The 132,078-nt window shown below is 38.9% G+C and overlaps 7 protein-coding genes across 7 annotated transcripts; 6 read left to right on the top strand and 1 right to left on the bottom strand.

The window, feature by feature from the left end:
- The first annotated feature begins 22,952 nt into the window (after positions 1–22,952).
- On the top strand, positions 22,953–25,060 carry ovca2 (OVCA2 serine hydrolase domain containing). The gene is made up of 2 exons (XM_079247236.1): positions 22,953–23,241; positions 24,069–25,060. The coding sequence occupies exons 1-2, from the start codon at positions 23,103–23,105 to the stop codon at positions 24,590–24,592; spliced, it is 663 nt and encodes a 220-aa protein (XP_079103362.1). The 5' UTR covers positions 22,953–23,102; the 3' UTR covers positions 24,593–25,060.
- Positions 25,061–45,555: 20,495 nt separating this feature from the next.
- Positions 45,556–60,940, top strand: smg6 (SMG6 nonsense mediated mRNA decay factor; the record flags this gene model as incomplete). Its single annotated transcript, XM_079247912.1, has 19 exons — positions 45,556–45,646; positions 47,752–50,125; positions 50,268–50,460; positions 50,644–50,754; positions 50,930–51,036; positions 51,389–51,467; positions 52,352–52,462; positions 52,624–52,839; positions 55,084–55,145; positions 55,558–55,703; positions 55,920–56,033; positions 56,304–56,478; positions 57,190–57,409; positions 57,577–57,756; positions 57,908–58,075; positions 58,431–58,575; positions 58,691–58,953; positions 59,052–59,133; positions 59,261–60,940. 19 exons carry the CDS (start codon positions 45,556–45,558, stop codon positions 59,389–59,391), a joined length of 4,968 nt encoding a protein of 1,655 aa, XP_079104038.1. The 3' UTR covers positions 59,392–60,940.
- Positions 60,941–62,978: 2,038 nt separating this feature from the next.
- Positions 62,979–88,191, top strand: taok1b (TAO kinase 1b). The gene is made up of 21 exons (XM_079247823.1): positions 62,979–63,315; positions 72,116–72,374; positions 72,746–72,817; positions 73,418–73,519; positions 73,607–73,652; positions 73,798–73,894; positions 73,984–74,097; positions 75,032–75,123; positions 75,368–75,461; positions 76,748–76,829; positions 77,913–78,080; positions 78,317–78,523; positions 79,657–79,791; positions 79,895–80,131; positions 80,217–80,345; positions 80,863–80,946; positions 82,636–82,755; positions 82,842–83,081; positions 83,277–83,489; positions 83,978–84,160; positions 84,440–88,191. The coding sequence occupies exons 2-21, from the start codon at positions 72,243–72,245 to the stop codon at positions 84,938–84,940; spliced, it is 3,048 nt and encodes a 1,015-aa protein (XP_079103949.1). The 5' UTR covers positions 62,979–63,315; positions 72,116–72,242; the 3' UTR covers positions 84,941–88,191.
- A 1,541-nt stretch (positions 88,192–89,732) lies between these two features.
- LOC306761245 (mitogen-activated protein kinase 11-like) lies at positions 89,733–92,740 on the top strand (the record flags this gene model as incomplete). Its single annotated transcript, XM_079247354.1, has 6 exons — positions 89,733–89,748; positions 91,509–91,580; positions 91,893–91,972; positions 92,159–92,237; positions 92,397–92,570; positions 92,667–92,740. 6 exons carry the CDS (start codon positions 89,733–89,735, stop codon positions 92,738–92,740), a joined length of 495 nt encoding a protein of 164 aa, XP_079103480.1.
- A 2,573-nt stretch (positions 92,741–95,313) lies between these two features.
- LOC306761244 (protein ABHD15) lies at positions 95,314–97,403 on the bottom strand (the record flags this gene model as incomplete). Its single annotated transcript, XM_079247353.1, has 3 exons — positions 95,314–96,007; positions 96,111–96,340; positions 96,675–97,403. 3 exons carry the CDS (start codon positions 97,401–97,403, stop codon positions 95,314–95,316), a joined length of 1,653 nt encoding a protein of 550 aa, XP_079103479.1.
- On the top strand, positions 97,402–113,061 carry LOC306761243 (von Willebrand factor A domain-containing protein 7-like; the record flags this gene model as incomplete). Its single annotated transcript, XM_079247352.1, has 16 exons — positions 97,402–97,434; positions 105,587–105,724; positions 105,831–106,124; positions 107,061–107,154; positions 107,616–107,744; positions 108,340–108,526; positions 108,631–108,800; positions 109,391–109,503; positions 109,580–109,696; positions 110,458–110,667; positions 110,751–110,883; positions 111,036–111,185; positions 111,619–111,711; positions 111,821–112,098; positions 112,184–112,474; positions 112,573–113,061. 16 exons carry the CDS (start codon positions 97,402–97,404, stop codon positions 113,059–113,061), a joined length of 2,919 nt encoding a protein of 972 aa, XP_079103478.1.
- Positions 113,062–119,437: 6,376 nt separating this feature from the next.
- Positions 119,438–129,379, top strand: LOC306761242 (von Willebrand factor A domain-containing protein 7-like; the record flags this gene model as incomplete). The annotated part of the gene is made up of 13 exons (XM_079247351.1): positions 119,438–119,614; positions 119,752–120,024; positions 120,261–120,354; positions 120,502–120,627; positions 123,484–123,670; positions 123,772–123,947; positions 124,112–124,224; positions 124,330–124,446; positions 126,294–126,420; positions 128,156–128,248; positions 128,330–128,604; positions 128,679–128,972; positions 129,074–129,379. The coding sequence occupies 13 exons, from the start codon at positions 119,438–119,440 to the stop codon at positions 129,377–129,379; spliced, it is 2,358 nt and encodes a 785-aa protein (XP_079103477.1).
- Positions 129,380–132,078: the final 2,699 nt, after the last annotated feature.

The following is a 132,078-nucleotide window of genomic DNA, read 5'->3' as shown; positions in this document are numbered from 1 at the left end:
ACTCAATAAAAAATAAAAAAAAAAGAAAACACACAGCATACAGCCCTACATGTTGGAACCTGAACCAGACCGTGAAAACGAAGTGGAAAACAGCAACCCACAGCAACGAATGCAGCAGGATGTCTCTCTTTGGTAAACTCACCAGTCATCGTTGGAAATGACTTTATCCGACATTTTCCACCCGCCTGATGTATTTGTACATGCCCTTGTTAACCAGTAGAAGGTAACCAATCACCGAACCTTATCCCCCGGGACGTCACAAGGATTTCGAAGAAGAAAAAACTCTCTAAACAACGCGTTTTTTGTCGCCATGGAAACCGAAGGGAGAGAGTGCCGGAACTCAAACTAAACTCAAACATGCGTTTAGGTGATTTAAAAAAACAATGCCGTTCACATGTCTGATGAGGATTCAATACTGTAACACTGTAGAAAGCTCAGACAACTCAAAATAAAATTTAAAAAAATAAATAAATAAATAAAAATAAAAAAAAGAAAACTCCAAATACCATAATAGGACCCCTTTAAAGAAAAACAAAACACATGCACGTATACATGATTCATGGTTCTGGTTTTATCAGTAAAAGAAGCCAGAGACAATCATTATGATGGTCATCTATTATGTCATCTATAAATATTTTACCACAGTTAGGGTTAAACTCTACATCATTTTCCAGTGTGACAACATAACTGTCAACCTTTAGGAGTTTCAATACTTTCTTATCACCTTTAAAGTGATCCTGATTGATAGTTGTCCAGGATTTTGGAAGGTCTGTCACAGTTTCCCTTTGTACATTTTTACTTGCAACCTACTGCTACAACCAAAGTCTAATTTCTTGTAGTTTCCTATTTAAAAGAGTGACAAAATATTACTTGACATATGCAGCGGTTCAGTAGCATGGCTACCATTTAAGCATCCTTAAAGTGAATTTCAAACTGATTTTAGGGTCTGACTGCCATTAAAGCCAAAACCAAAACATAAATGCCAACACCATGTTGTTCTGTTTATATAACACAAAGCTAATGTTTATACCCTGGTAATGTGTGAACAGCAGAAATTTTCCATTTTATGAAGACACGGACATTGAAATAATAGTATCTTCTGGGTTTCCAGCTGCTAAAGTGTGAGGGAGGGTTTGCTCTTGCAGCCAGTAACTAGAGTATTTGGAATGCAGCGTTCATGGGTGAGACATTTTCAAGAAAGCAGAAATGGGTCTGCAGGCAGCTGCTCATTCTGGCTTTGTTTGAGGATCTGCCAAACCACTTGCTCTGCAGGCATTATGGGAATGAGTTACATGATGAAAGCAAGTTGCAAATGAAAAGTCTTAATAGACTACACCAATGTATTTCAGGCAGTTCAGGAAGCATATTGTCTGTAGGTGAGAATGATTCCTGTTAGTTTGTCTTCTTTGTAACTATTGCAGACATTTAACGTGTCTAAAAATGTTGTAACAGACTGAGTGAACATGCAACAACAATATGAGCAAAATAGATTGTTTTCCTTAACAGTCTCAGTCCAGAACATGTAGTTGCAACATTTGTCCACAGTATAAAAACAAGCAGAAGTATATAATAGGCTCTAAAATGGGATAAACGGGATTAAATTGTATTTACTTGACACAATGGCATATTCTGTATGTATATATATATATATATATATATATATATATATATATATATATATATATATATATATATATATAAAAACATATATATATATTTTTATATATATATATACACTATTCACATATATACACTATTCACAAAAAGTTAGGGATATTCAGCTTTTGGGTGAAATTTCACAACAAGCCTAAAATGCATTCAAACCTGTACAGGTGAACTTAATGTGATCTTCTCTAAGCTTTTAAATGCACATGTCCAACTGTTAAATGTTTCAATAAATTTTGCACAAGTTGCTGTTCTCTAACAAGGAGCTTAATGTCAAAAATCACGGCAGGTGTGTGATCCTTGAATTGACCAATAAATGTCCTGGTTCAATTAGAGCTGGTGTTTAAACAGTTGTCCTCATCATGCTGTTCACATTTTGACATCATGAGACCAAGACGACACCTAACAATGGAACAACAGTCCCTTGTCATTGTGATGCTTCAAACAGGACGTTCTCAGACAGAAGTGGCCACTGAGCTTGGAGTGTCACAGAGTGTCATCAGCAGGTTGCAACAGAGATATGGAGAGACTGGAAGAGTCACAGAAAGGCCTAGAAGTGGATGTCCTTTGGCCACATCCCGTGCTGATGACCGCTACATTGTGAACACTGCCCTGAGAAACCGGATGATGAATGCCACTCAACTCCAGGCACGTTAAAGAGAGGTGAGAGGCACCCAAGTGTCACGTCAGACCATTCGAAACCGTTTCCATCAGCGTGGTCTGCGTGCTAGACGACCTGCATGGGTACCTGACCACACCACCAGGCACAGGCATCATCGTCTTGCATGGACCAGGGAGCATTTACGCTGGACGAGGAACCAGTGGGCCTCAGTGCTGTTCTCTGATGAAAGTCGATTCACACTGAGCAGAAATGATGGCCGGCAACGATGTTGGAGACGTCAGGGAGAGCGCTATGCATCAGCCACTGTTGTCACCAGGCGAGCTTTTGGTGGTGGCGGTGTTACAGTGTGGGCAGGGGTGTCCACTTGGTACAGAACTGCCCTACACTTTGTGAATGGTACAGTGACAAGCCCATACTACCTGAATAACATCATTAATCCAGTGATTGTGCCCCTACATGAACAGCACAGGCCTAATTTCATCTTCATGGACGACAATGCTCCTGCTCATCGAGGCCGCATCATCAGGGAACGGCTGTTGGAGACTGGTGTACCTCAAATGGAATGGCCTGCACTCTCTCCAGACCTGAATCCCATTGAAAACCTGTGGGATCAGCTGAGCCGTCGTGTAGAGGCTCGAGACCCTGCACCCCAGAACCTCAACGACCTGAGGGCTGCCCTTCAAGAAGAGTGGGATGCCATGCCTCAGCAGGCAATACGTTGCCTTGTGAACAGCATGAGACGTCGTTGTCAAGCTGTAATTGATGCTCAAGGGCACATGACGAGATATTGAGACGTTCAAATTTTTTGTTGTGGTGTAACTACCATTGTTGTTACCTTTTATGTTGAATGAATTTTTTGAGATGAGGAAATCAGTAGTGCATCCTTCTACTCAAATGTCTTACTTTTATGATATTATATCACTGTAGCATAAACATATTGCATTTTCCACCTGAAAGCCAAATATCCCTAACTTTTTGTGAGTAGTGTATATATATATATGTATATATATATATACATATATACATATATATATATATATATATATATATATATATATATATATATATATATATATATATATATATATATATATATATATATATATATATATATATATATATATATATATATATATATATATATATATATATATATATATATATATATATATACTCTCTCTCTATATATATATATATATATATATATATATATATATATAGAGAGAGAGAGAGAGAGAGAGAGAGAGAGAGAGAGAGAGAGAGAGAGAGATTTATATAGATATAGATATATCATAAAAGTATGAGCATATGTAAATTCTTTATTTCTGATAATGAATCCTGGTCTAACTTAGACTCCATAAAATTTTGGGAATGATTTTAAAGGCATTGTTACGGTACACAGAATTTTTTTTTTAAAGAATTCTTCACAATATGGGAGGAAACGGGCTTCTCGGCAGAGGTGTTCTCTTGCTAAGTGCTTTTCTAATTAGAGTTTTTGTTTTATTGTGAAAATAAAAAGCTATTCTCCTCATTGAAACGAGATCAGTGAACGCAAATAGACTAAACTAAAACTTTGAAACTAAATAGTTTGGAAGAAAATCACATTTTAGAGCTAAGAAAATCCTAACAGTATGTGAAACTCCAGTGCTGACACTTCATACATAATTTTATACCTCCTTTCTTTTTTTATGCACTCACAAGGTCTTTATATGCCTTGTGTGTCGATAAATGGTTTGTCATTGAATACCAGCCCAGTCTCCAAGTATTGAAGTATAAGGCAGACAACTTCTTTTTTTTTCCTGCTCCGTGAATCGTTCCCTCCCTCTCCTTGCTTTTGTTTCATAACCATCTAACCCAATCTGATAGCAACTAATGAGTGTGATTACTTTAGAAGCTGCTAATAGCTGTTGCTAATCTCCCCTCTGCCCCCTTCTATTTCATCTTGCTTTGCTCCTCCTGCATCATTTCACAAATCTTTTTACTGTGACTTTGCATGCCATCCTTATTAAACTGCAACCTCTGAATTTCCTCCACTCTCATCACCTATCATCCATCACTAACAGGATGGATGACAGGAGGCAATAATGTAAATGTTTTACTTTAAGAGGAACAAATAGAATAGAATAATCGAAATGCATGTTTACAGCCATGGACAGTTTGTCTTTATTATAACAACCAGGCATTTGCTTCCTCTTTGCCTTCCTAACTGCACACACAAGCACAGCAATGTCTCAAGAACATACAGGGGTGGAAATCATATAACCTGAATTTCTTTGGTGTCAAAAAGTGGCCTTGACTGTAGGTCCCCAGAACAATCTTTGTAAATGAACTGCTGCAGGATTTTGCAGACTCAAAATGTATAAATGTTCTGCGAAGGTAAATGATTGATTGAATGGATTGTTTGTGGTAAACTCATTATGTGATATCACCAGGGGAGTCCCATCAGTGTCAACCAAAACCAATATTTCTTTTCTAAATATAACCTATGTGCTATTGAGTTCATGAAATCTCAGAATACTACACACTGCTCGCTGAGGCAACATACTCAAAGCTTATAAGTAATGCTTGTGGGAGCCCAGTAGCAAACAACTCGTGTGTGTGTGCATGTGTGTGAGATGAAGAAGGGAGGTCAGATATGTGTTGGAGCATGAATGAATTTGATAAGGGTGGGGGAGAGGTGATGCAGAGCTATTCTTCAAAGCATGGCAAGTAACACCGAGACACCTCATCTCAAGGTCATCAATATCTCTGCGGTGTCTTCCCTTTCTCTCGCAGCATGTTGTGCTGTGATAAGGTTAATTCAAGCTGCCTAATGAGCAATGGATACATGAATACGCAAGTGTACTGAAGCATGTAAACAAAACCTTCATCTGCCATACTGGCTGAACTTGCTGAAACAGGAAATCCCACAGAGTGCAAATCCATCCATCCGCCCATTCTCTATTCCCCTATTATCATCTTCAGGGGATGCAAGGACTAGAATTGACATTGAGTAAGAGGGAGGTTCACCCTGAATATGTTGCCAATCACAGAACTAACAGATCAATCAAATCTGCAACCTCTGTAGAAACGCCAGTAAACCTAATGTGTGTCTAACGTTGGATCCTGAGAAAACACAGTGAGAAGAGGAAAACCCCGGCCAAGATTTAAACATTGGAAAATCTTCCTCTGAGGCAATATATCTAATAAAGGCCTTAATACACCACCCCCAGAGAGTGGCACAGTTTTTTTTTTTTAATGATCTCTGTTTATTTTATTTTTTTTCACATATTTGCCATTTCCATGTTTTCTGCCCAAGTTTTACCATTATTTTCATATAACTATTTACAGTTCATGTAACTACTTAAAATATGGTCTTTACTCTTTGTTTTATTACATTGTTACATTAACACTGTAAGTGTTTGTTTTGACTGACAGAGAAAAACTAATATAATCCTTTATATGAACCAATGTTAACAGTAAATTATGCAGTAACACAGTCAATCGTTTGTTTTTAACAATATATTTCGTCAGTTTAATTTTCTTTCATTAATGTTCAATAAATAATTACAGTTTTAATATATGGTTACATAGGTAGTCAGTTAATAATGACAAAAGATTATTTTAATTACAACACTATTACACCATAAAAGTCACATCAAAACTATCTAAATTTCTTCTTCTAAGAGTTATTACATCATTTAGAAAATTATTACATTTCTTTAGTTTTCCTCTTTTTAAGCACTAGTTGCATCTCTGTTCCATACCTGATAGAAAGTGACTTGTGTTCTAATGCAAAAGGACACTGAGTTGAGTCATCGCTGTAAAAATCCATTAAGGGGACTCAGAGTGTAGGAAGCTAAGCAAACATTACATACATTAAAACATCCTGATTATTATGTGAGGAAAGCATAAGTAAACACACGGACATGAAACAAACTGTAAATGCATGCAGAGTTGTTATGGAAGTGCGTATTTTGGTTCAGGAAATGCATGTATTTTTCTAGATGTTGCATCCACTTATAATTTTGATACGGTTCTGCTTTTGGTTCTTGTATATGTTGCCCCTTTATGTGACTTGTTTGCGTTGTACACACACATACAATACAAACACACACTTTAAAACCTCCTTACTCTCGCCCCTCTTGTTCCTGTTTCACTGATTTGCAGCAGGAATATTATAATATTTCTGTTCCTCATAAATCACTGTGACAGCAAAGGGCCACATTACACCTGAGTATAGGAACTCCCCTCTTTTTTCTTTTTCCCTACCTTTTTATCTCTCTCTCTCTCTCATTTTCACTCGCTTTCTCTTTCTCCCTCTTGGGGATAGACACATGGCTCCTCATCAGTGCAGGAGAACATCAACAGCAGCCTTGTCCTCCGGGTGTGTTTTTTTCACTCATCCTAATTGGCATGTGCATCATGGCACAGCAGTACTTGTGTGTGTGTGTGTGTCTATGTCTGTGTCTGAGTGTGTGTGTGCTATCACAGCAAGAGAAGACTTTTAGCATATCTAAACAGGATACCCTGTGTGTGACTCTTATAATACTTACTTCACATCCTTTAGAATAAAAACTGAAGAGGAAAGAAAACATTGAGAAGCTAAGAAAAGACAGTGGAACCAAAGCAGGTCCTGAACACATATAAACTGTTGATGTTATCACTGCCTAACAACCAAGTCCCAGCTGGGTGATAGTCAACCCATAGATGCTCATAAGACTCTGGGTGCCTGCAGGAAAAAAACTGTCTGGCCGATGATCTCTCTCTATATCCATATACGCAGCCATTCTTACCACTAGTAGCCCGGGGACAATACACAGATCAGATATTTGAGGTGACAAGGATATGCAAACAATGGGTGACTTTTTCTGCAACATGATAAACTGTGACTCACCAGTGTTTCTGACCCCCCCCCCCCCCCCCCCCACACACACACACACACACACACCCTTGCAATTATCAGGTTACATTGTAAGAGGGATGTATTTAAGCCCTTACTGAGATTGTTTTTTAATCTATTTAAAGTTTTGATTTCCAACCATCGTCCAAGTGATGTTACTGTCAAAAGCCAACCAGCAAGCAGCAACTTTCCATGGTAAGCTGTTATGTAACTAAGGCAGGGGTCCCAACACTGGTCCTTGTGAGCTGCACGTTTTAGGGTTTCCCTTGTTAAACCCACTTGATTTAGACGAAAATATTCTCCACAAACTTGTTGTCATCTTCCACACCTGCCTGTTAATGCGCCATTGATTTGGGTCAGGTGTGTCACAGTGGGGAAACACTAAAACCTGTAGGATGGTAGCTCATGAGGACCAGAATTGGAGACCCCTGAACTAAGGCAACCAGCTAAACAGTATCCCTTGAGGTAACAATTGCATTGAAATAACCATGAATTCTAATCCTAATCCATATTGTTTTCTAATCATAATACAGTAATGCTAATTACTAAACCCAACCAGAAAGCGATGAAGTATATAACAGAAAAAAACTTAATCTCATGTTGGATGAGAGGGAATTGTTAAAGGTTTGTGTGTAATAACGACATAGAATAATACCCTACATCAGTGGTTGGATTAAAGTTTTTTCTTTTTTTTTGTCCTGCCTTGTGATCTATAATGGAGTACATTAATGCATGGGAAGAAGTGTTGCCCCTATGTGATGTTAATGGTCTTGTACTGCAGACCTCAGTTTGTGCTAGAAGAAAGCATTTTACATACTGCCAAAATGACACTTTAGTTAAGAAGATTCAGGATATAAACAAGTGAAATGATGTCTCTATACAGTGAGATACTTAGACTTTGTAAAATTTCCTGACATACTAAAAATGCATTAAACATTGAGCGATATCTTAATTAATTGTGAAACATTAATTTCAAGTCCTGTAAGTGTAAAAACTCTAAAAAGCAGTCTGCTTCGTCTCAGTGTTATTTCTTTCTCACTTCAGAAATCTTACAGATCTTTAAACAATTTGATTCATATTTATTTGAGAATTGCTATTAACAGCCCAAAAAGTTTTTTTTTTTCTGTTTTTTTTTCTGGTACCTAACAATATAGGTAACAAATTTAAAAAAATTTAGACAAAAGACAAATGACTTTTAGTCTCCTCGTTCCTCATTACACAAACATATAAGTTGAACATTGTTTATGAAAAGACAAGAAGTTTCTACAGTCTGAAAAACTGTTTAGAAACTGATTAGAAAACTCTTAATAAACATAATAATAATGAATGTGATGCTGCGATGGACTGATGACCTGTCCAGGGTGTACCCTGCCTCTCGTCCAATGATTGCAGGGTTACATTCCAGCTCCCAGCAACTCCTTACTGGGTCATTATAGAAAATGAATGAACGAATGAATGAATGAATGAATGAATGAATGAATGAATGAATGAATGAATGAATGAAAACTACAGTCTCTCCTAACTATAATTCTGCATGTTGAATTAAAATGCCATTGAGTCAAATTATTGTGCTAAAATGGCCAATTTATTCATGATAAGCCATTTCACATGAGCTTAATCAGCTGATTAGCTGCTAATGGGGAAATACAGGTGATTTTATTCTGAGGCCTGAAATGCAGTTACAACATTTCAGCTTTGTTTGACAACTGTCTTTGCTATTAACTTTGTCTTTCCCTTTTGTGCCAGATCCAATTAACTTCACCGAAGCAAACTGAAATAGACAAACACTTTTTAAATTGTCTGATATCAAACATAATGGTAAACTCGTTAAACTGCTCTTCAATCAGTCAACTTTATGGAGAAAATTCAGTGAGGTTTGGACACAGGCGAGTTTTCACCAGAACTACAATGTAAATGTCAAAATGTCCAGGATCATCATATTTTCTGTTAACCCTTTATGGACAATAAATGAAGTAACTGAGCTTTCCATGATGTGGACGCTGCTATGAAAGTGAATAGCAGGATTTCCCTTTTTCAGTATTTCATTCTCAGGCATCTGATCACAAAATTTAATTTCTGATGGCAACACAGTTTATACCCCCTTCTGACTTTTTTTAAAATCAATTTGATCTCTTTGATCTATACTTTTTTTTTTTTTTTGTTTTTTTCTTTTTTTTGTCTTGTCCAGCATTTAAGCAAGCAGACTGATGTTCTGGATGCTGTGTTCTGCTGAGCAAATTTATTTTGCCAAGGGGAACTTTTGTAGATGTAATGATCCCCTTGTATTTCTTGATTCTTATTTTATTTTTCAATTTGTTTTGGATAATAGCTTGTATTACAGAGTTTATGCTGCTGGACCCGACCGGAAAGGACAGGAAAGGGGCAGAAAGAGAACAGAAAAGAGAACATAAAAAAACAAAAAAAAAAAAGAAAGAGATCAATGCATACATGTATATGCACATACATACCCACCTACATATATATGTATATACACTCGCACATACATTATATATATACATATATACATACATACATACATATACACATACATGCATACATAAAGATAGATATACATACATACATATACACATACATACACACACATATATATATATATATATATATATATATACATACATATATACACATATACATACTCACATACATACACATACATATACACATACACATACACACACATACACATACATATACATACATACACATACACTCACACATATGCATACATATATACATATCCATACACATACATACATACACATACACAAACACATAAGTACACACACATACCCACCCACACACATAAATATATACACCCACACAAGCCAACTCTAGATTCGTGGAGAACAAAACCGTTGACAATCATGAGGACCAGAAACTAGCAAGTTAAGTCAAAAAGACAGAAAGAGAGCTACCTGCTGTTAGTGAATAAACTTGCTGGATGACTCAGTGACTGTGACACATGCAGAACATTCATGCAGAACATTCAGAGTGGAACGTGTTTAGAGAAGAGTGATCATGCCAATGTGACCCCGCCCGCCTACAGCTAGAGGAAGGCCAGGAGAACCCAGAGACCCGGGTAACCGACAGTCACCCCCAGGTACAGATCCCAACCCCCCCACTCCAGAGCCAGCCATGCATCTGCCCAGGAGGTGGCGAAGGAGGTGCCCAACCAGAGTCCCCCGCAGTCAGGGGGAACAGGCCCCAGCAGGCCCAGGCCGGCAAGGGCCGATCCCGCCAGGCACCGGCCACCTAGGGCAGACAGAGCGCAGGCCCCAGGGCCCCAAGAGCCCGTGAGCAGCCCCCCGCCCCCGCAGGCAGAGGGCACAGCCCACACCGACGGAGGACCAGGATCCCCAGACCGCCACCCAGCGGCAGCCAGGTCGCACCCCAGCGCACCAGCTGCGCCCCCGGGTACAGGACACCACCCCCCCACCACCAAACCACACACACATATACATGCATACCCCCCCCCCCAACACGCACTACCCTCACACATATACATGCATACCCCCCCCCAAACACGCACTCCCCTCTCAACCCCCATCCACACAACCCTCTGCAATCCATGCACATCATCCATCACATATACAACCCCACCCCACCTCTACTCACTCACCCATACCAAGTCACACGAACCCCAATCGCCCCCGCCCCCACACACGCTCACCCCCCCACACACACGCTCACACCCCGCCACCCCATCCCTCTACTTCTACCCAACCACATATGCCCCACCAAATACCCCTCCACCACCCATAGCCCCCCTCCAAACTTCACCCTCACTCACAAATCCCATTCCGCATATACACCCCCCCCTACACACACACACACACACACACACACACATACCCTCACTCCTCCAACACAGGCACACCCCAATACAACCCACGCGCCAACATACCCCTCCACACACACATCTACTCATCCTCACACATCCCTATCCCCTATCCACCTATATCCCCAACCCTAATCCCCCCCCAGCCATCCCACCATCCATCTGTAACCCCATACACCCACTCCCACACATCCTCACCTCACCCCTCCATCATGTCCCATGTGAGATACCTCAGAGGGGGCAGAGGACAGGATGGCCCCGATCAGGGCCCCCATAATTACCGCCCACCACTCCCAGCGTCCCCCCCACCACCCCACAGATGCAGCCGACCCAGCACCCCCCCAGGGCCGGCGACAACCCTCCTACAGCCAGGCCAGCCCAGACTTAGGCCTAATGGACGGCACTCTTCCCCCACCCGTACCCCCCCCCCCCCCCCCCAGTAAAGCCCCGAGAGCAGGGGCATGAGAAGACCCTATCGTCCCTGCCTCCCCCCCCCCCCCCCCCCCCCCCGCTTATGACTGATTGTGAAGTATGTATTAGTTGCAATTAAAATTGAGGGAAGTGCCACGCGGTGTTGGGAGAGGGACCACCTAAGCAGCCCCGCCCACCATACACCGCATGCTCTTCCCCCTAATCATGTGAGTCGTCAGTGTTTTGGTGTTTGGTGTCTAAGTGTAATTAAAACTGGGAGGTGAGCCGAGGCTGGGTGCAGCGATCAAGACCACCTTGATGGCCTTTCTCACCACCCAGCGCCACGTGCACACCTCCCAATACCCTGCCTGTGTGTGATGGGGAGTGGGGAGGAAGAGGGGTTGAGGGATTTAAGTCTGGAGGAAAGTGAGCTTCCCTCCAGAAGGTGAGCCGCCCGCGGCACTGGGCATGCCCCCTACTCCCAGGGCCCCCCAAGGACCAGGACAAGCCGGGGACAGCCATCCCTGTAACCAGAGCCTTCGGCGACTCTAACCAGAGAGTCATCACCGACCCAAGAGGGGACCAACTCACCACATGCAGAAGGGGGGCACGAGGACAAAGAGGAGGCGGGGCGGCAGAAGGGGAATCCCAGACCGATTGTCCACCGCCCCCTCACTCACAGAGGACACCCCCACCTGGGGACATGAAGTCCCCCCTTGTCCACACATCGGCACTTCACACTGTCTCAGCACACACCTACAGCCACACACACACACACTTCCGGACACATTCAGGTCCACCCAGCCACCCGTTCAGCCCACCCTTAAAACCATCCTCCTGACCCCCACGTCACATCCAAATCTCCCCCACTCCCATCCATCATATCTACACTTATCCACCAACCTACCACACACATGCACCACCCACTCCCCCATACATACACCCCTGCCCCCCCCCCCACACACAGACAGCACGCCCCCCCCCCCCCCCCCCCCCCCCCCCCCCCCCCCACACACACCCGTATACATGCACCACCGCCACTCCCCACATACATGCATCACCCCACTCCCCTACACACACGGCACTACCCCCCCCACAGACACCACGACACCCCCCCCACACACGCATCATCACACTTCCCCACCCACACACATCCACATACCTATGTACCGCCACCAGTCCTCAACGCACACCCCCTACACACATCCCTCCATACACACTCACATCCCATCCACACTATCAAACATCCCCCACTCAACAAGTCCCAGGGTCGCAACCAGGCACCAGAGCACATACCTGCCCACCGCCGCAGCGGCAGGTCCAGGTCAGCCCAGCCCCCCCCCCCCCCCCCCCCCCCCCCCCCCCCCCCCCCCGGCACAAGCCGACCCCCCACCCCCAAGAGACAGGGGACAACCCCGGGCACCGGAGCCCGGGACCCCGCCCAGCCCACCCCACGGCGGCACAGGCGCCCGTTACGGAGTCACGCCCGCCAACCCATCCCCCGCCAGAGACCTCGCCCCGCCGCTGCGCGGCAACTCCAGCCGCTGGCCCATCCAGGTCCACAGTAGGGCTAGAAACCTAGCCACTCCAGCAATGGAGCAGCAAAATCCCCCCCCAGGAGCCCACCACAGACCCACAGCCCCCAGAGAACCCCAACCGGCCACCAACCCCGAGCGCAATAAAGTCACATTCTCCCCCCCATACTAAGTGATGGAGCTGATCACAGGGGACCAGAGGGAATAAAGTTCAGCTGACTGATCTCTTGAGGAGGCAGACATCATCTCGACACTGATGTGATCTAATAAGAGATTTCTGAACTGCTGGATACACAGACTTTGTTTGCTTTTCCAGTTTAGAAGGATAGTTTTCTTTGCGATACATAAACTGGTGAGGATTAAGTTTGCAGAATTAAATTCTATGTTAATTTCACCCAAGTAACCCAGTAGGCCCAGTTTGGGGTTTGTAGGGATGTTACATTTGAAGCAATTTGACAGATCTTTACATACCTGAAACCAGAATTCCTGGACAGGTGGGCAAGACCACAAAGCATGGTAGTAGCTGCCAGTCGTGTTGCCAGTGCAGTGTGGACAGATGTTTGATTGTGACAGACCCATCCTGAACATCCTGTGTCCTGTATAATGAGTTCTATGCAGAATTTTAAATTGTATTAGTTGCATGTTTGAATTCTTAGTCATTGTAAATGTATTTGAACAGATTTGTGACCATTCATTTTGGTCAAAGTTACTGGATAAGTCTGCTTCCCATTTAGAAGTTGGGAGACATATGGAATCGTCTAGCTTTGATAGTAATCTATATATTTTGGATAACAGTTTCGGGGCATTGAGATTTAAGAATTCTGCAGCCCTGATAGGTAGCTGCAAGTTTAATTGATCAGGGGTGTATTTCTTACCTATAATAGATTTAAGTTGGTGATATTCTAAGAATTTTGTGCTGCTGATTTCATATCGTGAAGTAATTGTATCAAAAGGGAGAAAGTTCCCATTTTCTATTAAATGTTCTAACTGTTTTATTCCTTTATTCTTCCACTGAGGGAAGTTTATCATTTTCCGGTTTTGCTGGATGTCGGGATTGTTCCAAATAGGTGTAAGTTTGCATGGAATAAGCAAGGATTTGGTTAGTTTAAGAAATTCCCACCAGGCCATTAGTGAGGAGCTGATATTAATGCTTTTAAAGCATTTTTGGCGTTTGACAGCTGTGCTGATAAATGGCAGGTCTGAAATTGCCATATCCTCACACATAGCTTCTTCTATATTAAGCCTAGGTTCGTCTAGATAGCTAGGTTTAAGCCATTTAGAGATGTATTGTAGTCTATTGCTTATAAAGTAATTTTGGAAATTAGGCAAGTCTAAGCCACCGCTATCTTTAGTCTTCTGGAGTGTTTTTAGACTAATCCGTGGTGGTTTGTCTTTCCAGAGAAATCTAGTAACATTAGAGTCCAGCGATTTAAACCAGGTGGAGGGAGGTTTAATGGGGATCATTGAAAACAGATAATTGATTTTAGGTAGAATCATCATTTTTATAGTTGCAACTCTTCCCATTAGTGATATGGGTAAAGATTTCCACCGTGTGAGATCGTCCTCAACTGTTTTTAGTAGAGGGACATAATTTAGCTTTATAAGGTCTGACAGTCTGGGTGAGATGTTTATTCCCAAGTATCTAATATCTCCTGACTGTAAAGCAGTGTCAGGAGTATTATGGAAGGAACAGTTGATGGGTAGAACGGTGGTTTTAGACCAATTAATGGAATATTCAGAAATTGATGAGAATTTATTGATGAGTGCGATTGTCTGACAGATGGATGATTGTGAATTTTGAAGGAAAAGTAATACATCATCAGCATAAAGACTGGTCTTATGCTCCATATTTCTACAGTTAATGCCTTTAATGTCTTTGTTTTGTCTAATGCTAGCTGCTAAGGGTTCAATAAAGATTGCAAAAAAGTGAGGGGGAGAGTGGACAGCCTTGTCTGGTGCCTCTCTGCAATCTGAAGCTGTGAGAAGTTTGATCATTTGTCCTGACGCATGCATTTGGATTGCTATACAGTATCTTTATCCAGTCGATAAACGATGAGCCAAACCCGAATTTTCTTAATGTTGCAAATAAGAATTTCCAGTTCACCCTGTCAAATGCTTTTTCAGCATCTAGAGAGATTATTGTAGTTTCCAGGTTATGTATGGTGGCATAATCAATTAGATTTATTAGTCTGCGCGTATTAGTGGTGGAATGTCGTCCCTTGATAAATCCTGTTTGATCAGGATGTATGATAAGTGGAGTTATTTTTTCTAGTCTTGTAGCAAGCACTTTACTGATTATTTTAAGATCTACGTTCATTAGTGATATTGGACGATAACTAGATGGGAGTTTGGAGTCTTTTCCTGGTTTTAGTATTACTGTAATACTAGCCAAATTCATGTTTTGAGATATTCGACCTTTTTCCTTCATTTCTGAAGCCATTTTATAAAAAGTGGGTGCTAGTATAGACCAAAATTCTTTATAATATTCAACTGGAAAACCGTCTGGTCCTGGAGCTTTATTGCTGGGCATGTGTTTTAAAGCTTCATGTAGTTCCCCTACTGAAATGGGTGCGTCCAAAACCATTTCCTGATCCTGTTGTAACTTTGGAAGATTGAGGTAGCTGAGAAATTCCTCAATGCTGTTGTCTGATGGATCTGTTTCTGAGGAATATAATGTTTTATAGAAATCCCTAAATGTGTCATTTATTCCATCAAGATCATGGAGGATATTTCCTCTTGAATCTTTAACAGAGGAGATGGTTGTTTTCTCCTTGTTTGCTTTTAATTGATTTGCGAGAAATCTTCCAGATTTGTTGCTATGTTCAAAATTCTCTAAGCGAAGTCTTTGTAGCAAAAACTGGGTTTTTTGGTTAATTATTTCATTCAGCTCTAGTTTAGCCTTTCTTATGTGATTCAGCACTTGCTCTTCTGGAGAAGCCTTGTAGGCATCTTCTAGTGATTTTATTTTAAGCTCTAGTTCAGATATTTTTGAACTCTCCTTCTTTTTCTTATGTGATGAAAATGAAATTATTTTCCCTCTCATTACTGCTTTTCCTGCCTCCCAAAGAACACATGCTGATGTTCCTGGTATGTCATTGTTTTCTATATACAAAGACCACTCCCGTTTGAAGTAACTGATAAAATCAGGATCTTTAAGTAATGATGTATTAAGTCTCCATTTGCTATAAGATGGTTTAGTTTTCTTATTCATTAGGGTAAATGATACTGGTGCGTGATCACTGATAGTGATGGAATGGATTTTAGTTTCTGAGATACTGTTCATCATAGAGCTGTTAGTGAGGAAGTAGTCTATTCTGGAGTATGAGTGGTGGACAGATGAAAAGTAAGTGTACTCTCTAGCAGTGAGGTGTTGTGAGCGCCAGACATCACAAAGACCAAAATCCTCCATATATTGTTTAACAACTCTTGCTGACTGCCAGACCCTATGTTTCCCTGCTCCGCCCCCCTTGTCCATCCCAGAGTTTAAGGTCATGTTGAGGTCGCCCCCAATGATAAGTGTATTATCAAGGTGATCATATAGTAAGGAGAAGAAGGAATGAAAAAAGGAGGGGTCATCAGTGTTTGGGCCATAAATATTTGCAATGCATAACTTCATGTTTAGGATAGATAATGTCATTATTATGAATCTTCCACCTGGGTCTAAAATTATATTATTAGCAGTAAAATGAATTTTCCTGTTTATCAGAATGGCTACTCCTCTTTGTCTTGAGTTGAAGCAGGCCGAGTACACGTGAGGGAACTGTGCTGTAGAGAGTACGTTAGCTGTTGTTGATCTATACTTTAATGAAAGCCCACAGCCAAAGGCATCGAGACCACTTGCAATCCATTGATGTTTTTCTAACTCTGCAGCAGCTAATGGACTGTGAATCTGAACTGTGATGCATCAGTGCATCATTTTGAAACTCCAGAGAAAAGAACTGGGCAGCATTTCACAATGAAACAAATCTTCATAACTGATAAAGATTTTCCCGCTCTTACAATTTCAGCATTTTTAATGCATGCATTGTAAGGTAATAGGATTGTATGATTTATTATAACTGTCACTTTATTATCAACTGATGTTTAATCTGTAACGGTGCAGGATATCGCTAGATATATCAGTTATAGGCTAAAGACAGTCTGTGCAAGGATTGTGTTATAAAAAAAAAGCTCTATCTGAAAGGGGAAAAAGTGAGGAAAACTTTTGAAGTGCAAAAACCAGGTTGATTAATGACTGTATGACTGGCTGTTGGAAACACAACTCCGACATCAAGATAATGTTTAATGTGAAGCACTGCATCATATAGTATGTGATGTGGGATATCCCACCATAGATTAAATAAGACTTGATTTACCAATAAAAAATATATTCATCAAAATACCATGTTAATGAGTGCCTCATTTGACAAAACATGTCGACTGATAAGATTTTTGTGGACATGATCTGAAGACAACTATTACCTCACAGATGACAGTTATTAAATGTTTTAGGAAGGAAAAAGATGATTTACATCCAGTGGATGTATGAATCGTTGCTGTATCAGGAAGTTGCCTGAGACGATATTTAACAAAAGAATGATAATAGCGCAACACACAGAGGAGCTGGCATTTCAGCTTCACAAAATGGCAGGTCTGGAACTTCTGCAGCCTCATCTGTCACTTCTGTCCTATCCCATGATAACATCTGTCAGCTGTCAACAGAGCACCAACAAAACAGCCTCTTATCACAGTGTTTTTGCCCTGCATGCTTGTCTTGATAAGAATAGAGGTATCTCCCTAAACTGAAGGTTGCACTTGAGTATAAAACCTTTGAATGAGCATAAAAATCTGTTTTTGCATCATCCATCCGCATCGTTGTATGTCCTACATCGCCAGTTCCGGTGAAGATCAGGAACAAACAGGACATTCGTCATACGCTTCTCTGTCCTCCTTTTAGTACCCACAGACTTCAGGAATCACACGGCAGAATGACAGCAGCTCTAATAATGTCGCAGCAGACGACAGCAGGATGGTTCATCTGCTGTAGGACAAAACTTGGAAGCCGTGTTGACCTCACTGAACCCCATGTTATGATTATAGGCATCCACTGAGAGAGATAGATAGATAGATAGATAGATAGATAGATAGATAGATAGATAGATAGATAGATAGATAGATAGATAGATAGATAGATAGATAGATAGATAGATAGATAGATAGATAGATAGATAGATAGATAGATAGATAGATAGATAGATAGATAGATAGATTTGTTTGTGATCTAACTAAAATTGGTCCAGGACTCTGATCTTTAGTGCTATTCTATGAATTTAGTTGCTGTGGGTTTCCATCCTGCTGTATTTCGTGGTCTCCATGTCGCTATTCCATTTACGACATATGGTGCACTGCTGCCCCCTTGTGGGCATCATAGAAACAGTAAGGTGGAACCGATCGAATTCAATTCATAATATCTTAAAGCAGGGGCGTCCAAAGCCAGGCCTCAAGAGCCAGTGTCCTACAAGTTTTCAGTGTAACCTTGATAACACACATCTGGCTAGCATTAAAGTTCTGCACAATGACTCATTCATTTGAGTCAGGTGCATTGGAGCAAGGATACATGAAATACATTGAAAACCTGCAGGATTGTTGCCCTCGAGGACTGGTACTGGATACCCCTGCTCTTTTAGCTACATCCTTTGCACATATAATAATCAAGTTTTGATTGGTTACTTTATGTAATGTATTTGGGTTTGTATATATTTATATATATAGGCTCCATCTCTCTCGTGACTCTTAAATGGACAAAGCGGCTTGGATAATAAATAAGTCAATGAATGACTAAAAATTCATGATTTGTATTTATTTTGAATGTATTCCTCCCAAAACTATTATAAAATACAGTGTGATAGACTAACAAAGTTGAATAATTTAGCTTTAAAGAAATATTTCTGAGATGTAAGTATTTTATACTTAATGGGACTAAGCGGTTAGCATAATGAATGAATGAAGTATTTTATACACATATCATGTTCCATCATTGTAGCTAATGGATGTATACAACTTTATACCTTTCTTTAATTAAGATTAACATGGTGTATATTATTAAAAGGTTATTTTAATGTGATGTTATCATAAATAGACATGTGAGAAATCATATTATTGCGTTATTTGGTATTATAAAGTGTGCATAATGTGCTTCCAAATACTACTAGGAGATGGCATAAAATATGAATAAAAACAGAATGCAGTGATTTAGAGTCTAGACTACGCCGCGATTATCAGAATGTTGCATCAACTCAGTCAGCCTTTGGAAATCAAAGAGATTGCAGAAGTTTTAAAAGCAAAATGGTTTTTTTTTTCGTCTTCCTTGAGGACAGGGTTTCAGTTGCTCAACAACTTGAATTTTTCCTTTCATAATGCACCAAATGCTTTCAGTAGATGACAGGTTTGTGCTGTAGGCAGGGCTCCGTAACAGCAGAGTTCTAGTGTGCAGAATGTGGTCTGACATAGTCTTGTTCTTGCAGATCAAACACATGAAGACGTCACATTTACATCACACTGTAAAGACCAGAGCCACAAAATTCATGTATGATTGTATTTAATCCATCAGTTGTGACATACAAGGTGAGAAACTACTTATTTAAAAAGCAATTAAATTTTGTACTATTTTCAAATACACTTATTATGTATTTAAAAAATTATATGAGTCATGATATTTTTCTTTTAATTTACACTTCATGCCACATCCCAATTTTTTAGTATTTTATTAACAGTTTATGTATCTACATTTATAAAATCAAACTTATAAACATGACAACTTAATATAAAAGGATTAACAACATATATTGGATACCTCAGTTTCTTATCCTCAAGTGTTATCCGATGGGTTTCTTGCATTAAGATAATATCCATTTTTTTGTTTCTTCAAATGTATTACGACTCTCTACCATTTAATTTGTCCATTTAATCCATTTAAGCTCACAAATGTCATTATTCTATTCATCAACAGAAGCCATTTTTACAAAGATGTTGCTCTATCCATGAAATACATGTTACCCACTCAAAGAAGCGGTACAAAGTCCAACATGAACATGTGACTCTTCTGCCAGGGATCAACTGCAGCAGACCCTATGAGCTGCTAAAATCTACATGATGAGCTAGAGGTAAGACTCAATGCCAGGCCTACAGGTGTAAGTTTCCTCCCAGCTCATACACAGAACACACACATACACAGATGAATTAAGAATAATTGTATCTGATGTTTGCCCTGAAGGTGAAATTTTTTATGTTTTTTATTGAAAATGAACAAGGATAAGTGATTTGAAAGATACACACAAACAGTTAGTGGTATGTGGAAAGGATTATAGAATATGGTGGGAAAGGCAATAAGGAATCTTTTCATGGCAAATGTGGTTACTTTATTTTACATACGCCATTCCTGTTTTTGTTTCTTTTTTTTCTTTTTTTTATGAGCATTAAATGTATGTGACATCTTAAGGCTTCCCCAAACACTTTTGAGGGTCTGGCTAAATGTCAAGTCCTGCACAACACTCTAGAATAGTGCTCTCAAATCAATCCCAGGGGGGCTGCAGTCCTACATGTCATCAATGTGTTCTTGCTCCAACACACCTGAATCAAATTAACTGGATCCAACAGACTATGAAGTACTGCACAATTACTCATTAATTGAGTCAGGTGTGTTGGAGCAGGAACATGTTGACAACCTCATTTAGACTTTGTGTACTTGTCAAACGCTACTGTGGCCCAAAGGTTATAATTGTATTTTTGAAAGAGACTGTTGGAAGAACTTTGCTGATATTTAAGTGGAAAGACAGTCTGACATGTTATTCTCTTCTGGCCTAAAACAATCATTTTACTTTTTATTTGAAAATTTTATGTAGCTTTACAACGGCTACTTTGTTTCCAGATTGTATTCTTGCATAACTTTCCTGGTTTGAAGCATTATTGTGTGCCTTTAGGGGTCAGCCTCACACCAGCTAACATCCCACCGTCCCTAAGACTTCCCAGCATGTCATTGTAAATGAAGGAGCTGAGGAGAAGTTGTTTGTTGTCCCTGACTAATTTATCCATAAATTTAACTCTGTGAAGTAGAATGTTAATAACTTATAATAGACAATTTTACAAAAAATATTACTATTTTGTGATTTAACTCTAAATAAGCTTAATTCTACAAGCCCGATGGAACAAACGCCAGATATGATGGATTTCAGAGTGATCATTGTGAGTCATACAATTACCATGTTGTTACTGAAAGTAGAGTAATGTGAAAGTAGAGTAAAACAAGCAGGTCTGTCAAATCTTCAGCCGATTTGTAAAGGCAACTTGATGCATTCATAAATGACCAGACACACATACTCATCAATAAAGTTTCCTTCCATACTCATGCTGTAGCTGATACATCCCTACAATAAAAACTCTATATTATTAATTTGGTTATTATTTATCCCGCTTTGAGGAGCACCAACCCTTAAGGACCAAGACTAAGGATCCTTGCCCTGAACTTGTCTGAAAGATGGTTTCCTGTAACATTTTTGCTCTACTGCATGCTTGCATGCATGTTGGTGTATACAGCAAGCGTGTGCTGCCTTGTAATTCTATAAAATGTCTAAATGTAGAGACACAAAAATAGCTTCAAAAACATTTTATACCTCCTGTTTGGTGACATGTTCCGTGATTAAAAAACTTTTAACGTGACAGTAAAAGAAAAACTCCCTTCAGTATTTACAAGCCCAGCTGGCAAAGTGATTAAAATCATGTCTTTTATTTTATTTTATTTTTTTACTTTCTCTGCATCAAATTTTGATTGTTCTTTTTTCTGTTAGAAGAAAAATAAATCCAAATATTAAGTCAATAGAGGAAATATTTTGATTGTCAGTTCTATGTGATCATAGACCAGATGTATTATTTTCATGCAATTCTTTAACCATTTAAAGTTTACACTACAAAGGAGAAAGAGAAGTTTTCTTTGAGGTTTTCCTTTCAGTAATAATAATAGGAATTACTGTTTTAATAACTAGTTGAGATAACAGTTAATATAGTAACAATAATGAGATGGCAAAAATATGTTTGCCATTCCTGCTAATGATATAGCAAACACATTTTTAATTACAATTCCAAACCAAGTGTTTGTGAAGGTAAATTTATCTTCACACATTTATAATAAGATCCCCTGTTGTGACTGAAAATTGTACTGTACCAAACGGTGGCAGGCAGTTAAAGGGTTAAGTGAGTTTGGGATTCAATATATATATATATGTATATATATATATATATATATATATATATATATATATATATATATATATATATATATATATATATATATATATATATATATATATATATATATATATACTGTGCAACCCTATTCAGTTTAATTGATCACTTTAAATTCTCCTTAATAAATGTAAGTGTGAATGGTTGTTTGTCCCTGTGTGTTGGCCCTGTGATGGACTGCCAAACTTTCCAGGCCTGGTACACCCTGGACAGACGAAAGGCAGGTTCCCTGTGACCGTGAACTTGACTGAGCGGTATAGAAAATGAATGAATAAATGATTGGACGAATAATTTTATCATTTGTAAATAACTGATTTTCTGATGTTTTTTTATTCGTAGTATCGGGTCGGTGTCTTAACTTAATTATAAACTGTCTGTTAAACCTTTTTGTTGAGTTTTTAGAGGAATTTCATGCTTTAAATTAAGAATTTTGAAATTTGTCACATTTTTATGCTTTGGCGTTTTTGACTAGTTAACTACTTGACATTATCGTCTACTTTGTCTTATTCATACTTTGGTGTCAATGTGTTCATAACATTTTACAGGTTCAAGATTTCGGCAGTCTTTCAGATTGACTTTATAAAGTGTTACTTTGAAAAGAATAAACGGAAGTATTTTTCCGTATTTCCGGTTGACCTCGTGAGTTTTGCAGCTGCTGTAGCGTTTCAGTTCTGCCAGTAGCTATTTACTTGTAGTGTGGCACATGTTTTATTTTGTCTCTACTGACCGAATAAAGTGTTGTTATATGTGATAAAAACTGCATTACTCTTCTATTGGACGTTAATTGAACAAAACGGAAACATTTTTTAAAGTTTCGGTTGATTTTAGCTAAAATTGCTAGGCTTACGTCACATGGCTATCCGGGTTCTGTGTATCCACGGTTACCGTCAGAACGGAAGTTCGTTCCGTGAGAAGACCGGAGCTCTGCGGAAGCTGCTGAAGAAACAAGTGGAGCTTGTGTTCATGAATGCTCCTCTCACTGTGCACCAAGGTTGGTGGATTTATACCACAGGTTCAACAAAGTGTAAACTAAAACTTAAAGTTACTCATGTTTTTTTCTTTTTTTTTTTTTTTCTTTTTTTTTTAAAGACAGTATAAAAGCTTTTCTGCTTTACTTTAAAATCCTGCTTGCAAATATACCCATAATTTATCAGATAATGAAACAGAGACATTTTACCATTTTATAGAAAATATCCGCTCATTTTGGATTTGTTGGCATCAACACATCTCTAAAAGTTAAAACAGGACAATGTTTACTGTTGTGTAGTCATACAGCTGAAACTGCCCACAAACTGGCTATAATTAAAGAGGGCTTGGATGGGAGCTGAAACGTCTTCAAGGACCATAAAAATAACAGGTTGCCTTCATTGAAGCCCTTAAAGTTATCATTACCTGGATGACTGAGAATACCAACATAGTTTATTGATTATATTGTCTAAAAGCTGGTTTAAAAAAACACTATAGTTAAAAATAACCATTAATTCAAGTTGTGAAATAAATGTGAAAATGTACAATGAAAAGTTTACTTATGCAATTACTTAATTATTAAAATATGTAATTAGAAGAGCTTATTAATTAACATATCATTTTCAAAAGTCTAAAATAGTGGCAGAATTTCTTAAGTCTTTGTAAACCGTTTTATAATCACCCATTAATCCAGTCATCAGATTAAAGTAAGAATTCTGCTGGTGTAGATACATTTTTCATTAAAATATTAAAAAAGGAAATCAACTTTTTTTACATTGTCTGAGTTGTCTTCCTTTGGATTTAATATTATTCCATAAAGAAGCATAAACATTTCCTTCTCTGTTCTTTCAGAGGTTCCATGCAGCAACAATGATCCAGTTCCTGAATCTGGAGGTGATGAGGACCCCAGGGGTTGGTGGTTTTCTGACATCCAGGCTCAGAGTTTCAGTGCTCAGCAGCAGTGTGATGAAAGTCTGGGCCTCGATGAGAGTGTGACAGCTGTGAGAGAAGCTGTGAAGACCCAAGGTCCATTTGATGGCATCCTGGGATTTAGTCAGGGGGCAGCTTTTGTTGCCATGCTTTGCTCGCTTCAGGAGCAAAAGCTGGAGCCGGATTTCAGCTTCCGATTTGCCATTCTTGTTGCTGGTTTCCACAGCAAGTGTAAGAAACACCAAAAGTTTTATAATTCTCCTATCCAGATCCCGTCTCTGCACGTGTTTGGACTGGAGGACAGAGTCATCCCTGACAACATGAGCAGGGAGCTCCTCACCTCCTTCCAAGACCCTCAGGTCCTTATACATCCTGGAGGCCATTTCATTCCTGCTGCATCTGCTCACAGACAAACATACCAGGACTTTCTGAAAAGCTTCCAGTGAGACTGAAAAGTCACAATAACACAATCAAGAGTAAGACTCACCCACTTAGATAAAGGAAGGGCTGGTTGAAAGTTTGTGATCTTATACAACTGGTTCCACAAGCACGCATGATTGAAATCTTTTTCTTTCTTTTATTTAATCCAGCCCAATTTAAAGAAGAACTGTCTTTATTCTCAGGGAAAATATGCTGCATCAACAATAAATGAGACTATTTTTTATTGTTACCTTTTTTTATGATGTGAGCATTTACTTCACTGACACTTATCCACGTATTAACCCATATTCATTTGGCCAACAAGTTTCATGATGATCTGTGCTGAACCTCTTTTATAAACAGTAACTTAACCGTGTTCCTCTGCTTTGACTATGGAGACAGTATATTTATCACTTTGATCACTAAAGTAGAAAAATCATATTCTTTATTCAAAACAAGATGGGAAAATTTCGATCACAACGGAAGGTCTAAAAATGCCTTGCCTAATTTTACATATGTCAACAATTTTGCATGCATCAGTGAAATTGTAAAGAATTTGTTTATGTTATTGCCAACACGTAGAGTAATTATTTGATTCTGAAAAGCTTGAGAAGTGTTAATATACAAAGAAGAAAATTGAAAACCAATACTGAACTGCCCTGATAATCACACTCTTGTGTTGCATTCAAAACCAGCATTAAAGCAGATGTGATTTGGTTGTGGTAATTACTGCGTGGGCTCACAAAAGCAGCCATCAGGTAACGAAATTCATTTAAATGTCCTTGTCAAAACTGCAATGTTATGAGACAAAAAAAAAATCAAATCAATCAGAAGTTGAAATCCTTGAAAACTTGTTTTCAGTATGTTCTCCAGGTTAAATAGGAGACGGATTGCCTGTTATAAGTACAAAATTTAAAGGCCAACCAACATCCATTATATGTGAACTCACGCCATGTAAGTAACTTTTTTTTTCCAAAGATAGTCTGACTTGTGTACAACACGCACTGCAGGGCAATGCTGAAATATCTTGTGCAATATTAAAAAGAGAATCCAACATAGAAAGACCTGATATTCAACCCTGTTCTGGAGCTGAGATCCTGAAATAAGCCAGTATGGGAAACAAGTTTGCTTTTAAAACTACAGCCATTGGTCTCATCTTTTGATACAAAGTTTTATGAGTTACAGTTTTACATTTAAATTCTTGTTTTTCCATCATCTTACCAGTACCACCTAACACCAACAGAGACCTGACATTTTCAGCTTCTCTTGCATGACTGTTGAAAGTAATGTCTGGAGTTTTCCAACCGAATCAATGAAAACTTTTTTTTTTTTCATAAAAGAAAACACATCTTTTTGCATAACATAGCTTAGCAGAATTGCAGCAGCTTTGTAACAATAAAGACTCATCCTATCACTAGTTCAAAAAGAAGTCTTAAAGGTGTTTGAGAATGACTTGGGTTCAGTCTGGCACTCTGTTGTAGCTAGTGAGTCATTTTGTCCCACAAAGCCTCATCAGAGGAATGGCTTCAGGTGTTTTGATTTCAGGGACGAAAGATGGGTGTTCTTCACATGGAAGTTGCGTAGGCAGGTTTATGCCTGGGCTCAAATGTGCAGGGTTCAAGTACATGTTGTTCTTTTATAGCAGAAGCATGTGCATGTCAGGCCGTGCACGTTCAATTGTTTCCAGATGTGCGCTTGCTCTCTCTCTCTCTCTCTCTCTCTCTCTCTTTCTCTCTTCAGTACCTCTCTACCCCTTCACTTTTTTCTTTAATCTCCCATCAGACTCTACTGTGCATCAAACCCTCCTCAACATCTGAACATCCTCCTCCCTTCCACATCACGTATGTCATCAGTATTTGGCTCCACATCCTCAGTCATATGTCCGTTGCGTGTATCACATGGACGTTTGTTTGTGTGGGGCTCACAAAAAAATCCACTCCTGTTCCAAAAGCTGAGACAACTATGAGCTCTTGTGGTTGCTTAATTTGCCTGTTGAGATGGAATCCCACAATAAAATAGTTTATATCCAACATCAGCTTCCTCTTGCAACCCCCTTCCCAAAAGAAAAAAGCCAGTGCTGCTCTTTGGATCAGTCGTTTCCTTTCCAACTTTTCACCTGTTTTAGCATTTAATGAGCTCTCACAGATGCTCACATAGGTGCTTCTTTCAGGATCCTAGCCCACTTGTTCATTGTCTCCTGTGCTCCCCTGTGGCCCTTGTGTCCCTCCAAGACCTCGCTACACACACATGCAAAATCTCACACACATGGTTTTGATAACAAGTGGAGTCGGACGGAGAGAGTGAGCGAGCGAGCAAGGGAAACAGTAAAAGAAAAACACAGAGGGTCACTCTTGCCAGTAAGTTTTACAACAGAGCCGTGACTCTCTTCTCAGGAATCCGTTCCTCCTGTTGCACAACAACCGGGAAATAATGGAATGAGAGACGCAGACAGATGAGGGTGGAGTTATCCACTCTGCCTCCACCACCTCCCTTCTCTCCCACTCTCTGCCTCTCCCTGACTGCTGTGCTTTAAGCAGGAGAGTGAGGGCACATGCAAGTTTTCTCCCCAGTTGAAGTATCACTTTTTCCCTCTTTACCCTGGTGGAATGTGGGGGATGAAGCAGAGGACTGTGTCAGAACGCAGATGGGTTCTATTTTGATTATGGAGCGTTTGTTGTTATGGGAGACGGAAGAAAGGGAGGAGCCACGAGGAGTGTGTCTCTATATAAGACTTGCACTTAAACTCCAAAGAGCCTGGTCATCCCATGGCCCGGGCTGGTCCAGAAAAAAGTTGACCAACTCTGACTTTAAATACAGCTTCCATTAGTGACAGCTCTGTGCTGGATCATCAGTGATTATTATTATCATCATTATACTCTGGCCTACAACTTCTGGATTTACCTTGTTTTTTGGGGGGTTTTTTTTGTTTTGTTTTTGTTGTTGCTTTTTTTTTTTAAATCATCAATTCAATCTACAAAGCTCTGAACTGGACAGATGAAAATTGGATTTTTCTGTTGCTTTGCTTTTTCCCTTTATTTTTCTCTCTTATATGAAAAGATTGACTTTGATTCAAGATAAACGCATGCACTATTAAATTAGCATTCTGCTGCTGATGATGTGATCTAACAGTGGTGTGGCCTGTGTCCAGTATGACATGGGCTTTAGCCTTGCTTCTCTCCTCGCTGTTTGTGTGTGGGTGAGCAGATAATCTTATGAATAGGTGTACATGTGTGCTTGCATTGTTTGCATAGAAGAAGAAAGTAACGTCATGCAGTGAGGATGTCTGGCGCATGTGATGTGTGTTGACAAATGAACGAGGGAACAGAGGGAATAAATTTAGAGTTGTCAGTTTAATTGCTATTTTAAGACCAGAAAGCCAGCTGATGTCAGCTTCCAACACAGAATTAAACAGTTGAGACATTTTTCATTGCGTGATATTAAGACCCAAACAACAGTGTCTGGGTGTTTATGTGTGTGTGCACAAGAGGGTGTGTTTCTGCATATTTTGCTTCCTCCATATGGCTACAATTTGGTCATTTGTTATCCCTCGCTTTTCACACTCACGTACTTCTGGTTTTCCTCCACTTTGTGGTATTCTTGTTTATGTGGACAATGTGTGCTTTTGCTGGGGCCAGAAGTTGTCTGGTCCCTAACCCCTTATCCAGTCAGATGTCCTGATTTATGACAAGGTCTCATGCCTGATGCATTGCAGATGTCAGGCTTTGGGATTTATGTGTATTAATGGCTATGAGATTCTATCAGGTGCAAAACTATCTACAAACAATCTGTCAGATATTTGATCTTCAGCTGGATCCGGTCTGTGACAGGTCCTTTCCTCCTGTTCAGCCTGTGTGGATCTGGTTTCAGTTGCAATCTTAGCTCAGGATGTAAACATGTGTTTTTCTTTCTTTTTTATGTTTTGGTTGCGGCTTTTGTCCTTTTTTGGCAGAGAATATACAGAGGTGAATTTAGGACACAGCTGAAACCGTCTTTAGTCAGGGCAGCGGTGTTTGATGTGTGATGTCATCTGCTCAACTGGACTGTTTTTAAGGCCATAGCTGGGCCTGGCAAGGACTGCTGTGGTTTGGCTGTCCTCATAGGGGCCTGTCTGACAATACTAGGGTAAATATTAGTCATCGTGACTATGGAGGAAGACTGCGGTGAAAGCAAGAGAGGGATGTCTTGACTCAAATAATAAAAAAAAAGAAAAATTTAGTGAATGTTTTGCCTAATTCCGCTTGGACTCAGAGTGTTATGAAGAGGCAAGGAGGATGAAAGACAGCAGCAGACTAAAATCACCAGACCTAATATGAGCTTGCACAGCCTGTTACTCTTTGTGATGGAATACATAAAAAAGTAAAATACATTACAAAGCAGAATTAATAACTTTTCAAAATATTTGTTAAATTTGTGTCATGTTGTACAAATAAATAGAGCCACAGCTGATGAATTACCAGTAATATGCTTTATAATTATTTGATTTATATTCAACTCAGACCCTTGTGTGGTGTGTCAAACAAATTAAGTTACTGAATAACCATGGTTTAACCTGCTTAGCCTGTTTACCTTTTTACTCACGTCATGAATCTCTACCTGCAGTCATGTCATGTGAGTGTTTCTTGTTTGTAAAGACAAAATTAAAGTTTTAAGGTATGGGTAAGTTTTAGTTTTCGGGGGTTATAATGAGTGTGAGTATACAGAAAATGAATACTTCTCAGCCCTGAACAGTAAGAGTTTATGTGCTGTTGTTGTTCTCTCAGCACATGAGCTTTTACGGTGCCGGGACGCAGAGGACAAACAACTGATCCAGCTTCTCCTTCTGCTGTTCTTCTTCTCTTCTTTTATGTTTCACACAGTACATCGACACACAGTTAGAAAACCTAATGGTCAAACAAAATGGAAATGAGATGACCACTCTTAAAATTTACTTAAAATTGTATATATATATATGTATATATATATATATATATATATATATATATATATATATATATATATATATATATATATATATATATATACATGTATGTATGTATGTATGTATGTTCATTAAGAGTAAATCAGCTGTGTAACTTTGAAATACAATAATAATCCACACAAAAGTATGTGTAAAATTGTTTTACTTTATTTAATTAAATCAACTTGTTGCTTGGCAAAACTCATTTCATTAATTGATTACGTTTGCTCATCTTGGCCTCTAGGGGGCGGAATAACATTGGATATTGCTCTTCTTTAAGGAGAGTGTACTTAACATTAGTCCATCGTGTTTGATTGTGGTTTTTTTTTTTTTTTTTTTTTTGCAAGCATACAACGTGTGTATATCTGTATACGTACATGTAAACATGTGGGTTAGCCCACCCATGTAGAGCTCAGTGTGTCTGTGCATCTGCCTGCAGGTTATAGTGCTGCCCACTGGGCTTTGAAGTGAAGCAGCACTTGTCTGATAACAGAGTGGAACAGGTGTTGGAGCTGGTTGACTCATCTGTGCAGCATGTGCTATTTGCATTCATCATACTGTAATGATCAAATCATAAAGAGACATTAGTTGCCTAATAAAGTAAAAGTGAAAAGCAGCATGCATCCATGTGTGTCATCACTTGACTGAAAATCTGAATATTTGTCTTTGTATCAGATTAATTATGTTTGGTGTAATTGTGATAATTTTATGAATTATATTATACTGAACATATCATGATGACTCAATATTCAGAAACACATAAACAGACATGAAGAAGTCAAACTAGTAATTGTTACTTCTTGATAAAAAATATCCTCTCATTTGCTTTCTAAATTAGAGGAATGTTTTTTTAATAAAAAAGATATTGATATAACTTTCCTTTTTTCCCGATGACATCTGCCCCTAACGACCATGGCTGTAGACTGTTACCATGGTGCAGTTGCTAGAGTAACAATCTAAAGCCACGGTCGCCATGGAGACAGCAGGGTGGAGGAGGAACTGGAGTTGGCATGGTAACTGGAAACTGCAAGGTTTCATTGGTTTAAGTGTGAGTATTACGCACTTACAGGATGTAGGACTCCCCCAATACAAGCCCACACAGGTTTCCTCTCTGAGCAGGAGAAAAAAAAAGACACACCACGGGTGAGATCCCTGGCACATACAGTGAGCTTCAGCTAGCAATGCAGCCATTTTAAAAGTACTGCGCACTTCCTTTGTCCTTTTTTTTTAATGGCAGTGTTGTCTTCACTGTTGCTTCTGATGCATTGCCAGGCTTCAGTAGCCATGACTGTAGACTGTTACTGTACTGTGACACTGTATAAGCAGTAAGCAGTCTAAAGCCAAGGTGCTGATGCTCTGGCAGGAAGCTGGAAGAGAAGAGAATGGCAAATCCCTCTTTCATTGTGGAAACCTGCATACAGAAAGAGACAAGAGGAAATAATGTTATTGGAATTAAGTCAGACACAGTTGGATGGAAGTGGATCCTGATAACATTCAGAAGCCAAGTACCTCAAACACAAATGAAAGACTGCATGCTATTCCATTTTCTTTTGCTGTTTATGTGCTTGTGCATCACTGTTTGCTTTTAATGCAACACTTTCAAAGAAATGTCTCATATTTGAGGATAAAAGTGATTGTTTTGCATTTTTATATAATGTGCAGCAAACATTCATGTATCGAACTGGAACTTAGAAGAATTAAAACTGTGATGTACTCTAGGGATGTGGGAATACAACTGTGCAAGCTAGCAAGACCGAACACTGTAATGATCATAACAGTTTATTTTTTCCAAATAGAGTATCCTATTATTCATGCATATATACCACCTGTCTAATCTTTAATGGAGGTAAATGATTTCTGTGTCTTTATAAAAGGTCATCCTACCAACCAAAATACCAGTTGTGTTAATCATGATAGTATTTTATTGATCAGTTTATAAGACAAAAGAAAGAAACTGTAAAGCATACCTTTTATATAACAGCTTTTATATAACCGAACATTTTTATAAAGAAATCACCTTTTTGCAAGACTGGCACTGGGCATCATCACCCCCCTCTTTTCCTGCCACTGACCTAGATATAGCTTGTGTATATTAATGTGTGTGAGATATTCTGAGAATGAAGAGAGTAGCAAAACTAGAGCAACAACAAGTGGGGTGAATAATATCTGCTGCTGAACTGTGTTTCAACATTTCAATGACATGAAGTATTTTGGGTAAGAATCAGACATTTTAGTAATGTCCCCGACAATGTGTACCAACTTTAGGCAGGTTTTTCGGTCAGAGTGGTCATATAATGTCCAGCTTGTTAAGGCCTTCCCCAGACAAACCAAAGAAAATAAAGAATAAGAATAAACTAGACGTTTTATTTGGACTAAAACTGCTGTATTTTCCACCCTCTGTCTGAACTGCCGTGCTGATTCTCGCACTTTGTTGTCTTCACAGCTTTCCATTTGCAAAACAGAACACTAAAGGTGACTATCCGAACACTGAATGAGGAGTATCAAACCTTTGTAGCAACAAAGCACTGTGAAAGCTTATTGTAAATCCCTAAACATTTATACTTTATTGTATGGTAGGCTACATATGATCAAAAGAGGTACATTTGAATGTAAAAGCAAAACATGTGTTGTTAATTGGAGGCTGTGCGCAACAGGTTTCAGCACTACAGCGCTGGACAGCGACGCGGCGGCGCTTTGGCTCGGAGCTGTCCGCGGTGCTGAACATGACGCCTGCCAGCAAACCTGAGTCAACCTTCCACACAGGAGTGTCGTTTTTAAAGCAGCTTGGTGAGTGAAACGCCCCAAATATGAGGTTAATGTGGCTTACTATATGCGAGTTATTAGTCTGTGGCCATTCGCTTGATATGTAACGTCCAGTATCTTGCTACCAGTGCTGCACGCGCACTTCCACAAGGAGTGCTCATTTCTTATGAGATGGTGAGGTGACGAGAGCAGTCATGTGGCTCAGTATTCAACAACCCCCAGGGTACGGGCGTATTACGTCACTTCACGAGGGCGCCAATCAACTCTCTGCTCGTTCTACCGCGGCTTATCAGAGCGCGTGGGCAGTGACTCGGTCTGCTTCGGTTTCCATGGCACTGGGGAGAAACGTGCGTGCTGAATTGACGAGAGCGCGGATCCTGGACTTTGGAGCTTGTTTTATTTATTTATTTCGAATCAAATCTAGACATCACAGTTTCAGCATTTCCAGACCCCACACCAGCCAGTGTTTAGATTTAATATATTCACGTTGCAAATAATTATGTAAAACATCTGCATCCCTCAGGTTTTTGTCTATTATCATGTACTTTTCTAAAATATTAGAGAATCTCATAACTTTGCTCTGCTAACAGATACTCACCCCCTACCCTTCCCCTCCTTTCCATCAAAGTCAACGCCACGCTAAGCTTTGTATTAAGCGGACTTGTGAATGAACAAGAGGTTTCATTGACTCGCTCCACCCACCTCTCCCTCGTGCTTCCCGTGCACGCGCCTCTCATATTACGCATTCACAACCCAGCACACCAGAAAATCACACTGCGGTGTGCGCGTGCGTACGAGAGCGAGTGAGCGCAATGCCTTTAAAAGGGTTATAGTAGGAGACTGCGTATCATCTGCAAAGTGCGCAAGAATGACGCAGGGGTGACTTCACTGGCTGACGACGTCACAGAATTAGGACTGGGAAAAAAAGATGAAGAAAAAGCCGACCGGAAGTGCATGAAGGGGGGCAGAAAATGAGAGGAGGAGGAGGAGGAGGAGGAGAGGAAAAGGGGGCACGAAAGTGGGGAGGCGGAGGCGAGGATTGTATAGCGCCATACCGGAAGAAAGTGATGACAATAATCTCTGCACAATTACCGGAAACTTCCCGGTGCCACGAGAGATTCTGGAGGGGTTGGCGAGAAACGTGCTCTCATCTCCACATTCCCCTTAGACCACCTCGGTCAGGACCGCTTGCATTACAAAAGAAGACTGCACAGCAACACACTGAAACATAAAAGAGTGCGTGTACAAATCTGGGTCCGTTGTCGTGCCAGTCCACATTGGACAGTGGTATTTGTTCCTCTTAATGTTAGCTCCACTGGCACCAATGCTGCCTTAAGTGGCAACCAAAACACCATCTTCCTATGTAATTGGGGACTTGATTGGCCCTGGATGACCTGATCCTTAATTGCCAACAGTAGTTTTTTTTCACTTAATTTTTTGTAAGTTGGCTGAATGAAACATGAAGAAAACAAAGAGAACCAGAGTGTGACAGAAAAGATTCAGTTGAGAGGGTGAATTTTGCCTGCAGTTATTGTGTTTCTTAGGCTATCTGAGATTTTTCAGGTTGCAGGCTGAATGCTGCCCACACGGGAGAGAAAATGAGTCACACTGCAGCAACTTCCAGGCGGGGAGAGGAGTACATTGTCAGTTAAAGCAGACTTGGACCGTTTCACCAATATGGTCCAAAATTATGCCATTAGGATGTATTTAACCAGTACCATAAGTATTTGTTTTGTTAAAAGTAACATCAATTTTTGTCCAATTTAAAATATAACTTACCTCAGTCGCAAAGTTCCCTGTGCGTGGCCACGGATGCGACACTTTGCTGAAGAAACATGTCTGTTCCATGTCTCCATCCACAAGCTGTCAGCGCACACTGCTGCCACGGTGTCTTCGCAAGCTGCTGTCCTTCTTCTCCAAAATCGCTTCCCATACAGACCGGGCTCCCCCATCAACCGTAGGCTTTTTATAGAGATCCCGTAGTAACTAGTAGAAGGAACGTAGGAGGGAGGAGTGGTGGCTTGGACGGAGGAGAAGGAGGGGGGAGGCTCATTCAAAGATTCACCTACACATGTACGTGCGTGTCCCACGTCATTGAACGGAGTGCAGCTATTTATAAGGAAAAGGCAAAGTATAGCCTGAATCACGGTGCGGGTCTTTAAAAACAGGAGAATGAAAATAGTATATTTGTTGTAACCCACCACCCTCCATTTTTTCTATTTTTTTGTTTGTTTTATTCCAAGATAAGGTCAAATAATAAAAGCTGTGGCGAAAATTTATAGTTTTTTCAGAGGCACTCATTGTTCAACATTTTACTTTTTTTTGCAGGCTTTAATATCACAAGGAATTCATTCAATGTTTTTATTGTGCATTTTTGTCACACCAAAGTAGGCTACACATTTTCTGTCAGATTTTATTGCACGTCAGTGAAGTGGATACTTTGACGGAATAAACATAAGTTGTTTTAAAAATCTATAAAGATTGTAATTATACATTATAAAGAAATCTTAGCTTTCCGATCCTCTCTTGACTGAGCAAGAGAGAAAATGTTTCCACATGATGGCAGTTGTCACCTATAGTAGTAGCTTTATTTGACATAATTTCGTCAGCACAGCATGGTCAGCAGTTGAGTAAATCGTGATGTTTAAATGAGGAGATGAGTCACTGCAGCTGCCCGCTTAAAATCACTCAAATGTTTGATGCAGCGCCGTGATTTTTTTTTTTTTTCTTTTTGTTTTTTTACTTAAACTAATTCCAGAAGTTTGAAACGACTCCAAATGTCCAACACCAATTCCACCGAGCTGGAGAGAATCTCACGATAGATGGAGCAGGAGTCGTGCGCAATTAAATCACTATTCAGCTCACACACACGGAGATTTGAGGGAGACCCGTCGTGCGTAAAGAAGCGTGTCAGACATACGTAGGTGTGTGAACTTGGATGTTTCTCTACAAAATACGCACTTTGGAGACCGGACTATGTTGGACTTTAAAGGAATAAGTTGAGAAAGCACGGAATCACAGAAGTTGGCAGAAAACTTGACGCCCCTACGCGCCTCCAAACTGTTGGCCAGGTGCGGATTATGACCCATCTCCTGCACTGCCTCTCCGCCTCCGCACGTCTCCCCCTTCAATGGATTTGAAAACAAGAATCTCTTAGATAATGATTCATTATTCAATGGAAAGTCCCAAACAAATGAAAGATAAATAATGTAAAGGTAGTCTTTTCCATCTGGTTGATAACTTTCTGCCGTTTCGTGCATTAATTACGAGTGGTCTTCACAAGTAAGATAAATGCAAATTTGAGTCTCTGCTACATGTTCAGTCTCATTTCTCTCACGAAATTAACGAATTAATGTGCCCTTGCACATGATTCTTGCAGGAAAAATAAACTACAAAATAGAGAAACTTCTTCACTCTCACTGAACTTTAACATTCAGCTGTGTCGAGACAAAGTTTACCAAAAACAAATACCTCTGAGTGCCGAAAGACGGGAAAGATGATTGTGTGACTCTGTATGTGTGGCTGTGGTGTGTGTGGCTTGGTACCGTGTTCTCTCTCTTCATGCAGCTTCCCAATCATGTCTCTGCGTGTTGTAACCTGTTGTTGGCACTGGGGGCAGTCTTACAAATTCTGTATTTAGAAGAATCTGAGTTGTATGCTTAGCTGCACTTAGTTGTCTAAATGTTAGAATTGCTTTAGTTTTGTTTTTGTGTGGAAAACCGTCATGCAAGTTAAAGAACTGCATTAATCCAGGGTCAAACTGAGCTTTTAAAAGACAGTTAGAAAACCAAGTGGTTTTCATCTGTGTTATTATTTTCAATTTCAGGAAAGCACAGCTATTATTCCTATCTCATTCAATAAAACACCTGGTTAGGAATAAGGAAAACAAGATTTGTCACCATGTAACTTTAAACTCTCCCATTGTGGGATGTGAGAGACACACCACCTTCTCTGACTGAGAGCTGCATATAAGACATGTAATTTGGGGCTCCAGAAACAAAGAATTAAGAACATATTTCTTGGTAACTGGGCTTTTTTCATACCTTGGCATCTTTGTGGTGAAATTTAGTGTTCTCTGCCTCTTTCCGGTTCTTTCAACCAAGCAGCATATGACTCATATCATCATCGTCATCTCAAAGAGCCTTGCAGTGTAAGCTCTGTGGAGGACTCCACATAAGCCGGTCTACATTGTTGAACACCAAAATCGATCACACTGTATGAAGTGAGATTGCAACATAGACGGAAATGTATGCTTTTATTAATCGTGTTAATAAAAAGAGGGCAAAAAATATTGAAACAATGAGGGATGAAGAGGGTTTGATCTTTTTGGAACATTGGATCACGTCAACCGATTTTAAGTCTCTACACAAGTAAAGATGGTAATAATAATAGTTTTACCAGCATGTTGACACATATGTGGCCATTCATATGAATGCATCCTCAAACTGAAATACTTTCATCTATCCAGTGTTTTTTTTTTTTCTACAATCATCTTCTCCTGTGCAGAGTCACAGGATGGATGGAGGCTTTTTTCAGTATTTGGTAAGAGGAAGGGTTGGCTACACTTTGAATAGTCACCCATCTGTCAAAGTGTCTTATTTGGATATTATAAACATAAAATGGGTTGAAATAGTTACTTACATTTAACATTATGTTTAAAAGAGCAGACATGGTTTTGAAATCTACATTCAGATCTAATTTGAATAACCCACAGAGATGCATTACTATCTGAGTACAGAAATAAGAAAACAAAAGAACGCATCACTTCCACAGAGGCAAGAACACCATTTGACATTACAACAAAGCTAGCGCCTTATTTTTCTTTGTTATACTTAAAACCTGCCTTATATTTATTTCGGAAGAGAAGGAGTGTTAGATTATCAACCTCTGGTGTCAAAGCCGAATCTACACTGACTGCATGAACATACATATGTGTACACAACACTTCTTCATGCTGTATTCAACACATGATTGCAAGTGGTGGGATGATATTACACATTCTCACATCACTGGCTCATGACACCATACTTAATCTTTCATTCATTTTCTATACTGCTTAGTTCAGTTAAGGCTGGTAGAGAATCTGGAGCTTGTCCCAGCAATCACCAGGGAAGAGGCGGGATACACCCCGAACAGGTAGCCAATCCACTGCAGTGATACTCTACTAGATTTGAAAAAAGAAATGATGCAATGCATTTATTTTTGCAGGATTATCTCAGATGGTTCTCACGATGGTATATTCTGTTTTTTAAGGTTAAATTATCTGCTCCACTTCTGCACCTCAGGCAGCCCATCTTCTACCCATACTCTGCATTAAACTTTGCTTCCGTCTTGAAACTCGATCATAATTTGGGATGCAGATCATTTCCTGTTTTCGAATCTCTTATGTGTTTGTCATGCCCATTTGTTGGCTCTCACTCCATCTCCTCATCTGTATTCCAAACAGAAAATGCAGTCAGATAAGTGAGAAAAAACATCCCTCCCATACCCTCCTCTCTCTCTTCACAACCGCCTACCTTACCTTCCCACCTCCCTTTCTCCCGTTCTGACTCATACTGAAATCCCAGTGAGCATCTTCTCTGTAACCCCCCCCCCCCCCCCCCCCCCCCCAACCCACACCCCTGCTCTCATTTGTGTTTTCTCTCTCTTTGATTGCCAAGCTGGCTCAAACGCAGTGAGCAGGGTAAGAGAGAATGAGCAAATGAAAAAGACAGAGAAAGCAGTGGAGGAATGGAGATAGAGAGGAGGAGGAGGAAGGCGTAGTGCCGAACGTGCCCTTAATGAGGAATCTGTCAGAGGGAAGCTGGAGAGGAGGAGAGCGAGTTTGCTGGGTTGTATATGTCAAAGTGAAATGGATTTTTGGCGAGAGTGGGTGTTTCTTAGAGAAACCCCTCTCGCCCCCACATCGTTCCCTCCACTGTCTGTATTCTTCCTGCCTACAAGATCTGTGAGCTCACAAACCCACACTTACACACAGTGGCAACTCCACATCCACCCACTCACTCATGCACTTAAGCAGACACTTATTGTGAACCCAGAACTTTTAGAATGAGACTGTGCACCTGTTTTTAAATGTCATGCGATGGAGGCAAAAAACTGTGCAAATACCCGTCCGGCAAGAGACGGGTATTTGCACAGTTTTGCTGGCATGCAAAGATTTGAAGAAAAATAACAGTAACAAAAGTTCGGTCCTGGTCAGGACTGATATTACCTTCCTGAAGCCTGTTTTTGCTGCCAGGGAGAGTATTTCAGCTCTTATGACTGGGCTTTGTTAATTTGTAATTTTTTTATTGTCTTTTCTTCTTCTAATATGACAGATCTCAAGACACTTCTACCTGAGAACAGTTTGCGAACATCAACCACTTCAATCTTCAGAGTGCAATGGTAGCTGTTTGCTGGGCGAGGGTTGAGGAAGTATTTATAAATATTAGACAGTAATACGACCTAACCTTTCTGAGGTGACTGTGAGCAAACAGGATCTTTAACCTCTGATGTTGTGCAAACTTTTGCATGTTCTTTGATTCTGCCAGTTTTTCTGTGTATTTAACTGCAAATCTACAAATCTTATATACCTCCATATAGGCTATTCCTCTTTAACTTTATTATTGTCCTTTGATATTTTGCAACAATTTCTGTAACAGAAATTCTGATCAATGGTGCCTGAATTTACTGAGGAATTACAACTAACCCAATTAAATGGCTTGATCAGATTAACTAACCTGGAATGGCATGATATTATTATCACATGTAGAGAAATTGTGCTTTGAAATGATCCATTACAGAGTCATAAGTTGTCTTTTCCATCAACAGTGACTCACTGAAAATTTCATATTTTGCTGAAGTCATATGCTGAATATAATTAAGTTGCAATGCCAGCTGTGTGAGAAAGTGTGGGATGTCATTTGTGAATGTGCTTATGTGTTGAAGGAGGAGTGAGAATTAGCGAAGACGGCAGTCTGTTTGACTTCAACACAGGAAGTTTTTAGTTTGTTTTTTTTTTTTTTGTTTTTTTAATAACCAATAATATTTCAGACAACATATGACTGTATAATGATAATGGTGGAGGAAATAAAAGATTCTTACCATACTTATGCTGAACAGGTTTAGGTCTATATTACTTCTTCACCAGGGAACTCTGATCCCATGCAAACTTGATCATGCCTCAGTTGGATCAAATGTAAATCTGCAACAATTTTAATCAGTTAACTGAAGATAAAGCTGAAGTTTGTTTTTTTTTTTTTTTTTTTTTTTTTTTTTTTTTTTTTTTTTACGAAAACGAACATCACAAAATAAGTGCCCATAGTTAAAAACAGTGGATCAAGCCAGTGTATGTAATGATGTAGTGATGTAACTTTGAACTCTATGGTCAATTTTAAGAGCCAAATAAGCCTTTTACCACCTGAAGAATATGTCTAGAATAAAAAATTATGGCTTACTAGTAATTACTTCTATAATGGAGTTTTTACATTTCTCCCTAAAAAAAAAAACTAAAATAAGAAAAGAATCATATCAATCTGGTTCTGAGATCTCTATGCTGCCTTCCTGTGCACCAAATAACTGATTTTAAAAGAATTACTGCTGATGTACAAGGTCTATAAGGTTCTGGTCCAAAATATGAATCTGATCTGCTGAGGTCTTTGAGCCCCCAAGAAGATCAGCTGGATCAAGTTTGCTTTACATCTGGAGAATTAACACTGAACAAGGCGTTTATCTGCAACAAACTATCAGAAAACCTGCAGTCTCCTCCAAACCTTAGCTCTCTTAAATCAGGTCTGAAAACACTTCCATTGTTTACATCTTTCATTAAAATAGAGACTTTTCTTTTTTTAATATATATTTCTTGTATAAGTACATTGATGATGATGATGATGATAATAAAGATTAAGATGATGATCATAGATGATAATGATGATGATGATGATGATGATGATGATAAAGATTAAGATGATGATTATATATGATAATGATGATGATAATGATAAAGATAACAGTAACTATGATGATAACGGCAAAGTGGTGGCTGGGATTGTAATCATTATGATGATGATGATTGTAATGGACAATGATAGCCATGTGATTGTGATGATCCCAATGATGATGATGGACCGGATGAGGACGACAAGGATGATAGTGACGATAACAACAACGATTTGTGATGATAATTGTCATGATGACAGTGACAATTTGGTGATGTTGATGATGACTATGATAACAATGAGGATGATGGCTATAACAACTGTGATTGTGATGCTGATTAGGATGATGACAACGATGACGACAACAACAATGACAGTGATGATGACAAGGATCATGTGATTTTGGAAATTATGATGGTAATGGGGTTGACAGTGACAATTATGTGACTGTAATGATGAAGAAGTGTGTTTATATCATATAAAATCCCCTGCATTTATTCTTATGTCTGTTTCTTTTGATCGTGTACAACACATTGTGTTTCCTTATAAATGAAATGTGTTGTGCAAATAGGTTTGCATTGCCCATCATTGCATTTATGTGTAAAAACCCCTATATCAGGAATGACGGACAAAATCAGTTAGAAGGGATGAGGACGTCATGTGTAAATTTCTTCACTGGAAACAAAGTTTTTAATAAATTAAATAAAAATAATAATTTTAAACCACCAGGAACATAAGTCTATTTTTACCAACAAACTGCTAAACAACACAAACGTGTGATCTTAGAATTATACACAGGGCTGGATTCTTGATATGCTGTTATAAAATTTATTTCAACATTTTAATTGAAGGAGGAGGTTTAGAGTTGGCATCACAGTCAGCTGAGAGGCTGCTGTTCAAGAAAAACCTACCTGCTTCAAAACACCTAAAATCTTTATTGTCCACATTAACTATTGGAAAAATAACAGTTCTGGAGGAATGAATGATGTATTTGGTCATAGTGTTTGAGTAGTAAAAGTGAGGCTTTTAAACGAAGATCCTTGTAGCAACTTTTAAAAGCATGGTGGTAGAACCATACTCTGGGATGGTTTGTTGTAGATTTAGAAGTGCAGTGGAGTTCTTTATCATTCATATTCATATTTTTTATTGGAATTTATTTCAAACTAAAAAACTAAATAAACATTTACTATAAAAAAAAAAAAAACAAGCTTCTGAAGTTCTAAAATTGTGTTTTTTGGTTCTGTATAGATGGAGTGTAATTTAATTCCAATGACTTTTTTGAAGACAGAATTTGATGTTGTCTTGTATGCGTTCCACCAGACTTAAGTCATGTATGGCAGTATGAAGGAACGATACAAAACAAACACTAATGTCTCATTTTAAAATATTTAATTTTTATAAAGAACAGATATTATCTTACATGTTTTTAAGTTAATATAGTTTATGTTTCTTCCAACTTAATCTTTCATCCATCATTACACCAAGAAATTTAATTTCTGACGTTCTATCCAGTTCTGTTTCATTTGTCACAAGTTTCTTATTAGTGTTGATTGGTTATTCTCAAATATATTATGTTTAGTTTTATTTCAATTTAATGTTATTTTAGTCACATCAAACCAACTCTTCAGTTTATTCGATTCATATCCAACAGTCGCCAAAAACCTGTCCAAATTGTAGTCTTAACAAAAACAACTGGTACCATCTGCAAACAGAATAATATTTAACAAACTGAACACTTCAAATACATAATCACAGAACAAAATAAAAATTAATGGTCTCAAATCTGGATATTGAAGAACTTTATTTTCATTAATTTTGATTTACCTTGATTTATTTCAACATATTGTTCTCTGTCCATCAGATAACTAATACACCAGCTGAGGGCCACACCTCTAATCGCATATATTTGAAGTTTCTTTGTCAATAATTGATTATCTGAATCAAAATCTTATTTACTGTCCAAAAAAATCCCAATACCATACTGTTTCTTTTCAGTTGCAATAGTTAACTCTTCCACAGACTGTATGGGGGCTAATGCGGTGGTTTGTTTTGTCTGAAGCCATGCATGTAAAATATTGTGTTTGGCTTGGAAGTTGTCAAATCTATTATAGATATTATTACAGTTTTGCATAATTGCAAATACTGGAAGATGGTCACTGGTGTCATCAATAATTATTCCACTTTCTGATCAACTATATGTGTAAAAAATATGATCGATCAGTGTGCCACTGTTTCTTGTTATATAAGTTGGTCTTGTGATTGTTGGGCACAAACTTATGCTATACATTGAGTGAATATATATATATATATATATATATATATATATATATATATATATATATATATATATATATATATATATATATATATATATATATATATATATATATATATATATACACTTCATGCTGAATGGACAGTGTAACATTTAGTTGTTGTCTTTCTCAAGACTCTGACTTTAATTTGTCCAGTCTAGATATGGGTTTAAATATTTAACTTGAATCCTTTCAAAAGCTTTTAACAGCTTCCAAAAGCTTTGGTCAAGCTCCATTTGTTGACTTTCGACCCTGCAAATATGGCATGGCCAATTGTCATTATTCTGGTGGCACTATAATTCATAAATTATAAAAGGAAGAATTGTAGCCAAACAATCCCCAATACTCAAAAAACAGTAATAATCCCACCAAAGAACAAGTCAGGGCCACTAAAGACAACACCAGCATAGTTTTCTTGATTGATGCAAAAATTGAGCCGTTCCTGCATTTGGGGTTTGAATATTTTACTTCAATGGCACAGAGAAGACAGACAGTGCTGGGGACAGGATCGAGAAGTGGCTTTCTTTGTGTTCAGCACAGCCTCGAGTAATGAAATATGACAGGCAGCTTTAATAAAACTTTGATTAAACAATGTCATGAAGTGCAGGCTACAGTTCCACTTTGTGTTGCATTCTATCTTGGACCATCTTTGTTTAAAATTCTCTGTTTTCTCCTGTATTGACACATCGACCCATCTAGTCCATCCAGTACTGTCTTTTCATTCATTCCTCTGCTTTCACTTTCTGTCTTTTGTAAATTATACATTTAACACCACTTGAAATGGATACACTCCAAACAACAAGTGCCAGCATTTATGCATCACACTAGCCTCTGGCCTTAGTTGGCTGTCCTCTGTGTTTTTCTGTCTCTCCCTCCTACATAGGACTCCTTACTGGCTGTCTCTTGCAGTACTTCGGATTTAAAATTTCAGCCGTCTGACTTTCACCTTGGTGCCGTTTTAATCTTTTTTCATTTGTAATCTTCAACTCCCACTGACTGTATTCCCCAGTCTGTCCTCCTTTTTCTCTTGTCATCTTTAAAAGTCATCTCCTCCCACCCCTCGGTGTCCCATTTGGGGGGGGGGACAGAAAAAGAGTGGAAATGAGACAGGGGCAGGAGAGATGGAGACATGATTAGTCTGGAGAAACCCCCTTGTGTCTGAGATTCACCTGCAAAAACTCCCTACTTCCCCCACTTATTTTCTCATCTGTATTCATGGTCCCTCCTCCTCCTGTTCTCTCCTCTCCTCCCGCATCATGCTTCCTCACCTCTTTCCTCCTGTCGCCCTCCTTTTTCTACCTCCCTGCCTCCCCCTCTCTGTCCTTCTGTGGCTCTTGTCATCCTGCATTGCTCCACCTGCACTGTGGTGCAGCACTGACAATCAGAACTCTGCACACACACGCTAGCACACGCACTCTCAAACACACGGCACACACACCGGGAGACACACGCCCACCACTTCCGGCAGCCCCCCCACCCCCTTTTTTTTCACATCTCTCCACTGCAGACACGAAACATTCTACAACCCCTGGTGTGCCAGTGCTTCTGCTGGCACTACATCAAACCAGAATTTTGCATTCACACACAATAAGGCTTCTTGTTCATGCCACATACAAATAACTATAGCAGCAAAATTGACAACAGATAAAAAATTATCATAATCATTTGATGAAAATAATTTTCAAGCCATTTAAGATTAGTATCGATTATTGTTATGAACATGACATCTTAAGCATTGCTGCAGTTTTCCTTCAATCGCTTGTCAAGTTTATGAAATACAATGGTAAACCATAATCATTAGATAAATAATATAAATAATAAAGTGCATACTCAACAGTTTAAAAAAAATCTCAGATACTTTAATTGCATTTAAAATATTATAAATCAGAAAATAGATGGTTTAAAATATGTCTATTAGGTGGTGTGCTGTACTGTAAAATAAATTCTTGCAGTGGCCAAAATAATCACATGCATAAGTGCATTCTTACCACATGCCAAAGAAGTTATCCATGCACTTTGTATGAATTAATTAGTGACACTGTGGAGGAATATCTATAAAGTAAAGCTGATTCTGATGAAAGCTCATATGTTGGAGATTATATGAAGGACAGAAGATTCTGGCCCTTTAATTTGGTGTTGCTAGGGAAATAAAGCTGTTTACTCTAGCATCAGCCACACACATGATGTCTAATGAACTGTTCTTCTACCAGCCTATATGTCTGCACACAGACACGTGCACACACCCACAGTTTTCCTTCTCACACAACTTATAAAGTCAATTTACATTAAACTTGTGAGTTCAAAACAGGAGAGAAAAGATGGTGCATTGTATCAATAAATGATATCATCAGTGCAGAAATAGGAGAAAGTTTTTTGTGGGCCAATCACAAGGGCAATAAGTTGAGTTTATAAAATAAAATAAATAATTATTTAATAAATAAAAGCAGTCTACATGACAGACAACATGATCAATTCTGACATCTAGTGGACATTGTATGGACTTTACCATTTGTATGTATTGTCTGTTCAAGATCTGTTAGTGTGTTTATATAATGTGCAGACCTTTAAGCCCCCTTCCCTCAGGCTTCATATGTAGGTCAAGGCCTACGTAAGAATTACATAACCACACTTTGAGAATGACATTAATTAGTAGTAGCTGCTGTAGTAGCAATAGTTACGCTGGAAGCTAAATTCTTCTTTTTCATCTTCTCTTTTATTTATTTATTTTTTTAAACATGAGCAGTAACATAGCCAATGCTGTAAAGGCACACCTTCGTAAAGATGTGTAAAGGTACATTACAATACTGGAAGAGTTATGAAACTTTAATGGACTAAACCAATTAATGGGCATGATTTACGTTTTTAAAAATTTCGCATGTCTTGCATTGCTTCTTCATTTACAGAGGACATTTATGTGTACTGTCAGATAGATAAACAGAACAACTACGCCACCCTACCGCCATCAGTACAACGTCACAGAGTGAACATGTTTGTCCCTGGTCGGCCACCGTACTTGTTGTGTTTGTGAGAAAGCAAAGATGGCGAACGAGCTGGACAGAGTGCGAATCTCAGCTGCGGAACTGCGAGCTGAAGCTTCAAATTCAATTAACGATACTGAGACTTTGAAAGGTGAGAGGAAATGAGTGACATATATGGAAGGCAATTCATTGGCGGGGATTTAATAATATGAAACAAAACGTTTAGAAAGTAGCTAATTACCTTGGGTGAAAGTCGCTAAGTTTGCAACAAGCTAATGTTGTTAGCTCACTAGCTTTGTGTTTGTTCTTCAGTTCCGCGCGGATTGTTTAAACGTCCCCTCTAAACTAAAACCCTGCTGGATGCTTACACTGTAAAATTCAGATAATTCTGATTTACGTATTATGTCGTTTTCCCATGTGCAAGCTGCTTGGTTGTAGGACCTCAGAGGAAAATGTGTCTGAAAATGCTGTAACGTTAACAGTTTTAACAAAACAACTTTAACGTCACTAACTGATTAAAATAAACGTTTGTATTTTTTTTTTTTTTAAAAAAACCAAAAATACAACTATCAGGTGTTTCTTGTGTTTTTTATATTCACCCAGTAAACTACTCTTTTCTACATGTTCATAGAGTGTAAATGGGACTATTATTTGAGATTATGTTAAAACGGGCCCAGATTATATCTTATTATTTTAATCAGAAATGTTTGGAATACTTTTTTTGTTTAATGTTTCTAAATACAGATCTCATTTACAACAACAAAAAAAAAAAAGAACATGTTATCCAAAACCCAAAACAAAATTTAAATCACCACCAGATGTTAATGCATCTGAACAAATCGAAAATTAAATGTACTGGACTAAACTCTAATTCAGGGTCGAACAGAGATCAGATTTTTAGCAAAGTAATATCATTCTGTAGGTTTGTACAAATGGAGAATTAATCTATGGCAGGCGATTGTGTCAATCGGGGGTGAATTATAGCTGCCCATAAGGAAATTTCATTCTTCAATTTTGCAGATTTGCTGCAGAGCACCCTGGCCACATGTTCATCTCATATGGACAAAAATAAAGTCAAAATGTTTGTGGTCTGATCATCGAATATTCTTCTTATGAAGTTCATTCCGAATGTACTGTCATTTACAATATTTGCAACATTTACATTTTCACATTACATGTAAGAAAGGATTATAAAAACATTTGTGCTGTTTTAAATCAAATCAGATCTTGAGACATTAGAGCATATATTTTTAAGAATTTATTTATAATATGTCTGTATCCTGCGTTATCTATTAATCTAATGGCCCTTTCCTGCATTGTGTTTATTGTTGGTATATTACTTTTGTATATATTTCCCCACAGCTCTGTACAGTGACTCATATTGTAAAACTAAACTATAATATAAAGTATATAGAGCTTTCAGGTTTTAGTGTGTGTCTTGTTTTCCCAATACAGCAATGCTCTATGCCGTCTCCTTTTAAACACAATATGTGGTTTCCAACTAATTTTGCGACCCAAGATCTTACAGAGGAGTTATACTTAATTTTGTCTTTCTTGTATGTTTTTTGTGTGTGTCAGAGAGGTTAAACCAAAGTGAGACCCTGATGAAACCAAACTACTGTTCGAAGCCTTAGTTATTTTCCTTAATTGTTTCAGGAACTCTGAAATAACACAACCTGGATATAATAATGATGGGATTATGCCGTTTGAAAGTTTGGACAGCATATGGATTTATCTATTTCACGTCAAAGTCCACAGGATTTCTTTAAACAGAATATCTTAAGCCAAATTATGACACATTTGTGTATACTTTGCTGTGATTGGGTTTTGATGTATTTTTGACATGTCCCATTAATTTGAACGCTTTGCCACTTGCAACAGATATTAATCTGTAATTTGGGATGACATGTGGGATTTTGTTTACGTTTTTTAATTAATTTACTTCACATTTTTCCATTTTTGCTATAAGTACAGTCCAGAGACAATATAGTTACATAATGGACTATGTTATATAGTAGATGTACAACACTTAAAAGTGTATCAATTATATTAAGCAAACTTATTTTAAAAAAATCCTCAGTGAAAAATCAGTAGCTGTACTACCTTTGTTGAGCGCATCACTATTCACTACTACATATGCAAAGACATAATTCAGAGCATGTTGAAATATATCTTCAAAGCATACAGCTCTTTATTATATATACTACAATTTCTGTATAGCTGGCTTTGCATCCTGATATGTTTATTATTTTGCAGGCGGACAACAGGAGCATCACTTACACAAGCAGTCTAAAAAGCGTGAAGGGAAGCGACCAGATTTGCAGCGTTACCAACCAACAGCTGGACATGGACGGCAACATCGGTGCAGTGGGGAAGGAGAAACGAGCCAAAGTGATCCCAATACTGCTGATTCACACGAGTGTGATCCGTCATCATCGTGTGAGAATAAAAAAGTCTTTGAAAATACTTTAGAGAGCCAAGGGTACACAGTTGGAGGGTCAAATACCAACAAAAGAAATGACGACAGAATGAGTGGTGATGGCAGTAATAATCACAACTGTAAAGACGTCAACCATTCGCAGGATAAAATTGATACGAGTTGTGACAAAGGAGTTGTTGAAAAGGACAGAGAACACCAGGAATCTGTTGGATCCACTAAACTTGCAAAGAAAGTTCGCAAACCTGACAGAGAATTTTATCAGCCTGGGAACCGGAGGAATATCCAAACCAAGGACGGTGGTGTTGGAAAAGAACAAGATAACCCCCCCCCCTGGAAGCAAGAGCAAAATCATGAGCCAGAATCTCAATTTAATGCAAGAGCGGGTGATAAAAACAAATCAATGCAGAAGCAGGGAGGGAAAGATAAAGTTAAAAAAATGCAGGAGGTAGTGAAATTGTGTGATAGCAGTGATTTAAATGGAGAGGAAAAAAATCAAGCTGTTGAAACTCTACTTTTACCTGTAGATATTTCTGTAAAGAAAATTACAAACAAAGTTGAAAAACTCAACATAAAAGAAGGTGGTAAAGTCAGATGTGGAGCTAAAGCTCCTGAAGATTTAACGTTCAGAGAAGGAGAAACTACTGCTAAACACATCAGAGTTCAGGTTGCAGGATCTAAGACGGAGGAAGAAAAGGCTGGGAAGAAGAGAGAGAAGGGAACTCTGAGGAAAAAAGCAGAGAAAGAAAACAATAAAAACCTGGATTCCAGAAAAGAAGAGCGTGAAGGTGGGGGAGAAATTAACAGACAAGGAAAACTTAACAAGGAAAAAGACAAGAAAGCTACTGATGGAGAGACACTCCAAAACAAAACAAAAGACAATCGCAAAGACAACAGAAAAGGAGAAAACAGTTGTAGAGACTCTGATAAAAATGCCAAGACATCGAGAAATTTAAACAGGGCAGCAGAACGAGGTGACAGACAGAGATCCAATGCCAACGCCACAACGCCAACCTCGAAACGCTATTCCAAATCTGATATTCGCCATTCACGAAATAGAACATACAGCAGTAGCTCAGCTAGCAGTGCGACTAGCCAAGATGGTCCTGGAAGAGGGATGGATATAGAGAATACAAAGTGGCCATGGCTGCACCCCCAACATAATAATAAAGAAGTGCTTGACAACCGTGAGAAAAAAAGGAGCCATTTACAAAGCTGGACAAAAAATGAGGAGTCGTCATCAGAGTCACAGGAAGGCAGTGACATTAGTGACAGAGCTGAGGATAGGAGGAGGAGGAGGAGAAAAAGAGGTGGTGAGGAAGAAATGACAGTGAGACGTGGAGAAGAAAAGAGAACACCAAAGTCAAACAAAGGTGGAGCCCGTGGAATCTTAAGGGTTCCTCTAGAAAAACAACCTTGTACCCCATCACATAGTGGGGAAGCACAGCACCGCAAGCAAGGCCCAGTTCCCTGTGGTAGAGGTGGAGGTATCCTGGTGCTTCCAGCCCGCACAGACATTGCTAACTCCCCAGAGGTAGGGCAAAGGCTTCTTTTTGGTGGAATCAGGGGAGGAACAGCTTCCAGAAGCAGAGGGGGCCGAGGAGGAGGAGTGAGACGACTATGGGATCCAAATAACCCAGATCAGAAACCTGCTCTTACTGGCAGTCAACCTTCACAGCATTCTTCTGTCAAACAGCACGTGTATCTTCAGACTGGGACAGGATATGGGCAGCTTCACTTTCTGGACACGGATGATGAAGTAGCAGGCAGTCCTCCGGTCACACAGGGGGAGCATCTCCAGTCCCAGCAGGCTGCTGCTATGGCTTACTACAAATTTCAAAACTCAGACAATCCATATTGCTACCCCGTGCCCACCAGTAACCTTCATAATCCCAACACCACCTCCAGCCAGCGCTATCCGTATCCTTACAATATGGGGGCGTTTCAAATGACTCATCCTAACGGTATGTACCCAAGCCCTGGGATTGGTCAATTCAGTGGAAGTTACAGGGGAGCAGGTTATTCCCAACCAGGTGTGGGTGTTGGTTTGACATTAGAAGAGGCAGAACAACAAACCAGAGGGGAACTGGGCAGGCTTTTGAGGGCGGCCGATGCCCATGAGCTTCAGCTCAGTAACCTGCTGTCCAGAGATAGAATGAGTGCTGATGGACTGGAACGCATGGCACAGCTAAGGTGAGCATTTAGAGAAAAATGTTGGTGAGTTCTATGTTTTCATCTCCATTGCTTTACCTATTTGGTTGAAACCCTTTTGGTCTGTTTAGTAGAAAAACTGAGATTGAAACTAAAACTCCTTTTGCATCCTTCCATTTTCCAGGGCAGACCTTTTGGGTCTATATGAACAGGTCATCCTGATAGACATTGAGTTTTCAGACTCTCAGAATGTGGATCAGGCTTTGTGGAAGAATGTGTTTTACCAGGTTATAGAGCGCTTCAGGCAGCTACTTAAAGACCCCAGCAATGACAACAGCCGTCATATTAGGAACATGCTGCTTACACTTTTGGATGAGGTAAGGAACGTGTGGGAATTTGGACTTTGTCCAAAAGAGGTCTCGTTTGAAATCCTGTTTGCAGATAGTTGAGAACAAATGCTGGCTTGCAGTATGTTTGTCTTTGTTGTAGGATGTTGAATATGAGAACAGTTTGCATGGGTCTAAAGAAATCAGATTTTATTCACTGCCTCTATCTTGCAGGGCGCTCTCTTCTTTGATGCACTGCTTCAGAAGTTGCAGACAGTGTACCACTTTACATTAGAAGATTACATGGATGGCATGGCAATCAGGGCTCGTCCATTACGTAAAACGGTAAACCAGTACTGCTTTTAGTTTGTGTTTGTACTTAATCTGCCATACTTGTACCATAGTTTTCTTTGTTTGTACTTTATATAAACATATGACTTTAAAGAAATGATGCATAAGATTACTTAAATAAGCTTGACCTTATGTGACCTTTTTCCTTATATTTTTGTCATTTTTCTAGGTTAAATATGCACTTATCAGTGCTCAGCGCTGTATGATTTGTCAGGGAGATATAGCACGGTACAGAGAACAAGCCAGTGACTCTGCTAACTATGGCAAGGCTCGCAGGTAAGTAGTCATTTCTGTATTTATAATGCTTAGTAGAATTTGTTACATATGTTCTGCCATAGTATTGGTACTAAATGATTTGTATATCTCATGATGATACACTGTAATAACACAGTAAGTCTTTGATCCGTGAGAAATGGGATTGTCTTTTGCAGAATGGTTTCATTCTTGTTTACAATTAAAACAGTTATATATTTTGTTTATGTTAAAAGTCTTTAGTTGTGAGTTTTGTTTCCCCGTGCTGTATTTAAAAGATTAAATGAAGATATAAAGATTTAAGTTTTTTTTATTTTGTTCATCTTTGCCATGTCGTTCTTTGATTTTTTTTAAATGTTTTTTTTCCTTCTTCTAGCTGGTACCTGAAAGCCCAGCAGATTGCCCCCAAAAATGGACGACCATATAACCAACTTGCCCTGTTGGCAGTCTACACAGTGAGTGACATCCGTTATATAACTTTTAATGTATAAATATATTTCTTTCTTTTTTTCTTGTTGAAGCTGTTATTTGATGGCGTTTACGTTTACATCCTGTTTTGTGTCTCATTGTGCCTGAGGTTTGACTTGCTAAAGAACTGACATGGTGGTTTTTTTGTTTTTTTTTATTCATTCTTGACAGAAGTAATAGGACAAGTATGTAGATATACCATATCATTTTTGTCTGCTCAGATTCCACCGCATGAGTCAGATTTTACTGGATTTTAGGCTACTATTGACTGTTGAAAAAAAAATCTGACTAAATGGGAAATACAGAATTATGTTTCATGTCAGGACTTTTTGCTCTCTTTGTTAACAAATACATAACTATGAAATAAAAACCTTTAACTGCAGATATGTTGATGTGATGGAAAAGGTCAAATTTCCAAGGTGTACCAGTGATGGTTGCCATTGTGTAAATTGGTCCATTCATTCCTTCCTTATCCTAACCGCTTATTCCGATGAAGGGTTGTAGATAAGCTGGAGTCTGTCCCAGCAGTCTTTGGGCGAAAGGCAAGGTACACCCTGGACAGCTCGCCAGTCTATCGCTGGGCCAAATTGGTCTAATGGAAGGCTTTACTAAAGCTAAAAATTAAAGGAACTTCTTATTATAATTGATTCAAGGGGCACTTTTTTTTTTTTTACCATGATAGACCAAGATGTCTGCTTTGGAAAAGGTCTATTAAGTCAATGAGGTTAGTTTTATTCTGTGTTTGAATGTTTTGCAAAGACAGGAGACAATTGCAAAATGCAACAGTTATTCAAGGATTGATTTGTTTGCACCCAAACTGGCATGTAAAACTTCCTTCTCCTTATTCATGTCCCATCTCTCTCAACTACAGAAGCGGAAGTTGGATGCTGTGTATTATTATATGCGCAGTTTGGCAGCTTCCAACCCAATTCTGACTGCAAAGGAAAGCCTGATGAGTCTGTTTGAAGAGGCTAAGCGTAAGGTATAAGATGTTTTGTGAACTGACTGCAAAGTTTTCATCAACACATCTGCATACGTACAAGCAAATAAAAAGTTTTAAAATCACAGTGTTATATAAGTGGTGTGGTTTGTCTTCAGCTAGTTGGCAAAAGTGACTTTTGCTTACAGAAGTTGTTTTCATAGGCAGAGCAGCTTGACAGAAGGAGAAGACAGGAGCATGAGGGAGGCTCCCGTGGTCCTGCAGTCAAAGGAAGAGGAAGAGGAGATGAGGGAGCACGTGTGGAGATTTGGATTCGTCCTAGTGGACAAACAGCAACACCGTCTTCCCAGAGAGGAGGGAGCGAGTCCAGCAGAGACTCGGAACAGGATGGAGAGCTGGGTAGTTTAAGTGCTACTGATGTAAGAACCACCCACTGTCTAAATCACATAAATACACACTCAACACAGTCTCATATGTACTTGAATTAGGTTTACTGCTTTTTGAAAACACTTTATTTTACTCTCTACTAAGTAATCATTTTTTCACATAGGCATTTGTGACATGTAATTTTCTTTTCTTCGGCCATTCTGTCATCATTTTACTGAACAGTTTTTCCTTTAAATCAATTTGCTTGACATTTAATAATCTTATATATCCATTTCTAAAGCTATATTTAAATATTTTTGTAATTTTAAATCCTCTTTTACTTTGGACTTTGCAAGTGAATTAACTATTGTGTGGAAACTTGTATTAAAAACTAGAGAGAAGCTAAAATTAATTTATTTGCAGTTCTGCTATTCTGTTACTGTGCTTTATTAGAGAACAAGGTAAGTTGCATCATGTGTAGACAGAAGGCACCGTAGGAAAATCCCATTTGTGCAACTAGTTGAGTAATAGCTTAGCAGATTGATTAAAGGGGTGCTATTATGGTATTTCAAGTTTTCTGAGCTTTCTCAGTGTTACAGTGTTGAATAATCATCAGACATGTAAACGGCACTGTTTTTATCACCTAAACGCGTGTTTGAGTTTGAGTTCCAGCATTCTCTCCGTTCGGTTTCCATGGCGACGAAAAACGCGTCATTTTAGAGAGTTTTTTTCTACTTGAAAATCCTTGTGACGTCCCGGGGGATAAGGTTCGGTGATTGGTTACCTTCTACTGGTTAACAAGGGCATGTACAAATACATCAGGCGGGTGGAAAACATCGTATAAAGTTATTTCCAACGATGGCTGGTGAGTTTACCAAAGAGAGACATCCTGCTGCATTCGTTGCTGTGGGTTGCTGTTTTCCACTTCGTTTTCAGGCTCTGATTCAGGTTCCAACATGTAGGGCTGTATGCTATGTGTTGACATTGTATTTTGTTTTTTGTTTTTTTTTATTGAGTTCATATTAGCCTAATCCTTCTGTTTATGAGATGTTACAATGACAGCGAAAGCAGGGGCGGTGCGCGCTCCCGATGTAGTGCAGTGGCTGGAGGCAGGGCTTAATGCGGAAGAGTCTCAATCCACTCGTTTTGCCCACAGGCTGATCTGACAGCCTACAGAGAGGGTCGTTCTGAAGTAAATAAAGCGATTTGTGGCAATAACTCGATCAATCCCAGCCCTTCTGGGCTCAGAAATAAAAATAAATTAGCCTGAAATGCACATAATAGTTCCACTTTAAGGCTCATGTTTTGTTTACAGGTTAAAAATGCTAATTGCAGTACTGATACTGTTCATTTTATGGGATTTAAGTATTTGTATGTGCAATACTAATCTTCAGAAGAGTATATGTGAGAATAGAATTATACTTACAAGAGCACATGTCCATCCCCAAAGGGCACAGTGGAGTAATCATGAGTGGAAGATGCAACCCGTGCACAAATGTGGTGTTGCCACTATGTTACTCCGACCTCTTTATGCTCAACACTTTCTTTTCATTTGACTTATTAATCAAACATTGTAATGAAAAAGCTTTTCATTGCTTTGGTTTTTTGTTTTTCAATTATTCTTTCTTGTTTACACCCTTGAGGCTATTTTGCTGAAATGATAAACCACAGATTTTGTGTTGCAAAGGGAGAGTTATGAATGCATCCAATTATTTGATCATTTAACCCTCTTTTTTTCAATTTGCATTTATTTTCTCTGAATCATTTTAGCTCTCAGAATTTTTATGTAATCACTGTTCTTTCAACCCCTTATAGCCTAATCACAGAAATGTTAAACCATTTAAACGGGAACATCTTTCTTGGGAACTTAGTTTAGGGAAATGTGCTGTATTAGAACACAGAAAGTAGGAAAGACAAACATATGTACAAGTTGATACCAGATGCTAATAAAATTTTTTAGCAGTAAATAATATTAAATATTTTTGTAAATAAAATATTGTATGCTGTTATTCACTTTAAAAATGTAGAAATACAATATTTTGATTGGATCATCTCGCTAGACGTTTTTGTACATGTGTGTGTGTGTGTGTGCATGTATTCCTGCATGTAATTGTGTGTGTTCATTCAGTCCATTGTTTAAATCCTGTGTCCTTTTAAATGTTCGCATAAACTTTTAACCTCTCCTCGGGCTTTGACTTTGGATAAAGACACATTTTCTCATTATTAACTGTGGATTTGTAGTAACACAGAGCAGTTCCACAAAAGACTAAAATACTTTTATGTTCTTCTTTCTACAGCTGAATAAGAGATTCATTCTGAGTTTCCTGCATGCACATGGAAAGCTCTTCACTAAAGTGGGGTGAGTGTTTACTGGCTTTTATCTTTGTGCAATTGTTGTCAAGTCAAATCAAATTTACTTACATAGCACATTTAAAACAGCCACTGCTCACCAAAGTGCTTCACAAAACATAAAATACAGATAAAATTGTTACAAGTATGATAAAAAATAAAACTTAAGATGATTAAACGATAAAACCTACTAATAAGACAGCAATAAAATAAAATACAAGTAAAAAGTAAAAATTGCAAAGTATGAAACAGTATAAAAAGCCAAGGTGTACCCCAAAAGTTAGTTTAAATGATTAAAGCCAAAAGAAAAAAAACCCAGAAGTTTTCAACAGTAGTGTCTAGAAAGAAGACAGGTCAATTAAAAAAGTTTATTTTGCCTTTTGTATTGATCTATAATGAATAAGCATGTTGTACATCTGCAGAATGGAGACCTTCCCTGGAGTGGCAAATCATGTTCTGCAGGACTTCAAGAGGCTGCTCCAGCACAGCCCTTCACTGCTGGGCAGCATAAACATGCTGCAGATAATCACCATCAACATGTTTGCCATTCACAATGCTCAAAGCAGAGGTAATACTGCAACCAGAACCGTACGCAGAACCGTTACTAACTCCGAGAAACTGAAAAACTCACTCAAGAAATAAAAAAGCGTGATTGATTGAAAAGCTTACTTAATTCTTATTAACATGAAGGAAGCATCTACTGTCGCAACATAAACACGGGTTAAAAATAGAACACTTATTCTGTACACAAATTATTAAAGAACCACATCTGTTTTTCTTTCAGGTGAAGAAGGAGAAGTACGGTCAGTTTTACTCGAACAAAGCACCGCACTGGGACTCAGCATGTTTGCCTTACTGGTGCAGCGCAGCACAGAGCTGCTCAAAGAAACCCCTGCAGGTACAGAGTAAAAAAGCTATTCATGTTATTTTGGTTAAGCACTCGGCTTGTTTTCCTGGGCCGAAAACAACCTCATCATCCATCCATCGCTGTGAAAGTTTACAAACTTTACTGGGTGGTTATTGTCATAGAGGGTCAGACTGGGAATGGGTCTATTGTGGTAACTAGACATTGGTGTATCCCTGATTTATTTATTTTCTTTTTTTTTTATTTGATACTGTTTTAAGTTTTTTGCTTTACCATGATGTTGTCATATTTTACTTCCTTTAGAATCTGTGTCCATGGCAGATGGCGAGGAAGAGGGTAGAGCAGAGGAGCAGGAGGGGATGGTCAGAGTGTCTGCCTTTCCTCTGGACCTGAAAGAGCTGTTACCAAGCATCAAAGTCTGGTCTGACTGGATGTTAGGACACCCAGACCAGTGGAACCCACCACCATTCAGTATAGAGTAAGTATTTTAAGGCTGAAACACACTTTAACATTGTAACAAACATTTATATAGGTATGGTATGTTGGCTTTCAGAGACTACATTATTAACATTTAGATACTTTTAGAAACTACAAAGTAACTTCATTTAATTTGCATGTCGTTTTATAAAGCATTCATCTTTTTTGTGCTACAAAACTTTTCAATTTTAACCAATACATTAATGTAATTTTTACAAGGGATTTTCTGTAATTTGGTGCTGAGCTGATAGCGTGGAACACCTTTTCACCAACAACAATTGCAAGAAAGGGCCTAAAGCATCACACAAGCTGTTTTCACACCTGTACAGGAGCCCTGAAATGTTCTATGGATATTCCAGAGCTTTGGTATTTGCAAACTCAAATGTCTGCAGTAATATCTCCAGATTTTATTCGGAGATTTTCCTCCCAGTAAAATCTTTGCAACATCAGGAGGTGAGACAATGACTTGACGTATTAATGTCCGTCCAAAACATCAGCAGATACTGTACAGCTAAGCTGTGATGCACTAGGTGTTTAACAGGAGCTTAGAAGAAAACCAAAAAGCTCAGATCAAATTATGCGAAAATCCTGCATCACAATATTTCCTCGGGGTTGATTTGTTTTCTGCTCACCATCTCTGCTGACACAAAACACGCTTCCTGTTATTATTGTAACATTTGAAAATTCCTCACTCTTCTTTCCTTCTGTCAAGCTGCAGCCCTGATGTTTGGCAGTGCCTGGCGGATTTGTGCAATGTGTTGGCACGTGTGGACCATGAAGAAGTACCGCTGTATAAGATTGATAGTGATGAGGGTGAAGGAGATGAAGAGCTTACAGTGCTTCAGTTGAAGGAAGACAGGCTGCTTGCTGGCTTTGTACCACTGCTAGCTGCACCACAGGAGCCATGTTACACAGACAGACACACTGACATGGTGAGTAGACAGTAATTACTTGTACTGTAACACTGATTTAGTTCTCTTTTATACGTGCTTAGTTTACATGAACATTTAATTATCTTCAAATGCCAGGTTTTACATAAATATCTCATTTTCTGCTTCCAATGTGTATGCTACCTATATCCTCCATCTACTGTCTCCAGGCTATTGCAGCAGATTGTAAGAGAGTTACAGTTCTGAAGTACTTTCTGGAGGCCCTGTGTGGACAGGAAGAGCCTCTGTTGGCCTTCAAAGGAGGCAAATACATCTCTGTGGCAACATCTCCTTCACCTAACAACTCAGAAGTTACAAAAAGCAGGCAGGATTCTCTAACAGAGAAAGAGGTAATTGTGTTTCTTTTTAAGTGTTTTCTTTTCTTTTAGCAACAAAAACATGATGTAAACATAAGATTGTCAAACCAGCGAACCCTGTTGTTCATAGTCAGAGTTGCATTAGATAAAGTGCATCTCATCCTTGTCCGTGTCCACTCGGCAGGCGGATGACGTCATACTGGAGGCAGAGTCATCGCTCTCTGTATCAGAGGGAGAGGAGGATTTCGAAGAGGGAGAAGACAGTGAGAATGACATCAAGCAGCTGAAGGCGCGCCGCCATGCCCTTGCTAACAAACTAGCACAGCAGCAGAAACGCAGGGACAAAATACAGGTGAACAAATATTTTGTTGGTGCATCTGAAGCAATAAGTGTTTTCATTATTCCGTCCTGATATAAATCCCACTGTTTATAGCTGTTTTGTGGCTTTTTTTTTTTTTTTTTTTTTTTTTAAATCAAAAGTTCTTAATAGATTTGCATGACATAGTAGCACAAAGTTGTTAAATGAGATTGTTTTAAACACCAGTTACACTTTAGATTTAATCAGTAAAATTCACACCAGCCATCAATTTATTTTAAACCTAACTTTACATGTGAGCCAGGAAGTATTTCTGGAATAAAAAGGTTAGACATGTACATGCTAAGTCAAAGCTGAGCTTCACATTATTTTCAATGGTTGTGTTTTCCAGGCTGTACTCCAGACTGGTGGCCAGTTGGAACTGGAAGTAAGGCCTCTCTTCTTGGTCCCTGACACCAATGGATTCATTGATCATTTGGGAGGCCTGACGAAACTCCTTCAGTGTGGAACATACATAATAGTTGTGCCACTCATCGGTAAGACAAATAGAAAAACATTTGAGAGTGCTCGACATGGCAGGAATTCAGTGCAGAAGCAGTTCGTCTCACTGGATGTATATTCTCTACATATAATTTGTGCTTTCTTTGCCAGTGATTACAGAGTTAGATGGTTTGGCAAAAGGTCAGGATGTTGTTGGTGGAGGAGTCGGGTCAGGAGGGCGCAGCAATGGCGGTCGTGGTAACTATAATGTTAGTGCAGCCCACGTGCGGGCAGTGCAGGAGAAGGCTCGGTTGGCAGTGACTTTCTTGGAGAAAGGATTTGAAGCCAGGGAACCATGCCTCAGAGCCCTGACAAGCCGAGGAAATCAGCTGGAGTCTATTGCCTTTCGCAGTGAAGACACCTCTGGACAACAGGTATGAATCTCAGCACATGTGGCAAAAAGTACAATGTGCGGATTAAACAATACTGAACTTTTTCTGGTGTTTTTAAGTAACAATCTTTTGTTCCTCAGGGCAACAATGATGATGTGATTTTATCATGTTGTCTCCACTACTGCAAAGACATGGCGAAAGACTTCATGCCCCATCAGAGAAGTATGTATCCCTGCCTGCCACTTATTCTCCTCTAGTGTTTATCCTCTCATTTTGTAAAGATGTTGCATGAATGAACAAAGTGTTTTCATTTCCTTTCTTACTCTTTGATTTACTTCTTTATAAATAGATGGGACAGTGAGGTTGCTGAGAGAGGTCGTACTCCTTACCGATGACCGCAACCTGCGTGTTAAAGCACTGACCCGCAACGTCCCTGTGAGAGACATCCCTGCTTTCCTCAGCTGGGCCAAAGTGGGCTGAACCAGCTAATCTGGAGTCCAAGGAACCCGACCGCTGAAGCCTGCTTGTCACTCAGCCAAGAGAGAAGTTACGCTTAAGCAGGAGAAGAAGAGGAAATATCTGGGGGGGAGAAATAATGATATAAAAGCCACTTATGAAATGAAAGCATTGTAGAGCAGGGTGGTGTCAATGAGATTTGTCCTCCTTGTGATGAAGTGCGCTTCTGTATTTATGCATTAAGATCAGCAAGCTTCCCCAGAAAGAGTGGGCAAGACTGAAGTCTTAGAAGAGTTGGTATTAAAAGGAGTCAGAAGATGGAGGCATTTTGATCTGTAGGTTATCGTATCCAACCTCAAACCTCTGCACCAGTTTAGTGTGGACCCTTCAAACAGAATTCAATTTGAAGCAAATGATACAATAAAACCAGAACGGAAGAAAGTCTAAGATCATTTAATTGATTACGGGCTGTAGAGGATGCTAGAGATGGCACTTCCAAGCCTCGCTGAGGTCCCGGGCTAGACTGTTTGGTCTTTGCAGCAGAACTGAGAAGACAGTAGGACGCGAAGCACAGCTGGAAAGTCTCTGTCAGGACGGTTTAAAGAGGCTGATTGTCTTGAAGGTTAATTAAAAGTCCTCATGTGAACTCAGCACCAGGAAGAAATCACAGGCAGGTATGGCTTTCCCTGCTTATCCAGGAAATGCTCAATGCCTCTTAGTGATCTTGCCATGTTCCTCCAACTTATAAGCTTTTGTCAACAAAAGCACTGGATGTAATTTATTTTTGGTTTTTTTTACTACTTCTTTTTCTCGTGAAAAAAAAACAAACAAAAAAAAACAACGTATAGTTTCTGTTTTCATTTTGCTTTTAAGAGGTTGTTAATATGCATCTGCAAAGTTGGGCCAGAAAAGGAATGAACTACAAATAGTTTTTTGTTTCTTTAATAGGAGATCCAGTGTATTTGTAAATACTCACTTTGTTTCTTTCTTTAAAGAGCGAAACTGGTGGATTTATTTGTTTCAGGAAAATTGACAACCTTTGATGGGATGCAGAATTTCACTGTGTTGAAATCTCTGGCACAAACTGCACATACTTTTCAGCCTGGTCTGGAAAAGATGGTTTTGTCTTTTGTGACAACTTTGCAGAAACTATTATTTAGTAGCTTTGGTGACATTTCATTTTATTTGTCCATCTCAACACTGAATATTTGTTTTGCTTTTTGATTTGTGACACTGCCACAATTTACGGTTTTGTTTGTTTTTATCATCAATAACTGTTTTACTTTTGAGTGTGACTGTTTTCTCACATATACATATATGTAAAATATACTTCAGATTCAAGCAACAACAAAAAGTCGTGTGCAAACAAAACCTGAACACAGAAGTAGCTATTACTTTTCCTTCTGTTCATTGCTTTTAGAATTATCTCAGAGTTTATGTTTAGCTGCCCATCTAAGATTGGATGCTTAAAAATGTTAAACCACACATGTGTCTCCTGGTTTGCTCAACACATTAACAAAAATTAATTTATATTGATCAGGAAATTGGTGTCTTGCATCCTTGTTTCAATAAAACCTCCATCAGCTTGGTCTTAAATGTGAACCAGCAAGGTACACTTATCTGTTGTGTAAGTAATTCTGTTGCAGTTGTAGCGTTTGAGCAAATAGTGACAAAATCACCATTAAAATGTTTAAAAAACTGTGTTCATGTCATTGATGTTCAAATGAAAATTGTGACTGTAAGAATACTCAAGAATTTAAACAGGCAAAACAAGAAAGGCAGCAAATAAGAGCAGTCTAGAGTTATGCTCGGGTGTTCCAGTAAATGAAAGAATGTAGGCCATTTTCCCCTTTTTTTATCCCATTAAAAAATTAAATTGTAGCCCTTTTATGATAGTGTCAGTTAAGTGAGGTGGATAAACACTTAAGAGATTTTATATATATATATATATATATATATATATATATATATATATATATGGCCGCAATTGCTGTCAGTCCTAACCCTTGACATGCATGCCCTCATGTGGCAGTTGAAGAGGAGAACATAGAAGAATAATAGTGCATGATGCTATATCTGCACACTGGTATAAATGACTTGCATCACTGGTGAACTGACTAAATTAAACCTGAGAAAATATAAAACATTTCAGAAGCGTTCAGTGAGGATAAAAACAATACCCATACATCCAAGTAAAACTGACAGGACGAGGGCTTTCAGGCTTACTTGATTCCTTGACAATATTATTGACTTTTAAACAAGTTGCTATGACAACATACAGACCCAAATATCAGTGGCGATAGTCATATGCTTAAAGACGGGGAAGGCAGCGTGTATTTACAGTATATATACACGTTTGTGTGTGCGTCAGGGACAGAAAGTTCTGCAGCCTATCCATCCGTATCATTTGCTTCAGTGTACTTCTGCGCCTGGATACAGACCACACAGGCAGGCCAGACTCCCATCATCATGACAACAGGGATGCGAGGCAACCAATCAAAGCTCGGTAAGGCTTGTTCTGGAAGCTGATTGGTTTCCCAGCCTGCAGTCTGTTGTGGAATGTCCATCTTTAACCTGTCTGCTGCCATGCACATTGTATTCACCCCTTGTTTTCCAGTGCAGATTACAGGTACATGTGTAATTTTTTTTCGCTAGAATACGGTGTCACGCATGTACTGATATGAAATCATGTTTTATTTGTTTTTCTTTCTGTCTTTTGGCACATGACTGCTGAAACATCAGAGTTTCTTTTCTGTTGGACCTACACATAAACTTGGACCAATAAAATGTAAGAAATGAAAACATCTATTGCAGTGTCTTGCTGGACAGTTACAGTTACTGCCTTGCTTTCTTTATTGTAAAAACAAATAAATCAATGAAAGTTGTGTTTTTCTTTTGAGTTCATAAGAGGTCCTCGGTTCTAAATATTCACAATTTCAATACGTGTCAAGACTATATAGTTTTGAACTGAATCATTACAATTTACTTTGATAAAGTGCAGGTCTCTAAACTGCACTCCCACATCACTCAAGGGACAGACTGTGGTCTTTGGACAGCTAAGTGTTGCTTGGATCGTGACACTCTTTTACTTATTGCTCTTGTTCTGCAGTATTAACCGTCATTTAAACTATGTTTTTATCAGTAAACGACTTGCTATTTATAGTAGAGGTCAGATTAAGACCGAAACGGTTAATCAGGTTAGGGGCTCAGATACTGAAAGTGCATGAGGCCAAACGCACAGGGAGAAGACGAGGCAAATGCCTGGGTGCACCAAAAACAATTTTATGTTGACAGCAGTGTGTTTGTCCTTCTCAACCACAAACATCTAGATGCTTGGATGGGCAGCACTTCACCCTGAGAAGAAGCAGAGGGCAAACATTACCCCCTTAGAGGTACATAGAGTTTTCTTAAGGGGGCCAAGCCTTTTAAAAAACTGTCTGCTCGGGTTACACCTCCGCAATGACTGTTTTTTAAATTCACTTGTTTCACGATGGAGGTGATGTGATTCTCCTCGCCGCCATTTTTAGGGAACTGCCTAGCGAAGAGGCAAACTTTGCTAGCTAGTGTTAGCAGCTAGCGAGCTGGCCAGTCGTCTGGTTGCCTGCCAGCTCGTTGTGACAGTCCTTAGCCAGGTCAGCTAGCCTGGCGTTCATTTATATACTAACTGCTGCTGCCGGCCACTACAGATAACAAGGAGAGGAAGAAAGAGTTGTTGCTAGATCGAACAATCTGGAGAGGCTCTAAGATAGCGAGTCCATGTATGTTTGGGTAGGGCAATCATGCAGTTAGATTAGCAAATTAGCTTAGCTAACTTAACAGCTAGCGAGTCCACACTGATTCCGCGGAGCTGCATTGCTTGTCTGTGATTTAGCGCTGCTGTGTTCATAGCGACTGGATAAATCAGCCGCTTACATCCTACCTAACAAACCGAGGATCCTCCTTTGCCAGGTGAGTTAGTCGCTAACTTAAGCTTTTTTTTTGGCTAACGTTTACTTATGGGTGGTACATTGGCTCTCCAACAATACGTGGTACGTGGGGCTTTATTTCAACATATTTTAGCATATGAGCTAACCAACCAGATATGTTGCTATTTGCCTGCTAACCAAAAGTTAGTGTCACAACTTGTATGATCTGTAGCATAGATGTGGGCTTATTCATTTTAATGTGCCTATAAAGGTAAGTCGAGTCGCCCTATTTCGCATTAAGGTGCTTGTTTTGAGTGCCGGTTTGACAAACTTGTAATTAATATAAACATACCTCGGGACTAATGCTAGGCAGCTAAATCGAGAGTGGTTTGATGTAAATAATGGACACAGATTGCTTCACCTAAGTAGTGTGAGCTAGATGCGTTAGCTTGCTAATCCGCTTTATGCAACTATCGTTGCAAGCAGTGCCACTCCCTCGGTTTTGTTTTTGTCCGTGGTAAGCTGTACGTTAACGCCAAGTGTAGCTCGGCGTTGGGGATGTCTGTCTTGGAAGTTCTCATATTCACATCGGGGTATCAGGAGTCGCAAACTGTATGAATAGATAGCTGTGTGATGGTAGATGACATCGGTCAAGCCGTCTCCTGTATGTGTCGCACGTAAGTTTCATGGCCTGGGATTTTGTTTACAAGCATGCCAAGGCCAGTAGAGTTTGGTCAGTCATTGGTTGTGAGTTTCTCTGATTGTCGCGTGAAAGCGTCGAGCAAATCCACGGTTTGCTGATGGCTCTTTTTCTGTGCGCTGACGTGAGCCGCATTCCTTCGCTTTCTGTTGATATTGCGTAACAGTGGCCACCACTCAGCAAGTTGCCCCTCTGCTTGGCTTATCTGTGACTTAACTTATGCATGACACAGTGGATCAGCTGCACTGGAAACATTGTCAGTTTTGTGACAAGTTATATAGTTCCGAACATGATGCGCTATATTGAAGTAATCTACCAGAATTTCATGTCAGTAGCTTGAAAACTCGTGTGCAAAAATACCCACACTTGTATGGTCTGTGTGCTGTGTACATATATATTTCTGGGTTCAGATGAGTAGATACCGCAGTATGAGCTGTTGCTCTTTTCTTTTAAACGCAGCCTACATGCTAGTTATGAAAGGCAGGTAGGACTTAACCTCTAACTCTGGGATCACAGATATTTTCCTGGCTGCCTATTCCTACTTTTAGTGTACTTTAGTCTTTGTTGACCTACACACCTGTCATTTTTCCCTTTGCCCTATTCTACTTACAACAGTACATTCACAGGCTTGTGCAGGTCTATTTCTTCACTTTCAACATCTACCTGCTTGCTAATGATGAAAGTTATGCAGCCGTTATTGGCTGAGAACTTCTCAATGCAAAATAAGCTTTTGCAAAGCTATTTTTTTCTCTTCTGTGCCAAATTTATATCAGGGGTGCTGGATATGGGAAACAGTATGATGGATTTAAGTGTATCCCAGGAAGGATGGATTAGATATTAGAGCAGAGGCCTCCTTGCTTTCTTTAGTCTGTAAGAACGCTTGTGAAAGTCTCTCACCGCAGAACAAATACCGCTTCCACACGATGATCCAAGATAAAACAGCAGTATTGTATATTTTTACATGACATAAACCAGTCTTTGTGTTCTAGACATATTTGTTTTGTTTTTTTTTGTTTTTTTTTTTGTTTTTATCAATTTCAAGCAGTTTTGACTGTGGGCTTCTAAAATAACTGTACTCTGGTTTACTGTACTGTTTAATTGAGTAGGCACTGATACCTGCATGTCAATTACATTTTCTCTTCTTTTTTCATTTTACTTGTACAACATTAAAAATATGACACACAGAGATAACTTCACTCAAGATTTAGACCATAGACTGCATAGAAAAGTTAGACACATGTGCAAAGTATGGTAAGTTAGCTGCTGGTTGCTGTCTTTTAAGAGGGTTTGTTTACGTAAAGAAAACTGTTGCTCGTAATTGCATTTTGATGACTGTTTCAAATCAGAAATGAAGTTGATGAGTCAGACTGAGGGATGAATTTAAAAAAAAGAAAAAAAGTAGGTCCAGTGGGCATGTCTGTTTTCATTTCTTTATTTTGTTCCTGGTAATAGACAGAACATACGCTATGCATAATGAAGAACACATCTGCAAAGTTAGTGGCTTTTTTCACTGATTCACACGTTTCACTGATTCAGTTTATTTGATTCGCATCCACATTTAATTTTGTTCATGTTCTTATCAAATTAACCCAGTTTTCTGCCTTTGTCCAAAACAATTCAGTTTAAAATGTCTAGGTTACTCTCAGATCTTGTAGCCTTTCTGCCTTCTTTTGACAGACCATATCCACCGAGATGACTTTGTAAATTTAAGTATTTGTGTGTCTGGTTGAAGTGTCTCTTATTGAGACAGAATTTGGTACATTGTCATTGCTGCTGTCGTGACATTTATTACAACAGGAGGAGGGTAAATGGAGCTCTCTGAGAGAAATGGGATGGCTCAAATCCTCTTAGTGTTTGGTCACTTCATTTCTCTCGCCCATCCCTGTCATCTCTTTTTAAATTCAAATGGGATGTACTGCTGTTGAATTTGGGCAGCTAGAGACTTTTTACTTCCTCCACTCAGTGAAGTCGACAATCTGTAATCATTTTGGGAAGCAAGAGCGTGGACACCCCACCCTCCATCTTGGGGGATAGAAACATGGTGCGTAAGCCTTTTGGATAACAGAGCTCATGTAGGTCATGAAATGAACATTTCCTCCGAACAAACAGCTGTGATGTTGCACTGTTGCTTTTATTCAGTATCTGAGTAATGATCAGAGTAATCCAATACCTGCACTTAGCTTATTGGCTGACTCCAGTACAGGTAGTGATATTTTTTTTCTTAATTTTATTATTATTCATTTGATTTGTTTTACAGTTTTTATTCTGCCAACCTGATTTGGAGTGTTTTACTGGCAAAAGACGAATAAACAATGTTTGTTTTTGTTATTTTGCAATCTAGAAGAAAAGCTAACCCCAGAGAGAAGACTTTTCTCTTTAGAATTAGGAAAATTTCATATTGTCATTGTAAAGGTACATTTTTATAATTTGCGATGTATTTCATGTGGACGAGTTGCATGTGCCTGATCAGTTTACAAGACGTATCACCCAAGTGCAATCCTTTTTTGAATTATTTAGCAATGCTGCATTAAGAATCACAGTGAAAGACATTTTGAAAGCTTATATATGAAAGGATATGTATATCTTTCCATATACAATCCCTGTGAGCATATATTTACTGCATGACTGAAACAAAGATGATCAAAGTGGTCATCAATTTCCCTCTGTTCACCCACAGGAGATTGCAGGTTTTTGCTGTTAAAGTTATTTCAAGTGCCATGCACAAGGTGTGGGTGTCATCGGTCAACATGACTAAAACAAAACACCCATGTAGGTGTACAATGTATGTTTCTGTGTGTTTTTATCTGATATTTGGCCTGTGTGGAGGATGGCAGTCCTCGACACTTTTGGAGGAATGACTTCTTTTTTGTTGTTGTTGTTGTAATACCTTAACTTGTACAATAAAGTATCATAGAGTAATATTTTAAATAATTATCATTGTGAAATTAGTGTAAGTTTCCTATATAAGACTTTCCATTAGATATTGAGTAAAAAAACAGTTAATGATAACAGTAGATGTTGGTATGATCTTTTGATTTATTTTTTTATTTTTTGCTTGATGGATTTTTTTAAACAGCTTTTCCTGAAATTTATAGAAAATTATTGTTACCTTTTTAAAAGCCGGCAGGCCACAGGATCGCTCCAGCACTGCTGCTGAACAGCTAATAGAAATTCCCTGCAAGAATCAATAAACTCTTTGATTATTTATTATCTGTTGCATCTCTCCCCCGGCCTTCCTCCTTCTATGCTACACCTTTTGCTACTCTTCTTTCGCGGATTGGCTGCCTCTTCATTAGGCTTCTTGCTTATTTTACATTGTGGATGAAATCAATTGACTTAATTTATCAAGAGGATCCATTTTCTCAAGCAGAAAGCAAAACAATTTTTAGTGCTCTTGTTGAACACACTGTTCCTATGAGTGATTACACACGCGTACACACATCCTGCAGTCTAGTTCATCCAGATTTAGTCTTGTCACTATATGCTCTGCGTTGTGTTTCAGTGTGTGACAAAGAGAGAGATCAGTACCCGATTGTATTTTCACTTTTTTTTTTTTTTCATACTGTGTTGTCTGTACACACAGTTCAGCACAAGTCTACTGTAGCAGAATTCTTTTGGGTCAAAGCTTCCTTTCTGTTATGCAGCCAAGGAGTGTCATATATTACTTTATGAAAGAATCTCCATATTCTTACTTCATTCAAGGCCATGAAAATTTCCAGTTAATAAACGATTTGTTAGGGTATACCCCACGGTTAGTGTTACTGTTTATTAACATGTATTTGTGGGGGAGGTTTAGGATTAGATTAATAAAAGTGTAGCAAGACCTCCATCATGTTAAAGATGGGAACTGTATGTTTGTGTGGTTTAGTTCTGCTGGTTAAATGTCTGATGGCCGAAGTAATTTACTGTGTATTTCTGTATCAGTGCACTGCCTCCAAACTCCATAATGCAAAGTTCAGAGAGGAAGTTGGAGTGACGGGAGCATTACATGCACAAATGAAAAATTAACATCATCTGCTAAACTGAACCATGATTACTTGTGCTTTGACACATCCTCTTGGAGTTTGGGGGTTAATTTAATAGAAAGAAAGAGAAAATAAAAATCAAACACAAGATGCTGATTTTCATGGACCAGAAAAATGTTCATTTTCCCAAAAGCTTGGGGAAATTCAAAACATGAAAAGATTTTCTGTGTCGCTGATGTTGAATTTGTCATTTACAAACCAACAGAAATGAGTCACGTCTAATCTGCAAACATATTGCATTATTTCAGACTCAGCAGTCCTTTTTTAGATGTTGTATCATTTTCTAGAATAATGAAACTTATAGATGTTGTTATTTAAAATCTTAATAACATTTTATCTTATCCAACCTACAGGAAACTCTCACCTGCTTTTCTTGAGGTTCTGATATAATTTAACGGCATGCATTTTTGTAAAGTAAAACTAATCCTGAGACAAGGAGCATTTTTTTCTGATCAGTCAGTTATGATAAACCAGTGACTGTTGTAAGGAGGTTTTCAGTTCACCTCTGACTGCTTTAAAGTGTGACATTGTGAATGGAAGTACTTTACATGATTTATGGGTCACCTGCAGAACAGGAGAAAAGGCCGTGCTTCTCTGATTGGAAGGTTGCTCGTTCAATCCCTGGCAAAAACCAAAGCTGTTCTGGTTAAATATTGCAGTGAGTAGTCGGGGTGGGAAAATCGAAAATCTGGATTTTTTTGCTTTACAATTTTAAAATAATTGTTTCTTTTGTTAAATAAATCGATTTTTTTTTTTTTTTTTTTTAAATCAATAAAATCCACTATAAACAAAATGGTATTTTTTTTATTGTTTTTATTACTCTTTTTACTTGTCATTTTGGACCTTATAGCACCAGAATAATGATCTGGCTACTGCTGTGTTTTTTCCTCATTGAAATCAAGAAAAATTACAAGCAAAAAAAAGTTTTATACATTTTTTTGTTTTTAATCTACAAAAATCAGCAATATCGAAGAATTGTGAGAATCGCAATTTAAATCTAATCGGTACCCTAAAACTCAGAATCGAATCGGGACAAAAGCATATCGTCACAGCTGTAGTGAGTAGTATAGCTCATGTCTGTTTAGCATTTTATTCTTTGTTGCAGTGTGTGAAAAGTGTCTGTGCTGATTGAAGCAGAGGATGAAGTGCATGAGAAAGTAGCGTTGTAAGAACAGAATTGTGGTTGAAGTAAAAGTAAAGTGACTTTTGCATCCAGATGATATCAAGCCATGTTTTGGCCTTGCTGCTGATTGATGCTGTGGGTGCATCGTCAGGACTTCGTGTTAAATTAATGAGCGATAAAAGCAGTCTTTTCAAAGCTTGGAAGTTACTTGTGTTTTTTGTAGAGCTAAGATTTTACTCTTCCAAGTAAAGCACATGTGGTTTGTTAAGGTAAAATAGTATGGCTACTATACAGTGTAAGTATGTAGATCATGCTGCTGTTGGAAAATGTTGATCAGCTGGATTGGCAACACATACAAAGATATCATCTAATCTAGCGAAGCTTTGAACACTTTGTTGCACAGCTAAATTTTTTCCTTTTAAAAAATAGATGGTAAATGAAAACTCTGCATGCCTGATTTCTTGCTTGTATAGTAATGTGTTAACACTGCATAGCAAGAACGCTTCTAGGAAGTTATTCATTTTCCAGTGAGACTGCATGGCATGTCTTTTGTAGAATGTAGTTGTGCTTTGCTGTAAATCGTTGCGCACATCAGCAGCTCAGAACGAGCCATAAGCAGATCCTTTCTTGCGGCTGTTCAGTGTTGTGACAGCTTCTTGTACCGTTGCATACGTCTGTCATTTTTCTTGAAAGAACCCTAAAAATCCAGATTTTAAAGGCTTTTCTTTCAAGGCTCCCAAGTAATCTACATACGATAACTTTTATAATTCTTTAAGTATTGTTTCAGAATTAAAAAATCATGTTATGCTCTGCTCTTTAGAATTTAACAATGAAAGACATGAAGACAGCTTGTGTTCAAGTTTGTTCCCAGTAACCTTTGGAGCTTCTTTCAAGTACAATATTTGTTGTCCTTGAGGGTTATATCTTGGTGTTAGTGTTTTCCTCCACCCACACCCCCAAAACTACACTCAGCTGGGTAACTGAGCAGAACAAACCTTGTGACATTGAGACAGCAGCATGACTTTAGTACAGCAAGATGCACTGATGTCCATTGCTGGCTGGGCTGACAGTGCTGCTTGTCCAAGGATAAACTGACTTATCATTTATTTAATGATATTTCTTTGTCGTTTTGGTATTGATGGTGTTTTGTTTTGTGAAATCCTAAAAGAGTTGGCTGTCAGAGCGGGTCAGGAGTTACAAATAGTGTATGTGTATGTTGTTGTTAGTTTGATCCTTGGAAAATAAGATGTATGATGTCAGTATTCTGGTTGATTAGTTTCCCTTGTGTTGTAATAATTGATACATGTTTAAGTAAAATTTTGCCTGTTGGACAATATGCAAAGCCAAAGTAAAAGTACAACGTACCAAAATGTGCCAGCAGATGAATAACTTTGATTGAGCTCATAGAGCATTCTTTCTGTGTTCAGTAGATTAGCTACATAAATGATCAGTGGAAGATGCAGTTTTGTGTTTGTGTGTACAATAATGCAGCATGTACTGAATGTTAGCATAATAAATTTCAAACTATCCCTCTACACACACGCGCGCATACACAAAAATAAAATGTTTAAGTTGTTGGATGCTGTGTGACAAATAACACAGATATTTCAAATCTAGTCTTTGGATGTTTGCTGCCTTTTGCTTGGTTTTTTCCATCTAGATGATCCCGCAGCACTTCAATAATGTTGAGGTCAAAGCTCTGGGGTGGATTCTTTGCATCATAAGACCTGTTGCCACCAATTTTCAGCCCAGTTCTTGTGTCATCTTTCAAACTTCCTTTGTCTTCCTTATGAACAGTTTCATGACGATCACTCTTCCATGGAAACCCTTCCTGATCAGAGATTGTAAACCAGTTGAAGGACTCAAAATGAGAGGGCGTCCACTGAATTTTTAAAAAAAATTTTATTTTTTATAAATCCATTGCTCTAGAAACTTTGCTCTTTACTAGGATGGCTTACTCCAAGATTAAGAAGAGATGAGGAGTAACTCTACATTTAAGTACACGTCTGCGTCTTTAAACGTTCAACATGATAAAAGCTATATTATAAATAATATACAGTTAAAAGCTAAGTACAAAGAATTTCTTTAAAACTTTGCATGTGCACACATACATGTATTAATTAGAGCAAAAATGGACAAATCTGACTTGGAGAACACTCTTTATCCTAATCGATCCTCCCATACATCTCTCTTCGTTATTATGGGTCAGCTGATGGGAGTAGACATGAAATCAATCCTTGAGCAGGGCTATTTGCATTGACCAGTTATTTCAGTGGCTTACTGATCTGCAGTAATTGCTGAAGCAGTCTGAATATAAGTGTTTGTGATGACGCTGCAGTTTGTCAGCTGTACTGGTGTCAACATCCGAAGGTGTGACTGCAGGCAATAATCACACATTTTTCAAAATGTAAGGGCGGGGGGTCTTGACCTTTCTGAAGAAACGTCATCGGTGGTGTTGGTTGCCTCTGGCATCCAGTTTAGCTGCTGGGAGACCAGCTGGGATTTATTTGAAGGATGCTTCCAACACCCTTAGCCATTGTAAAACACTGTCTTAAGAATATTTATGTGAACATTATCCAGAAGACGGCGTATATCAGGGTAATGGGATATTATTGCTGGACTGGTATCCTTCTGTACATTTTAATAAAATTATTTTTCCACATTCCAATCTTCAAACCTTTCATACACAGTAAAATATAGATTTAGACGCTACATATGTCGGGTGTCAGTGTGGTCAGATATCTGTACGCATATAAACTCCCTGAAGCAAACTGGCCTCAGCCAGTCGAGTGAAACTGGTGCTGGATCTTTGTGGAAATGGGCTATGCATCACAGCATTTTATTTTTTGCCTTCGTTCTGGCCTATTGACTCATCTCACTTGTATCCTTTTTTTTTTTTTTTTTTTTTTTTTTTTTTGCAGCTATGCAGGATGAGTGTGTTTCATCACTCTGTTGCTCACGCCCTGGACTTTGTGTTTGTTCTCTGCCCATCTAGGTGCCCATGCGCTGGTTTCTTAGGCTCATCTATTACTGCAAATGAATCTTTGGCTGTTTTGGTGGAGCTCAGCACCCAGATAGTCCCATCCCCTTTGTGTGGGTGGTAAGGGACTACATAAACCAGGATGCCCTCCTCTGTAAGGGCAGGGAGCCTCAAGGATCCGGAGGTGGCTGAGCTTTTCTTCAAGGAAGATCCGGAGAAGCTTTTCTCTGACCTCCGAGAGATTGGCCATGGCAGCTTTGGCGCCGTCTACTTTGTATGGCAACTACATCTCTACACTGACTCAAAATGCACCTTAGTTTATTTATTTTATTTAAAAAAAAAAAAAAAAAAGTATAAACAGGGAACTGATCAGTTTTTTTTTTTACAGGAAAACTGTATCTGAGAAGCTACAAATAAAGTAATTTGGCTGTCCAATATAACTAATGGTTGAATCGGATATAACTGAGATTGTTTCAGTATATCAGTGAGCTTGTAATGCCCCAGAGTTTTTCATTCTTATTTAGTAAAGGCTATGAATAATTTGACCACTATAACCTTTTTTATGTGAATAATGTACAGTGAATAAAAGTTTCTATGCATGTAACCGTTGAAATGTATACCGACAATGTAACCTGTGTTTCCCAGGCACGAGATGTGCGCACAAATGAGGTGGTGGCAATTAAAAAGATGTCCTACAGTGGCAAACAGTCTAATGAGGTGAGACAAGAGGAATTATGTTTGCATAATGAATCAGAACTTTAGTCTATAAGAGAACTCATGGCCACAATAGAAACATGATGAAGAAAGAGACGATTATCTAAGCAGTTTAGAAGCTATGGAGGTGAAATGCAACATACAGCATCTGTTTTTGTTACATTTAGTTCGCCATTGCCCTCATTTAGGTGCTCTTAAACATTTAATACTTTCCATTTAGAGACCTCACATTTACTGAACTGCTCCTGACGTTGAACAAAAACAGAGGCTTTTGATGCTCATGTCAAACAGCAAAAACCTAAAGAAGCAAGAAAATAAAGATGCAGTCTCTGGACTCTGAACTTAAAAAAACTAAACTTCTCATTCCCAACAAAGTTAGCCGGATGTGCTCACTTTCACTCCTGCTGTCCCAGTTAAGGTTAAATCTGATGATTATTTCAGATTAGACATAATCAGATTGTACATAATCTGTGAACAGAACCACCTTATTAGTGTTTGCACTTAAAGACAAGATTGCACACACACACAGACACACACAATCCTCTGTAGTGCAGAAATTTAAGCAAAGTATGTCCAGATTTAATTCCTTTCTGTTCCCAACAGAAATGGCAGGACATCATAAAGGAGGTGAAGTTTCTCCAAAGGATCCGTCACCCCAACAGTATAGAGTACAAAGGTTGTTACCTGCGAGAACACACAGCATGGGTAAGTCGTTATTCTACTATCTATAAAGGGCTGCATTATGGATACAATTTCCCGGGGTCATTGTAGACATGTTTTCCTTGTTTCCAGCTGGTAATGGAGTATTGTCTTGGCTCAGCTTCTGACCTGCTTGAAGGTGAGTGGAAAACACTCACCTTCTTGTGTACACTTATACACAAGATGATATATTATTTAGGCTCATTAAAAAAAGACACACAGACATTTGTGTGCCTTCATCTGGTGATGCTGATTGCTGTCACAACTATTTTTCTCTCCCACAGTTCATAAAAAACCCTTGCAAGAAGTTGAGATTGCTGCCATTACACATGGTGCCCTGCAGGGGCTGGCCTACCTTCATTCTCACAACATGATCCATAGGTCAGGGATTTGACTCAAGCTAAGTCGTTACTTTAAAAGGCAGCATTATATTTGCCTATTCTCTGATAAACTTGCTTTTTTTCTCCTAGGGATGTGAAGGCAGGCAACATCCTGCTGACTGAACCTGGCCAAGTCAAGCTGGCAGACTTTGGCTCTGCCTCCATTGCCTCCCCTGCCAACTCGTTTGTGGGAACTCCATATTGGTAAGTAAAAAGTAAAGTACTTCATATGTAAAAACATATACCAATTTAGTACCTTGTTAAAGAAGAGTCACAAGATAAATTTACTATTAAAAAAAAGTATTTGCCTTGTTTTACACATTCAACACACAGGTACAAACTACCAGCTAACACAGGGATGTCCAAAGTCGGTCCACGAGGGCAGCTGCAGGTTTCCCATGTATCCCTGTTCCTACACACTTGACTTCCATTAGATCAGTGGTGTCAAACTCCAGTCCTCGAGGGCCGGTATCCTGCAGGTTTTTGTTGTTTATGTTGTTTGTGTCTACCAACGCAGCTGATACAAATCAAATGGATCCAGCAGCTTCTTGTCAACTTATTGGTGAATTTTGATCAGGTGTGTTGAAGCTTGGAGACAACAAAAACCTGCAGGATACCTGCCCTCGAGGACTGGAGTTTTGACACCTGTGCATTAGATGGATCCAACAACCAATGAAGTTCTGCACAATGAGTGATTAGTTTGAGTCAGCTGTGTTGGAACAGGGATCCATGGAAAACCTGCACGATTGTGGCCTGCAGATAACATATTCAAACGCCATCTCTGCTGGGATTATTTGTTAAACATTATGATTTGAAGCCGTGTCCAACATTCCCATTCAGTAAAAACAGAACATGGGGTGTTTTTTTTTTTTTGTGTTTTTTTTTTTTTTTGTATTTATGCAGATCAGATCTGATATTACACAATCATAGTTATGTTTTTTAACGTTAAGGGAGTGTAATTGAATCTGTTGAAAATATGCTTCGCTTAGTCATAACTCTGTCATTTGCAGAGACATTTCCATTTAGTTTAGAAAACAAACGTGTTTTTAAACACGACTAAATCTAGGAAAATGTTCCATTTAAAGTGCTCTCTCTTCCTCTGTTGTTTTATTCCATAATTCTTTTTCACTCCATCCAGGATGGCCCCAGAAGTGATTCTAGCAATGGATGAGGGCCAGTATGACGGGAAGGTGGATGTCTGGTCCTTAGGGATTACTTGTATAGAATTAGGTAGGTGACAACCTGGCTATAGTTTAAACTTAGCACTAAGCATACTTAGAATAAACATACAGGATTTGTTTTCTGAACAAGATTTCTTCTATTCAGTCTCTCAAGTTAAAGGTCTAAACGACAAAACGTTTAGATTAGTTGAAGCACTTCTCAGCTCCAGCTTCTATCTCTGAGCTACAAGTATCAATAACCGTGTAATTTCTAAACAGTGAATACACATTAACTCTTGCCATTTCATTTCCAGCTGAGAGGAAGCCTCCATTGTTTAATATGAATGCAATGAGTGCCTTATACCACATAGCGCAGAATGAGAGCCCCACACTGCAGTCCAGTGAATGGTGAGGTCCAACACACACATTATTTGTCTGCATCTTTCTTTATGTAATTGCACACACAAAAAGATGATCCTGCATGTTACAGAAGAGGTTCATGTTGAAATTCTCATTTTGTATCGGCATTATTGTGATGTACATTCACTGGTCACTTTATTAGGTACACCTTGCTAGTACTGGGGTTGGATCCCATTATCCCTTTGAAAATGTCTTCATTTTTAGTGGTATAGATTCAATAAGATATTTCCCAATATTCCTCTGAGATATTAGTCCATATACACATGATAGGATCACACAGTTGCTGCAGATTGTCTGGCTGCACATCCATGATAAGAATCTGCTGTTCCACCACATCCCTAAGATGCTCTATTGGATTGGGATCTGATGACTGTGGAGGCCATTAGAGTAAAGGAAACTCATTGTCATGTTCAAAAACCCAGTTTGAGAAGATCAGAATTTTGTGACATGGTCATCCTACTGGAAGTAACAATACTGTGGTCGGCAGCATTGTTTAAATTATGCTCAGTTGATACTAGAGTATGCCAAGGAAATAATGCCTACACCATTATACCACACCAGCTTAAACCATTGATGCAAGGATGGATCCATGTTTTAATATTGTTTCCACCTAATTCTGACCCCGCCATCTGAATGTGGAAACTCGTTGGACCAGGCAACATTGAACCCTCAATTTCCAGTTCTTAGCTGACTGGAGTGGCACTTGGTGTGGTCCTTTTGTTGCTGTAGCTGATTTGCTTCATGGATAGTATTTTGCATACCTTTGTTGTAACTAGTGGTTATTTGAATCACTGTTGCCTGTCTGTCATCTCCAAACCAGTTTGTCTATTCTCCTCTGACATCAACACAACATTTGCATCCAGACGACAGCTCCTCACTGAATATTTTCTCTTTTTCACACCATTCTCTGTAAACCGTACAGATTTCCGTGTATAATCCATGTAGATCTGAAGTTTCTGAAATACACAGACCAGCCCATCTGGTACCAGCAACCATAACATACTCAAAGTCACTTAAAAGCTCTTTTTTTTCCTCATTCTGATTCTCAGCAGGTCATCTTGACCATGCTAACATGACTAAATATTTTGAGTTGGTGCCATGTGATTGGCTGATCAGTTATCTGTATTTAAAAAGCAATTGAATTGAGTTAGCAGTCTAATAGAGTGACTGGTGAGTGTTTATTTTGCACCTAATATGGTCATTCTTTTGTAAAATACAAGCTTTTTGTAGAGGTGCTTTTTAAATTTTGACTTAACTTATCATCTTTGTTCCAGGACGGATTACTTTAGGAACTTTATCGATTCTTGCCTTCAGAAAATCCCCCAGGACAGACCACACTCTGACGACATGTTGGGTGTAAGTATGCATTCGTTCTGGACACTGCTGCACAGAAAAAGAGGGCAGGGTCAGTGTGTTAAGATGGGAGACTGACAAGCCTCTCTGTAAATCAATCAATCAATCTCTCTCTCACTCTCTCTCTGTCTCTGTCTCTCGCTCTCATGTTTGTGCTCTGTTCTGACCCCTGCAAGCTTCTATTTTGATTCACTAATCCTCTGCTTCTGGATTCACACACACACACAGTCACACAACCAAATCATGTACAGACACACATACGGATTGTTCTTGTATAAAGAACGGAGATGTAATTACTGTAGTGATGTGACTTTTGCATCTGTCGTCAAGTAACTGAGCAGCTGTCACTGAGGACACTAATGGACTCACTGTTGCTAATGGAAGTTGTCCTCAGGGTGTGGAAGCGCTGCAGACAGTCTTTAAATTTGAAGGTCCAGCTCGCCATTGGACTGTCTTAAACGTAATTATTTAGCTGTTTTAACTTCTTCATGCAAGCTTTGGAGTTGTGAATCCACAATCAGTACAGATGTGTTACATTTGACTTGCAAATGCTGCTGCAGAGTAAAAAAGCAAGCTTTAGTTGTGAATGTCAAGGGATTTCATTTGTATTATTGATCAGCCAGGCGGGATCAGCAAATTCTTTTTATCCCCTCCAAAAAAAACCAAAGTAGATATTTGAGTCAGACAGATGATGGTGATGTTAAACAGCCATTAACACACCATAACTGTCAGCACACATTACCTTTCATTTCAATTCATGACCGTATTCCATTACTGAGGCTGAGGGTTCATGTTATATGTTGATTTAGAGGTTTTTTCTCTTTGAGTGTTGGACATTTTGCCATCATTACATTTGCACTATGTAGCAGCTTCCCTTACTGATGTCCCCATAAACACTGTCATTCTGTGTTGTGCCTCCCTGCACGCTTCTCAAGATAGCATTACTCAGAAACCTGTCAGCTCAATCTAAACCTTTCAGCAACACTTCAGTGTTGAAATCAGTTTTATGTATCATCGTTTTAAGGTCACTCGATTTTGTCCGTTTTGTCCTCCTGATGTCTGTTTGATGAATTTTCCTCTGTCCAGCATGCGTTCCTGCAACGTGAACGCCCAGACTCTGTGCTGATGGATCTTATTCAAAGAACAAAGGATGCTGTGCGAGAGCTGGACAACTTGCAGTACCGCAAGATGAAGAAGATCCTCCTTCAGGAGGCTCACAACGGGCCCGCCACAGAAGCCCAGGATGGAGATGAGGTGTGTGGATGTTTGTGTGTTAAAATGAAAACAAAAACACTAGAGCAAGAGTTAGATTTGCGTCAGCGTAGGAATTAATTTGCATTTTTTATTTAGTGAAAATAATGAAGCATACGTTTGGTTTTTGTGCATGTCTGTCTGTCTGTGCTTTGTGTCTTTCTGGTGTTCCTTCTTTCTCTCTCTTTCTCTCTCTCTCTCTCTCTGGCTGGTTCCCTGTTCTCTCCGCTCTGCTCCAGGACCTGGAACCAGGAGGGGGTCGGACTGGGACGGTGAACAGTGTTGGCAGCAATCAGTCCATCCCCAGCATGTCCATCAGTGCCAGCTCCCAGAGCAGCTCTGTTAACAGTCTGAACGAAGCGGCCCAGGACAGTCGCAGCGAGCTGGACTTGATGGAGGGAGACCACACCGTCATGTCCAACAGCTCTGTCATACACCTCAAACCGGTGGGTGAAGTGAAAGCGGTGATACTGTGGCTGAAAGTTAAAAACATTCAGTCAGAAGGTTAAACAGCTCGTACTCAGTTACACCGACCTCACACAGAGGACTTACTTGCTGTAACAGACAGAAGAACTTCTGTTTTAATAACTTTCACAAACCTCTGTGTGTTTTTTTTTTTTTCTTTAATGTTCCAGTATACATAAAGAATCATAAAGTCATCTGAATCATATGCTCGCCATTAACAAACAGTAGTCATCAAATTCACAGTTAAATGGAAAGTAGCAACAATTTTCCCTTTTATTTCTGGGACAAATGCAGCAAATTTATTGCTGCAAAATCTTTATTGAATCACCGAATGCCCCCTCTCTGGTCTTTCCCGTCTCACAATTTGAAGCCGATGCTTCTGTAGCTTCCTTCCAGTTTCCTTTTTGTCGTAATGGCCATGCATTGTTCCAGTTCCACAGCGTACATATTTGTATAACACAAGATACTTTGCAAGTTTTAACCAAGGGTGGGGCCAGAAGGGTGGATTGGTTCTAAAATCTGACTGGCTTCCTGAGTGCTACCCAAAGTATAGACCATCAAAAAAAAAAAAAAGAATGTAAGTGTAATCTAGCTTTACCTGGATAAACCTCAGATGCCCAAATGCAACTGAATGCAGTGTGTAAATGTACTTCTATATGTTTCATATCAACACTGTCTTATTCTTTATCGCAATGCTGTATTCATACAGCATTATCTCACCAAATGCCTATGTACGTTTTTCTTAATCTGCTTTAGAGCGGCCCCAATTTGCAATCATGTACTGTGCTGGGTTGACATGGCTACCTTCCTATGGTTTTATTGCACCATGTTCCGACTCGGCAGCTATCTTCCGTTAGTTTGTTGACCATCAATGCTCACACATGCAGGTGTCTCTAAGGAAACCGTATCACCTTTTAAAGTAACTTCAAAATGCTGCTAGTTCTGGCTTTCAGGACGCAGCTGACGGAGCATTGGCCTTTATTGTCTGTTTCAGATGTCCCAAAAGTCTAAATAATTCAATATGTTCAGTATTCTGCTATTAGTGAAAGTTGTTTCTTTGTCAAATGTTCCAAACTTCTAAAAACTAATCTGTTCTGTTGTCTTATTTATCTAGGAGGAAGAGGAGAGTCTCTCCGGGGAGCAGGCAGCCAGCAGTCAACCTACTGAGCCTCAGGCAGCGCCAGCTCAGGCCCCAAGGAAGCACTACCGCAACAGAGAGCACTTTGCCACTATACGCACAGCATCACTTGTGAGGATACACTGCCTTTACTTACATACTCGCTTGAGTTGAATTCACTAATTTCCTTTCTTAAGCTGACTGTTTGGACTTTCACATCTTCCACATCTTCTAGGTGACTCGTGAGATGCAGGAGCATGAGCAGGACTCGGAGCTGAGAGAGCAAATGTCAGGGTACAAACGCATGAGGCGGCAACACCAGAAGCACCTGATGGCCCTGGAGAACAAGCTGAAAGGGGAGATGGATGAGCACAGGCTGAGACTGGACAAAGAGCTGGAGAGTCAGAGGAACAACTTCACCCAGGAGATGGAGAAACTGCTCAAAAAACACCAGGCAGCACTGGAGAAGGATGTATGCAGACAAATTAACCGTTTCTCATACTGATAATGAAGTTTCAAACAATCTTTCTGCAACTCAAACAAATGTTTCTTTTTAGTTAAAGACCTTTGCCAACGATGAGAAGAAGTTCCAGCAACACATCCAGGTTCAGCAGAAGAAGGAGCTCAGTAGCTTCTTAGAGTCACAGAAGCGAGAGTATAAACTACGCAAGGAGCAGCTCAAAGAGGTAACACACATCCCTCCTAACACACGCACAAACCTGAATCATTCTGAACATTACTGTGACAAATCATTTAAATGGCCCCTTGTAAATGTTGATGAATTTAGCGCTGTGTTTCGGAAGGAAGATCTATCGCAAAGCTGCACTTATGTGAACACATTCTTTCTGCATTAAGAGAATGAACATTTTCAGTTTGTTTTATTTGTGTTTGGACAGAATTCATGGTTTGTGGGTCATTTGCTCGTTTTTAGTTAACAAACAGTGATAGAATTAGTTAAAACTATAACGCATGAAATGTATCCTATCCAATTAAATTATTCTGGATCAACTTGCTTTAGGTTAATTAACAAATAAAAAAAGTCAAAGTACTGAAGTACTGATCACTCAAACTGACTGAGGGATCAGTCTACCTGTTGGGATTTATGAATCTGAAGATGTCTGCTGTGAAACACTAATGTTCCTGAAGCCTGTAATGATGGCACCATTACATAATGCTTTGGTCTGATTGATGCTTTTGTTGCAGGAACTGAGTGAAAACCAGTCGACTCCCAAAAAAGAGAAGCAGGAATGGCTGTCGAAGCAGAAAGAGAACATTCAGAATTTCCAGGTCAGTGTTTTTCAGACGGTATGCACACTGTACACACGGACAAAATTGTTGATACCCTTCGGTCATTGGGGAAAAAAACAACAACTCAGTGGTCACAGAAATAACTTGAATCTGACTAAAGTAATTATAAATAAAGATTTTATGAAATTTAAGCAGTGAAAGTCAGACATTGCTTTTAAACCATGCTTTAATGGAATTATTTAAAAAAACAAAACAAAAAAAACCTCATGAACCAGGCCTGGACAACAATGATGGAACCCCTAGAAAAGACTAAAAATAATGTTACCAAGGAGACATGTATTTCCAGGGTGTGTCCAGTAATTAGCATCACAGGTTGGGGCTACAGGGAGTCACTGCGCTGTTTGGTGACATGATGTGTAGGAAGCAAAGGGAAGAGTTGTCTCAGGAGATTAGAAAGAAAATTGATGTTCCTGTGACTACATTTATATTACATATTATTCAGAAATCTAAGATCCATGGGCCTGTAGCCAACCTCCATGGACGTGGCTGCAGGAGGGAACACTAATGACAAAACAAAGAGATGGATAGTACAAATTGTAACAAAGACTTCTAAAAAGATTAAAGATAAAGTTTAAGCTCAAGGAATGTCAGTGTGAGATCGCACCATCTGTCGTTGTTCGAGCCAAAGTGGACTTAATGGGAGACGACCAAGGAGGACACCATGAGAACAAATCATAAATAAACCAGATAGAAATTAGCCAAACTTCATGTTGACAAGCCACAAAGCTTCTGAGAGAATGTCCTGTGGACAGAAGAGACAAAAACTGAACTTTCTGCCACATCAGTTCTATGTTCACCGACAGAAAAATGAAGCATATGAAGAAAAGAACACTGTCCCTCCTGTAAAACATGGAGGAGGCTCTGTGATGTTCTGGGGCTGCTTTGCTGCATCTGGGACAGAGTGTCTTGAATCTGTGCAGGGTATAATGAAAGCTCAAGACTATCAATGGATTCTAGGGAGAAATGTACTGGTCAGTGTCAGTCGCAGGTCATGGGTCCTACAACAGGACAATGACCCAAAACACACAGGTAAAAACAACCAAGAATGGCTGAGAGGAAAACATTGGACTAATCTAAAGAGGCCTTCAATGAGCCCTGACCTGAATCCTACTGAGGATCTTTGGAAGGAGCTGAAACATGGCATGTGGAAAAGGCATCCTTCAAACCTGAGACAACTGGAGCAGTTTGCTCATGAGGAGTGGGCCAAAATACCTGCTGAGACGTGCAGAAGTCTCATTGACAGTTACAGAAAAGATTTGATTGCAGGGATTGCCTCAACAGGTTGTGCATCAAAATAATAAGATAAGGGTTCCATCATTTTTGTCCAGGCCTGTTTCATGAGTTTATTTTTTTATATAATTCTGTTGAAGCATGGTTGAAAAGCAATATCTGCCTTTATTTGGTTCAATTTCATTCAGTTTTTATTTATTACTTTTGTCAGATTCAAGTTATTTCAGGGACCATTATGAGTTTTTCTTTTCTTGACCAAAAGGGGCCAACAATGATATGTCTATAGGAGTAGGTGCTGCTTTAACCCAAACTGGTGATGATTTGTTACTGTAAACAATTCTGAAATAGTCAAATTTGTCTTTCAGTCAATAATGCAGCTTTACTTGGACTACTGAGTTTTACAAGTTGTTGTTAAAATGCAATCTTTTTCAATTTCAGGCAGAGGAGGAGGCCAACCTGCTGAGGAGACAGAGGCAGTACCTGGAACTAGAGTGTCGGCGGTTCAAACGCAGGATCCTCATTGCTAGACACAACGTAGAGCAGGATCTGGCCAGAGAGGTAGATGGAGACACGGGACCTAAATGCCACACACTTAGAATTTGTCCCATTTATCCGATGGCTCACACTTCTGCTGTGGTTTTCAGGAACTAAACAAGCGACAAACACAGAAGGACCTGGAGCATGCGATGCTGCTCAGGCATCACGAATCAATGCAAGAGCTGGAGTTCAGGCACCTGGGAACGATCCAGAAGGCCCGCGCAGAGCTTATCCGAACCCAGCACCAGACCGAGCTCACCAACCAGCTGGAATACAATAAGAGGAGGGAGAGGGAGCTGAGGCGCAAGCATGTCATGGAGGTCCGACAGCAGCCCAAGAGCCTCAAGGTACACAGACTGAGAGTTTTATCTTTCTCTCTGTAAAGACCTTTTTTTTTTTTTCTTTTTGTTTTTTTTAAACTCGCCCTATAGCAAAGTATAAACGCAAAACCTAAAAGTGCTTTAACACCCTCATGTACATCCCCCACACCCCCTTCTTCTTCTTCTTTTTTTTTTTTTTAAACATTTGTTTCACTGTTTTAGTCTAAGGAGCTCCAGATTAAGAAACAGTTCCAGGAGACATGCAAAACCCAGACCAGGCAGTACAAGGCTCTCAGGAACCATCTGCTGGAGACAACACCCAAGTCTGACCACAAGGCCGTGCTGAAGAGGCTGAAGGAGGAGCAGACCAGGAAGTTGGCCATTCTGGCTGAGCAGTATGACCACTCCATCAATGACATGCTTTCCACACAAGCTGTAAGTAACTGATGCAAAAAATAAAAAATAAAACACTACTATGACTTTGTTCTAACCAGGCGACTGAACATTTTAAAGTGAAAAGGGTGGGAAAAAAAAGCTCGTTGAGTAGAAATGAATAGACGAAACCTGAATGCAGACATGAAGAGTTATGAAAGCAGGATTTTCTTTAAACTTTCAATTCCCAGCTTTTAATGACTTAAAAAAAAATCAATAAAATTTTTTAAATTTTAATTTATTCTTTCATTTCTTAGCAGTGTTTATAATATGTAATTATTCAGATTTTGGATAATTTAGTCAAATGTCACAGTGAACTTTAGGGCTGAGAAATAATTGGACACCAGAACGCCCAATTACGAATGAAATACTTCCATATTTTTTTCAGAAAAATACAGTAGATACCACACCTCGCTGACGTCGGGCCAAAAATAAACATAGTGGTGCTCGTATGTTTATTTTTTTCCTGTCTTTGACTTGCTTGCCCTCAGCTGCGGTTAGATGAGGCTCAGGAGGGGGAGTGCCAGGTTCTGAGGATGCAGCTGCAGCAGGAGCTGGAGCTGCTTAACGCCTACCAGAGCAAGATCAAGATGCAAACAGACGCACAGCACGACAAGGAGAGGAGGGAGTTGGAGCAGAGGGTGTCTCTGCGGAGGGCTCTGCTGGAGCAGAAGGTAAGATGGGACTCTGGTTCATGTTGTCTTAACTTGAGCCAAAACGTGCTTAAATTAAAACAAGACGGTCGACCTTGTTGTAAGCTGCAGTTGTGCCGAATGGTTCATTCAGTCACTTTCTGAATTTTAGTCATTTTCCTGTAATTGTGCTGCAAGTTTTTTTTTATTTTTTTTAAAAATATTTGATAATTGTACTTTGTTATATTTCACTTTGGAAGGTGCTTGTGTTTGTTGTTACGATGCCTGTAATGTTCTGTATTTACTGTTTCACCCCCCCAGATTGAGGAGGAAATGCTTTCCCTTCAAAATGAGCGCTTAGAGCGGATCCGCTCGCTGCTGGAGCGCCAGGCCCGAGAGATCGAAGCGTTCGACTCGGAGTCCTTGAGGCTGGGCTTCAGCAACATGGTGCTCACTAACCTGGCTCCCGATTCCCAGGGAGGCTGGGGTGGAGGAGGCGGAGCAGGCCAGGGGGGTCAGGCGGGAGGCCACTGGGCCGGAGGAGGTGGAGGAGGCAGTCATCATAGTCATCATCACCAGGGGGGCTCAAGCTCACAGCAGCCTTGGGGTCACCCAATGTTAGCTGGAGGCCCGCCACCCTGGAGCCTCCACCACCCTGGAGGAGGGAGTCAGAGGGGCAGCCAGGGAGGCGCAGGAGGGGTGAGGAACAGCCCACAGGCTATGAGGAGGACGTCATCAGGGGGGAGGAATGAACAGGGCATGAGCAGGAGCGCCAGCATCACCTCTCAGATCTCCAATGGATCCCACCTGTCGTACACTTAGAACGCACACACACAAGCAACACAATAACTTGTCTTAAATTCTCGTGCTCTGAGGCAGCACAACACACACACACACACACACACACACACACACACACATTCACACACACCTGCTGTCATCAACATCCATTTCACACCACACCAGACAGCGACTGGGTTTCTGTCCGCCTTCACTGTTCTGTTGTGTCAGTGTTCTGCTCGCAGCCGTCTGTGGAAACCCCAAAGAACCGAGACCAGTCCGAGATGGCTGATCGCCATTTCCAGTGTGCCACGGTGCAACTGTGTCATTTTTATCACAGCCTGCAGGGCTGTTTTTATGTGCTCGTTTTTTTGTCATGTTAGACTCTGTTGCCTTTGATGTGGGATAATAACCATGGAGTTTATCGAGACTTGTTAGCTTACAGTACGTTTGTTTTATGCGCACACTGGTTTAATTGGATATTTGAAGATGTTGAGGCTGCATAAACATGTTTTATAGGGGAATGTTGATGCTTTTAGTATAGATGCCATCCGATCGCTCTAACATGAAGCTTTAAACCCATATGTTAATGTGTTGCTAATGTGCAGATGAGATGGTGGCAGGACAGAACAGAAGGAAGGGAGGGAGAGTGAAGGTTGTAAGTTAGCTGGAGGTTTAGTCAGGACTTTGGGGATGTTGTGGACAGCTTAAAGTATGCACTCTTTCATCCCATGGAAATATGCATAAAAGCTTGATGCTTTCAGGTGCCCGTGCCACACACGTTTTCAGTCCCTGGAGTAAATGGTTTTGTGAGGAATGTGAGGAAGGCTGCAGAAATGCCAATAGTAAGAGGTACGGAGTCGGGTTTGTTAGAACTATAAATGCCAATGTATCGTCTTGTATTTACAGATATTGTGCCAGAGAGGATCACTGCAGTGTTCAGTCGGTTTACACCACAAGGCCATGTAAAAAAAATAAATAAATAAAAAAAAGTCATTTCTCCAACACTTTCTCAGCTTTTATCGGCTCAGCTCTTTGGTTTCCACAGACCTCTGCTTCTCTTCTCTCACCTGCCCAGTAGACAGCCTGTCTGAGGTGAACTGCAGCCATATTTAGTCAACGGCCCTCACGACAGGGATGGGCTTCAGCAGCACCTAACCTCAACTTGAATAGTTTGCAATGTGGTGCTCACTCTTCACTTATTTGCAGTAATTATGTAAATTGGCAGCATCTTAGTGATGCAGTAAAAAAAAAAAAAAAGAAATGCTGAATGGAGCCTGTTGGCCTACCTCAAGAGCATTCAAGTAGAGCTTAGTCACACGGTGTCGTGGCAGTGACTTGCACTTTGATACAGACCTTCATCCACAGTTAATGTTACTCAGATTTACTAAGACATGCATACAGATAGTCATTTTTATGCCACAGTCAAACTGTATGTAGACTCAGCTGATGGATGCATGTGCAGATAAAGGTTAAATATTAGTTTTGTTTTAAACAAAAAAAAAAAAGAGCACACAGAGAAAGAAGGTTCAAGACCTTATAAGAATGAACACTGTCAGAGAAAGGAGCCTTCACCATCCCTCTGTGGGTTGGTGACGGCCGACGGTCTCAGTGGATGGATGGCTGGGCGGTGATGCTGTGATCTCCGCTGCCATGCCCCTGCAACCTTCCCCAGTCTGACACCCCGCTCTGTCTCACCCCCGATGACCACCCATCTGACCACTGATCTCCCTGCCCCCCCCCCCTCCACCTGCTTTTCCTCCACGCCTAAGCCTTTTTGGTGGTCATCGCCCCTTCCTGATCTACTGCGGAAGACCTCTTCACGTGAAAGAAAAGAAGTAACAGATATGTTGTATTATTATTATATCAGTCTTTTAAAAAAGAAAAATTATGGAAAAGATGGAAGTCATTGTGAAATGCAGAGCTTATGCATTCTGTGATTTTTTTTTAAATTTTTTTTTTTTTTTTTTTGTACTTTGTTTTTTCCTCTCAGAGGTGGAATGTACAGGCAACCTGTTAATATTGTATAGTACGAAGTTGAACATATGGAAATTTAAACGACAAATCAAAGACAAATTAACTTGCGAAGAAGACACAAAGTTGTGGCTTAAGACAAGCAGCAGTTAACCGAGCGCTCGCCGAGTTTCCACGGTCCTACTTGCAGCTGCGGGTTCGAAAACTTGTTACAGATGTCCTGTTGTGAATGATGCATCTGCTTTAAGCAAATGGCAACATTTCGTTTAATAGATTATGAGATTAATCAGATTCCTAGTTAGATGTCGCCTTTGCTTTAGCACTGGCTACATTTTCCTGACATCCCATATAGACTCTCGTTATTGAGCGTATTTTTCAGAAGACTCTTGGGCCAAAAGGAAATGTTTTAATAACGGAGAAAGAAATGTCTTTTAAAATTCTTCAATGATCTAAATTACTGGTGAATCCTGACGTATTTGGTGAACTCTACAAGCTGAAGTTGCTTTCCGATTCTTACACGACTAAGTATCGGTTTTTGTCATTACTGCGAGGGTTTAGTCCTTGCCTTGCAAGAGCCTCGGAGCTTATTTGAGCTTTTATGCCTGATTTGTCAGACATGTGACCCGTTTAATTTCAGGCAGTTTTCTGCTGCACTTACTTGCCTTTTAAAAAAAAAAAAAAAAAAAAAAATTATTCGATAAAACAAATATCTTATCATGCTGTACTCAACATGTTTGTTTTCTTTTTATTGAAACCAAATTCTCATATGTCCTTCTACAATAGGTTTTTTCTTAAATCAGCATTCTCTCCAGCTCTTTAGTGATTTTATGCCCAGAAGAGTCATTGTTTTCTCAATGTTTACCAGAACTACCAGTTGTTTTGTGAGGCAGTGGGGGCAGAGTCTAGCTTCAGACCTTGGTCACTCTAAACTGGATCAGTTGCACTGATTGCACAAGTAGCTGACCAGATTAGAGGGTCTACTGTGATGCCCCTCGGTGTGCTAACGGCGCTGCTGCCATTTGCTGAAAGTTGGCGGGATGCAGGGTTACATCTCTGTATAGTCTGTTTATCAGTATTCCTTTTATCTCTCCTGTCATTTGGTGGATCTTGCTGTTTTATTCTCCCTGTTTCAAAGATCTGTATCAAACTGTATTAAATTGTATAGATTGTGCAAAACGCTGAATGTCGCATAGCAGAAGAGAAAAGATATTCCTTCAGATGAATAAGTGATTTAAAATGTATAAAGGAAACACAGAAGCAAAGTTTAGGGGATAAATGTAATATTTTATTTTGTTTGTAATTACTATTTTTTGTTGGAAGAGGGCTAATGGATAAAAGAATCATCTGTAATAAAGTAATTTTAATATTTTTCTGTCTCATTGCTTGTTTTTGTGAGGCCTGCACGTACTTAAGACTAAAAAAAAAAAAAGTGCTGAACTGTTTGAAACCTTTAAACCTTTTCTCTGAACCGCCTAGAGTGTGATGCAACTGTTTTCTGCCTTTTTATGCTGCATAACCGTGTTAAAGTGGCTCTATGATACTATTTTTACCTTTCTACAGTGTTATAGTGTTGAATACTCATCAGACATGCCTGTGTCTTTTTTTTTTTTTTTATTACCTAAATGCATGTTTACAGCACTCTCTTCTTTTGGTTTCCATGGAGACAAATGATTGGTTTTAGAGTTTTTTTTACTTAAATTAAAATTTTAATGATGTTCCAAATGGAGGGACTTAGCTGTTGGTCATCTTCTAAATTTTGTGCACGTTCACAAGTAGAAAGCCACATTCACCTTCACTGCTCAGTACATCTACTAGCAGCTGACCAATCAGATGCAGCCGCAGGCAGGACACAGGGCGGAGCTTTCTCTGTTTGCTTGTGTCTGGCAGAGGCTGTTCTGAGAGGATAAATACAAAATGAATGAAGGGGTTTGTGAAAAATGCTTGATTATTTCGTCCCCTTCTGGACTTGCGTATTAAAATAAATTAGACTGAAATGCGTATATTAGAGCCACTTTAAGCTGTATTGTCTGAATAAAACATCTGAAACAAACAAAAGTACAGGAAGTAGTGTGTACATTTTAACCAATGTGCCTTTAGGTTTGATCTTACTGAATATTGGAGAAAGAACTAAGCAATTTGAACAATTCTCAGTTGATGTGTCAGTAAAAGTGCTCGTACAACAAGCCAACAATGAGCCTTTAAACAAATCTAAAGCCTTCTGTATTTTGGGAGAATCTTTGTAAGGGGAAAAAAGAACATTAAGGACAAATGTTTCTGTATCTGATTAATGTTTCTAGGCTTACATGAACATAAATTAGCCAACAATGTGTTTTATCGCTTTATTGAACATTTCAGAGACTAAGAAAAGATAATAAATGGTTGTCTGGGTGCTGATGTTTGAAGCAGACATTATTAATGGTGGAAATGGTTGCTCCATAAAGAAGATCCAGAAGCAACTCATTTTGCTACATCCAAGCTCTTTAAAGATGGACTAGGCTGTTATCAGAGGCTAATTCAATTTCCATTTGAAAATTAAGGTGACCTTGTCTCACTTTTCTCTCTAATGAAACCAGCCTCTGGATGGATGTCAAAGTAAGGCAAAAAAAAAAAAGAAGAAATACGGTTGTTTTTGTGTCACTAGCATGAAATTACACAAGGTTATTTTTCACTGCACAGGTTTCAACATATTTCTGTATCTTCTCTCTCCCCCCCTCATTTGCAAGTTTAATGTGAGATGAATATGTAACGCCGGTTACTTCTGACCAACCAGTGAGTAGTGAACAAAATGCACAGTCAGAATCAAGCTTAAAAGGTTAAGTTTTTATCACAAAAATAGTTCAAATTAAACTAAAATAGGCAAATGTCCTTCAGTGCAGGTATGCCAATAGACAAACTGGGGAGAGTCAATGGAGGAGGTTGGGCCTGTTTGCAACTTCTATCCGTGTGGCAAAGCCCTAGATCAGGCTGGCAGTACTTCAGCTAAGTCTGTCGGCCGTGAAGCACCGACTCAGACCTCTGCCATTCCTCCTCCTGAGCAGAACCTGCAGGTCTCCCTCTGAGCCCACCTGCACACAATTCACCAAGCCACAGAGAGAGTTAATATACACAGTTAAAATACTTCCATACAAACAACAGCAACAATAGATCAAATGTGTTAACCCATGTGTGCAGTTACCTGAACACAATTCACCAGGCCACAGAGAGCCAGAAATATGTGTGCCTGCCTCTTATAGGACAGTGACTTGCTAGCAGATGGAGAACACCTGGTTCACCACACCCACGCACGGTTCCACAGCAACTCTTTCTACGCAATAAGTTAGATATGGTATAATCAGTGTATTATATAAAGAGAGTAATGCTGAATGATTCAGAAATGGTTCAACTTTATGTACCACTGCTATGGATTTAGCTATTTTTCCTTTTGTATAATTTATATGTGGCTTCCAACTGAGATCCTCATCAATAATAATTCCTAAAAACTTTGTTTCCTGCACCCTTTGAATTTCCATCCCACCAATTTTTATAGATATTTTATAGATACATCTATATTTTTTCTGCACCAGTTACCTTGGTGCAGACAAAAGCAGTCTCCCTTTAGGCAGGATCTAATGTGGTGAACTGCTCTCTTGATCTCTGTCTCCTTTATGTCCCGTTTTCTTCCCTTCTCCACCCCCTGTCGTCCTGCTCCACCCCATTGCCTGTTGAACAGTACATCCATTCAGCAGGATTGATCCACAGAGTGAGTGCCTTCTCTTTTGCCTTCTTGTCACTTTGACTAGCATTTTGTTGTGTCTTGTTTTGGGCTACACTACTATTCTGTTGTGTTAAAACAGTGTATTATCATCTTAAAACTCTCTAAGCTAAAAAAAAAAAAAAAAAAAAAAAAAGGGGGGGGGGGGGGTGTACTGGCATGTTTTTGTATTTTTGTGCTCTAGGAACTCAATGCAGCTTGAACTCAGACTTTTTAAAAACTGACATTTTTTCCAAGTCAGATGCAACTCCTGACAAGGTTGGATCATGGTTGTTTAGTATGTCCTGTGAAAAGAAGATTAAAAAGAAGAAAAGAAGACAAGTAAGTCCAAAGCTACGAGAAGATGCCAGTTTGGGGGCCGTTACCAGTAGTGGCCGTTACCCAGGCCACATTAACAGAGGTAGCAGGTTCTAAGGGTTATCACATTGTAGATACTAACAAACAAATGCATACGAATAATTCAGGAAGCATTTTCTTCACTTTCTTACTGCTCTTTCCCTTTTTGAAATGGAACTTCATTAGAAAAGTATTTCTCAACTCATGCGTTTTGCTTTCCCTCCTCGGACCTTCAGCCAAGTAATGTTGCAGTGAATGAAGACTGTGAGTTGAGGGTACGACTAGCTTCCAGATTATAGCTACAGATTTTTCATTCGATGTTCCATCACATCAAATTAAAAACATCCATTTGGCCTCACAGATCCTTGACTTTGGATTAGCAAGACAGATGATGAGATGACTGGGTATGTGGTGACTCGCTGGTACCGAGCGCCGGAAATCATGCTGAACTGGATGCACTACAATCAGAATGGGGAGGTGCCATCAAACTGCAAACATTTAAAACTCATTAAATGTCAATTGATTCAAGTGTCGCTGTTTCTGTTCCAGTTGACATTTGGTCTGTGGGCTGTATTATGAGAGAGCTGCTGAAAGGAAAAGTCCTTTTCCCTGGCAGTGACTGTATCCTTTACTATCATTGCAGGAGTCCACTGTAATTTGCAGTTCTCTTCCACTAATAGGGATCATAACATCAGCGCTATAGAGTGCTCCATGGTCACAAGGCTCTTGTGGATTTGCATTGCAATCCAAGACCCCTCTGATATGAGAGGAGCTGCACAACACATAGAAACCTTGGCTGAATAGAAGGAATCACATAAGGTTGAATTATCTAGAATGTTTCTTGCTGTGTCCAAACATTCAGCTAAAACTGATCTGAATCAAGTTGATCGTTTTCAGTAAATCATGATGGCCTTTAACTCCATCTGCGCTAAGATATTGATCAGCTGAAGAAAATAATGGAGGTGGTTGGGACACCAACGCCAGACCTGTTAAAGAAAATCTGCTCTGAACATGTGAGCAACAATAGATTAGATCTGCGAAGGTGATTATAAATGCTTAATGCAAATCTTTTAGCGTTTCTGTCACCCACTGATTCCACTGATTGATTGAAAAGTCAGTTTGTGTGATTGATCAAAACTGTTTGGCATCATGTGATCTTCAATGTTGCATCCGAACTGAATGTTGGTTAATATTTGCAGGCGCAGAAGTATATCCAGTCTCTGCCCTTCATGCCCCAACAAGACTTGGAAAAGATCTTCAGAGGAGCAAATCCCCTGGGTAGATGCATCGTTTTTTCATTAACACATCTGAAAACCTGCAAAGAGTCAATCTAACCTGATTTCAGAAGTTCATTTACAGAAGCAGCTTTTCAAGTTTGTTTCCATCTTCCAATCACATCCAAGCGACTTCCTCTACCTGTTTGTGTCTTTTTGTTAGCTGTTGATCTACTAAAGCGCATGCTGGTTCTGGACTGTGATGGGAGGATCTCTGCCAGTGAGGCTCTGTCCCACCTGTATTTCTCGCAGTACCACGATCCAGATGATGAACCAGAGGCTCCACCTTACAACCAAACCCTGGAAAGTAAAGACCGAACTCTAGAAGAATGGAAAGGTAGCAGCTAACAGCAGATATCCTTACATGCAAATCATCCTCTTGTCTTTTCCTAACAACGTTTTCCCTCACTTTTTCCCCAATGTATGTCCTTAGAGTTGGTATTTGAAGAGGTGAGCAGCTTTAAAACACCAAGCAACAAGAGTGATAGCCTTCAGGTGGAGCAGTGAGCCTCTCTGCTCTCTTGTCCTTTGTCTGGGGAAGACCACATACTCACTGAATTGGAAAAGAACAGTGAAAAAGCAAGTGAGGGAAACAACTTGTGTCATGAGTCAATCTGAGTAGCGGGGATTGACTGACTCCATGGGATCAGACGTTCACATGACAAATACAGGGAGTATTTTAGGAATAAAAAGGACTACTGCAAAAAGTTGCTTCTGGCTATGTTTCCCCTCACAGAGGCTAAAATGAGGAACTACTCAACATCAGGGATTGCAGAGGATGTGGGGATTCATATGAGGGAGCAACTTTAGGTAACTGAACTGTGTTTGCAGACTGTCAAAAGGCTATCAAAGTAAGAAAAAAAAAAAGCACACTAGGATTTCCAAAGCAACGACAGGAACGCCGTCTAACATAACAACAATCAAAAATGGAGATGATATAAGTGGAGAAGCTAATTACAACGAACAAAAATTTAGCTGACAACAAAACAATAAAGGCAATAAAGACTCTTTCTTCTGATAAAGATGTTACTTGGAGAAATAAGTTTCATTGAAGAAGCAAATTCTCTGGAATAACATAAGCAGGGTGGTTTTTTCATCCTTAATGCTGTGTGAACAGCATGAGTCCCCTCATAGTTACTAATATTAGCTAATGTAAAAACCTTTCTGCAGATTTTTTTTTTTTTAAATGATACTAAATCAGTCTGCTAATGATGTAACTCTGCTATATTTGTGTAACTTATGCAACAAGTTGGCTGTAAGCATCATTCTGTGAACAGGACCACAGCGACACAGCTTTGGAGCTCTTGCACACATTTTGATGAGAAGACTTACAAGTAGAAAAACTGGGATCAGGTAAACTAAACACTGAATTAAACCTCACAAAATTCTGTTTTTATAACATTGATAATTTGATGAAACAACGTGAGAAGTACCTGTGATCACACTTCTCACAAGAGGAATGCAAATCATTTGCAGCATGTTCATCAACAGATCAGCCGGAAAGTTGATGTACTAAAGTTGACTTTCGGACAAAGGCAGGTAGTACTTGAGAATAAGCCCCAGACCAAAACCTGCAGGACAGAACAGACACTTTATAAACTGATCCAAGATATGTTAGTATGTTCTTAGGTTTTTTTTTTCCATAGCCAAAACTTCTTTTTTTTTTTTTTTTTTTAAATTTAAAAAGATGCCAACAAGACTTGTGTGGAAACGTGGTGATAACTAGGATTTAAAATCAATTTATACCAGCCTTACAGTATCAGTCTTTGAAAAATTACAACTCTGTGTAGAGACAAAAAGTAAGTTCTGGAATAACTTAATGTTTTTCTTTCTGGATGTCTCATTTTTCATTGTTTAACCCATGCAGAACTCCATTATGACACTCATACCTGTATTTTTTTTTTTTTTTTTTTTTTTTTTTTTTTTTTTAAACGTACAACACAGACACCAAAACATTTCAGAGTTTTATTGCAACCTTATTTTTCATAATCTCGGCTCTGATTGTTTCTAAAATGCAAACAGAATAACAACACTCACATTAAATCAACGAGTATTTTCAGCTGCAAGGTGCAAATTTACACACATTAACATCAAATCTTATTCTCATTTTAACACCTTGAAAATCCTTGTCAGTTATGCTTGTTAACGGAAACGATTCATGTTTTTTAACGGTTAAGTCTTAGCATTAGTCTAATGTTTTGGTACCAACATCATTAACAGATTTATACACAGTTTATGAATTGAGTATAAAATTATATCTCACCCAGGACGACAGCTAACAGGCTGAAAGCCTGAAATTTGTTCCTCACAAGTACTCCCCAGCACCAGTTCCTGCTGACTGGACAGCAACCGCCAGCGGTGGCGGCCTCGTTATTCTCCATGTCCGACATTGCTGGCTAATATAGAGAAATTCCTGATTATCCGCCGTCAGTAGTAGTTTGATTAAACAACCGAGGGAACTGTCAATAAACCAATCCTTGATCATTAGATCAAAATAAGTCGTTGCTTTAGCGGTCTTGCCACTTCAACTGTACGAATTCTGATTCAAATTTCTGTTTATATCCTGCGACCTTTTAAAGATAAACGCGAGTCTCCTTAGCAACGTCCGCATCATACAAACACCATGGTCAGCGAGAGTTCTAATCATAGACATCATATATACGATATATATATATGTATATATGATGTCTATGGTTCTAATGACAACTGGCATGCATTATTTACTACATTAAATCACTAATATCGCTGAGCCACGGGCGTCACCATGGCAGCGTAATTACACAGCTGGGCGACTGGCTATGTCGACTTTGCAAAGATTTGTTTTATGAATGACGTCTGAGTTGAAATTCCAACTAAATATAAGTTATATTTCTTAAAGAAATTTTATGGAAAATCATTTTTGGTAAACTTGGTAAAGCAAATAGTTACTCAGTTCAACAATTCTATAGTTTTCTATTTGTTTAAAACATTATCCTTTCACTGTCTTAATCTTCAAGTTTAAGATCACTTGACAATGAAGAAAACTCATTTAAATTTCCAAAATTGATCAAATATGATGAAGCTCTCGTCCTCTATCTTCCTCAACGTGTATAGGACCTCCTCCAGGTGAAATTCCCTCCATCTTCATCATCCATGCTGCTCTGTTCAGTCTGCTGTGGTCTCAGTCTCCTCAACACGGTGCCTCTCTTCCTACGGTGGGCCATGGTGTTCATTCTACTCCTTGATCCAGTCTGACTATTTAACTCATCTGGGCCTGTCCAGCTTGCTCCATCCTTCTTCAGGAAATCAGCCACCACTCTGAAATACTCCAGAACTGTGATGTGGCTCCACATTTCTTCACCTTCCTCTGTCTGCTCACGGCCCTCCAGACTGAATCCACAGTGCCCTCCTCTGTCTGTCAGCACCAGGAGGAAGTAGGGATTGTTCAGGAAAAGGGAAAAAGGAAGTGTGGAGGCAGGTGGGAGGAGAGGGTCATCACTGCTGCAGATGCAGAGGACAGGAACTGCCACCTCATCTGCATCTCTTAGAGGTTCGTTCCTCCACCAGTAGCTCTGCCAGTCCTTGGGTGGGTAAGCCCTTTCACCCAGTGTCCAGGCCACTGAAGGTGCCAGCCCTCTCAGGGAAGGAGATCCAGGGTTTACAGAGCCTCCTGGAGATTGAGGAGCTCCATCATTCTGATCTGAGGAGCAGAAAAGAGCTTCTTCAAAGTCTCTGAGGGTGGAACAGCTGAGGGCACGATCCACATCCAGCACTCCTCTGAAGGAAGTTGCATATCTTATACCAATGACATGTGGAATAAAACACATATTTAATGTTTCTATATTCTCTTCTATCACATGCTTTTAATACATTCATATTTTTCTTGAACTTGTCTCACCTACTGAGTTGCAGTTTTCGGTGAAACAGCGCCCCCCAGCGATAAATAGGAGGCATGACTGTTTCAAACCACATTTGGCCCAACAGGACAGGTGAAATGGCTGCAGCTGCTGTCAGATAGGTGCTTGAGCCACATTCCCCCAAGTAGGACAGCAGAACCCCCGAACCTGAACCTTCACTCACAGCCAGCAGCACAGAGGATGGGTGGCGGCTGTGGACATAAACCACTGCCTGAAGATGGAGGAAATAATCTTAAATGGAATTAAACAGCAACTAAATATACAACAAAAGAATGTTACATTAAGAATAAAATAAAAATGTGAAAGCCTCTTTTCATGACTATGTTTCCAGATCTTGTGCCAATAAATTACTCTACTTGTGAATTTTACAGTGGTTCAATTTAATCGTTTTTTAGTGCAAAGTTTCCAAAGATTGTTTGTATAATGACAGCAGGGATCTCTAGGCTGACAAATAGCTACAAACATATAAAAACTCACACATCAACTTTGCAGCATTTATGAGCAAACATGGTGTCATCAGACAAAACGATAGTCTAGTTTTCTACCTGTTCAAGATCAGCTGGGTCTCCAAACTCTGTCAGCCGTGTTGTGGTCAGCGGGGACCCCGCTGTACCTCGATGGTGAAACACCACCACATAAAAGCCCTGCAGCATGGCCTGATGGCAAAGTAATTTTAAATGGGGGGTCATCCCTCCCCAGGACTGAGGAATCAGGAGCAGAACAGGAGGCGTAGAGGTAAAGCAGCCAAGGGCCTTCCTTCCCTCCCACCTCCTCCTTGCACCTCCGTCACCAGGTCTTGTCCCCACAGCCCAATCCAAAGCTACAATCCCACCGTCTTTCAGCAACAGATGGTCTCTGGTAAACCGTATTGTGTCTCCATGTTTCCCACACAGAAGGCTGGATATGGTCTGGAGGTGGGGGTCTCCTCTTGGCCAGGCAGCCAGTTTTGGCTTGGCCAGAGAGCCACAGTGCTGCAGGAGATACTTGGCCAGCCCTGTGGGTTTGCAGATGAGCCTGAATCCATCCGATGTCTGACCTGACCTCGACAAAATATCTGCCTCTGGTGGTTTGACCTCTGTGAGCCATTCCCTTGTATTTCTGTATACTGGCAGCTCCAAGATCAGGCAAATGATGAGCCACAGTCTGCAGCCTAAAGCCCTGACAGCCCGTCTTATCCAACAACAAACTCTGGACTTTCGTAGAACCAGTGGCAGCAGGAACAGCAGCAGGGATGGGAGCAAACAGAACAAACAATCCCATACAAACGATGCCATGGGTAAATCCACAAGACTAAAGTTAAATCCAGTGAGAAGTTAGACTACCGTGATGTCTTCTTCTACTTCAAACCCCCATTTTGTCCTCGTTGCAGAAACTCAACATGTCAAAGTCCAGCCTGACAGGTTGACTGATGTTCCCTGATGCTCCCCCCTTTCTCCAGCTTATTGTGAGGAGAAAAGGAAGAAGAGGGAGAGAGAATATTTGAATAGGCTATAATAAAAAGACAAAAAAAGATGTTTTCAGCAATTTGTAACAAAACAAAGAAAAAAGAACAGTAAAAATGTTTCTCCGCCCCCTCTGTTGCCCCTACCTTATAAATCATTTACTACTAGCCCAGACTCAAACTGAACAAACACAGCCCACATAAATCTGTCCTAATAATATGACGGGACTATGACCTTCGACCTTCGACCTTGTTCCATGTCTGCAATTATTTCTTTTGGATTTTTGACCCAGTGACCTGCAAATACTCAACCTGTTCACTGCACAGTTTGTGTAGCTTTTCCTTAAACTCTTTTAGTATCACCCTGAGTGACAATGTTGAGAAGTGTAAGTTTGGGGGGCCAATGTTTAAGTGGAGATTGATAAAATGATGACAATATTATTTTACAGATGTCATTAACGTGGCCCTGCGATGGACTTGCGAGCCGTCCAGTGTGTACCCTGCATTTCGCCCAAAAACTGCTGGGATAGGCTCCAGCTTCCCCACGACCCTGTATTGGATTGAGCGGTTGGGAAAATGAATGATTGAATGAAGATATCATTAACCTCAGAATCTGAAGTTTTTCCAGACTCATGAATTAGTTAATGAAATGTGTTGCGACCCTACAATCTGCAGACAAAAATAATAAAGAACAGGTTTTCTTATCACCTTCAAACTCCCCAACAGAGATTTATTTGCAAACCTTGAAATTCAAGGACATGATTCACTATGTCCCCTGGCATGAATGCAAATTAAGAAATATTTTATAGTTAAAATATTTCATTTTGATTATTTAAAGTCGCTTTAAATAACTTATGAATTAATTTATTAATCTCTCTGGAGAGTGTGCTGCAGATTATCAGGTTGAAGGACTGTAAAAAAAAAAACGATGGATTTTAGATTTGATTAGACTGTAACTAACAGTAGATTTTAACGTTGACATTTGGTACATTTGTCCAGAAAGGGGTTATAAAACAGAGATGTTATTATTACAATTCTTTAAAATGACCTATATTTAAAATTAAGATAAATTCATTTGAATGATTTAATATAATTTTCCTTTCAAGACCTTCCATGAAAAAACATTTTTAAAATTTAATTTTAACATTCACTTGCTGCCTAAACCAAACTAAACTGCAACAGGAAGCTGACAATATGTTCATTCATTCATTCATTCATTCATTATCCAAATCATTGTCTGATGAAGGGTTGCGGGGAAGCTGGAGCCTATCCCAGCAGTTTTTGGGCGAAAGGCGGGGTACACCCTGGACAGCCATGTGTAGAAACCAAAAAGTAAGTATAAATAAGTATATAAGTATAATTAGAATCAGGAAAGGCTGAAGGACAAACTTTTAATAATTTTATCTGACAGATTTTCTTTCTAAATGTCCTGTAAACCTTTCATTTTTATCATTCATTTGATGCAAGTGCTTTCAGTTTCAAACATCAAGAAACCAAACGACAGCCAACTGGAAGCTGCATTGAGTCAGGTCCGCTATTCCTGTCAGGTTTCATTCCTTTGCTCAAAGACAAACTGACAGAGTCACGCATTTGTTTTGTGCGTCAGTATATCACTTTTACTCATCTGTGACGTCTTTGCAAATCTCCAATCTCTCTTTTTTGTACATCCATCCAGGGTGATGATGTTGTTTTCATTGCTGTAGTATATTGTATGATGTGAAACAGCCACCAGACAACTGCAGGTCAGCCTGAAGCTTTGTGATGCTGGGACACCTCCTGATAGAGGTACAATCTGCTCCAACTGAGATGTCTAGATCTCTGTTAACTCTAAAATGACACAGTTTTATTTTTATAACAAACTGGATGCACCCACACACCTCCTTGACTTGAGAAAGTAGCAGGACAATCCGATCCTTCATGTAATAAAAAGCTGAACTGATACAACTTTCTTCTTCTTTTTCTTTCTTTTTATTTCAAACCTGTTGGAGGAAATCAAATCCATTAAAAGGATAAATAACCTATATATTCAACCTTTTCCTGTAGCCATATCTATTTTTAATTTACTTTTATTAAAGCTTTTTATTCTTGTGTATGAAAATATTTTTTGGCACAATTACACAATAAAACCTTTTGCACCGCATGGTAACTTGTCTTGTGAGTTTTTTGTTTAAATAACTATTATTAGCACAAATGAATTTGCTTGCTTAATTCAAGTAATCCCCCCCCCCAAAATTCTTAATTTACTTTTATTCTTCACTTTTACATTAAATATGTTATATCATTCAAATATGTCATCTTATCCTTAAAGATGTCTAAACTAAAGTCTTCAACTAAGGTCGAGCACTACCTAGAGATAAATAACATAATGAAAGACTTTCAACATGCTTACAATAAAAAGCACTCTACTGCCACAGGGCTGACATCGAAGGTTGATAACTGGTTACCAGACATCGATGAAAAGTTTATCATTGGAGCAGTAATGCTTGACTTCTCTGCAGCAGCTAGATATCACAAACCATAACTTATTGTTAAGAAAACTCCAGTATTATCGAGTAGATCAACTAGCCTTATCATGGTTTAAAAGTTATTTGTCAGACAGATCACAAACTGTTTTTTTCAATGGATGCTTCTGTGACGTCAGGGATGTAACATGTGGAGTGCCCCAGGGAAGCTGTTTGGGTCCATTATTGTTTACTCTTTTTACAAATGATCTACCGCTAGCACTGAAAAGGTCTAAAACTATGATGTACTCTGATGATTCCACTATATATTTCTCTGGTCCCACAATTACTGAACTGAACAAAGTCTTGAATAATGAACTGAAAGTTGTGACTCATTGGGTAAAAGAAAATCAACTAATTATTAACACAACGGAAACAAATTGTATGATAATTGGCTCAACACATTCAATCAGCTTAAATCCAAAACTAAACCTGAAAATAAATAACATTGTCATAAAAAAAAGTGCAAGAAACTAAACTCCTTGGTATTATTATAGATAACTAACTAACTTAGAACAAACATATTGATAAAATTACAGAGAAAATGGGAGGAGTAAGCACTGCACTTAAAAGAAAAGCAACACTTTTCCCAACAATTGCAATGAAAGAAATGATCCAATCATTAATATTATCAAACCTGAATTACTGCTCAGATATCTAGTCTGGTGCATCAAATGAAATACTCAAGAAACTTCAAATACTACAGAGTTGTGCAGCATGTGCAATACTTAAATCTAACTATAGGACAAATGTTATCATAATGCACAATCCTTTAAACTGGTTATTGGTAAAAGATAGACTATTGTACTTACTACTCACTTTAATCAAAAGCATCTCCGCAGCAAAAACACCAATGATACTTTATAAAGGCCTTCAGTTCAGTATAAATATACATAGGTATTGTACTAGGCGTGCAGCTGGAAATAATTTCATATTAACTAAAACTAAGACTAATGCATTGAAAATACAGTATTTTACAGAAGAAAGTATGAGTGGAATCATTTACCAAATCATTTATCAACAGTAAATGGTATTATTGAGTTAAAAAAAAAAACACTACATCAGTATCTGTTTAATAATGGAACTGCTAAATTTGTACAAGTCTATGTATGCACATGCATGTGTATGTATATGTATGTGTGTATGTACATATGTATATATGTATGTATTTGTGTATGGATATGCTTTTGTATGTATACAGTACAAGTGTATGTGCATGTATGCATGTAGTATAAGTATATGTATATTGGTATGTGAATATGAACATGAATACATGTAATCTTTATTGTATGTAACTAAGGACCCCAGGAAGAATAGCTGCAGCTAGCTGCTGCAAACTAATGGGGATACAAACAAATGTAAAAAATAAATAAATAAAAATTCATCACCTGCTATTGTAGATTGGTCAGATTGATATAATAATAATAATAATAATAATAATAATAATAATAATAATAATAATAATAATAATAATAATAATGAGAAGAAGAAGAAGAAGAAGAAGAAGAATGTCACCTTGTTATTTATCATAATTTTTTTCATATATGAAATTATGTAACAGCAAACACGTACACATACATAAACAGATTTCCATATAGGATTTTCATGACACCATCAGACATTAAAATTAGGCAAGGAGAACAATGGATTTAGTAAAACAAACATTGCATTTTACTGTTATGACAGTAGGACAAGTTTGAGAAACAGAAACTATTGGAACTATTCACTTGACAGTAATGTCATTGTGCTGCGGAACAAGCAGATGTCCCAGTTCTCAGAAATATAAACACATGATCACACAGCCTGAAAATGAAAACAAACAGACACACACATGTGCACTCACCCCACAGTAAAAAAAACAAAAACAGCTTGAAACAGCAGGTCAATGGAGCTGGAGGGGATTCTTTTTTTTATCATCAGCTCTCATTAAAACTAATTTATAAGGAGTTGTCACCGTTGCAGTAAGGAGTATGAGCATGCTGGTCAAAAGCTGTACAGAATTAAAGCCCAGACTTTCCCAGTGGCAGTTCTGGAATTTGGAATAACCTGCCAAATTTACATTACATCTAAAAGCACACTTTTTAACCTTAGCTTTTAATTCAAGCTCAGTTACAATGCCATCAGGTGTTTCGTTAAAATCCCATTTTTCTAAGTAACTAGTTTTGGTCAGTTTTACTTTTTTTTTTTTTTTTGCTTTTATGCCCCATTTTATTAGTTCTTGTTTTGAACATGTTGTTGATCTTAAATGTGCTATAAAAATCAATTTGACATTAAAGATGGAAATTCTCAATCGAAGAGGGACCTTGAAAAAGGAATAATTGCAGATGGCACAACAATTTGTTCTGCAAGATAAAGACTGCTGCCGACTGTAAAAAGAAATACACCTTTTAGAGCTATTCGGAGACAGAGTTACAAAATTTTATCATGAATAAAAAAAGAGGTTCTACGTGCAGAGTTTATTTATAGAGTGTTGGTGAATAATGCGATTGATTATCTTGTGATCTGCGTCATCCACTGCTGAGTTATGCACACCTATAAAAAGTAACTTGTCAAACAAGACAAACAAACAACAACAAAACTGTTCCCATCAAGACACCACCTCTGACGGAACATTATAAATTTAGAAGCATTAGCACACCTAAAACATTTCCATCAGGGCAGCATCAGCATCAACAAGGTATGGGGAAACCTGTTATCAAAACCTTCAGATATTGTTCATGATTATAAGAGTTTTGGTAAAATAATCTAGATTTTCTTAGATTTATTTATTTATTTATTTTTTACCAAATTTCATGAACGTGGCAAAAATAGTCTGGAAAATATTTTTTGACACCTGACAAGAGAATTATAGCATTATGTACATATTGAATGTATTCATCTCTTAAAATAACACATCAGTTTGTATCAGAAGAAAACCAGGTGAAAAGGGTTGCTATTTCTGGGATTTTTAAACCAGTTTTTGTTTGTTTGTTGGCCTGGTTTTACAATTATGTTGGTTTGCTGTTGACTGGACATAAAACAAGTTCAAATATTGATGCTAATCTAAACTAGATGTATTTTAAATAAATTTCAAAGTTGCCAAAAATTTCTTGGGTCAGGCTTCAATCCTTTATCAGGCAAGTGACTGATCACTTTGTTTTCTTTCATTTTCAGCATAAAACAAATTCTTTAAAAAAAAACAAAAACAAAAAAACAAAACAGTATTGGGGTGTTGGTACATGCCAGAAGTACAATTTTAGGTTAAAATTTCTAATTTCAAGGCATTTCATTGAGTGCCCTATAGATAGAAAGATGTGATTTGGATATTGTAGTCTGAATTATATAAGTAATGAAGTACAAATACTTGGTTACCTTATTTAAGTAGAAATTTGGGGTATCTATACTTTATTGGAGTAATTATTTTTCCGATGACTTTCTACTTTTACTCCTGACATTTCTGTGTGATTATCTGTACTTTCAACTCCTTACAATTTAAAAATACGAATAAAAGTAGTTTACTCCTTCATCTTTCTGGCATATGTCTGTATTTGTCATTTGCTGTTTTGTTTTGTTTTGTTTTTTCTCATCAATTATTACTTCATTTTTTTGTCTCCTTATACAAACCTGTTGCCCTCACTGATTCCTGCAGCTAAGCTTATATTTACTTATATTCTAATGAAGGTTGTTGATAACGTGCCTTTTGAAGTTGGACTTTTTGCAACATTACAATGCTTACAATCATCATATCATCCAGGCCATGAAACGTATATTAATGCTCACATATGGTTCTTTAAAATATTTGCATTGCGCCCAAATGTGTGAAATTTTCATCAGCATCTACGTGGCTGAAAAAGTGCCGTACTTCCCAGGTTTTGCAGTATTAACATTCTGATATGACATTATAGTCATTATAACTTGTAGAAAAACGTTATTCTGGGGAGTGCACTGTAGGCTCTGGTGTCACAGTTTAAGCGTTCCTTTTTTAATGGTATTTTCCACATCTGCATTACTGTTACTTTTATACTTTAAGTGTTTTTTTTAAAATCGGTACTTTTACACTTTTACTTAGGTAAAAGAATTTGAGTTGGTACTGTTGAAGAATAAATATTATTCCTCTTCATCAGAAGGGATTTTTAAGAGTGAAAGATTACCCCTCACTTCGTACAGACCTGGAGAGACTTGTTCCCCGTCATGTTTTACGCAGGTACCAGAACACAGACTGACCAAGGACTCTCGTATATAGGAAAGACTATTTATTTTACATAATTACAGCTCAGAATGATGAGACCCGGGCAACTAAGCCCCGATCTCCCCCCTGTCCACTCTTTTATCCATTCTCCATATCCCTCCTCTTTCCAGCTCCCCAACACACACACAGTTAAAATGTAACATTGAAAGCACACACTCTTTTCCCGGATAGGGCCTTGCCTGTGAGGTAACTCATGACATGGAATGTGGTTCTGGGCAGCTTTCCAGTGTAACCAGTTGCAGCTGGATTGTACTTTCCAAAAGTTCATCTCGACCTTTAACTGTTATTGTATGCTATGTGACCTCGAACACTCCAATGGAGTTATTAGTAAATCACAACAGATTTTCCCCCTTTGAGAGCTGATTAAGCTCTCACATCTAGCCATAACTCTTGTAATTAACCAATTTCTGTTTGGGCCGACTGTAAACTAAAATGAGCATAAATGATTGAGAGTGTGTGGGTAAAAAACATCATGACATAAGAAAAAAATCAACCAAAACAAATTATGGCATCAAAAATCAGTCAACCTATAGTATTATCTTTTTTTTTATTTTTTATATATAATAATTCACCTTCACCATACTTCATTCACTCAAAATGGTTCTTAGTCCATTCTGAATCCTGTAAAACAAAAGTTATGACCTCACACCCATCTATTCGGGGCTTGTTATGATCAAAAATATATATTTCATTTTAGAAGACAGTATGTGCAGTAATATTATCAGTTATTAGACCTTTCAAAGCAAAAAATGAAAAAAAGTGCCAACTCATGTGGCCTCAAAAGCATTTGGGTGATTTCCGTTTTGCATCCACGTTTCATAACGATTATCATTGTATCATTCCTTGCATACAATTTTCATTACTTCATGCAATTTTGACCACAATCTCAGGTGTCTTTCCTGCACTTTCTTATGAGTCGTTTCACCAAATTTTCATTCCGGATGTTAGTGTAGTTAGTGAGTGTCTCTGGTTGGTCTTAAATACTGGTGATGACATGCTGTAGTACGTTAGCATGTGTAGGTGGCTCCTGAGTCCACCAGCATCTGAACTTTTATTCCGTTTACGGTTGCTTCGATGATGGGGTCTTCTTAGGTAGAATTGGAAGGAAGGGAGAAATGTGGGGGAATCTTGGGGTGTACTTCAGTTCTACTTCTCTCTCTGATGCACACACACACACACATATATATGTATATATAACAATTTTGGTACAGTAAAGTTTTTGATAACTTTGTTACAGGTTGTGCAGTGATGTGTGGGTCGGCTGTGTTGTGTCTGCTGCTCCTTCAGACTACAGTACATGGTTTTAAAATTTTACCAGGAAGACACATTAATCACCAAGCAATCACTGAGAGAGCGATCTTAAATGTAACAGCACAGACATGCCGGTCTCTGGCCCTGGCAGAGGGAAGGGATTTCACTTTTCCTGTAAGTATTACATTTACCAAGTGAAATAATTTTTACACTTTTTTTTCAATCAATGTAATTTCAGTGGTGATTAAAGTGTGTGTAACCAGTACGTGTCTGTGTGCAGCCAGAGCCTTTCACTGCTACGTCCATTGCTGCTGCATGTGGAGCGCCAAAGTCAGTCAAGAGTTTCCACAACTCCATCAACACCATCCAAAAGAAAAACTGGCTAACAGATATTCGTCATGTCTTTAACTCCAAATACCACTTTGATGATGAGACATTTACAGAGGGAAAAAAGATCATCACAGATGTCTTAGATACTCTCAGAAATGCTATCAAGAATGAGGACAACTTTCTTGGGCCAAAAATGGCAATATGGGCAAAAGAAAATCTGGGAGTGATACTTCACCCTTTACAGGTATTTTCTGTCCCAGTTTGTTTTCATCTGACAACACTTCCTGACTCTGAATCAATGTTTTTAAACTGTACTTGATCAAGACCAAGTTGTGTTTTTAAAATGTACAAGATCTTGATCCAACAAGTCAGACAGAAAGTTGAATATAATCTCATTTCAGAGAGGGTCACATTTCAAGAGTTATCACCTGTTTATTCACTTCCAAGTAACCTTGCCATTAGTGACAGAAGGAGAGAATGTGCAATAGGCTGATGAACAGTTAGTTTGCAAGAGGAGGGGCAACGGGCCATCTCTGAACCCTGACTGAACATGCTCGGCACCCAGTGACTGGCAGGTTACTGGAGGAGGAGGGAAGACATTTTCCTTCATGCACACATATACCACCATTCACCAGTGTTACACCACTTTAAAATAAATTGTAATTTCATAATTAGACAAAAATATTTACATTTTTCTGCAGATTTCTGAAGATGAATGTCTTGGTGCAAATACAACTACTGTGTGTAGGCTATTCACACATTCATTTTTAATACTAGCTGTAGCTGGTCTGATTTTGTGTGAGAATAGTTAAAAATAAAAGAGATGGAAAAATGTCTTTCCATTATTGTAAAGAGAAAAAACACAGGCTGGCATGAAACAAACCCCAGGGCATAAATTCTCTTTTCGGAATAGTGGCATGATGCTGTTAAGCTGCCAGTTGGGTAACTCGGTATATTATCTGATGACTAACATATCAGCCACATTGTCCTTTTCTTGTTCTTATAGCTTGTTGTCAGTGTGGAAACTTATTCAAAATCTCATGTCAAGGAAGAAGATTTGTTAAGTAATTAAGAGAAAAAGAGGTGCACTGGATTTGCTACTATGTTTTACTCTAACTGTAAATGCAAGCTTTTATATGTAGGTCATATCTTCCTTTTTGTTTCTTTTTTCAACCTGAAGGATTTCTACAGTCACAGTAACTGGGTGGAACTAGGAAACACAGTTCCAAACTCCAATCTGATCATTAGAGACAAGAGCATTGGAAATGTCGCAGGTAAAAAGTGGGGTCTTTGGGTTAAAGCTGAGGTAGGTTATCTTGCTCAGTGACATTTTTTTTACTCTGGGTGAAGTGGTTCCTCATCCTGATATTAATCTATACATTTTGTAATCATGAACAATAAGAAATATAGTTAGACCCTCAGTTTACTGCAAATCTGTAAAAAATCTGACCAGTCCAAACGTTTGGACCGAAATGGAGTTGTTCATTTCTTATAAGAAAAAAAAAAAGCCTTGGATCAGGGAAGGAGCAAAACCAGACGGGGAGGAGCCAGAACAGAATGCTACTTTCAAATCTTGCTAGCTCCCCAACATTACCTACCCCAGCTTTAATGAGTTGAGCAAACATAAATGTTGCTTGTTTGTTTGTTTGATACTGATATTGTTTGCTAACCTCCAGTGCATTTACTCTATCAGTGTCCAGTAACATAAAGTTTGAATTCATTGTTGTATCTTCAGCCAAAACAAGAGAAACATGCCGCAACTGTGATGGAAACAACTGCACGAACAACATTTTGGAGGATATCCTGACAGAAAAGTTACTTACTTCAGGATACTTTTCTATCTTTTCCTCCAAAAAATTTCCAGGTAAACATACTCAATACAAAATATAAGAACCGAACTATGGTGGATTAATTGAAAGCAACAAGACCTTGGTATTTCTGTGCAGTATTAAATAATTATATTAGAGACCGCATTTGTAGGTGAACATTGTTTGGAGAAAAAAAAGATGTGTATACTAGATTACTATCTTAAAGAATCTTGAAGTCAGTATTGCCATTTTAGGGACTTGGCACAGGCCTTCCAAGGCAAAGCCATCAAAAATAAAGGTAAATGCAAAACTAATGTGATAGAAGTCCAATAAGGGCCATATATGAAAAGATGCAAGAGTGATGGTCTACTTGTCTTTTATATTCAGTATCCCATTACTTAATTGTATAATATAGTTACATTGGCTTGAGAGTCGTAGAAGAAGTCTCCCTCAATACAACCCTGCATCCAGAAAGGTGCCGTGTCCATATTTTGATGAGTCTGAGTTTTGTTTGCAGGTGGGGAAACAGTAAAATACACAATATAATTATTGTGTATTAACTTCAGGATAAATATGTTTTTTATTTGGACATAAAAGGAAAATGTTGAGAAACTCTATTGGACCTTTTAATTTTATTCTGATGATGAACAGGAAAGTGCAGCCATGGAGACTTCCCTGATGCAACACGTCACACTGAGCCAACAGGTGGGATTAACAAGGACACTTTCAGCTCCAGCCATGGGCATCTTCACCAGCAAGCAGCAAATCTGGCTATAGCTGCAACCAGTGAGCTACTGGAGGAAATCCGACGTGCTGCTGGGGACAAGCAATTCCTTCAGTAAGATTTTTAAATTTAAAGATTTAGCATGTTTCAGGTATTTACAGCAATATAATGAGATAGAGCAGATAAGAATCTTCTGCATTTCTCTTTTCATTCCTCAGGATGATGGGACTCACAAGAGGTAAATCCCTCTGCTTTGTGGTCGACACGACAGGAAGCATGGGGGACGACATTGCAGCTGTGAGGACTGTCACGTCCTCTATTATTGACAGCAAAGTGGGAACAGAGGATGAGCCTTCAGTTTACATTCTTGTACCTTTCAATGATCCAGGTAAATTTAAAGCTTCCAGACTTCCAGGTGGGGTCTGTGCTTGGAGGTGGCTGCTGGCTGCCTGGGTCTTGGGGTTCTCCTGGCCTGCCTTCTGCCTGCTGGTTCTCCTGATAGCTGATGGCTTCATCCTTCCATAAGGAGAACATAAATTCTAATGTGTATATGTGTATGTACATGTGTATGTAGGCAGGTGTGTATATATGCATATGTAGGTTGTTCACTTTCTCATTCTTTCTCTCTCTACAAGGTGTTTTTTTTTTTTTTAATTCTTTTCCATTCTCTTTCTGTCCCTCTTCTGTCCTCTCTGGTCCGGTCCAGCAGTACAAACTCTTTAATACAAACAATTATGCAAAATAAATACAAAATTAAAATAAGAACCCAGAATATCGAGGGGAGCATAGATAGATAGATAGATAGATAGATAGATAGATAGATAGATAGATAGATAGATAGATAGATAGATAGATAGATAGATAGATAGATAGATAGATAGATAGATAGATAAACAAAACAATCCTTTTGAACCACAAAATATTTATCAAAGAGAAAGAAGAAACACTAATTATCTTTCTATTTTGTCTTGATCATAGATTTTGGGCCACTAAAACAAACTACTGACCCTGAAGTCTTCAAGAGTTACATTAACGCACTGATTCCCGATGCTGGTGGAGATTTTCCAGAGATGAGTCTTTCAGGACTTCAGGTGCTGTAATGTCTTTAAATGTGTGCCATGAAATTGATAATGAACAATAAACTGGAACATTTCTGATTTCATATAGCTTGCTTTAACTGGCGCTCCTCCGAATTCTGACATCTTCCTCTTCACGGATGCCACTGCTAAAGATGCACACCTGAGAAACACAGTGCTCGCACTCATAGAGCAGACCAAATCAGTGGTGAGTACAAGCACAAGATTGGGGACACTGATTTAAAATATGCTGGTTTTCTTTATTGACAATTATCATTTAATCTCAGTATATGCAGCCCTACATTTAAGGCCTCCAACTTCTTTTGGACTGTAACAATTTTTTATCTCTTTCAAATCATGACATCCCTTCACACAACAATTAAAATAACTTCTGGCACTACGGTACTGATAGAGAATGTAGAAGTGGTTTTTTTCTCCATTTTTCTTGTTAACATGTTTTCAGGAAAACAGCAGATTGATTCCTGTGCTACCAGGAGATAACAAGCACGAGTTAGTCCAGCTTCTTTGGTAGAGCTAAGCACAGCAACAGAGTTGACAGGACTGTTAACTTTATAGATTTCTAAGGGGATCATAAACCATAGTTTAGAACAAGAAAGACTGTGGATTTCCATACAGGCAAAGGTGTTGTGAGTCCCAAAAGCAGAAAAGACTCTGCATTACTCAATTTGTGTCTCAAAATACAAAACTTTGAAACAACATTAAATGTTTCTCTTTGGTTTTAAGAAAAGCATTCTCTTAAAACCACTTGTAGAAGACAAGTATGCGAGGATTAGCTCACAGATTTTATTATGTAAAAACATTCAACTTTGTGTGTTTGAAATGACGGATAACTCCGTTTTGGACAATGGTTTGTCTGGAGAACCAGCAATCTTCACAGTCATGGTTTATGTTCCCTGTATTCAGAATGCATTAATGATAAATAAATGTGCTTTAATAATTTTATTTCAGGTGAACTTCATGATAACTAACATTCTGGGGTTACGTCGTCGAAGACAGGCTGACAGCAATCAACAACAACAAAGCCATCGGATGTTGAGATCAGATGGTCAGCTGTACAGAGACCTGGCTCAGGCTTCAGGAGGTCAGGCCATTGAAGTAACAAAAAGTCAACTGCTCCAGGCCGTCAGCATCATGACAGAGTCCACCAGCTCCTCACTGGTATTAACAGCTCTTACTGGAAATGATCAATTCCTATTTAGGATTTGAGTGATTCATTTTCTCGGTTATTTTTGGATTTGTAGGTGACCCTATTGCAAGCAACCAGGAGCCCTGGGAAAGCTGAAAATTTCACTTTCACAGTTGATGAATCAGTGACTAACTTGACAATTTACATCACTGGAAATTCTCCAAATTTTATCCTCATCAATCCTACAGGTAATTGCCTCTTTGAAACTAGATGTAATTTGTATTAACCAACTGGTTAATAAGCAGCAATTGACTCCTTATATACCGTAATTTTCTGTACATGTTTTAAAACTTAATCTTTGTTTAATTAGCTTTGGATTGTTTCTTTGCTTTAAATTTAGGTGTGCAACAAAATCTTTCCAGCATAACGGGATCATCGATTATTTCATATGAGTCAGTGGGTAACTTTCAGACCCTGCGGCTGCAAATACAAGTGGGCGTGTGGGAAATGAGAATGTTGTCAACAAATCCTTACAGTCTGAAGGTTGTAGGTGAGACTTCAGTAATCATATGGTTGAAATAAAAGGAAGTAAAAGCTCCTTATTATTGAGGAATATTATTGATCTCAAATGTCTTGTTTACTGTCACAAAACAACAGAGTTTAAAAAAAGACATAGATGTCTTCTTTAATTTGTTTGTTTTTCACAATACGTGTAATGGTAAATTTTATATTCACAATTAAAACCAACTATTTTTATTTCAGTGCAAAATATTCTGGACACACATAAAAAGCCGAAACCATATATTCTATGACTTTTGCAGGAATATTTTCAGAAATAGTGATGGATCTGCAATGTTTGTTTGATTTTATTTTTAGTGAAAATCAATAAGGATGGTTTATATGTAATTGTGTTCAAAGAAATGGGATGGCAGTCCTCTGTTTGAAATCCCTTGCTGATGTTATTCATTTATTTCCACTTATAGGTGAGAGTCCGATTGACTTCCTGTTTGACTTTTTGAAGGAGTTGCAGGGTCCATTGGAAGGATTTGATCTTGTAGACAGTCGTCCTCCAGCTGGTAAAAAAAAAAAAAAAGAAACATGCAGGGTTTTCAGTTTATCTTTTTTTTTTAAATTAATCATTTAATCAGTCCCAACACACATGAATGCATTTTCTTTTTGTTAAAGGTGGTAATGGCAGCTTGTTGGTGACTCTAACTGAGAGCGACACTGTGACAGTGACAGAGGTCACTCTGGTTGAAACATCAGGATCAGGGCAGGTTGATGGTCGTGTGGAGTCTCAGGGTGATGGAAAGTTCCTTGTCAGATTTGACAATATGCCATCAGCTGAGTTTGTCATACTCGTCAAGGGGGAGAACAACAGCACTACCTCCAGATCATCATCATCAGTCTTCCAGAGACAATCATCCACCAACCTGAGAGCTTCTGCTCTCACTGTTACCGCTGTAAGCAAATGCAATCATGCAAAACCCACAGCTTCCATCAAAGATAAAGCTGCATTCCTAAAAGGCTCTTTTCCTTTTGTTTTAGGGTGATTCAGGTGATGTTTTAGAGCCAGGAAAAACTATTTCAGTTCCCTTTTCTGTCATAACAAGCGGTGCAGGAGGAACCTTCTCCATCCAAGCAACCAATGACCAAGGCTTTGATTTAACTTCCCCATCAACCTTAATCCTAGAAACTGGGGGCAGTGCAAATGGTACAGTGAACCTCACAGCACCTTCCAACACCCCAACTGGTACCGGTGTCACACTAACCATTCAGGCTGTGGCACCAGGAAGCACAGACACCAACTATGCTGTGCTGCGTTTCACCGTCCTTAATGTAATGCTATTTTATAAGACTACAACATTTCAATTCATTTTAAAAGCATAATAGTAGCAAGTTAACATGATTGTTTTACATCTTCCATCCTCTCATAGGTGACAGATTTCACTAAGCCAGTGTGTCAGTTGCTCAGTCTGCAGTCCAACTGCTCTGATAACTGCAACCAGTCAATGTGGGAGCTTTCTGTCCAGGTGACCGATGGAGCTGAAGGATCAGGTGTGGGCAGCATCACCCTCAGAGAAGGCAATGGCACCTTGAACACTAGCATAGCAGCCGGCAGCGGTAACATTAATCTGGTGACCTACACTGCTTCCTGCTGCTCACCTGATGTCCAGCTGCTGGTTGTGGACAGGGTGGGTAATGAGGAAACCTGTAGTTTCTCTGCCCGTACAAACACCACCACCACCGATACCCCCGTCACCACCACCAACACCACCACCGTCACCACCAACACCACCACACAAGCTGTGACCACCAGTAGCCCACAGAACCAGACAGCAGCTGTTACATCATTCTCTACCAGAGCTGTTCAGTCTCTTATTCTCTGCATCAGCATCACCACTGTGGGACTCAAGTTAACCTGATATGGGGATAAACTAAATATCAAAATTTTGAAAACCTGTTCTGGAGCAAAGAAACTTTCCACTCTACATGTATGCTACAATAATACATTCAAAGACCAACAGTCTTGCATATGATTGATTGATTTTTTCTCATATACTTGTTTTAAATAAACAGAGCACAATTTTACAAAATTCAAAGGGAAGACCACTTCTTTTGACCAATTAATAACTAACATCTTCTTTATCTAAAGGAAAACTTCAGGCTTTGAAAAATATTTTAACTCATTATATCTACAATGGAATTAAATCAGAATTAAATGTGTTCCAGCTTGGATTGCTGCTTGCTGATATACGGGGATTTCTCTTGGTGAACTGAATAACTGAGTATGTGTCTGTAATAAATACTTCATGTGCCACCAGTCATGAACCATGGACCATACAGTGATAACCATATGTGATCAATACATTGAGAGTAACTTAACGATTGAATATGATTTAAATATAATTAAGACTTGGACTGTGTGTTGGTTTAAGTACCAGATGCTGATGGAGGATCAGCCATTTTTCTTTTTTGTCTTACTTATGCTAATATGCAGTGTTGTTAATCAAATCATTGATTTTACATGTATGTGTATTACTAGTAATGTGGGGCTTGCTTCTTTTATGATGAAATGTGATTTGATTTTAGATTAAATATTAAGCAGCAACAACATGTTCACTGTGGTTATTGAAGAAGCGCTACTGAACTTTGGCAGATATTCTCAGTGAAGCATCCTCTTACAATGATTCATTTTGTATCCATCTTATCCTACATCTTCTCTGAACTCTCTCCAACTAGTAAAAGTCTGTCCAATGTTGATTCTTATCTTATCTATTGCTTTGTCACTGTCTCTATTTCTTTCTTTCTTCTATTCCTTCCTCCAGTGACATACTATTGTGTTTCTTTGATTAATTAATTATAGAGCATATTCAAAATGGCCAGTGTGTTAAGATCAAGTTGCTAGTGTGTCATGCAGTGCCGTTAAGCAAAAGGCTGCTGTAAAGAGATGCAGTCTCCGGGCCCTTCAGTACTTGATCATGATGTAAATGCTTTGTTTAATCAGACTAATTTATATTTTTGTGCAGCAAAAATGTATTCTAGTTAGAATAAAACTGAAATAATTTATCTGCTCTAAGCACATATATCCCTCTGCTTACTCAGGAATAAGGCACAATACTAACGCCATGCATCTCCTGGATTCCCTAAAACTCTTGCTAATTCCTCTTTACGTCAGCTACTAGTAACAAAAATTGTTTCCGATGTTGTTTTGTATTTGTTTTCCGCTTGCTCTGATGATCTAGTTATAACCTAGCTCAATCTATATTTTTAGATAATAAAACAATCAACTCTGTAATTTTAATTAAACTTTTAACAGATTTCTGTTGACCAGAAAACTAAGTGCTGAATCAGTTTCTACAACCCAGGATCTGGAAACCATAAATGACTTGAGCATCATGCAAATGTTCTGTAGGCCTCCATTTTAAAAAGTAATGATTTGCTTGTTTCACATCACACAAGAATGTTTTATCCTAAAAACAGGTGAACAACAGGTCAGCACAGTCGTGCAGGAAAAGCACAAAGGCCCAACATTTACTGCTAATACTCACATACACATGTCTTAAAATGATGAAAATGTAAAAAAAAAAAAAAAAAAGGCCCAGTTTAAGAACACGTTTCATAACAATTATTAATTCACTAACATGTATGTGACTCTAAGTGTGGTCTCTCATTATTGTAAAAGGTTTGTAAATTTTTACGACAGGACAATTTAACAAAGAATATTTTTATGTATTTTCTATTTTTTTGCACATACCGGAGGTTTCAGTTCTCCTCCCAACCCAAGATTTGACTTTGTCACACCATAACTTCTCGTTCTTTTTTTTTTCTAAGTCATTATATTATATATGTAAACAAGCCAAGGTCATTATTTGGTATGTTCTAATAACAGTTTAACTCTATTAGTTTTTGATATAACACAGTGTTAATGAAATGAAAAGGAAAATACGTATTTTATCAGAGTGAAATTTCCGCGTTGTAGTAGGGTGTTTTTCTTTTTTTGAAGAAATAATTAAAAGATGAAGAGGACAGTGACTTGTTCTGAAGGCTGAGGACTGCTGGCAGGAATGATTTCTGATTTCTGGTACCTTTCCATGTTGCACTTTAGTTTAGAAAAAAAGTCTCCCTTGAACACACCTTGTTGTCTCTGTAGAGAATGTCAGGAATCCATATTTTCAGCAGCTTGTGCAGCATTTTTTTCCTTTAGAAGAATCTGCTCTGTCCCTTCTAATAGATGCTTCTGTGTTGCATTTCTATTCTGTTGTCTCATTGAACTCCAAGGTACTTGTGATCCTCCATCACCTCACCTGTTCTCCTGGCATGTAAACATTTTTTTTACTCCTGTTTCTCTTGAAGTCATCAATAATGTATTCTGTTTTGATTGCATTCAAGTGGAGGTGATTGTTACCACACCATCTGTTAAAATGAGTAACCAGTTCTCTGTACTCAGCTGTCCATCACTGATACACTTTTCATAAATCCAGGTGATTGTGGATCCACCAGGAGTTTATGAAGCTTCTAACTTAACAGAGCAGGCTAAATTGTATTAAAAGCATTTGAGAAGTCAAAGAACATGATCCTCAAAGTTCTGCTTGATTTGCACAGATGAGAGAAAGCTCTCTGATGCAGGCAGATGTAAGCATATTCAATGCCAAGTCCTTTACGAAGTGGCTCAGAGTTTTGGTTCTCCCCCTGCAACATGTCTGTGCCCGCTTCATTCTTTCTACCTATATTATTTCAAGCTATCTTTAAACTATTATTTCTCTGTAGCAACTGTGTTATACCAGTAGAGCTGACATTTTGTCATACAGTAAGTCCAATTTAAAACTTTCTTAAACTCTCAGGCAGCAAAAGACAAAAAAATATTGACAAATTTGTGCAATTTGCCTCCAAGTAAAACTTCACCTAATGGTTCTGTGATGTTGGAACATTTCCGAAGCCCCTGAAAATCAAAAGGCATGCTAGGACAATATTCATACCTGAAATTATAAAATGAAAAGAGATTCTTCCTACTTAGATTTTCTTCATATAACTTTTTAGCAGTCAGGCAAATGAAAATCAAATGGCTGAAAAAGGAAACATGTCAGGACCAGTAGCACAAGACTGGAATGCATTCATGAGGGCTTAAACTTTCTGCAGCTTTGATATTATTTGTTGATATTATTTGGGTTTTTTTTTGTTTTTTTTTTGTTTTTTTTTAGATATCAGTTTAGCAGAATATCTGACATGCTGCTTAGTGTTGATTAGGATTTTACAGTCAATTGTTAGTCATTTGATGAGTTATATATGTCTGTAAATGTTGCAAATCATAGTCCTGTACAGTAACTGGAAAGTACTTTTTCACACAGCCTGCACATGAAAATAAAAATGAAAGAGTCTAGATATTGCTTAAATATTGAGGTCTCTGTCATGCAGTTATGGTTAAAAATACTTCCTGAGAAACTGACACAACAGTTGATCATCAGTCACAGTGGCATGAAGGACAACAGACACATGTTAACACCCTTTAGCTAAAACCCAGTGGTAAATGAAAACAATAAGTAAATAATTAAATAACCCACTAGAGCATAAATAAATAATGTTTATATATATTGTTGGGAACTTAACAGAAATGTAGTTTCACTTAAACTAGAATTGTGATCCACTGTAATAAGTTCAACAACTATGACTGATACCGTTTCAAGGTTTTCTGATTAGAAGCTCATGTAGAAAAAGTAAATAATCAGGAAAACTTACAAATGGCTCTATTTTTGTTGTACATTCACCATTACATATTGTGATAGTCACACTCCTTTGGTTTTTGGTCATGTGCTTTTGGTTTTTGCACACAATCAGAGACAAATGTCAGCTCCTCCCTCCTTCGCTCATATCATAAATACAAGGTGTCCAACCCCCCTTAACAAAAGGAGCAGGACAGCAGCAAGACTAAAGGTACGGTTATTTCTGATGACTATTTGAAATTTAATGCTATCTTTCAATGAGTGACAAAATTAACTTATGTAACTTTTTTTTTTTTTATTCTGAACAACATTCACATATGATTTTATGTGTTATTTGACCAGAACAACTGAGGAAATATTTCTCTTTGTGCACACTTGATCCTACTATTGTCTCATTAAAATGATGGACTCATTTTTGTCATTATTGTAGTGAATCCAAACAAAACCTTTGCAGATATTTATAAAGGGATATAGATAAAAAAAAAAAAAAAAAGAACTCATTTCCAAGGATAATCCTTTACCAGTTTGATGTCTCTGTTTATTTTTATCTCCATGTTTAGTTGATTCTTCTAGGAAAATGTTAGAGAAAAATCTCTCAATGAATGACAGACACTCAGATCACTGAGAAGTCAACAGACAAAGTGAACTAACATTCAGTTTAGAATAAAACCCTTATATACTTTCATCTGTTACATGCTATTTCCAAATGGAAGACATTTCTCTTTAGGATTGTCCCAAGTTATCAAAGTAATTTGCTCGTAACATATGTGAGTACACATGGACATGAAAGAAGAATGTTATTATCATCTCAAATAACAGACGCAACAAGTCCAGTCTCAGACGCTCAACAACAACATGTACCTGTCCGAGCAGATCCCAGACAGTATCAACTACCAGTGTATTTTCACTACACTAACCCAGAGGGATTTAAGGTCCCAAACAATTGTGCATTAGATAAACTGAACACAGAAAGTAAGGAAATTTGTGTTTGGTCTATTATTGTCCCCTTTAATATTAAAAGTTAGTGTTTTACTATAGACTGTGTAGTCATCTTCAAAATTAGGCATGATTTGCAAGGACTGTGCTTCTGTGCAATGAACAACACAACTAAGTGTTGGTGGTGCTCTCCAAGAATGTGCCAAAAATTCACTGCAATATTCTTCTGTTGGTTAAGCAGATCTGCCAAACATTAGCAGATTTTCCTATTATGATGTCCCTAACAACATCATCATCTTGTACCCTGGCTGTAGCATTTACTCTCTACAGACAATAAAAGTCAGTCTCACCTCAGGCCTTCGCCTTATCTCTTTCTCTGTCCATTTCTTTCTTTTCCTTTCGTCCTCTGATAATGTCATTGTCCATTTCTTTGATGAATCAGCTATGTTGTTCGTTTGAAACAGCCAGTCTATGGACAGCCAGTTGATGGCATGTCATGTATAAAGTGAAACTCGGCAGTAAAGTAGTTCAGCAACTCAGAAGAAAGAATTGCAAAGTGCGCTTTTTATTTTAGCTTTGGGATGTTGCTAGGCAACAATGACTCCAGGAATATAAATATATCATGAATGTCACTATGCCATAAAAACAGAATCAGAAACACCTATTTTTCGTGTCAGAAAGTTGGCTTAAATCTTGTTTTGAGATTCAGATGTTGTCAAGTGTAAACCAGATGGAGGACTGGGAGACAGACATATCAGAATCAGACTCTGGAATCAGTGGTGATCCCATATCGTCAAGCCCAAGTGCAGAATTAACAACAACACCTAATTTGTTCGAGGTCATTTCAGATAAACTGTTATGAAGACAAAGATCTCTCCTGTAATCTGACAACCTTGTATTATTTAGAATTTGAATATTTCAAAGTTTAATTATCCCCAAACCATGTGTGTCCTTTAGACTGAAAACATCTGACTTGTTAGCACACAGATGTAGCATTAATATCGCTGATACTATAGAAGTGTATTTGTGAGTAATTTACACATCCGTGAATAATAGTAAATCATGTTTATTGTTTTGGCGCTGCATGTGTTACCATCCAGTCAACAACTTCTGCACTGAAGGCTCTGCTTGCTTTTTCAAGACAATGTCATCACTGATCATGTAATCTAATCAGTCTAGACCTCGAACTTCAGACCCACTGAAAACCTTTGCCACAACTCGTTGAGATGACTCTGAACAGCTGAAAATCTTTATCAAGCAAGAATGGGATAGCAATTTGATTTTCCACACTCCAGCATATAAAAGCATTTGTGACCTCAGTTCACAAGCGCATCATGTGGAGTTTTGCTGAAAGAAGAAGGGATGCATAATCACTCTACACAGCCATACAACTCTTCAAATTTTATTTATAGAGCGCTTTCTTTACAAAAAGCAGCACTCAGTGCTTCATAAAAAAAAAACAAAAAAAAAAAACATTTTTTTCCTGTTGAGAATACAAGCCTTCATATACCAAAGTATTTAACATGACAATTTAAAAACACAAACCCAATTCTCTGTCACTCACACACATACTACTTCACACGAAGCACATTAACCCCAATATCTCCTTTGTTTTCCGTCACTGTCTGTTACAGGTTGTGCAGTTATGTGTGTGTTGGCTGCTTTGGGTTTCCTTCTTCTGCAGACTGGAGCTGCTGGTTTCACTATATTACCAGGAGAGTCTCATAATCACCAGGAGATCACTGAGAAAGCAATCCTAAATGTCACAGTAGAGGCATGTCATGCTCTGGCAGTGGCTGAAGGCAAAACATTCATTTTTCCTGTAAGTATTCAATCTATTATACACAACCAACCACGCACATACACATCCATCTGTACTACAGAGTTATAATTATGTAATATCAATATTTTTTATTTGAGTTGTTATTTATGTCTATGTGTCTGTACCTGTGTCTGCAGCCACAGCCTTTTACTCCTGAAACAGTTGCTGCTGCATGTGAAGCATGGAAATCCTCCAAGAGCTTCCACAGGTCTATCTTCCTGATCAAAGCCGCAAACTGGAAAACCGACATACAAAATATCCTCAACCCAGCTTATCACTTTGACGGAGAAACATTTACAGATGGAAGGAAACTCATCACAGAAGGGTTATCTGTTATTAAGGCTGCTATAAAGAAACATAGCTTTTGTTCAGCAAAATGGAACCTGGGAGTAATACTTCACCCCTTACAGGTATCTATAACAATAATAAAAATGCTCCTTTTTCCATTCAAATCTGCAGCTCCTCTTCTGCAGCTGAACAAACAGATTTGTCTTTCAGAATAAGTTATATACTAATGTCATTTTAATAAGTGTCTGTGACAGCATGTACTTATTAAAAGAGGAAGAGTTAATTTTTTTCCAGCTGAGAGTGTGTATAAAGCATAAATCTGAGGTTTTTCTTCTCCTTTGTTTCATTGAATTGGAAGGATTTCTACAGCCACAGTAACTGGGTGGAACTTGGAAACAAACTACCCAACTCCAACCTGATCAGAGCAGACACAAGCATTGGAAACATAGCTGGTAAAAGTCATTTGTTTGAGTGATGTGTTAAGCAGAATTTTCCGAAAAACCTGCCAAAAGATGTTTCTTTTGTTCTGTGTAGACTTCTGTGTACATACTGGCACTTACACTATTTCATAACTATATCTTTTAATGTTGAATCCACAGCTAAAACCAGAGCTACATGCCGCAGTTGTGATGGAGATGATTGCAGGAACAACATATTGGAGGATATTCTACAAGAAAATATACTAACTTCAGGATATTTTGGCTTTCTTTTCTCCAAACCCACAGGTGAACATCTTCATTTAAATTGGTCATTATATTTATTACTCAGTGTAATGTCGTGGGTAAGAATTTAGCTTGTAGCAAATGTTGATCATTGGATGTAATTTTGCCACTTTTAAACTGTTGGAGACCAGCAAAACTTCTCTGAGTTATAATGCCGTACCACTCTGCAGGTATTTAGTTTAGGACTGTGTTCAGTATGTGACAATAATCCAAAGGATTAAGAGAAAAGTAATTTGACTAATTTGAGTAATTAACTTGCATGGTCCTGAGCAGACCTTTGCAGCATTCTGTTTCTAGCAGAGTTGGTGCCAAAAATTGATGTCTTTGAGCTGGTAGGAAGCAATCACAAATCTACTATTATTTGTGTGCATAAAAGAGTCAGGACAAGTCTTTTGACCATGTTAAGGTCAATTTGGTCCTCAAGGGCCACAGTCCAGAAAGTGTTTGGAAATTCCCTGCTGCAACACACCTGACTTGTGCAGAAGCCTGCTAATTACCCATTGATTTGATTCAGGTGCGTTGCAGAAGGGAAAGTCCTGACACTTGAAGAATTTGAGCCCTCGAGAATCAGTGTTTTCCACCCCAATGTTTCCAATGTTTTTATATATATATATATATATATATATATATATATATATATATATATATATATATATATATATATATATATATATATATATATATATATATATATTATATATGGGGATGTGCATCCCCATCCGTTGTTAACACAGTGCATAAAGCTGTCTTACCTTTTCACTGATTTTTATTTTAAAAGCAATCTGGATCCAGAAGTAATAGCAAATTATAGACCTATATCTAATCTCCCGTTTATGTCCAAAATTCTGGAGAAAATAGTTTCAGCTCAGCTACATGCCCACCTGAGCAAAAATAATTTATTTGAAGAGTTTCAGTAAGGATTTACAGCTCATCATAGCACTGAGACAGCATTGGTGAAAGTTACTAATGACCTTCTTATGGCCTCAGACAAAGGACTTCTGCCCATACTTATCTTGCTAGATCTTAGTGCTGCATTTGATACAGTCAATCATAATATTCTGTGAGATTAGAACAGGTGGAGCGTCAAACTGGTTTAAGTCATATTTATTCTATAGTCATTTAGCAGACACTTTTATGCACAGCAACTTACATATGAGTGAAAGACATGATCTAGCAGAGTGGTGTAAGTCCATCAACCTCTGGATTATGGGCCCACTCTGCTATACACCCCAGATGGGACTTGAACCCACAATCCCTGGTTTAGGAGGCCAGGTTTATCCTTTGGGAAAATCTATCACTCATCTGATAGACTTCAGTTTGTTCATGTGAATGACAGGTCCTCCTCGCAAACTACAGTAAGTCATGGAGTTCCTCAAGGTTCTGTACTTGGACCAATACTCTTCACACTATATATCCCTTTGGGCAAAATTATTAGACAACATGGAATAAACTTTCATTGTTATACAGATGATACTCAGATATACTTATCCTTTAAACCAGATGAAAAAAAATCAGCCCTATAGGCTACAAAATTGTCTCATAGACATAAAGACTTTGATGACTAGAAATTTTCTCCTCTTAAACTCAGACAAGACTGAAGTAATTTTCTTTGGATCTGAAAAACTTAGACCTAAATTGAACCTGGTTGGCATTACTTTAGCTTCCAGTGCTACAGTGAGAAACCTTGGAGTAATATTTGGCTCTGACCTGTCCTTTGGCCCACATATTAAGCAGGTTACTAAAACAGCCTTCTTTCATTTACGTAATATAGCCAAAATTAGGGACATTCTGTCTCAGAGTGATGCAGAAAAACTGGTTCATGCTTTTGTTACCTCAAGACTAGATTACTGTAACTCTCTATTACTGGGCTGTCCTAAATATGCCCTGAAAAGCCTTCAGCTGATCCAGAATTCTGCAGCCAGAGTCCTGACCAGAACCAGCAGGAGAGATCATATTTCTCCAGTTTTAGCCTCTCTTCGTTGGCTGCCTGTTGAATCTAGAATAGAATTTAAAATCCTTCTTTTTACATATAAAGCCCTCCACAACCAGGCACCACTATATATAAAAGACCTCACAGTTCCTTATATACCAAGCAGAGTACTTCGTTCGCAGACTGCAGGCTTACTTGTGGTTCCTAGAGTCTCAAAGAGCCGAGCAGGAGGCAGAGCCTTTGATTATCAGCCCCCCCCCCCCCCCCCCCCCCCCCCAATAAAAGTGTTTCATTATTAACATGTATGTCTCCTGTCTCAGCAGGTCTCCCTGGCCTGGAGTAGCAGTTCCTGTTGTCTGTTGTCTTTCTGTCCTCTTCCCCCCACACAGCAGAGGCAGATGGCTGCCTGTCCTTGAGCCAGGTTCTGCCGGAGGTTTCCTTCCTGTTAAAAGGGAGTTTTTTCCTTCCCACTGTCGCCAGTGTGCTTGCTCAGGATGGGAGATTGAGTTGGACTCAACTCAATCTGTTGGTTTCCTCATATAGGCTATTATGACTTGGCTTTCATTATGGGTTTTTTTTTTTTTTTTTGTCTGTAAAGCGTCTTGAGATGGCATTGTCTTGATTTGGCGCTATATAGATAAAGTTGAATTGAATTGATTTTTTTTTTTTTTTTTTTTTTACCAATGCAATTGCAGAAATGCATCTCATAAAAAAAAAACAAAAAGAAAAAAACACACACACAAGGGCAGGAGTACATAGTGGACCAACACAGCAAAGTGAGATTCATAAAAGAATGGAGCACAAGCTCACATAGCACTTTCGTGTTGCTGACTAGTTTTCTCACAAGAGCAGCTGAAGAGTTCAGACTGAAAAAAGTTAGTTTTTAAGATTGAACAATATATTTTAATTGTTATCATTGTGATGAGCAGGGAAATGCAGCCATGGAGGTCTCATTGATACAACAAGTTTAATTCAGCCTAAAGGTGGTATCAACAAAGACACATTCACCTCCAGCCATGGGCATCTCCACGGTAAAGCAGCAAATCTGGCAACATCTGCAACCAGTGAGCTACTGCAGGATGTCCGAGAGGCTGCTGGAGACAGGCTGTTCCTACAGTATGAAAATCATGTTTGTTTGTTTGTTTTATTATTAAATTCACTATATGAAATTAAATTATGTAATTAACAAGTTTATTACTCTGCTTGTCATCCCTCAGGATGTTGGGAATCAACAAGGGATCCAGTAGACCCATTTGTTTTGTGCTGGACACAACAGAAAGCATGAATGATGACATTGCAGCTGTGAAGGCCATCACATCCTCTATCATCAACAGTAAAGTGGGGACAAATGATGAGCCCTCATCTTACATTCTTGTGCCTTTCAGTGATCCAGGTATTTACTCATTGCATGCTAAAACGTCAATGTGAAGACATTTATTTATTATGTGGGAATATTTCATATTACCTATCAATCATATGTATCACAAATACTGAACATTGACACAATTAGGAATAAAAACAGATAAAGTGTTTCTTCTGTCTCCCTCTGTATCACAGACTTTGGGCCTTTGATGAGGACCACAGACCCAGAAGTCTTCAAGAATTATGTTAACTCACTATCAGCAACTGGTGGAGGAGATTTTCCAGAAAAAAGTCTTTCAGGACTTCAGGTGATATACAGTGTTAGAAATTACTTTAAATGTTTACATTTACAAATGATCCAATGAGCAGAAGCTGAAACTGAAGCATTTTTTTTTCAATTTTTCTTTGTTTAGCTGGCTTTAACTGGAGCGCCCCCTGATTCTGAGATATTTGTCCTCTCTGATGCGTCTGCTAAAGACACTTACCTGAAAGACACAGTGATGGCCCTCATAGAGCAAACTAAAACAGTGGTAAGACACATTTTGTCTATGAAATGTGGAAACAAATTGTAGATACTGTGTGCCAGTTACCTAAAAACAAAATTTACAATATAAATAACCAGCTAAACAGCTCCTTAAGTCTGTACTTTGGCAAAGTCCTCCATCGTGCTGAAGCATAACAGTATAGCAGTTAAAATGAAGTATTGCTTATTTGGACGTTTGGAAAACTTTTCCCTCATTCAACCCCCCCAACCTCCCCTGGGTGGGTGGCTGTTCATCTCGAACTTGGGTCCTCTACTTAAGGGTACTGCAAAGTGACTAAGATGTTCCTAGAATGGGGTTTTCTGGACAGAGAAGTCCGAAGTGTCTCAAGGTATCTGTTGGAGCCCTATTTCCTGTGGGGAACACTGACCCCAGAGCTTCCAGTGCTCCCAGCCCTATGCAGTTTATCCATAATCACAATGCCTGGTTGGTTGGCCATTACCATTTTGTGGGTCTGTATCTGGAAGTCTGACAGGATCTTGGCTGTTGCCCATTATGACCTAGGTGTCCTCAAACCATATTCAGCACAGATGTTCCTATAAACTATGCCAGCTACTTGATTATCCATGTATTCTTCCCCTGAAAACATCTTACATCCTGCTGTTAGATGCTGGATTGTTTCAGGGGCCTCTTTGCACTGTCTACCTCTGGGATCCTTTCTGGTCTGGTATATCTGGGCCTCTTTGCTCTGATGCACAAGGCTTGCTATGTGATGACTTGATTAGTGCCTCTGTGCAGTCCTTCAGTCCAGCCCACCAGTCATTGGTAGGATTTGCTTATATCTGCCACCATTTGTCAATGGTCCATTCACACAGGGGTTTTCCCTGCCAAGAAGCTGCTTCAATTTCCTCCAGTTATCATTGCTTGAGACATTTACGAAGGGTTTCATTTCTTTGGGAAATCTGGCTGATGTATTCATGGAGCTTGGATATTTAATCCTGGATAGTGGTTCTGAGGCTATCCCCCTTCCTCTAGTCTATGACTTCTGTTTTAATGTTTACATATGTCCCCATCTGTCATGATGTGAAGATGCTTGACCCACATGCAAGATCAAGCAATCATGGAGAATTAGAATAAGTTTTATTGGAGAATGAAGGGGGTGGTTCCAGAAGACCCAAAGGCTGGGTTCTATGCAATGATAGATATAAGTGACAGAATGATGGAATAGATATCTGGGGAAGTGATGATTTTCCGACTTGTTTGGAGTTGCAGTGAATTAGGGTAGTGTCAGGTGATCCGAGAAGACTAGTGTTGGTAGTGGAGCCAGTGAGGGTCTTTACAATGGAGGGCGGACATGCAGCACCAAGATGATCAGATCCAGAGGATTGCCAGTGAAGAAAATTCCAGGTTGTTGGTTTTTGAAGAAGTGATTGCTGGAGACGATTACCGCTGGGAGAAAATCACAGGCAGCACAGGAGAATCCAAGATGTGGTTTTCTTTTAAGAATTCTTAAAAAATTGTCAAGAAAGCTAGAGTACACAAGAAACCCCTAGAGGGCTTAGGTTTTGCCACAAGGCTCATCGCCCAAGCGATGAAGGACTGGCAGTCAGCTCCAGATATAGTGCTGGGTAGTTGATCTCAAATCCTCCACAGGTGCTGGTCTGCACACCTGTGGGGAAAAACATCACCCTCCAGAAAAGGTTCCTCTGGCACCCTCTGGTGGAAAATACCTCAGAGAACCCCCGACCCCTGACACCATCAACTATAAATGTCAAAGTGGCTGAATAAATATTCCCTCGTGGCTCACATCTATGTCCTGTACATATTAAAGCTGTTTCTGAAAAACTTAAATTAAAACATTTGCAAGCAAGCTTTTAGCTTTTGTTTTGTTTCAGGTGAACTTTTTGATTACCATTCCAGAGGAGTTTAGTCATCACACACAGGCCAACCTTCCACAAGGAGGCAGTCGGATGGCAAAAGCAGACATGCAGCTGTACAAAGATCTGGCTTGGACTTCAGGAGGTCAAGTTATTGAAGTCGCAAAAGTTCAGCTACTTGAGGCAACCAGCTTCATAGCAAAGTCCTCCAGCTCGTCCCAGGTATTAACTGCTATCACAAGCTATTCTCAGTTATTTCATTGCTTTGAAGCATTTTGCCTTTAATCGCATGTTTAATTTCTCAGGTATTGCTTTTGCAAGCATCCAGGAGCCTGGGAAGGCCTGAAAGTTTTACTTTTACAGTTGATGAGTCAGTGACTAACCTGACAATTTACATCACTGGACATTCTGTAAATTTTACACTCATCAATCCCTCAGGTAATCTGTCTTTGACAAATGCAGTGTACTTTTGTTTACACTTTTGATAACCAATGATTTACCAGTTACATGCCAGCCCTGCAATGGACTGACAACCTGTCCAGGTTGTACCCTGCCTCTCGCCCAATGATTGCTGGGATAGGCTCCAGCTTCTCTTAACTGGACAGCGCAATTAAAAAATTTGATGGGTGAATGGATGTAAAATGCCATTTTCTAAGTTATGACTGTATCTTTAAAGCATGCATTTAATTAAACTATTTTGGTCCATCCATCATCATAGACAGGCATAACTGGATATTTCCTGTGTAACAATCAAAATTCACACAGTCACTGTAGAATGTTGTTGAGTAAAACTGAAATGTTTTAACACATAAATCTGCATACCTCATGAAGTCTGCTAAGAAACCATTCAGTAATACAAACTGGATTTTTTTTTCAGATAAATAAAACTTAGACCAACAAATTTTGGTTTCTTGATGTTTTACAACTTTTAATAAAAATGGAAATGTTCTGAGATTAATGTGGCCATTGTAAAGTAAAACTAACCATTACCTACCTGTAACAACTGATAAAAATGTTTTTTGTTTTATTATTATTATTATTATTATTATTATTATTATTATTATTATTATTATTACTTTTCTGGCTCACCTCCTGGCTTTGTCTCAGGTGTTTTACATAGCACTGACACAAAAGGATCATCAGTCATAACATCCCAGACTATGGGAAACTTTCAAATTCTGCATCTTGAAACACAAGTGGGAATTTGGAAAATGGAGATGATATCAGCCGATCACTATTCCCTGAGGATTGTAGGTAAGACCCCATAATTCAGAAGGTTGAAATCAGAATTGTTTTTATTAGATATGACTCGCTTTTAATATTTAATTTAACCAAATTACAGATAAAACTACTCCATATGACACTTCTTTTTTCAGATATCTGAAAATACACAGCAATGAGGTCTATTTTATTTTATTTTATTTTATTTTATTTTATTTTATTTTATTTTATTTTATTTTATTTTATTTTATTTTATTTTATTTTATTTTATTTTATGCTTTTGGTTTCTTATTCCTGAGTAAAACAGGATTTTGGATGTTGAATTGGTAAAGAAAAGAGGAGCTATTCTTAATACAACTAAAATGATAGAGAAGACTTATATGGCTAATCCTCAGAGAGCAACAAGAAGCATGGCAGACAAATAACAAACTTTGACAACAACTACCTAAAGAGATGGTGTTTTTCCTGCCCATAGGACTGACTCAGTGCCCCTCATTGTTTATTTTCAGCTAAAGTATCGCGGATTTGTGCCAATTAGTCAGTTTGAAGATCAGGACTCAGTTTGCCTTTCAAAGATGTTTTGGAGATAAATACTTTCATAGAAACAGAAAAAAAAAAAAGGTTTTGTGCATCCAGCATCCTTGGTTCTCTCTTTGCAGGTGAGAGCATGATCGACTTCCTGTTTGACTTTTTGAAGGAGCCCCATGGTCCATTAAGAGGATTTGACCTTGTAGACAATCGTCCCATAGCTGGTAATGGAAGCATAATTTTGAGATTTGTAAATTGATCTGACCAGTGTAAACGTACTTGACTGAATTTTCTTTTCTTGGAAGGTGGTAATGGTAGCCTCATGGTGACTCTAACTGGGAGTGACACTGCAACAGTGACAGAGGTCATTCTGGTTGAATCATCAGGACTCGGGCAGGTTAAAGGCCTGGTAAAGGGTCAGGGTGAAGGAGAATTCCTTGTCCAGTTTGACAGAATACCATCATCTGAGTTTGTAGTACTGGTGAAGGGGCAGAGCAACAACAGCAGTTCCAGTTTATCTGGGATTTTTCAAAGACAGTCCCCCACCAGCCTGAGACCCTCCACTCTCATTGTTACTGCTGTAAGCAATTCAGCTATTTTAATCCAAGATAACTTGCACTTCATTGGTCTTATAATGGTGTTTTACTTTTTAAGGATGATTCGGATACTTCCTTCGAGCCTGGAACAACTATTTCAGTTCCCTTTTCTGTCATAACAAGCGGCGCAGGAGGAACCTTCTCCATCCAAGCAACCAATGACCAAGGCTTTGATTCAACTTCCCCATCAACCTTAATCCTGGAAACTGGAGTCATTGCCCATAGTACAGTGAACCTCACAGCACCTTCCAACACCCCATCTGGTACTGGTGTCACCCTAACTATTCAGGTTGTGGCCCCAGGAGGAACAGACTTCAACTATGATGTGTTGCGTCTCACTGTCTTTACACCGGTAATATTTCAGATGAATGAAAACACTACATTGTGTTTTTAGTCATTATTGTTGTAAGCGGTTGATATATTAATGTTTTTACATCTTCCATCCTCTCATAGGTGACAGATTTCACTAAGCCAGTGTGTCAGTTGCTCAGTCTGCAGTCCCACTGCTCTGATAACTGCAACCAGTCAATGTGGGAGCTTTCTGTCCAGGTGACCGATGGGGCTGAAGGATCAGGTGTGGACAGCATCACCCTCAGAGAAGGCAATGGCACCATGAACACTAGCATAGCAGCCGGCAGCGGTAACATTAATCTGGTGACCTACACTGCTTCCTGCTGCTCACCTGATGTTCAGCTGGTGGTTGTGGATGGTGTGGGTAATGTAATGTCCTGTAGTTTCTCTGTCCGCACAGCCATCTAACAGACTGTGAACCCAACAACAGCAGCTGCTGTATCTTTCTCTACCACAGCTCTTCAGTCTGTTCTTCTTTGCTTTGGCATCACAGTCCTTGTAATGAAACACTTTAATTTATTTTGCAGGATCGTAGGAAGTCGGCAAATAATGAACACACAAATTCTTAGCCCAATGATTAACTCAGCGTTTTATTAATCTTGCAGCACAAGAGTAAGCAACACATCATCAGTTAAGGCACTTTTCAGTTTCCAGCTCTTACCGTAACGCGATAGGTTGGGGAGCCCACAACCCCTGGTAGAGAGCCCAAAACCAGCTGGGCGTCCTGATCAGATAGACCCGCAGCAGACTCCACCGAAGTCCGGGACTTCCCCGCTTTAATACCCCTCATTCTGCAACATAACGTGGGAGCACTAGGGAGGTGGTCAACCATCCCCACACACACACACACACCATGAGACCATAACTTTTGTTGTTTCACACGCAGCAGTTGACCTTCTTCAGTTATATAAGCAAGCAGCTCTGCAAAACAGGATTCCCTTCCCACAACACCATTGAATGAGGGCACACAACATCACCATTAAAGTTTATACTTCAGTCCTGAGACTCTGTTTATTGTCTGAGATTGAGATCAACTGAATACTTATGTGTCAAGGTGTGATTTTGTTGTTAGAAGATCAACTACACTGTTTAGACTCAGTTCATGTATAGCCTCCTAGTTTCATAGCCCTACAATAAATGTTCTACCCCTTTTGGAGATGCACCATATGACTCTGCTTTATGGTCATTTTTTAAGGCTCCTCTAATGATTTGATCTGATTCCTTTCATAGTCCTAAAGAATAAACACAATGTCTTTGAAATGTTGTGTCTAACTATGTGATGGGTGATTTTTACCTGCGTCTCTACCAAGTAAGCTGATAAATATTAAACTGCCAATAACTATTTTTATCTAACCTTTAAGAGAATGAGATGAAAGCGGAAGGAAAAAAATTATTTTAGTTTTTGGTTTGAGTCAAGCTTCGAAAAATGTGAATTTATCATGCAACTCAACTCTTTATGGTCCCACAAATAAACACACACACATAGCCTGCAATAAGGAAATAAAAAAACAAACACACATATACACGTACACAGTACAGGTGAAGTGCAGAACAAGCCCAAATACATGATACAAAGAAAAAAGAGATAAAAGGATGTGCTGTCAGGGTTGTCAAACTGGTCTTTTTTTTCACCTTAATGCACACAGCCCCTCCTTTGCTCTTACTGGCTTCTGCTCCTGTCACTGTGTACCATTGTTGAAATGGAAAAGATTGGGCTTTGACAAACACGATACACATCATGAGAAGTTTTACACCTCATGTTGTCCCATGAAGAGTGGCAGACTAACATGGGTTATGAGGATATTATATAGCTGGCTTTGTGTAATAAATATGCTGTAAAAATGCAATAGATATATGATCCAGCATGAGAAGCTCAGTATTTTTATTTTGCTCTTTAATTGTGTAAACTTACTTTTTTATTGTGTGTGTTGGCTTTTTGTTTAGTTGCTGTGCTTTTAATTCTGCATGAAAACTGGTCCACCCCTCTTTATGTGGCTCTTTAACAAAATCAGAAAGTTTCTTTTAACTGGCAACTTCTTCATTTTTACTTTTATTTATTTATTTTTACAATTTATTACCATGTAATAGGTCAAAATTATTGTCGTATAATCTTCTGCTTTCTGGCATCGGCTTTTCATTCTTGATTTTTATCATTTTAAAATGTTAAGATTAGCTGTTTGTTACAAGCTGAACTTCATCTAAATAATCCTTTGAAAGAATATTTATTAATCCAATTTATAACACAAACTTAAGCTTAATAAGTCTGTGTGACGTATGAAATCCATGACCAAAAAGTGAACTCTTATTTCTCCCACAAGTGCAGATAAGCATCCCTGTGGTATTTGCAGATTGCAGCTTACAAACTACAATGACACTTGCTGAAAACTTGTAGGAATTTTCCAAGAAACAATTGTTTCATTGTAATGCAGCTGAGTTGCTGCAGATAAAAAGCGTTTTCTTCATTTAAACATTTAGTGCAAACACAAAGAAGCCTTATCGGTCATGGTTTAAATTCAAGTATTACAAATATCCAGTCAGATGACCTTTTCCCTTAAAAAGAAAAGCAAAAAAGAGGTTAGAAAACAAGAAATAAAGAAGTAACCATAAACACTCACGTGCTCCTCAATTTCTCTCTGTGAGCACAAACCTTTAGAAGAGTTGGAAAATTGATTAAATCAGTTAAACAGTTGTCTGTTTAACTGTTTAACATGTTTTGTTCGTCTGAAAAGTGTGTCTCATTTTAATCAGTTTAAACTTTTAAAAAGATTCAAAACATGTTTTTGTAAATAAATTGTCAAGTTTAATTTTGACCAACCTTTTTGCAAAAAGGAATGTTCATCAAAACGATTACTGAAAATATAAAAATGTACTGGAATTGTTTTGGGGTTTTTTTTTAAACTATGAATTTATTTTTCAATAATGTCAACAAAACTGAAAGTATTGTTTAGCACTGTTACAAAATTTCAGGTAAAACAAGTTCAGCAAGTCTGTCCTGAGCTGAACCAGTAAAAGGCTGATGTTGTGATGACAACCTCAGTCAGCCGCAGCAGTCAGGTCAGTCGCGTCTCCTTTCATATCCTACAAAATATTTGCAGTACACTGAGGTG

Source organism: Telmatherina bonti, assembly GCF_933228915.1.
Source record: "Telmatherina bonti genome assembly, chromosome: 10".
Taxonomy (NCBI): Eukaryota; Metazoa; Chordata; class Actinopteri; order Atheriniformes; family Telmatherinidae; genus Telmatherina; species Telmatherina bonti.
This window is presented reverse-complemented; position numbering and strand designations above follow the sequence as displayed.

What these genes read in the sequence shown, in the direction of transcription:
- ovca2 (XM_079247236.1), top strand. Translation starts at nt 23,103, where the DNA reads ATGGCTATCCGGGTTCTGTGTATCCACGGTTACCGTCAGAACGGAAGT. An exon ending in TCCTCTCACTGTGCACCAAG is followed by an intron (nt 23,242 to 24,068) that starts GTTGGTGGATTT and finishes CTGTTCTTTCAG; the next exon opens with AGGTTCCATGCAGCAACAAT.
- taok1b (XM_079247823.1), top strand. Translation starts at nt 72,243, where the DNA reads ATGCCCTCCTCTGTAAGGGCAGGGAGCCTCAAGGATCCGGAGGTGGCT. An exon ending in TGCGAGAACACACAGCATGG is followed by an intron (nt 73,520 to 73,606) that starts GTAAGTCGTTAT and finishes CCTTGTTTCCAG; the next exon opens with CTGGTAATGGAGTATTGTCT. An exon ending in GATTACTTGTATAGAATTAG is followed by an intron (nt 75,124 to 75,367) that starts GTAGGTGACAAC and finishes TTTCATTTCCAG; the next exon opens with CTGAGAGGAAGCCTCCATTG.